Source organism: Gracilinanus agilis, chromosome 3 (genome assembly GCF_016433145.1).
Source record: "Gracilinanus agilis isolate LMUSP501 chromosome 3, AgileGrace, whole genome shotgun sequence".
NCBI lineage: Eukaryota > Metazoa > Chordata > Mammalia > Didelphimorphia > Didelphidae > Gracilinanus > Gracilinanus agilis.
The window spans coordinates 240,323,680-240,458,464 of NC_058132.1; the positions used below are offsets into that span (position 1 = coordinate 240,323,680).

General features: G+C 34.5%; 1 protein-coding gene across 1 annotated transcript; it reads left to right on the forward strand.

Moving 5' to 3' along the window:
* Positions 1 to 30,048: 30,048 nt before the first annotated feature.
* On the forward strand, positions 30,049 to 113,445 carry CWC22 (CWC22 spliceosome associated protein homolog). Its single transcript, XM_044669739.1, has 20 exons — positions 30,049 to 30,086; positions 46,084 to 46,229; positions 49,414 to 49,472; positions 51,155 to 51,256; positions 55,798 to 56,055; positions 59,540 to 59,668; positions 60,987 to 61,155; positions 61,523 to 61,576; positions 64,315 to 64,450; positions 64,538 to 64,744; positions 64,853 to 64,915; positions 70,226 to 70,327; positions 71,073 to 71,154; positions 75,040 to 75,100; positions 102,648 to 102,725; positions 103,480 to 103,632; positions 106,390 to 106,517; positions 108,768 to 108,869; positions 108,988 to 109,211; positions 112,013 to 113,445. Exons 2-20 carry the CDS (start codon positions 46,203 to 46,205, stop codon positions 112,594 to 112,596), a joined length of 2,718 nt encoding a protein of 905 aa, XP_044525674.1. The 5' UTR covers positions 30,049 to 30,086; positions 46,084 to 46,202; the 3' UTR covers positions 112,597 to 113,445.
* Positions 113,446 to 134,785: the final 21,340 nt, after the last annotated feature.

Genomic DNA, 134,785 nt, shown 5'->3' on the forward strand with positions numbered 1-134,785 from the left:
CGCTGAGATGCTTATAGTTCCAAGCATCTGCTCCCTTCTCTTCCTTTTTCTCTCTAACATACACAATGAAAACCAGGTGCATTTTTTTTTGCAGAATTTGATAATAAAGGAAAAGAGTATGTTTTATAATATAAAAAAGTTTATGTAATCAGAAGCATATACAAAAGTAATCTATTCAGAGTAATCTTGTTCATTCCTAAGGTTATTGATAACATCTAATTAATTTCCTCCTGATTCTCAAATAGGAGATTCCTTATATGAGACCACAAGGTCAAACGAGATCACTAACTTTCCTTCCTTTCAATCCCACGTAAGAATAATGTCTTCATTATAGAAATTACTTTGCCCAAGCTTAGCTCCACCCAACTTTTAATTTCCTGAATTTAACCAATAATAATGTGAAAAAAATCTGGATCAGATCCTCAGTCAATCAAGACTTGAAAAGCAAGATTTCTGGAAAGAGTTTTCACATTAAGATTCTTCCATGCTGCTAATATAATTCAACAAATCTCAACAACAACAAAAACTCAAAAAACCTTAATGGGGAATATTTTGGGAGGCATATATAATAGACAATGGAATATAAACAAGGTTTCCCATTACGTAAAATGGTATAATTACTCCACCACATTCCTCAATTTACTAGCAACCACAATTCTTGAAGTGCCTTCACTTTATATTGAATATTTATTTTTCTAGTAAGAATGGTGGTTGCTTATGCCCAAATCCTGGGGGTAGACCCTATTTGAGACTTGCAGCCCTACATCTACTGATTAACACTAAGTTCCACTAAGGTTCTTCTTAGAATTTTAAGTTTTAAATTTAACTTTTTAGCTTCTATTAAGTTTTGTTAAGCTAACAGCTGGGCCTTGATTATATTTCTTATAATGGTTTTGTGTTATTCCGGATGTTTGCATCTATTAGATAAGGGGAAAGGCTTTCAGATCCTCATTCTTGATCCTTATATGGAATTTTCAGAAAATATTTATGCATCCATGTATATCCATGTAGTAGGTACTTCCAAACTTTAAAAGCCAGTAAATCTTCCCTTTTTGCTTTTCCTTATATATAACACTCCATCTCTTATCTCTGTCCCTTCACACTGGTTCCACATGTCTAGAATGCTCTCCTTCCTCATCTCTGCCTCCTAAAATCCCATACTTTAAGAGTTAACTGAACTTCCACTTTTTTCATGAAGCCATTTCTAATTCTCCAAACTGCTAGTGCCTGCTCTCTCCTTGTATACATTATGCATTTATTCTATACATTCTTAAATATGTTCATTTTTTCTTCCTCAATAGAACTGAAACTCTTTGAAGTCAAGAACTTTTTCATTTTGTGTCTTTGTATCCTTAGCACAAAGCATAATACCTGACACCTATTATAAACTTAATACATGTTCGTTGGGATATACACACACATACACATAAATACCAATAAACATTTACACATGTACACACATACATATAGATATAATTGTGTATGTAGGGATTGCTCAAGATATCCTTAAATTATCCATTTGAAGAAATAACAAACCTACAATTTTCATTTATTTTCCAAAATAGAATGAACTACTATGAATGACATGACTGGATAATCTTGGTGTTAATAAACAGCTCTGCCAACCAACTTAAGATGATTGAGGAAGTCTGCCAGACAGAACTATAAATTTGAACTGTGACTCTTACACTTATACTGGAAAGGAAGCAGAGCTGTGCAGAACTACAAAATGCCCTCCAGCCAAGTCTACAGAAATGAGTAATCAAACCAAAGGAAGAAAGACAGACAGACAGAAAGATTTTGTCTGATGAATTAAAACATTCATTAATTCACTTATTCCTTGATTAACTCGAGGGGAGAAATGAATTTTAACCTGACTATATTATTGAATTGCCTTAGTACTCTTACTTGGTTTACAATACAGCTATAGCCTCTGTTTAATTACAACAGGATGATGAAGACCAAGAACACAGAATACTTTAATGTTTTTTTCCAGGCTAGCTCATCTAGGAAAAAATTTTTTAAATTAAAGAAAAATACTGCCTTGTGTAAACATGCCAAGTGAATTTCTAAAAGTCTTCCTTGGTTGTTAAAGTCTTTAATCACATGGCATCAGAAACTGTCATTGCGAGGAGAACTAATGAAGCAGCTAACTGGGCATTTGTATTCTAGGAAAAAGTTGTTCATTTCCTTGTGGAACACTTACAGGCATCCTTCAAATCTAATATGGGTTCACCAAGACTAATCAGTCCATGTTAAAGGTATTCCATGTTTCTACATCTACTAAAAAACTATGGCTCACAATTCTGCGTTGATGTGTTTGGTTTTATTAGTTGGCCAGAGCATAGAATTAGTTCAAAGCAAAGCATTTGATGAAATAGCCTACTCCATATGTGTCCTATAAATCTGAGATACATCGTATACACAGACCAGCGGTGGAATAGAAAAGTAGAGATATCTAGGGAACACTTAAGGAAAAGAATACATGTAGGGAGTAGTTAGGGCAAGGGAATATGTACAATTGGGTAACTCTCTGATGATGTTTTTATGGTGCCCCCTACTGGGTCTATTCTCTATTGGTCTCATATGGCATGCATTCTGTGTAAGATTTATAGCCTCTGCTGGGAATTAGGAAAGGGTTATAGGCTCTACTATACCGTAGACTCAATCAGTCATTATATATCTGTTAAGAACAAAACTCCATCTTCCAACTCCAGGCATTTTCACTGACTATTCCTCATGTTAGGAATGTTCTCCCTTTTCATCTCTTCCTCCTAGCTTTCTTTAAACCCCAGCTAAAATCCCACATTCTACAGGCAGCCTTTCCCAACCTCCCTTAATGGCAGAGCCTTTCCTTTGTTAACTACTTCCAGTTTATCTTCTGTATATTTATTTGTATGCAATTATTGTTTGCATATTATCTCACCTCTCTGGATGGTGACCTATTCTAGTGCTATTCATTGTCAGGTGGTTCTACAGGTTCAAAGATGGCGGAATTTTTCTCTGCTTTTAGTTTCCTGTTTCAGATGAAGTCTTCAGTTAAGGAGCTATGCCTTCCCCTTAAAATGAAGAATGGGCTCTGCCATCTCTTTAGCTGAAAACCTAGAAGTCTAAGCTCTAACTCTTTCAAAAAGGCAATATCCACGCACTTGTAGTCATTGGATTATGAAAAAAAAAATACTTGTACCATTTTTCCCCTTTACTTGGAAAATCTATCAGTCTCTAGAATCCACTTCTAGTGATCATGCCTCCAAATATTCTTTTTCTAAAAATTTTATTCATTATTACACAAATAGGAGCAGTGGCAAGTTATTCTAGGCTTTGGGCCATGCCCTATGGTTTTTCCTTTTTTATATTTTTATATTTTCTCTTTTTCCCATTTACACATCATAAAGTTTTTAACATACATTTTCCAAAATTTTAAGATCCAAATTCTCTCCCTTTCTCATTTTCCTCCTCCCTCCCTGAAATGGCAAGAAATTTGATCTAGATTATACATATATATGCAAAACATATTTCCATTTTGATCTATTCTATGTTTTGAAGTCCTTTACTAATTAAGGATCAACTATGTATACCATGTACCTTTTATAAAAGGTTAAATGTAAAAAAAAAAAAAGGTAATTGGGGAAATCTTATAGTAGTAAAAAACACTGGGAATGGAGTCAGAGGGCCTGAGTTCTGATCCTACTTCTGTTACTTAGCTATGGTATGACCTCAGAAGCCACGAGTTCCTCATTTTTGAAGACATATATACTAAGGGATTCTATTCAACAAACATTCCTTAGGCATGGATTGCATGCAAAGTCCTAAGCAAAGCTATGGAAATGCAAAAACAAAGAGGACATTGTCCTTCCTCTCAAAAACCTTACAAGCTATGCATAAGTCAACAATGAAACTTGAAAGAGGGCACAACACTCACAACTAAGAGAATCACTGAAGGCTTTATAAAGCTGAGCTTTGAAAGAACATAAGGCTTCTGGGAGATAGAGATGAGGAAAGACTCCAGTCTTGAGGGAAAACCCATATAAAGTCAAAAGAAGGAGGCTGATTTTTCTGTTTCAGGAAACATTTTTTTTTCTTAGTCCAGTGACTAAGAGAGTGTGACTATTGCCTTTTTGAAGACTTAGAATTTGAACCTCTGTGCTTTCAGCTAAAACTAGATGGCAGAGTCCCTTCTTCATCTTAATGGGAAGACATTGCTCCTTAAAAGCAGTCCTATTTAGCTATAACATAAAGTGTATGGAAGAGAATAATATAAAATAAGGTTGAAAAGTACATTTGGGCCAAGTTATGGAGGGCCTGCTATTGTAGGTTGAAATGAGATTCCTGGAATTTTTCAATGCCCTCCAATTCTTCAATTTTGCCCTCATTAAATTTTAGTAGCCCCTAAATATCAGCTCTTAATCTAATCTGGGTATAGTCAGTGGATATTTTTCATAATAGAATGAAAGAAGGGGGAGGGGAGCAATTATTAAGCACTTATTATGTATCAACACTTATGAACATGAAATCCAATAGACCTGAAAGATGAGAGAACTCAGCAAGTATCACATCCAAATAGCAACATTGAGTGAAACAAGACTAGCAAAGGAACACCAGTTTACTGAAGTTGAAGCTGGATTGTCATGAAAATGGCATACACTTTATAATCAGATCTAATCTGGTCAACAAGCTTATATATGTCTCTTCAAAGGAGTGAATGTATAGACCAGTGGTTCCCAAACTTTTTTGGCCTATCACCCCCTTTCCAGAAAAAATATTACTTAGTGCCCCCTGGAAATTATTTTTTTTTAATTTTAATAGCACTTAATAGGAAAGATATATGTATTAATATTTCTACCCTTTTCATAAAATATAGTAAAGAAATCATCTTAATGAGAAGGATGACCCTGGTGTGCTGCTACCAATTTAGTAATCCTCAGCTCTATTTTCCTCAGCAGTAATCTTAAATCACCATGATTGACTATTTGCAATTGGTTTCTTTTTTTTTTTTGTTAATAAATTGGTTACTGCACTGAATCCACGTTCCACTAAATATGATGAAGGAAATGCAATTAAGAACTTTTGAATTACAGCCCATATTTCAGGATAAGCTGTAGGGACCTCCTTTTGCAGCCAGAATTGTTGATATACACCAAATGCACCTGTGGCCATCACTGCCCCCCTGGATTGCTGCAGCACCCACCAGGGGGCAGTGGCTCCCACTTTGGGAATCACTGGTATTGACTCATGACCATATGATTTCCATTTGCTGGGAAGTGCCATACTACTATTATTAGTATATATGCTCCCACCATGAGTAACCCTGATGAAGTCAAAGAAAAATTTTATGAAAACCTGGAGACCCTCATCAATGGTGTGTTGAAGGAGGGAAAGCTTATAATTCTAGGTGACTTTAATGTCAGAGTAGGTACAGACTATCAGACAAGGCAAAGAGTCCTTCTGAAGATATATATCTCATCATTTTCTCATCACCAATATTGTTTTCTATTTACCTAAAAACAATTTAAGCTTATGAATGAATCCTCATAGCAAATATTGGCATTTAATAGTTTATGTCATTATAGGAAAAAGAGATAGATAGGATGAATATGAGAGTGACAATGGTGATGTGTGGCAGAGAGTGCTTGACTGATTATAGACATCATCTCCAAGCAAAACATTCACATTCAACAAAAGATCCCCAAGTCCAGATGACTATTAGAAGATCTAATATCAACAGATTAGAGCACTTCTTGGTGTGTGCACAATTTGCTGTTAACATGAGGAGGAAAAGCTGAGCTAATACATGGTTGGCAACAGTGGCCAAGAAAAAAGAGTAGACAGCCTTTAGAGATTTGGTGTACTCTTCTGAGCCAAAATACTGGCAAACATCATGATGGTTCTGATGAAAATGATGGTGAAATTCAGAATCTACTAAATGAAAAACAAGAACTCCACAGGGTTTATCAGCAAGATAGTTCATTTGTCCAAGATAGTATTTAATTTCATCACAAATAAAGTGCAAATAAAACTTAGACAGAGGCAAGATTCTTAGTTCAATATGAAGACAGATCAAATTCAGTTTTAAGCTGATTAACAAACCAAAGTGCATTTATGATCCCTTGGATCATAACCCATGAAGCAAACACCTATGGTGCATCTAAACTATTCAGTGCTAATGGAGCCATGCTGATCAGAGATAAAGATATGATCCTGGAGAGATTGGTTGAATACATAATGTTCTCAACAGACCCTCATCAATCAATTCTTTTTAAGTATTTTTCCATGGTTACATGATTCATGTTCTCTCTCTGGCCTTTTCCCTGCCCTCTCCCACAGCTGACAAGCAATTCCACTGGGTTATACATATATTATCACTCACCTGATTCTTTTTGAGACTCAACCAGCTAGTCTTTGTTATTTTTATAATTTAGAGGTGAAGTTAAGAATTATAAGGATAATTAGTGTTAATTTATTTAGAATAGTAAAAATTTGGGTTAGTCAGATCAGGAAGGATCAGTGTAGCCTGTGGACACAGGAGAAGTGGTTCCTTGTGGAACCAGGTAGTTTTATTTGGGTGGTGTTAGAATCATTTAGAGTTAGAAATCCTTTTTATCCTTATATATTTCAATAAATATTTCATTTTTTATAACAAGAGTCTCTTTAGCATCCTTGTGCCTGAGGAGAAATTCATTTATGAGCTTCATTTCACTTTATCACTGAAGATACTTTTGATTACATCTATCAGTTTTGAACCTTTATTTGCATAGTTTTCCCCTTTCATTTTTTTATTTTTTTTAACATTTTTAAACCCTTAACTTCTGTGTATTGGCTCCTAGGTAGAAGAGTGGTAAGGGTGGGCAATGAGGGTCAAGTGACTTGCCCAGGGTCACACAGCTGGGAAGTGTCTGAGGCCAGATTTGAACCTAGGACCTTCCGTCTCTAGGCCTGACTCTCAATCCACTGAGCTAACCAGCTGCCCCCATTCCCCATTTATTTTTATAGTCCCTTTTTATTTTTACAGTTTGGTGAGTTACATAGGACAAAGAACCAGACAATCTGATTTTAAAGGGTCAACTGTAATAAGATTTACAGGTGCTGTGGTAGTAAGTGAATTTGAGACCCTATGGTTTGCTTCACTAACTAGGAATCTAAGTGCTCAGCGAGTAGAATTAATCACTTTAAAATACACATGTGAGCTTGCAAAAGAAAAATGATAAAATTTTTTCCCTGATTCCAAATATGCATTTGGATTTTGCCATGCCATTGGTTATCTCTGGCTTCAGAGAGGATTTTTAGCATCTAGTGGGAAAAGAATCGCTCATGCAGAAATAATTAAAGAATTACTGTCATCTCTCCAACTACCAAAGGAGTTGGCAGTGATTCACTGCAAAGGACATGCTTTAGAACAAGATTTAATTGCCAGAGGAAATTGTAGGGCAGATATGGTTGCACAATATGCTTCACAAAATGCTCCAGCTTGCATCATGAATCTCTCTATTATAAATACCACAGATTTAGAAAAGACATACAATGGCAAAGAGGTTCAGAAGTGGATGCAAAATTTTTGAGCTAGAAAAAAAAATGGGTTTTGGATAGCATCAGTGGGAAAAACCTATTCTTTCAAAAGCATTCTACTCTTACATCTGCCAAGCAATACACAAAAAAGGGTCATTTTGAGAAACAAGCATTAATTGATACTGTCAAAAGAACTTGGATAGCTCTAGGAATTAGCACTGTGGCAAATAAAATCTGCTCAGCTTGCTCTCTGTGTACACAATTCAATCAAAACATATTTAGGCAAAAAGTTTTTGGTAGTCGTCCACTAGCTCACACACCATTTGAACATTTGCAAATAGATTATATAAACAGACCCAAATCAGGACAATTTAAATTTTGTCTTGTGATAGTGGACCAAGTAACTAGATGGCCAGAAGCTTTTCCATCTAGCAAAAGCACATCAAGCTTTGTAACCAAAATCTTGTTGAAAGAGATCATTTCAAGATATGGTATACCACTGAGAGTAGATTCAGACAAAGGGAGCCATTTTACAGATTCAATTCTAAAACAAGTTTTGAGAATCCGGGTATCATGTCAAAATTTCATAGCCCATATCACCCACAAAGTTCTGGTCAGGTGGAGAGACTTAACAGAAATATCAAAATTATGGTTGGGAAATTATGCATGGAAATTCATTTGAAGTGGCCAAATATTTTGCTGTTAGCGCTATTGTATCTGCGCACTAAACCAAGAAGAGATGTGCATATTTCACCATATGAAATGTTATTTGACCATTCACCATTGAGGCAAAAAGTTTTAAGACAGTTTATGTATCTATGCTTGGAGGAGCTCTTGCATTTGCTGAATACATCACAGAGTTAAAAAACAGTATTAAAGAATTACAGGAAAAGGGAATTTTAACTCAAGGGAACAATTAAATTATGTACTCCATATGATAAAACCTAGAGATTCAATTTACATGAAAAACATTAATAGAGATTCTGGGAAGATGGCGGCTTAGACAAAGCATATCTTAAAACCTCCTCACCCTTCCACACCAACATAGAAAACAATGCTTTTCGAGAAGAAAAAGGATCAAATCTAACAATGGGATAGACCAGGGGGACCCTACTGCTGGACAGCTAAAGAGGTGCACCAAGAAAAAGGCTTGAATTCTTGAACTGTTGGGTCTGAGGGTATAGAAGGGGAATCACAGGACTCCCTCCACCACGAACTGTGGGAAGTCTCCAGCTTCCCCTGAAATCTTCAGGCAGTCAGGCAAACCACCCGGGAGAGAGGACCTGCTGGTGCTGGTCTCGGGGAGTTGAACACAGGCACTAGGGAGGTGGCTAGAGAAGAAAGCCAGAGAAACACAGCAAAAATGCTCAGAAGATGGCAGCTTAGATGGAGCCAAACCTCAGACCACCTGGCTTTATCAAACCGAGATAGAGAACAAAGGGCTTCAAGAGGAAAGAAAACCAGATCAAAGAGCAGGACAGAGCAGGGGGACCCTATTGTTGGACAACTCAGCAAAAACTCTCCACCTTGTCCCCCCATTTCTTTTTCCCGCACTCTGAGGTTTTAGCTTCAGAGAACATTAAGCAATACAGACTAATCCAATCAATACAAGCTTAATCCTATCAATTGGACAGACAAGAAGTCTTCAGAGGGCAGGGAAACTCCAACACCCCTCCCCCATAAATTGCAGAGAAAGTAACTACAAACCTTCATTGCCAGCTGGGAGAAGATCTTTCATCAAAGCTCATTAAATCCATCTGCTTAAACTAGCAGAACAGAAAAGGGAAAAAATATGAGTAAACAATAGAAAAAGAGAAAAGAAATGACAATTGACAGCTTCTTTTAAGGAAGTGAAAAGAGAGTAAATGAAATAGAAGAGGAAGAAGTTCCAGTGAATTGGGCACAGGCTTTGGAAGATCTCAAAATCCAATTAACTCAAGAACTTCAGGAACTCAAAAAGCAAGCAAGAGAAGCTGGAGACAATTTTAAAAAGGAAATACGTGAACTAAAACAAGAAAATAAAGTCTTAAGAGCCAGAATTGGCCAGCTTGAAAATGAAGTAAAGAAGGCAAAAGATGATCAACAAAGAAAATCAGACCAGAAGGAGAAGGATGACCAAAAAGCCAGGGATGAAATTCAGTCTTTAAAAAATAGAACTCAGCAAATAGAAGCAAATGACTTCACAAGGTAGCAAGAATATATAACAAAATTTAAAAAATGAAAAATTTGAGGAGAATATGAAACACCTCATTGATTCAACCAAAGATCTGGAGAACAGAGCTATAAGAGACAATTTAAGAATTATTGGTCTACTGGAACATCATGACAAAAGAAAAAGTTTAGACATCATCCTACAGGAAATAATCATAGAAAATTGCCCAAACATTCTCAAACAAGAGGGAAAAGTAAAAATTAAAAGAATCTACAGATCACCTCCTACATTTAATCCACAACTGATAACTTCCAGGAATATTATAGCCAAATTCAAAAACTAACAGACCAAGAAAAAAATATTACAAGTTGCTAAAAAGAAGTCATTCAGATACCAGGGAACCACAGTTAGGATAACACAGGATCTGACTGCATCTACACTGAAGGACCAGAAGGCATGGAACATAATATTCCAGAAAGCAAGAGAACTGGGTCGGCAACCAAGAATCAACTATCCAGCAAAACTGACTGTATTTTTGCAGGGGAAAGTATGATCATTCAATAAAATTAAGGACTTCCAAGCATTAATAAAGAAAAAAAAACTACACTTATTCAGAGAGTTTGCTGCCCAAATACAGAACTCAAGAGAACCACCATAAGGTAATTAAGAGAGCAGGGGGTAGGAGTGGAGGGATAAAAAAAAATCTTTTCCTTAAGGGACCCAATAAGTTCAATCAATTTCTATCCCTAGAAGAAAAGAAGATATTAGCAAATATGAAAAGAAGATATTAGCAAATATTAAAAATAGTTATTATCAACAGGATAACTAGAAGAAGTTTACATAGAGAGAACAGTGACAAACTGTATAGGATGAAATGTCAAGATATATATATATATATATATACAAAACTAGAGGGGAAAAAAGAAANAAGATATTAGCAAATATTAAAAATAGTTATTATCAACAGGATAACTAGAAGAAGTTTACATAGAGAGAACAGTGACAAACTGTATAGGATGAAATGTCAAGATATATATATATATATATATACAAAACTAGAGGGGGGAAAAAAGAAGGTAAAATTAATAAAATTGGGAAAACAAACAAAATGGAGTAAATTTATATTCCATAAAGAAGTGTGTGGGGCAAACAGGGAAGAATAACAATACACTGGAAGGGTAAAGAGGTTGGAGAGAAGAAATATTTAATACTTTGGTGCATTGAAATCAACTTAAAGAGGGAAGAAAAATCAGATCCATTAGGGCAAAGAATTGACTTGAGCCCTATAGAGAAATAGATGGGCAACAAAAGGACTGGTGGGGAAGGAAGCAACACTAAGAAGGACAGAGTGGGGGGGATAGCTTAAAAATATCCTAAAGAAGAATAAGAGGGGAGTAAGAAGGGAGAGGGGAGAAAGGGACAAACAATAAAGGAGGGGATTAGGGGAACTGATTAAAAACAAAACACTAGTATAGAAGGAAATGGTGAAAGAAGAAAGAACAAGGAGAGAGAATCAAAATGTCTGGGAATACACAGTTGATAATTATAACTCTGAATGTGAATGGGATGAAATTGCCCATAAAATGGAAGCAAATAGCAGAGTGATTAGAAACCAAAATCCTACCATATGTTGTCTACAAGAAACACACATGAGGGCAGCTGGGTAGCTCAGTGGAGTGAGAGTCAGGCCTAGAGACAGGAGGTCCTAGGTTCAAACCCGGCCTCAGCCACTTCCCAGCTGTGTGACCCTGGGCAAGTCACTTGACCCCCATTGCCCACCCTTACCAATCTTCCACCTATGAGACAATACACTGAAGTACAAGGGTTAAAAAAAAAAAAAAGAAACACACATGAGACAGGCAGACATACATAAAATAAAAATGAAAGGGTGGATCAAAATCTATTGGGCTTCAACTGAAAAAAAGAAGGCAGGAGTTGCAATCATGATTTCTGACAGAGCCAAAGTAAAAATAGATCTAGTTAAAAGAGATAGGGAAGGGGGCAGCTGGGTAGCTCAGTGGATTGAGAGCCAGGCCTAGAGACAGGAGGTCCTAGGTTCAAATCCAGCCTCAGACACTTCCCAGCTGTGCGACCCTGGGCAAGTCACTTGACCCCCATTGCCTACCCTTACCAATCTTCCACCTATAAGTCAATACACAGAAATTAAGGGTTTAAAATTAAAAAAAGAGAGAGAGATAGGGAAGGTAATTACTTCCTAATAAAAGGCAGTATAAACAATGAAAAAATATCAGCATTCACCATGTATGCACCAAACAGTATAGCGTCCATATTTCTAAAGGAGAAGCTAGTTGAGCTCAAGGACGAAATAGATAGCAAAATATAGTACTGGGAGACCTCAACCTTCCCCTATCAGATCTAGATAAATCAAACCAAAAAATAAATAATAAAGAGACAAGAGAGTTGAATGAAATCCTAGAAAATTTAGGGTTAATACGTATATAGAGAAAAATAAATAGGGACAAAAAGGAATATGCCTTCTTTTCAGCAGCACATGGAACATTCACACAGATAGACTTTGTACTAGACAAAGATAGACACATGTACTAGGGCACAGAAACATGGCAAACAAATACAAAAAAAGCAGAAATAATAAATGCAACCTTATCAGATTATAATACAATAAAAATAGTTATTAGTAAGAATACATGGAGAGGCAAACCAAAAACTAATTGGACATTAAATAATATGATTCTCCAAAATAAGTTAGTGAAAGAATAAATCATAGAAACAATTAATAATTTCATTGAAGACAATGACAATGATGAGACTTCTTACTAAAACCTATGGGATGCAACCAAAGCAGTTCTGAGGGTAAAATTTATATCACTGAGTGCAAATATATATAAATTAGGGAGGGCAGAGATTAATGAATTTGGCATGCAACTTAAAAAACTAGAAAATGAACAAATTAAAAATCCCCAGATGTGATGGAATACTATTGCGCTCAAAGGAATAATAAATTGGAGGAATTCCATGTGAAATAGAAAGACCTCCAGGATTTGATGTAGAGTGAAAGATAGTCTGAAGAGAGTCTTCTGGAGATAATCTTCTGACTGGGGAGAGACTTCAAGGGAGCTTTACTGGAGATTGAGACTTGGATTGTGGTCTTGAAGCTTGGCTTCAACTTGGATTCTGACTCCTGGAATACTTCATTGGGAAAGTGAGAGGCTGACTCTTTCCTAGTCTCCAAAGAGACTAGCTTCCATCTTGGAGGAGGCAGCATGGTTACTCACTACCAGCCTTCCTGGTTGAGAGCTAATTAACCACTGCCTGGATTAAGCAGAGGTGGAGTAAACATTTAGGTTGATAGGATAGATAACCTTTCTAACCTCTCCACATTTCTCTACTTTATTGTTTCATCTCCATTTTAAAAATAAATCTCTGACTCAAATTATAATAAATATTGGCAACCATATAATTTCATAAAATTACGTCCAACCATTAAATTTAACCCTTACATATCCAACTGAAGAAGAGGTTTTTAATATCATTAGGCTCCTTTCATGTGGAGCTGATTCGATTCTAATAAAGACTTAGAAGGAAGGAAGTCCACTGCTCACATAAAAGCAGGTTGAATTCTAGGTCATATGGCAAGAGGAGGCTATTCTCCAAGAGATCAAGATGCCTCAATTGTCCATTCTATTTCCATAAAGAAAAAGAAACTAGCTTGTCTTGTGACAATTACAACAGGGTCTCTCTCTTAGTTGGTGGTAGCAAGCAGTCAAACTCTACTGTAGAAAGCAAACTGGTCTGATATATATACATTGCCCCCAACATAGTGATGTCATTTTGGTCCTCTTTAAGTATAAAGAACAAAAACTATCATGTACCAAACATTGAAAAGACAGTCTCTGCCTGCAAAGAGCTTACATTCTATTAAGGGGAAACAAATGCATAAAGGAGAATGGGTTAAAAGAGAGATATAGTTCAATTTGAAAAGTTATCAGGATTGCATATTGAACCATAGAGAAGATTAGCAAACCACAACCAAGAATTTATTTGATCACAGTTTCTAGTTCATAGTTCCAGAACTGGAACATTTGAGGAATTGGTGGCCAAGGGTTTACAAAGGTGCCTTGAGAAGGAAAAAAGTGAAGAATAGGTGTAGTTTCCCCATACTTCATCTCAGAGAAGAGCCTTTAAGGCTATGTTTTGCTGCCTAAGTTAAATGTTTCCTTCATTATTAACAAACATGAATAACAAGATCTTGAATTCCTTATGTGTTTTAGTCAGTTGTGATTGGAAGATATGGCCTACTATAGGAAATCATCTACAAAAGCCTGCTAGTTCTGTTCTAATTTTTTTCTATGAAGAATATTATTCATATGAAGCCCATTTTCAAAAACACTATGAGATCAAAAAGTAGGCATATGCATTAACTGTTCCTGTTGCTCTTTTGATTGTCTTTTTAAGCAATGCTATTTAAGATTTTTTTTCTCCTTCTGTTGATATCTTCATTGTGTAGGGACTGTATAAAACAACTTCTCAATGCTTTTAAGAGTTGTTTTCAGCATGGATCTCTTTTGTGTGTACTAGGTATGATCTGGTCATTCTTTCAAACTTAATTTCCTAAGTGCTATTTCCTCTTCTTCATTTAGCACATTGGGTATTGTGATAATGAGATTAAATCTGCCGTGCCCATTTTTATATTTAATTACCAGAAGTGTAAACACCACCACTTAATTCTCAAGTGGGGAGGTCTGTAACCCACATGTGTGAAAGTGAGTGATGAATCAGAATTGACTGACTGCCCCCTGGGCAATCCTAAGCAAAGTGTCTGTTGTGAATGGACACGTAAACTAAGAGGAAGGCACAGGAAGTGACAAAAAGAAGCACCTTTAAAAGGGAGTGACAACTTCCTGTGAGGCTCTTCTTGTTTGTTTCTGGACCTGGAGGAGCTCTGGCTGGGACCTTGAACTTAGTGACACTGTTCTTAAATTTCTCCTTAGAACTACACATGGATGAGTGAAGGCTGACTCCATTAACCTCTCTGGAGGTACTAGCCTCCAGGGGGGATCTTGATTAGGAGGTGCCCTCATGGCTAAAACCCTTGTTAATTGACTTTTAGACTGGGCCTCTGGAGTCCTGCAGGAGTAAAGCCAAGATTTGAATATATAATCTAGTTCATTAAGCTAGATCTCTTACTATCCCTCTTCTCATCTCTCTACTTTCACTCTCTTTTATATTTTATAAATAAATTACTAAAATCATTTTAGGAATTGATAATTATTCAATTCCTTGATGACCACTCATTTAAATATTAATATCCAACCAAAACCCCCTTTTTCCTTTTTACATTATTGAGTTGATAAAAAGACAAAATAGCAACCTTTGGAAAGTCTCTTAAATGTTCTTGATTCTTATAGCCAAATTAAAGGATTCATTCTCAAAATATCTTTCCAGCTGAAAAACCTGTGACTGTCTCAAGACTTGCCTCAACTGTCTCCAACCACATATACGGGGAGTTATAAAAATAAACAAAAAATGAATTCTGAATACTGCTCTAAACCACCTCTCTTAAAAACAAACAAAAAAATATTAGCAACAGTAACAAAACCTAACTACAAATTCTAATTTTCAAGTGGGCCATCCTGGCACAAAAGCATTCTTCGAGTAGACACGCAATAGTAGAACCTTTAAAAGCATCTCACATGCTTGTTTATTTCACTCATTCTGTGTACCCAATATATCTACAAAATTAAGGGTGCAAAAATTCTTTTTTGACTACCACAATTATTGAGATAGAGTTCCTTGGTGTTGTCTACACATTAGTAAAACTCAGATATAGCATCATGGTTTCTAGTAGCTAAAAAAAATTGTGTGACTAAGAAGGAAAAGATGTTATGTATGAATGCCAAGGGCTCTGTGGGAGTATTATTAGTGTTTTTATTTTTTGTGAATTCTTGTTATTATTTTCCTTCTTCTGAGTTTTTATAGATGCATGCCACAGAGTTTTTCCTAGGTTAGGGTTTTGCTCAGGATAGTTTTGCAGTAATAAAGTTTTGTCAGGGGAAGACTTGTACATTTATTTCTTGCCTTTACTGGTACTAACACAATGGAAACACATTTTATTCTGAAAAATGAGTCATTCAGGTACCATATGTCTAATTAGTCTCAGTTAAGATACATTCAATTAGATTGTAACCTTCTATAAATTGTAAACCATAGTTTATTCATCTTTGCATCTTTAACAATCCCTGACAGTATCTTTTATCTAGCAGATGCTCAATAAATATTTGTTGATTGATTTTAAATTCAAACAATTAATCCTGTTTGTTACTTTTCCCCCCATTTTCAAGAAGTTCTAACTCCTGAATATCCTATTACAGATCATGTGAATCATCAGCATTTTTTCTAGGGCAGCTTTGATTTCCAGAAGAGTCTTTATAGTATTTCCAACATAACTAATTCACTGACTACAAATACATGGCTTGAGCAATCATCACGCTGTATTAAATTTTCACTCTAACCCTACAATCCTAGCAAGAGAAATCCCCATTATTGCTTTTTCACCAAGGCTTTCAATTCAGACTTAATCTAAGGATTATAGAACAAATGCTTGAGTATTGCAAAGGATTTTTAGAACTTTCCCTCTTCATGACATATTCTAATCATTACTTTCATGGAAGTGGTTGTTCACATAATTGAAAAACAAGTCCCTAAGATGCTGATTTTTGGGGCAAAGCCAAAGAAACAATATCTGTGTTACTTCTTATCTTAAAATAAAATTGAAAATCTGACCCTAAATATTATCTTGACATAACACTGAAAATTCTGCCCTAGTCAAGTCAGACAACAGATAGAACTTTGTCCTATTTCTCTTCATGTTTTTCAGGCTGACTTACATAATAATCTAAGATTGAGATAGGCTGGGAAAAAGAAAAGAATTAAATATTTTTCTGTTGCTTTCAAGAATTCTCTGTTTCAAAAAAAATAATTCTGTTTCCTACCTTTTTTTTTAAACAAGTTTCTTAAGGACAGGGGGCGAGCTGATTTTATCTTATTGTGTTAACTTATATATGATAAATGCTTAGTAAATGTTTATTGAAAATTCTGTTGAATTTTTTTTGCTACTTTTGCATTACACTGACCTTCTTACTGTTCCTGACACTAGACTCCAAACTTTACCACTCCATGGTTTTTTATTACCCATTACCCATGCTCTCTCTTCTTATTTTTACCTCTTTAATTCTCAGTTTTACATCAAGAGAACTCAAATCATAGGTTCCAGTTTGATATGTAAACACAAGGTATATATGTCTAGATATATTTATGTATATGCATATACATAGTATTTATAAAGACACATATGTACATTCAAAGTACACACACACACACACACACACACACACACACACACACACACACAAACACCCCAAAACAAACCAAAACCTAACAACAACAAAAACTCTAGGAAAACGAGAACAGTTATGAATGGATATGGTAAGAGGCCTCATGTGGTTCTCCTTCTTCATCCTATCAATGTCTTTCCTCAAAGGTTATCTCCCATTTACTCTATATATTTTGTATGCTTTTGAGCATAAAGTGAATATTTAATATGTGTTTATTGATTGAGTTTTTTCTTTTTTTATTTAAATTTTTATTTTCAATAACAAATTTCCACATGAGTTTTCCAAAGTCATGATCCATATTGTCTCCCTCCATTCTTTCCTCCCCTTCCCAGAGTTGGCAAGCAATTCAATCTGGGCCATATGTATATTATCATGTAAAATGTGTTTCCACATTATTCATTTTTGTAAGTGAATAATCTTATAAAACCAAAGCCCTAAAACATATACACAAGTAAAGAAGTGATAAAACATATACTTTCACCTGCATTCTTACTCCAACAGTTCTTTTTCTGCAGATGGATAGCATTCTTTCTCATGAGTCTCTCAGAATTGTTCTGGATCATTGTATTGCTGTGTGTTAGTGAAAATCACCTGGGGTTCTATTTGGAAGGATTGAACCTCAATATAATGTTTGACAAACTTCTGTGGACCTGTGGGGGTCCTGAAAACTACATTTCCCGTGGTCCAATAGGTTTCATGGGTTTCCTGTTTTGGATGACGTATTCAAGGTGAGGGACTGTTTGAAATTAGGGGGAAGTGACTTGGAACTTCCTCTTGAGTTACCTGAGCTCAAGGAGAGAGGAAGGTAAATGGCTGAGGTGAGGTTGGAATAGGTTTTTCTTACAGGCACGTGGTCAGTTTATCTCTATCAGCATGGCTTTTATTAAAATACTATTCTCCCTTTTGATCTCGGTCCTCATCATTTTTTTTTATAAACCCTTAATTTCGGTGTATTGTCTCATAGGTGGAAGAGTGGTAAGGGTGGGCAATGGGGGTCAAGTGACTTGCCCAGGGTCACACAGCTGGGAAGTGGCTGAGGCCGGGTTTGAACCTAGGACCTCCTGTCTCTAGGCCTGATTCTCACTCCACTGAGCTACCCAGCTGCCCCCCTCATCATTTTTAATAATAACAGTTGTTAGTAGAAAAGTCTATCATATTGGATCATTCCACTATATTGCTATTACTATGTATAATTTTTTCCTGGTTCTGCTCATTTCACTCTGCATCAGTTCATATAGGCTTTCCAGCTCTTTCTGAAATCATCCTGTTCATCATTCTTTATAGCACAATAGTATTCCATTACCATCATATGCCACACTTGGTTCAGCCATTCTCCAACTGAGGGATATCCCTTTACTTTCCAATTCTTCACTACCACAAAGAGAACAGCTATAATTTTTTTTTGTACAAATAGGTCCTTTCTCATTTTTTTTATCCCTTTGGAATATGGACATAGTGGTTGTATTACTGGATCAAAGGGTGTGCATTCTTTTATCGCCCTTTGGGCATAATTCTGTAAGGGTTAAATTGTGGTTTTGACTAAAAAAGAGAGTTATAAATTCAATGTTGTGGTCATTGAATTCAAAATATTATCCCTAAACCAGAAAAAGACTGTTAGCAGCTTTTATTTATAATGAGGAAAAGAGTTGAAGTATGAAATGTAGGAGGGAAAGAGGTAAGGAGTTGCCTAGCCTAATCTAAGTGCTGATCCTATGAAATTCAGTTCACTCCCCAACAAAGTTCCAGTCTTCAGGTGGAAGTCCAAGTCACTCACCAGCAAGCTGATGCAGGATCCAAGGAAAAGAGTCTCTCCACAGAACTCACATTGAAGGGAGTGTCCCACAAAAGCACCAATGAACAAGGAGGGGCACCACACCAGAGCCACCAAGGAAGGAATCTCTCCAAGCCAGAAGTCCTGAGGAGAAGGCAAAGGAGAAGTGCTAAGGAGCAGTCCTCCAAAGAAGAAGTCCAAAGGAAAAGTCTGAAGGAGCAGTCCTCCAAAGAAGAAGTCCAAATGAGAAGACCCAAGGAGTAGTCCTCCAAAGAAGTCCAAAGGACAAGTCCTGAGGACAGGAAGTTCCGGACTTTTTATAGACCTTTTTTTCATGTCACTTCCTGTCCCTTCCTCTCTTCACAGGGGCCAATCACAGCTTCCAAATTGCCCAGCACTGCCCAGGGGGGCAGAATCTATGGGATCTACCTCTAGTCAAAGGATTCATAAGTTTCTGACTGATCAAGTTAAAAGGGTGGAGCTCTCTAAGTGACTTGTGAATTTTCTTACTTGATGGCTAACAAAGTATAGGGGCTTCTTGATTGATTAACTCAAAATAGACAAACAGAATAAAGAATTCCCTTTCACAATTCCAAATTGCCCTCCAGAATGGCTCAATCAGTTCACAACTCCACCAACAATGCATTAGTGTCCCAATTTTGCCACATCCTCTGTATCATTTATCATTTTCCTTTACTGTCATACTGGCCAATCTGATAGGTGGGAGGTGGTACCTCAGAGTTGTTTTAATTTTCATTTCTTTATTCAAGAGTGATTTAGAACATTCTTTCATATTATTATTGATAGCTTTGATTTTTTTCATCTGAAAACTGCCTATTCATGACCTTTGACCATTTGTCAGTTGGGGAATGAATTGGATTCTTATAAATTGGACTTAGTTCTTTATATATTTGAGAAATGAGACATTTATCAGAGAAATTTGTTATAAAAATTCCCTCAATTTGTTGTTTCCCACCTAATCTCCATTGCATTGGTTTTAATTTATAATCAAAATTATTCATTTTACATCCTGTAATGTTCTCTATTTCTTGTTTTGTCATAAATTCTTCCCTTCTCCATAGCTCTGACAGGTAAGCTATTCTATGTTCCCCTAATTTATTTATAATATCACTCTTTATGTTTAAATCATATGCCCATTTTGACCTTACCTTGGCATAAAATATAGGGTGTGAGATATTGATCTAAACCTAATTTTTGCCAGACTGCTTTCCAATATTCCTAGCAGTTTTTGTAAAATAGTGAGTTCTAATTCCCAAAGCTGGGATCTTCAGGTTTATCAAACATTAGATTGCTGAGATCATTTACTCCTATTCTATTTCATTGATCCACCCTTCTTTTTCTTAGCCAGTACCAGATTATTTTGATGATTACTGCTTTATAGTACAGTTTAAGATCTGGTACTGTTAGGCCACCATCCTTCACATTTTTATTAGATCACTTGATATTATTGACCTTTTGTTCTTCCAGATGAATTCTATTATTTTTGCTATTTCTGTAAAATAGTTTTTTAGTAGTTTGACAGCTATGGTGCTGAATAAGTAATTAATTTAGGTAGGATTATCATTTTTATTATATAACTCAGCCTATCCATGAGCAATTAATGTTTTTCCAATTGTTTAGATCTACTTTTATTTGTGTGAAAAGTGTTTTGTTATTGTGTTCATATATTCTAGCATTTGTCTTGATGATATATGTAATTACCTTCCTTTCTCTTTTAATCAGATCTATTTTTGCTTTAGCTTTGTCTGAGATCATGATTGCTACTCCTGCTTTAGTTTTGTCTCAAATTCTGCTCTCAAAAGTCTCAATAAATTCTGCTCCAACCTTTTACCTTTATTCCATGTGTGTTTACCTTCCTCAAATGTGTTTCTTGTAAACAACATATGGTAGGATTCTGTTTTTTAATCCACTCTGCTATCTGCTTACTTTTTATGGATTAGTTTTTCTCATTTACATTCACAATTATGATGACCATTTGTGTATTCCTTTCCATTTTTATTTCTTCTTTTAATCCTACCCTTTCTCCTTTTACTCTTTTCTTCCACTCCAGTGTTTTGCTTTTAATCACTCCCCTTATTCTCCCTCCTTTATATTACTCTCCTTCCCACCAATATCCTTCTTATCCACTCCTATCTCTCTATAGGATCTTTAATCATCCATCCCTTAACTTCTCTCACTTATATCACTCCCCTCCTCATCACCTTTTCTTATTCTCCTTCTATTTCTCTATAGGATAAGATAGGACTCTATAATCCAATGAATCTCGATATTGTTCCCTCTCTGAGCCAATTCCAATGAAAGTAAGGTTTAAGTATTTCCTGTCACCAACCTCACCCTCTCCTCAACGGTAATAGTTTCCCCTCCATGTGTCTATGTGATATAATTTATCCCATTTTACTTCTCTTTCCAATTCTCTTAGTGCAATCCTCTTTTTTCACCTCTAGATTTTTTTGTATATCATCCTAAACAGCTTACTATCATACCCTCTGCCTATATATACTTCTTCTAATTACTATGATAATAATAAAAAAAACTTAATAGCTACAAATATCATCTTTCCATATAAGAATACAAAAAAATTCAAACTTATTGGACCCTTAAATTTTTTCTCTTTGTTACTTACCTTTATATGCTTGTCTTGAATTTTGCATTTGGACATCAAATTTTCTGTTTAAGTATGGACTTTTCTTCAGGAATGCTTGGAAATGATTCTATTTTATTAAAAAAAAAACATTCTTTCCTCTGAAAGAATATTGTCAGTTTTGATGGGTGGGTAGGTGTTTCTTGGTTGTAAACTTGCTTCCCTTGCCTTCTGGAATATCATATTACTAGCCTTCCTGTCCTTCAATGTGTAAGTTGCTAGATCCAGTGTAATCCTTACTGGGGCACCATCATATATGAATCATTTTTTTCTAGCTACTTGCAATATTTTCTACTGGGTTTAGGAGCTCTTGAACTTGTCTATAACATTCCTGGGAGTTGTCATTTGGGGATTTGCTGCAGGAGATGATCTGTAGGTTCTTTCAATTTCTATTTTGCCCTCTTGTTCAAGGATATCAGGACAGTTTTATTCAATAATTTCTTATAATATGATGTCTAGCCTTTTTTTTTTAAATCATGACTCAGGTAATCCAACAATATTTAAATTCCCTCTCCTCAATCTATTTTCCAGGTCATTTGTTTTTTTTTCAGTAAAATAATTCATATTTTCTTCTACTTTTTCATTCTTTTGATTTTGGTTCATTATTTCTTGATGTCTCATGAAGTCAATAGCTTTTATTTCTAATTTTTAAAGAATTCATTTCTTGCATGACCTTTTAATTCTCCTTTTCCATTTGGTCCATTCTACTTTTCATGGAACTTTTTTCTTCATTGAATTTTTTGCCTCTTCTTCCAGTAGTTCAATTCTGTTTTTTTAAAAAAACTCTTTTCTTAATTGAATTTTTGTGCCTCTTTTTCAAGTTGACCAATTTTTTCTTTTAAGCTATTATTTTTTTTTGCAATTCTTTCATTTCTTTTTTCCCATTTTTCTTCTGCCTGTCTTATTTGATTTTTGAATTCCTTTTTGAGGTCCTTCTTCTACTTCAAGTTTCTTCTAGAATGTGAAACCAATTCCCATTTTTCTTTGAAGTTTTACATGTGAATGCTTGCATCATGCCATCCCCTCTTGACTCTGTACTTTGCTTTTTCTCTCCATAGATATTTTATATGGTTAGGTGCTTCTTTTGCTGTTTACTCATTTTCCTAGCCTTTTTTTTTTTGTCTGTGGACTAGGAATTCTGAAAGCTGCTGATTCTGTCTTCTCTGCTGATGACTTGCAGAACTCAGCACTTGGAACTATTTTTCCCTGGGGCAAAGGATTCCTTTACCACAGCACAATCTTGAAAGGGCCCAGTGCTATGGATTTCTGGGCCTCACTGCAGGCTGGTGCACTTCAAGGGGTGGGTCTAGGGCACTGATGGGCAAACTATGGCCCAGGGGCCAGATGTGGCCCCCTGAAATGTTCTATCTGGCTGATAGACATTATTCCTAATCTGATGAATACAATGAGTAGAATACAATACAATAAAACTTTGAAAGAGTTGCCTTAGAAACAGACTGACAGATGAGCATTTCCTTTCCTTTGGCCTCCTCTTTAAAAAGTTTGCCCATCACTGGTCTAAGGTATGGGGTGCTCTGTTGTTGGTGTAGGCAGGATCCTGGGATCCTGAAGTTGGCCTATGCCTAAGCTTGTAACCTGGTGCAATGGGGTGGGAGGGTGGCCAACATTCTGCTGTGTGCAGGTTTGCTTCTGGTTCCTGCTTATCCCATGAAAATTCTGTGAAAATTGACTCTGCTTACCTTTCAAGTTGTATTCAACATGAGAGCTCCCTCACTCCATCTTGCTGTTGGTTTTTGACTCTTGTTATGTTGAGGCACTTTTTAAAGATTGGTTTGGAAAGATTGTCAAAGCAGTTTCAGCTTTCACTGCTAGCAACCCACCATCTTGGCTCCATTCCTCATCAATTGGATTGATGTATTTCAAAACCTGTGGAAAAAAAAGGTAAAAATGATAGTGTTTGAGTCTTTTTCTAACTTTACATGATTCCTAACTTTGTCCAATAACTCCTTACATTTACATATACTTTGATTTTTAGTTATTTGCAGTTCATTTGGCATTATCTCATCTTTAAGACATAGAGATTTTTTATTATTATAACAGAGACATAAAGAAAGATTAATCTCTGATGTATAAATATCCCCAGGTATAAGGAACAGTTGGCACAGAGAAAGTTTGGAATATTGGAAAGCAACCTTGAGAGACAGGAGAGGCAGTTGGAAGGAGAAGCAGAGGCTTGTGGGAAGAAAGAACTTTAGGAAGGGTCTTTGTCTCTGGACTCAGAGAGAGATGGAAGACTTTTACCCAACCTCTAGATTCAACTGAAACTACCTGAGAGTTTCCCAGTAAATCTCTTTCCCTAAAGACCTGATAGGTTTCCTGCTTCTTACCTATATCATCAAAGAAGAGTTTAGACATCTGCCAGAGGCTGTGGATGATAAGCTTGCTGGGCCAAACTAGAAGATTCACTGTCCTGTCCTGTGCGAATTAAGAGAGACCTTCATAATCCTATTCTATCTGTAGTTTAGTTTAGATACCAGATAGGGGAGAGGGAATAAAAGCTCCTGGCCAAGACCTATAGCCTTAGCCAGGCACCAAGGATCTCATTTGGTTATTGTGACAGTGCAGGGTTTCCTTATCCCACTCACCTCATCCTTCCTTGTTACTTCAATATAATAAATTATCTTATTATCGAATAGCAGTCAGATAAAGCTTCCTTAGGAGATATAGTGTAAATAGAGGGAAGAGAAAAGAATTGGGGGGGGAGACTGTCTATGAAGCTTTGTTTTCGCAAAACCCAAGGCTGCCAGTCCTTTAGTCTTTCCCCAGTAGGGCTGGGTTCAGTGAGGGTTTCTTGGAATCCAGGCAATTAAGTTAAGTCCTGGAAAACAGTTTATACCCTAACCAAAAGAAACCCCTTAATTGGACATTGGCTCCTACCCATCTCTGTCCACTACACCATTCACAGAGATACCCTCTTGATACCCTCAAAGTAAAGGTGAAGAATTCCCCAGTTGGGCTCCACACACACGCCTATCTAATCAAGTAACATCTTTGGGACTCCCCAAATCATCTTTACACAGGACATGAATAGGCAATTCTCAAAAGAAGAAAAGAATGCTGTCAATTTCCATATGAAAAGATGCTACAAATAACTAATAATAAGAAAAATAGAAATTAAAACCACTCTGAAGTTCCACCTTGAACATACTAGATTGGCAAGGATGCTAGAAAATGAAAAGGAAAAGGAAAAAGAAAATTGTTAGAGGAGCTATGAGAGGGAATACACAGGAATGAACTGATGGTAGAATAGTGAAGTGGTACAGCCATTTGAAAAGCAATTTGTAACCTCACACCTAGCAGATTGGACAATATGACAATAAAGGAAAATAATAAATGTTGGAGGTGTTGTGGCAAAATCAGGACACTAATGCATTGCTGGTAGAGTTGTGAATTAATCCAGCCATTCTGGAAGACAATATGGAATTATGCACAAAGGGCTTTAAAAGAATGCCTACCCTTTGATCCAGCAATAACACTACTAGATTTGTACTCCAAAGAAGGAAAGAGACTTGTTCAAAAATATTCATAGCTGCACTCTTTGTGGTGGCAAAAAAATGGAAAATGAAAGGTTGTCCTCTGACTGGGGAATGACTGAACAAATTGTGATATGTGATGGTGATGGGATACTATTGTGCTATAAGAATGGTGATGGGATACTATTGTGCTATAAGGATGGTGATGGGATACTATTGTGCTATAAGGATTGATGATCTGGAGGATTTCTATATGAACTGAGAGTGAAATAAGCAGAACCAGGAGAACTTTGTTCACAGAAAGTAAAACATTGTGGAACAATCCAATGTAATGGACTTTGCTACTAGTAGCAATGCAATAAGCTAGGATACTCCTGAAGGACTTATGGGAAAGAATGCTACCCACATTGAGAGAAAGAACTATGGGAGTAGAAATGCAAAAGCAAAACATATGACATGATTTATCACATGTATATATGGGTATGCAATTTGAGGTTTAGGCTTTTAAAAAATCACTCTATAGCAAAAATGAATAATATGGAAATAGGTATCAAGTGATAACATTTGTACAACCCAGTGGAATTGCTTGTCAGCTCTGGGAGGTGGGAGGAAAGAGGGAGGGAAAGAAAATGAATCATGTAAACATGGGGAAAAAAATGCAATTTGTACCTGTATTTAAAAATTCACTAGGGGGCAGCTAGGTGACTCAATCAATTAAGAGTTAGGCCTACAGACTGGATATTCTGGCATCAGACACTTCCTTCCTATGTGACCCTAGAAAAGTCACTTAACCACAATTACCTAACCCTTACTACTCTTCTGCCTTGGAACCAATGCACCATATTGATTTTAAGACAGGAGGTAAAGAGGTTTTTTAAAAAGTCACTAAACTGTGCACACTTTGTCCCAAAGGTACTATAAGGATAAAAAATAATTATGACTTAGATAAATATAAAAATTAGTATTTTAATTAAAGCCATGCTGATAGTCATTAGACCATGCGCTTGTAAGAATTCAAAACTGCCGCCTCCATTTTGTTACCTCTCATCCCTCCCCGAGCCTGCTAACCAAGAGCCCACTCCCCCCTAACCCAGGAGATTTAAACTGTTCAGTGTGGAGACGTAGGCATTCCCATGCCCAAAGAACCAGAAACGGAAGCCCGTTGGACCACGGGAAATGTAGTTTGATAATTTCCACGTGTCCATAGAAAATACATATACTTTTAGATGGTATCTCCCAAATTTCACTTTTACAGTACTGATATTAAGCTTATTCCTTAAAGAAATCAAAGGAAGAAGGAAATAAATAAAAGCACACATATGTGTAGTAGCAAATTTTCTTGTAGCAAAGAACTGGAATCAAAGTAGGTATTGTAAAAGGGAATTCTTGGTTCTCTTTGAGTTCACACTTGTGAAAGGGAATCCTTTATTCTCTTTAGGTGGAGGAACTAGCAAACCACTTAATGAATTCACACCCTACTTAGTTCTAGGTGAGAAACCAGCAAGATATTTGGAGAGCTCTACCTTTTTTTCTAGCTCAGTCAGAAGAGTTCACACCCTCAGAAACTGTGAACCCTTTATATGAGTATTCACCCCTCCAGAAGGTACAAACTGGTTCCCACAAACACTGTCCCCTCAGCAGTGCTAGACTATTTGGAAGCTGTGATTGTGGCCTCTGTGAAGAGGGGAGATGAGAAACCCCTATAAAAGGCCCTGAATTTCTGAGGCTAGGGTGTGGACTCCAAGAAGAGAGTCAACTCAAGTAAGGAAGTTAGCCTCAAGAAGAAGCTAGGTGAGAAGCCAGTAAGATATTTGGAGAGCTCCACCCTTTTTCCCCAACTCAAACAGCCAGAAACTTTTGAATTCTTTTAAGAATTCACACACTCAGAAAGGTGTGAATCCAAAGGTGACAACTCAGACAATTGGGAAACTGTGATTGGCCCCCTTAAAAAGGGGCAGGGACAGGAAATCACCATAAAAGTCATGAAAATCGCTGAGGATGCAGTCTGGTGAAGTTGACTTTAGTGGAGACTGTCTCCTGGAGATAGTCTTTGAGGGAACTTCCCTGGAGGCTGTGGCTTGGATCGTGGCACCAACCTGGACTACTTCATTGGGTGAGTCAAAAGGGCTGACTACTTTCCTAGCTTCCTAAAAGACTAACTTCCATCTTGGAGGAGGCCTCATAGTTACTCACTTACAGGCCCTCTTGGCTGAGGACTACTATAACTATTTTCTCTAACCTCTTTCACATTTCTCTACTTTATTATTTCCACTCTATTTTGTAAACCAAACCCTTAATTTAATTCCTTACATGACAGATTAAAGATAGATCTAGACCATGTATAGACATATTTTATTTGACCATACTTACTTCTCATAAGGGAAGACTATTATATTTGATTGGAGAAATACAGGTGAAGAGTAGTAGAGGGTAATGATAATGATACTAAAGGAAATAAAGAAAAAAAAGCATCATTTAAATGTTCTATCTGGCTGCTAGACATTATTCCTAATCTGACAAATACAACGGGTAGGATACAATACAATGAAACTTTGAAAGAGTTGCCTTGGAAACAGACTGACAGATGAGCATTTCCTTTCCTTTGGCCCCTTTCTTTAAAAAGTTTGCCCATCACTGTCCTAGAGCAGTGACCGCAAACCTTTTAGACAGAATGCTAGGCCTTGCCCTCACCCCACCCCACCTCCCAGGCTGAGTAAGGGCCCACACTCCTCCTTGCCTCTATGCCCTGCCCTTACCCCAGACAGAGGAGGGAGGAAGCACTTCTATTTGACTGATTTGTGGCTTTGCTCCTCATTTTACCTCTACTGAATCTAACAAAGTCTATCATTGAATATGAAGAAGGGAAATTCAAGTGTGATTTTTTTTTCTATTTATTGATAATAAGTATTGGAGGCAGTACAGGGAAAGAATGTATCTACAAGCCTTTTTCAGGATTGACTAAGATGAGAATTAAAATAGGATCAACAAACTGAAAAAAGTTTAAGAAGAACAACGCCTAAATCAATTCACATTTTCACAAAGTACCAGTGCTAGCTACTCCTGTTAAAGTTAGAGAGCCAACTTTTTTGTTTGTTTTAAAACTCCTGTAAGGAAAATGTTTATTTCAAGAATAGGAGGAAAAGGGAGAAGCTGGAAATCTGCATTCCCTTCCTCAGTAGATCTGGTTGAAAAGAGGCCAACACAAAAATAGTAACAGTAATTGCCATGGAAGAGAAGAGAGACAGAGGCAAAAACATTTGGGGAGCCAAGCTATTGCCAAAAAGATTTAATAACCAGAAGCAGGGTCTTAGGCCATCACCACATACTTAAATATGTTTGGAAAAAGTAATAGCAGATGGAGTCTATAAATGTATTATTAATTTAATAGGAATAATAATAGTAGCTACCTTCCAGGGTTGTTGTGAAAATCAAATGAGATATTTATAAAGTATTATATTAGTACTATCTATTTTATTATCACCTTTTTTTTTTGAGTATATCCTTTGATTGCCTTCATCCTCACCAAATGATCCAACTCCCATAACAGAAATTTTTGAAAGAGAAACAGCAGTTCAGCAAAACCAATCAATGTATTGACCCAGTCTGAGAGAATATACAATATTCTATATCCATTGATCTCAACCTCAGTAATGAAGCAAAGGAGGTACATTTTTAAAACTCTTTTCTAGGGCCAAGGTTGGCCATTATAGTGTTTTTGTTTTTTTTTTTTGTTTTTTGTTTTTTGCTTTTTTCATCTATATTGCTGTAGTTGTACACATTGTTTTCCTTACTTCCCTTCTGTTCTGCTTATTTTACTCTGAATCTGTCAATGTCTCCCCATGTTTCTCTAAATTTTTTAGAGTCAGTATTTCTCATGCACAGTGATATTCCATTTCATGTAGCCATTCACTAATTGATGGAAAGCTACTTTGTTTCCAGTTCTCTGCTACCAACAAACTACGTTCACAGGAATATTTTGATATATGTGGTAAATTTCTTTCATTCCTTTATTTTCTCATGGATATGTCTAGCAGCAATGTATCCTTGTTAAACATTTTAGTCACTTTTTAAACATACTACCACATTGCTTTCCCAAATAGTGGGACGAATGTATAGTTCCAACAATAGTATATCAGTATACTATCTTCCCATGGCCTCTTCAATATTATATATGCTTATCTTTTGCCATCTTTGCCAATTTGCTGGGGATGAGGTTGTTTGGATTTGAATTTATTATTAATTATTTGAAGCATTTCATATGTTTAATAATTTACAATTCTTCTGAAACTATTCTAATCTATTGACCCTTTATTGCAAAATAGTTCTGTCTTAAATATTTATTTGCTTCCTATATATCTTGAATATTGCATCTTAGATCACAATTATTGAGGCAAAGATTTTTACTCAAATAAAAGCTTCTTTGCCAACCTAATTGCACTAATTTGTCAGTGCAAAAGTATTTCAATATCAGAGAATCAAAATTCTTTCATCTTTTAAGATAATTTCTATCCCTTGGTTCAGAATTCTTCTCCTAGCCATTGCTGTTCTGCTTTTTTCTATGGTTATTTTGTAGCTAGTAGTCAGAGGTAAGATTTGAAATTTTCGTAAACCCAACCTAGAGACAACCCTCTAGTCAGCAGGTAAGATTTGAAGTAATCAGAGGTAAGATTTGAAATTTTCGTAAACCCAAACTAGAGACAACCCTCTAGTCAGCATGGCAAAAGGGAACAAGAGAAACTCTAGTTCCTAGCAAGCATTGCGGCCAAGCAGGACTACAATATCCACTATGCATTGCGCGGAATCTCCCCTTTACATTGGTGTACGCTGGCCTTTGTAGTTTTCTTGAGCACTTTCCCTCGCCCCCCATTTTGGTGTTTCTAAGTTTGGTGGTTTGGGAAGTTCCTGTTTCTCGAGATTTGGTGTGAAGATATTGGAGTATTTTAAAACAGGAAAAAATTAAAAGTCCAATTTTGAAAATACCGACTGCTGCTCAATATTTAGGTTTTGAAATTAACTACTACTCACTTCCTCTTTACAAACCTACCCAGCCTTACCCTCGAGGTAGAGCAGGAGGGCCAGGGGAAGCGGAAGTTGCGTACTCGAGTATTATGGCGGCGCAGTGGAGCTCCAGGTATTTACTGAACGCGTTAGCGAGGGATGGAGGAGCAGAATGGGCGTGAAGTTGGTGGGTCGTAGGGACTTGGGAAGAAGGGAGAGCGAGTTCCGACCGTGCCTGCTTGGTGGTTCAGCGGCGGTCACGGCAGAGTCTCGGCTCCTTGACGTGTGGGGCGGGTATCTGCCTCCGCCGCTTGCCTGGGACGCTCCCACACTTATTCGGGCCGCCCGAGGTCCAGACTGAACCTCTCCGTACCGTGGGCTCCAGCTGGCGTTGACCTGCCCCTACGAGGAGGGGGTATCATGGGGCTCAGGGAGTTAGAAGTGCGCCTCGACCCCTCTTCAGCGTTCACCAACATTTCTTACTGCCTACTCAGTGCACAGCTCAGTTCCTGGCATATAGGAAATAATTAGGTTTCTCCTAGTCTATTCTCTTTTCACCTTTGCCCTGTACTCCCACTCCTCATTTCCCCCTCTCCTCTCCTCCCTGTGTATTTCCACTTTTCTCTCGTCTTGCCGCAGTCCCACCCCGCCTCCTCCGCTTTCCCCCTTCACCGCTCTTTCTTCTCTCGTTTTACCCTGGCCATCTCCTCCTCTCCCTTTCTGCCCTCATCACTTTTCCTTTTTCGCTCTCCTCTTCCTCCTCTCCCTTACCTTTCCCCCTCTCCTCTTCCTTCTTCCTCAATACTTACCTTCTGTCTTTCCTCATTTCCCTCTTTCCTCTCACTCCCATCTCCCTCTCTTCTTTCCACCTTCTTTCCCTCTCTTGTCTTTACTCTTTTCCTCTCTCCTTTACCTTCCTCTCCGGACCCCCTTCTCCCCCTTTTCCTCGTCTTTCCTCCTGTTTTTCTCTTCACTCTTCCCTTTCTCCTCAACCCCTCGCATCCTCTATTCTCTCCCCGTCCCCACTCTTTTTCTTCTCTCTCCTCTCCCCCACTCTGCTGCCCTTCCCCTCATCTACTCCCCTCTCCTCTCCCCTTTCACCGAATTTTCCTCTCTTTACTAAGAAGGACTGAATACAGGGTTCTAGGAACAGGGCCCCTGCCCTCATGGAAGTTGTCTTGTAATTGGGGGCTCGGACAAACACTTTTTATTCATTATTTAAGGAAGGAGGAACAAGACAAAGAGTTGATGAGAGTTTCATCTAGGATGTTTGACCTCGTGAGTATTAAGAAGGACAAATTCAAGAGATGCAACTACTTATGTACCTGAGGGAGAAAGAATACCAGGAATGACTGAGGTTGTGAACTTGGATGTTTGGAAGGATAGCTATTTGTGGCCTCAAAAAAACCCCAAAGGAATTAGGTAGAGGTTTTGTGGGTAAAGATAGTGAGTTCTATTTTAGATACTTTGGGTTTTAAATGCTTCCAGGTGGGAATACATCCAGGTGAGGATGTCTAATTAGCAGTTGGTGAAAGGAAATTGATACTCAGAAGAGAGGTTAGACCTGGACATATACATGCTTCTCTGGGAGTCATCTGCAGAAAAGTCATCAAGTGAGTTAATGTGGTCATGAAAAAGAGAAGGGCTCAGGACAGAACCTTGGAGTTACATTCATACTGGGTTAGAATGTGTGAGTGATGATCAAGTAAAGGAGACTGAGCTTATTCAGGAAGAGGGCAAGTTATTGGTGTACAGTGTTAACAGAGATAAGTGAGAAAAAGTCATCAGGCTTGGTAATTGGAGAAAACAATTAGTCCCAGTCAAGTGATGAGTTTGGAAGCCAGACTGGAAGAGTTAGGTGAATGATGAAAGAGTGGAAGTGATGAACTCATAGAAAGCCTTTTTATAGCTCATAAAAGTGAAAAGCAAGAGGATAGTAGTTTGAGTGCATGAAAGAGTCAAATGAAGGTTTTTGAAGGGTAAGAGATAATTTAGTGTGTTTGATGGTAGCAAAGTATAAGCCATTATAGTAGGAAACATTGCATGATTGCAATGAGCATGATTGCATTAGCAAAGTTCTAGGGAAAACTGGAAGTTATATGGCCTAAGATACAGTAGAGGGGATGGCTTTGGTAAAAGGACCACTTTAAAAAACCCTGGCAAAGGAAGAACAAATGAGGGAGGATTTCAAGGAGGATTGAGCTCTACAAGAGGGAGTTTGTGGTGAATAGGCTTCATAACATAAGAAAGCAGCCTTTTGCCTCTCAAGATAAAAGAGGAAATATAAGAGATAAAATATTTGTAAGAGCAATTCTGAGATAATCTATTAGAGAAGGGCATAAGGATTACCTTGCTGGATTAAGGCCCAGTTCAGATGAGGTTTCAATTTGGTCATGTGACTTCTCCAGCATAATTAATAGCACATGAATAATAATAGAGAAAATAGATGCTAAGGGTAACCCAGAGTTGGAGTTTGGGGAAGGGATATTGAGAGAAAATGGGGTAAGGGGACAGATTCAAAGGTAGAGAATAGTTTAAATATAAGGTCAGAATTGGAACTGGAATCAAAATGTATATTAAACAGTTACTGTGTGCTAGTATGTAAATGGAATTAGCTCGAGCCCATTAATAGTCAAAAATCTACCCATCCTAGGCATAGAAATGATGTAATCCTAACCTCCCTTAGTGGGGTGGGGAGACGAGTTACCCACATGTGACAATAAATAACAAATCAAAAATAAGGGACTGCCCTTTGGGCAGTCCAAATCAATGTAGAAACTGCCATTTGTCCATTTGAATTAGAGGTGGACCACAGGAAGTGATGAAAGACACTATCTCTTTAAGTAAGTTAGTGAACTTCCTGTGGGAGGGGGTTGCCCTCTCAAACTGGGAGCAGAAGCATCTCCTGAGACCACAGAAGGCTTACACTCTGTATTGTCACGTGGGTAAGTTAGGCTGACTTCCTTGGCCTAGCTGGGCCATTTCTAAACTCTGCCTATCTGGCTGTTGGGCCTTGTGGCTTACAGCTTCATTTATTAAGCTTTGACCTTATTCAAAGCTTTGCTTAAGAAAAATGCCTTTGGCAAATAAGTGTAGACCAAAATTAGGAAAGACTTAAAACAGGAAGGCTAAAAGTGATTGCAGTAGCCCAGGCATGAGTTGATGAGACCTTAAATCAGAGTATTAGCTGTGTGAGTGAATAGAAGGGATCATATCTGAGAGACGTGAAAGTAGAAATAAGAATTAACAATAGATTGGTTAGGGGTAGTGAGTATACATAAAGAGTTGAGGCTAAAATTGAGTGATGTCTCTTGAGCACAAGTGACTGAGAGGATGGATGGAAGATGGGAACCTTCATGGGGAAGTTCAAAAGAGAAGGTTTAGGGGGAAAGATTGAGTTTGAGATCCCTATAGGACATCCAGTTTTAGATATCTAAGAGATTTGGGCTAAATAAAATGAGGTAGGAATTATATGCATATATAATTGTTAATTGAATCTATGGAAGTTGATAAGGTCTCTAAGAAAATTTCTATGGAGAAGATGGCCCACCATAGACCTTTAGGGAATACCTACATTTACTGGGCCTCATTTGGAAGAAAATCCAGCAGTGGAACCCTAAGAGTTGGTCATATAAGTAAAAAGCTTTCTACTGGATTTTAGCCATATAAGGGAACAAAGAATAGATGGATGAAGTGAAGGGTTTTGTTTTTTGTTTTTTGTTTTTTTAAGGATAAAGGGGACATGAGCTTGCAGAACAAGAATAAAGGATGAGAGGGAGCTTTGGTGAATGGCCTCAGTTTTTCCAGTGTATAAGAGGTTTTTTGTTTTTAATCTTTCCATTTCTTTTCCATCTTTCATCTCTTTGTTTTCCTCTATTTAGCTTCTTAAATGTCCTAGATACTATTTTGGTTAGGTAAATTTCTTACCAAGTTTTCTTTAAGTTGGGTTTACTCCCATTTCTCTTTGCTTCTTTCCCTTATATCTAACAAATAAATATTCTAGACTATTTTTGCTATTGGGGCCATAACTCTACTTGGCAAGGAATTCACATATTATCTGAATAAAGTGCTTTTAAAGGATTTTTTTTGGTATTGTGGGACCTTGTTTTTTCATTCAATCATACAAGCATTTATTAAGCACCTACTATATGCCAGGTACTGTGATAAGTGCAAGGGATATGAGGAAAGGTTAAGAAAAAAATAGTCCTACCCTCAGAGACTATGCATTCTAAATGTACACATGTAAATAAGTTAAGTATATGAAAGATATGCACAGGCATTAGCTGCTGGGAAAACCATAAAAAGTGGCCTGCAAAAATTTAATAAATAATTAGTACGTGGTCAACATTTATTATGTGCCTGATATGTCCCAGGCACTATACTAAGCACTGGAGATACAAAGAAAGGCAAAACCAGTTTCTGCCCTCAAGAGATTCAGTCTATGTACAGAATAAATTGGAAATAATCAACAGAGGGAAGGCACGCAAGTGAAAAGGGACTGGAAAAAACTTTCTAGAAGGTAGGACTTTATCTGGGACTTCAGGGAAACCCGAGAGGCAGAGATGAAGAGGGAAAGCATTCCAGGCAAGGGGAGTAGCCAATGAAAGACCTACAATCATTTAGGAGATAGAGTGTCTTGTTGAAGAATGGCAAGGAGATCAAGAAGAATGGCAAGGGTCATTGCATCTCTGCATGAGATGGACAGGGAAAGTGGAAGGTATAAAAGATCCAAAAGATGGAAGAGGGAGGACGCGTTATGATGAGCTATAAACATCAGAGAGGATTTCATATTTGACCCTGAAGGTGATAAGAAGCCATTGGAGTTAATAGTGGGAATAGAGAGAATGAAGGGCATGCAACAGGGTCAGACATGTTGTTTGGTTTTTTTTTTAGGAAGATAATTTTGTGGAGGATAAACTGAACAGAGACTTGAGGCAGACAGACCAGCCAGAAGGTCCCTGCAATAATCCAGGTGTGAGGTGATGAGGGCCTGCCCTGGTTTGTGTCAGAGGAGAGAAAAGGGCACACAGGAAAAATGTTATGAAGATAAAAACTATAGGCTTTAGCAATAGACAGGATACATGAGATGAAATAATGAAGAGTTGAAGATGACATTTGGGTTGGGAGCCTGGGAATATGGTAACCTTGGAAAGAGGAAAGGTTTTGAGGAAAAGATAATTCAGTTGAACTGAGTCTTGAAGGAATCCTGGGAAACTAAAAAGTTGAAGGAAGGGGAACAGAGCATGCAACTTATGGGAGACAGCCAGGTCAAAGGCATAGAAATAGGTGAAATGTCATCTTCTGTGAAATGGAAGTCAGTACAGCTATCATCATAGAGTCCTTGGCAAGAACCAAGGTAAAAGACTTAGACAGGTAATAAGAGGCCAGCCAGATTACAAAGAGCTTTAAATGCCAGAGGACTTTAGATTTGATCCTGGAGATCATAGGGAGCCACTGGAGCTCACTGAGTAGGAGAGACCTATGATTTAGAAAAATCACTGAGACAGATGAGTGAAAGACTTTAGGGAGGGAAACCCCGCGAAAAGCCTGTTGGGAGTAGTCAGGGAGGAAAGTGAAGGGGGCCTAAACTAGGACTGTGGCTCTGAGCAGACAGAAGGATTTGTGGAGTGTCCTTTAATCTGCCCATATCACCTTTTTTCAGTACTAGAAACCTTTTAAATAGTTCAGGTTGCTTATTGCATTTGATACTGTTTTCTCCTTTTTTATTTTTCTAGCTCCATCATAATTTTTATCTTAATTCTATTTTATCTTTAATTCTATTATAGTCTGATTGTACACAGAATGCTGATTCAGGAATGACTTCCATGTTGGAATTAATTTCAGTTTATAATAAGAGGATCATAATTCTGGAAATAGGACAAACTTCCCTAGCCATATAGTCTAACTCCTTTATTTTGTTAGATGAGTAAGGTGAGGCCCATGGAGGTTCAGAGATTGGCTTCAGGTTAAATCCAGAGTAATCTCTAGAGATGCTATTTGAACCTATGTCCCAAAGTTCAACAAGTTTCCAGAGTCTATGTGCAGTTTTAAACTATCAAAGCTTAAAACTGTGCTCAGATTTTTGGGCACTCCATATATAACTGCTCTCATTTTTTACTCTTATTGTTTATTCTCCAATATATTTTTCACCATCATTTTATATTCCTGCCTCTTCTTCAAAGTCATATAATTGTCAAAATATATGTTAATTTGATTAGAAGGGCTTATCTGTTCTTGATGACATTACCTCTTCATCCTTGACAACAAATGTTGCTACATAAGCTTCAATTATGTTGATCTGTTTTAAAAATTAATTTTGAAAAAATAATGTTTTATTGATGCCTTTTATATTTTATCATTGCCATTTTTAAGGGAAGAAATTCACCCACTTTATATCGTTTTCCATTTTAAAAGAGAAAACCAACTAATATGGTGACCATATCTGACATTTTCATTATCTATCTTCCAAAACCAGCATTGGATTTTGTGTTACTTATACTTTAGTTTCCTTCTAGTGATGTTTAAATTTATGTCATTGAAGTCATTGGATATTCTTTTGGTTCTCCTTATTTCACTCTGAATTTCTCATTTTTGTTAATTTCTGGAAATGACACAGAACTGAGTACCTTTTTATATTTTTCATGGTTAGTGACTGTGTTCAAAAAGTCATCATCAAATGGTTAGCCAACTGGTGTTGAGCTTCACTTTAGTTGATCTTTAAAAAGTAAACAGGGTGTGTTGCTGGTATCATATTTAAATCCTCATACTAAGGTTAGAAAATTCCTTCTCAACCCCAATCTTGAACTGGTCCTTCTGTGGTTACTTTAAAATATTGTTGGAAAGTGCAGGCATAGTTTTGCTGAGTTGATTATTTGTGATAAGTCATACTATTTATGTATTATCATAAAACCTACATAGTAATTCTAAGAAGAGCAGAGAGAGCTATAAATTTTATATAAATTACTCTTATCTCAGGAATTTCCAGTTATTCCAAGTACCAGACAACACATATTGAACTATCGGAATTTCCCCAGAGACCTGCATAATTTTGTATAATACTACTGCTATATTCATTGTTTTAGTGGAACTCCTAGAACAATATTTTGACAGTCTTGTCACTTTGACACTTAAATTTGGAGACATAAGTATGTATTCAGATTGTTTACTGATAGCCCAACAAATAACTTAGTGGAGAGATAAAAAGGTAAGAAATGACACAGATGAGGAGGGGGAAAATATCATATATAACATGATTTGATATAAATGAAAAGGAAAAAATATTTCAAAGCTTCATTTGGGAAAATAGTCAAGACTGAAGATAAATAACAAAAGAAAATATAACACTTTAGAGTATTAATAGATTTTATATTGTCTCCTTTGATCCTACAGCATTGAATTACACTTTTAAAGCTAGTTTTCTTTATTAATTGTTTATATTGTATTAAAGTCTCTTCCTACATGCTGTTGTATTGACCCTTGTGTGTACTTTAACTTCAAATTTTAGAAACTATAGTGCTTTATTATTTGGATCAGAATAATATTTTTATTAAACAGATGGATTTTTGTTCTAGGGAGTTTGGGGTAAAAAAAAATAATTTCATAATTTCTTAATGGAATTTTTTTTCTGTTTAAATTCTTGGTCTGACTCATTGTTCATTTTCAGTGTCAGTCTAAGATACATACATACAACATGCTCTGGGACTAAGTTGTGGATTCCACAGTCTGGATGATAGGCATTCTTCATCTGTTTTGTTTTTCCTATGTAGACAGTTAATACTGAGATCGTTAGAATAATTATAAATTTTACTTAGGACATTCCAAAGTTTTGGGGAGTTTATGTAATTAGCACATAACCATGCATAAATAGAGACATCTGGAGAAGTTTTACTATCCATAGATCATTGCCTTCAATTTGGTTTCACTATTGGATCTCCTGATCAGTGGCAGTACTTTTGTTTGGTATACTTTAATATCTCCTTTGATAAGTAATGAGAAATTCACCAACATTTTATGTACTATCCTAGACCACATTTTATGTACTGTCATAAAATTTAGCAAAAGATGTAGAGAATACACAATCTTAATCTACTTACTGTCTATAAAAGGCATTTGATTTGCTAAAGCAAAATACCATATTAAAGGTTCTCCTCCAATAAGGTATCTCATACATATGTTGAAATTATACAGGAGTCTCTGAAAGACAGAATAACAAGTTTGGTGTAGTGACCCCTTTGTCATTTAACAGGGCATTTTGAAAGTGATTTAACCTTTGTAGACGATGTGGGCAATAAGACAAAATTACTTATCATCATACTGTTGTATATGATGAATGGGTTTTTTTTCCCCTCCAACTATAAACCTGAAATTTTGCATACTGGTGATCATTAGATGAAAGACTATTTCTTCTTCACTCACTCACTTAAATTGGAGATTACCTTTGCCTTTAAGGCAGCATTGTCAAATATTTTCTAGTTCCTGTGCCCGAACTGCAACTTCAAGCTGCCTGTGAGCCCCCTATGTTACCATATATAGTGTAGGGAGGCAGTGTTTGCTTTGGGCAGTGGGACAGAGGGGAGGGGCACAAAAAATGTCCTCCTGAGCTGGGAAGAGGGGGAATGGAGCAGCTCACCCCATCCCAGCTCCACACACCTGCCAATACTTAGCCAGTGCTGCTTTAAGGGCTACTTTATTGGATTGTAAATGGCTGCTGGAATTCCCTAAGCCTGCAGACTCTATTTTCAATTTGTACCTCATTTAATCTCTGTTTCATTCGATACTTCTCTTGTCCATTATGCTATTCTCCCCCCCCCCTTTTTTTTTATGTCATCTATCATTTCATTCATATGGGTTGAACTTTTGCTAGATAACTATCAATCGGTTTTATAATAGATAGCATTTATCTAGAAATGTGTGATTGAATGTAATGTACTTAGACTATTCTACTCAAAGGATCTTTGCAACCTGAAATGTTTTCTCTTGTCCCTACATGCATGGAATTATTCTGGACTTCAAAGGGAGCTGGAAAAAATGGTCTCTTGATATACTATAATAATTTTGTAAATTCCTCAAAGACAGGATCTGAGTCTTACATGTTTTTTAGTTTTGTCTTTTGTTACTTAAATGTGATAGACACAAAGGCACCAAATAAATGCTTTTAACAATAAGTAATGAATTGACAAGCACAGATCTGATCATATCAAACACTAAAATTGGCCATGTTCCCAAATCTGGAAATTCTATTCATATTCCACATCCTTTTATCTACCCATGTTTCCTCATTCTGCAAAAAGATACCTATTTTCTTTCCAGTTTTCCCCCCAGCCTAGGATAAAAGTTTCTACCAGGAATAGTGATGCTATAAATATTTTGGTATCTAGACTTTCTTTTTGGTCAGTTATCTTCCCTGTTTATTTCTGGAAGGATCTTTCACAGTCGATCATAGTTACAATATTGCTATTATTGTATACAGTGTTTTCCTGGTTCTGCTCTCTTCACTTTGCATGAGTTCATCAGTCTCCTCAGGTTTTTCTGAAACTGTATTGCTCATCATTTCTTATAGCACAACAGTATTCTATCACAGTCATATACCACAACTTGTTTGGCCATTCCCAATTAATGGACATCCCTTATTCTTGGCCACCACAAAATTTGCTGCTATAGTTTTGTACAAGAAGGTCCTTTCCCCTTTTTTATGATCTCTTTGGGATACAGACCCAGTAGTGGCATTATAGGATCAGAAGATATTACAAATAGGTATTACAGTTTTATAGCCCTTTGGGCATAGTTCCAAATTGTTCTCCAGAATGGTTGGAATAGTTCACAACTCCAATAGCAGTACATTAGTAACTATTTTTACACATCTTCTCTAGCATTTGTCATTTTCCTTTTATGTCATGTAATCTAGGATTTCATTATTTATTTATTTTTTTAAGCCCTTACCTTCCGTCTTGGAGTCAATACTGTGCATTGGCTCCAAGGCAGAAGAGTGGTAAGGGTAGGCAATGGGGGTCAAGTGACTTGCCCAGGGTCACACAACTGGGAAGTGTCTGAGGCCAGATTTGAACCTAGAACCTTCCGTCTCTAGGCCTGTCTCTCAATCCACTGAGCTACCCAGCTGCCCCCTAGGATTTCATTATTGATCCTGACTTTCTCTTTGAGATTCAGTAGGGCCCAGATGAGATTGTTATATCTATAGTAGGTTTAAATTTCAAAAGCCTTTAGAACATGGGCTCAAAACTTTTTTTGGCAGGATAGTGAAGCCTGTGTTCCTCTTCACACAATGTTTTTAAATGCATAAAATAAAATGAAATAAAGAGAAAATGGGATAGAAACAAAACTATTTAATTTGAAATTAATTTTTTTAATAGATTTACAGATTCCAGGTAAAGGATTTTTGATCCAGATGTAACTCCCCAAGCCTTTGTACTACATATATAGGAAAATGTTTCAAGGCTCACTTGAAACTTAGTTTCGTATAACAGGACATCTGTAGCGGTAGCATCTAGACAAGTCTTGATGTTAGTAGTTAAGATTGAAAACCTCTTTTTAAATAAAGGCAACTGATCAAAGAACCAATTCTCACATGAGCCTTTTATCAAAAGTTCTATATGCTGGCTACTTTTAACTATAGCAGTATGAGAATAATAATTGCTCTCAGTGTTGGCTTCATGGTATTATAAAGGACAGAAATATAATTCCATTACTGTAAGTCAAGGGAGTTGCATCTAATTAATAATCACTGGGACTTAACTTTGGCATCTACATCTATGATCATTTGATTCTGATATGTAAAAGGAATCTTAAAAAAATCTTTAAATCCTCTCATTTCTCTTAATATCAGGCTAACAATTAAGACAAAAATAATAATAGTATTTAACAAAACCTTCATTTTATATCTCTTCTAAATTAGACTCACTCGCCACAAATGAAAGATAAGGAAGATGCTAGATTATTTTATTTACTTCCTTTGGAAGCAAACACCTCTAAATATTACATAAATGGTTATATGGAAACCTAAATTTATGAGTGTAACTTATATGATTTTAATTAACTATTTTATGAGTATACCTTAGGGCATATTTCTCTAGCTATTAAGCTAGAAATATTAAAAAAAATTGTAAACTTCACTTTAATGGATAGATTTTGATATATTTTATGACTTCAAAAGCATCTTGATAACTAAGTTCAAAGAATCTAAACTTAATATTCTACTATGTATTTATTCTAAGTTATGTGCTATTGAAAAATAGGAGGTTAGGGTAATAATCATAATGATAGCTAACACATAGAACTTTAAGGTTTACATAGCTCTTTTTACATATATATTCTTTACATGTTGATAGTTTTTTAATACAATTTTTAATAGTCATTTTCTGACATTTTATAGTCCATCTTCTCCCATATGCCCAAGATGGCAGATAATATCATATAATTTGTACATGTGTTATCATCCAATATATTTTGATCTTTACATATAATTTTTCATTTGATACTCACAAAACTTGTGATAAGTGCTATCACTATTTCCACTTTATTTTTTTTGATTTAGCATTTATTTTGTATACATTTGATATGTAACAATATAAATTTGTCATAAATATGTAATAGGTTATAATAAATATGCTTATTGAAGAAGAACAAATTCTCACATTAGTTATGTCCAAAAATCTGTCTTATTTTTTTCCTTGTGTTCCTCTACCCCTCTTCAAGAAGGTAGGTAGTATGATATAGTTGTACATATATTATATGCATATTTCCATGTTCATCATGTTGTAAAACAAGACATATATTGCTTACACTAGAGAAAAATTCGTAAAGGAAATAAAGTGAAGGATGTTATGTTTCAAGATGCATTCTGTTAAAATGGTTGATGGAGAGAACCCCAAAGATGTGTTTGTTTGATAAACTTGTGTGTGTTTTAAACCTATCTTATCTGGGTTACTCTCCACCTTAACCCTGAGGGCTTCAAAGGGATTATCCCTGTGATGATATTGATACAGGGATGGATTAGAACCCATGTACAGATGAAAGACTTCTATGGGGTTTGTTGTTGACGTTTTGTCAGGGCTTGGCGAAATGCTCCCCCGTCCCCCAGAAAATCCTTTCTGTATATAGTCCCTGTAGAGGGGAGCAACAATGGCAGATAGCTTCAGGGTTTGGCTTAACTGAAGCTTAATAGAGTTATTTCCCCCAAATTTTCCCTCACACCCTTAACACTAATCAGGTATTCTCAAAGAAACCTATCTGGATATCTTAACAGGGTGCTTTATTATAACACAGGCTCAAGGATGGGTGTAGAGAGTCGGGTAGGAAACCCTATTCAGATACTATAAGGTGCAGGGTCCTTTTTGCTTAGGCCAAGCCAAAGGCTTTGGCCAAAAAAATGCTCTTTCCTCCTTCCTCTGTCATCTTATCTAATCTACAGAGTAGGTAGCAAAGGTCTTTCTCAGTTCTCACAGAGATGGATAGAATATCTTCAGGCTGGTTCAGCAAGCCTTCGGGGGTCAAAGACCCCTCTAGCTGATGTAGATGTCTAATTAGCCTCTGGTGTTATTCAGGAAAAACTGGAACACTTTCTGGTCTTCTAGGCACCAAGGGAAAGATAGGGAAAACCCCAGGTATCCAGATGTTGAATCCTGATGTCAGGAAGGTCCTCCGTCCAGCACTGAGTTCCAAGATGAAGTTCCTCCTCCCAGTTCTATTTCCCAGAAGCTTCTCTTGCTCCTTCCAATTGTCACTTCTCCTCTTCAAGCTTTTTTGCAACATTCCAAAAATCTCCTTTCTGTGCCAAACTTTCCCCACAATTCTGACTGTTCCTGTGGTGATGGATGCCCTTTTTTGTCATGAGTCTCTTGGAGTTTTCATGTATCCTTGCCTTATTGAAAATAAAGTCATTCACAGTGGATCATCCTACATTATTGTTGTTACTATATACAACTTTCTCCTGGTTCTGTTCACTTTACTTTGTATCACTTCATATAAGTCTTTCCAGGTTTTTGTTGGTTTTTTTTTTTTGTGATGATTATCATGCTTATCATTTCATTTGGTACAATAGTATTCTCTTACAATCATATATCATAACTTGTCCAGCCATTCCCCAGTTGATGGACATCCTTTCAGTTTCCAGTTCTTTACACCACAAAAAGAGCTACTATAAATAATTTAGAACATATAGTTTCTTTTCCTTTTTCCTTGGATATCTTAGGAAATAAACCCAATAATGGTATTATTGGGTCAAAAGGCAAATTCTGTTTTATAATTCTTTTGAGTATAATTCCAGATTGCTCTCTAAAATGTTTGGGTCAGTTCACGGATCCACCAACAGTGTATTATTGTCTATTTTTCCACATTCCCTCCAACATTTGTCAATTTACCCTTTTATCATTGTAGCCAATCCTATAGGTGTGAGATATCTCAGAGTTGTTTTGATTTGCATTTCTCTAATCATTTATTGATTTAGAGCCATTTTTCATATTATATACAGCTTTTGATTTCATCATCCAAAAACTTAACTGTTCATATCTTTCAACCATTTATTAATTGGAGAACTGCTCATATTCTTACATATTTGACTAAGTTCCCAATATATTTTAGATATGAGACCTGTACCTGAAAAACTTGTCTCAAAAAAATTTCCCCCACTTATTGCTTTCCTTCTAATCTTGTCTACATTAGTTTTAGTTGTACAAAAATTTCACTTTAATGTATTAAAATTATACATTTTATATTTCACAATGCTTTTTATCCCCTTTTTATTAATAAATTTTCCTTTCCTATTACAGTTTATCAGAAATGACACCATTAGTTTCTTTTTCTTCTCTTATTGCTATTGCTGGCCTTTCTAGTACTATATTAAATAATATTGGTGATAATGGGCATCCTTATTTTACTCCTGCTCTTATAGGAAAGGTCTCTGACTTATACTCACTACATACAATTTTTGCTCATGGTTTTAAAATATATACTTATTAATTTAAGGAAAAATCCATTTATGCCTATTTCAAGTGTTTTTGATATGAGTATTGTATTTTGTCAAAAACATTTTCTGCATCTATTGAGATATAATCATATGATTTTTGGTTTTTTGTATTTTGTTGATATAATCAATTAGGTTGATAGCATTTCTTATATTAAACCAGTAGTTCCCAACCGTTTTTGGCCTATTGCCCCCTTTCGAGAAAAAATATTACTTAGCCCCCTGGAAATTAATTTTTTAAAAAAATTTAATAGCCTTTAATAGGAAAGATAAATGCACCTGTAGCCATCACCACCTCCCTGGATCACTGCAGCACCCACCAGGGGGCAGTAGCGCCCACTTTGGGAATCACTGTATTAAACCATCCCTGCATCCCTGGTATAAATACTGTTTGGTCCTAATGTATAATCTTTGTGATAATTGTTGTAATCTCCTGGTTAATATTTTATTTAGAATTTTAACATCTATATTCATTAGTGAGATTGGCCTATAATTTTATTCTTTCTAGTTTAGGTATCAGCAATATATTGTTTCATAATAGGAGTCTGGCAGGACTCTTTCTTTACCAATTATTCTAAATAACTTATTTAATATTGGAATTAGATCTTTCAGTATTTGGTCAGATTCACTGGTAAATCCATATAGTTCTTGCTTTTTTTCTTAGGCAGTTCTTCTATAGCCTGTTCAATTTCTTTTTCTTAAATAGGTTTATTTAAATATTCTATTTCCTCCTCTGTTAGTCTAGGCAATTTATAATTTTAAGTATTCATACATTTTATTCAATCAGTAAACATTTAAGTGCCAACTATATACCAGGCACTATGCTAATAAGTACTAACATTATAAAGAAAGGTAAGAGACCATCTCTGCTCTCAAGGAATTCATCATCTAACAGGGAGATAACATGCAAACAACTATATGTAAGTTATATTCAGGAAAAATTGGAAATAATCTACAGTAAAACCACTAGAATGAAGAGGAATAAGGGGAGCTTCTTGTAGTAGGTAGAATTTTAGTGAGAAGGAAACCAGAAAGCCAGGGGATAGAAATGAGGAGAGAAAGCATTTCAGAAGCAGGAGGCAGTCAGCAAAAATGCCTTGAATTGGAAGATGGAGAGTCGTGTTTGAGGAACAGCCAATAAGCAAATATCACTGCATTACATAGTGCCCAGAAGCTGGAGAGGGAGCATGCTAAAAACTAAACAAAGGATTTTGTATTTTATGCTTGAGGGGAAACTGAGGGAGATTAAATGACATAGTAATTATTAGGCAGGATTTGAAGGTCCTGCACATCAACCTTTTCATTTTCAGATGAAGAAATAGAATCTCTTTAAATTAAATAAATGCCTGCCCAGGTCAGGGAGGAGGGAGTATGAGACCCAGTCATGGCTAACCTGTGCCTCTGATTGAAGTCCTATATTACTTCCACTGCTAGCATTTGTTTTTATATTTCTATACAGTTAAATGGGATCCACTTATTTTTTCAAGCCATCACTATTCTGCTTGAGAGTAGAAAGGTTTGGGTATTTGTCTTTATATTTTTATGGAATCCTTATCAAACAGTTGAATCCTTAATTCACTTTCACTTGATCAGGTTTGTAATGATATTATAATTCGTATGTTAATGTCATACTTTAAATAAGAAATTTAAAGTAGTAAAGCTAACAGGAAGATTTTTTCCCCAAGATTATCAGATAAAGAAATTTTAGTGTTAAAGTCCTTCTTGTTCAACTTCTTTAGATTTTGATGAGGAATTGCCACTAGACTTAAAATCTTCCTAGAATTCGTTCTGCCCAGGGCTGCCCAACTTTCTTGATCATTCTTGCAGTCACTTCTGTGCCTGTAGTTTCTGCCTTGTTTCCCGCTGTTTCTTTGTTTCTCATGTTCTTCTAGAAGGAACAAAAAAGGAGAATCATCTTTTCAATTATTTTTATCTTTGTCAGTTAACATTTATTATGCAGTGCATATGAAACTGCATGTAGATTTTCATTTTCATTTTATTGTTGCATAAATTGAACTTTCTAGGTTATCGTTTGTATTATCTTGTAACAAAGTATCAGGTCTCTCCTGTGTTGAAAAAAGACAGTTTGTGCTATTTAAAACACATTTTTCACTAGTGTTACTAAAAATGGGCTTTTGATTTGTGTGTGTTATAGATGAAATTTCTCCAATCAAGAGGGAAAAACTGACTAACGAGGAAATCATTGGATTCTTTATGCCAATTTGGAGCAGTTAGTGTACTGAGACTGCCAGAAACAGAAGTCAAGAATAGAAAATGAAAAGTAGTGTGGCTCACATCAAAGTAAGTATTTTTAAGTTTCCATTAGGCAGATTAAAGAGATAAGCACCATTTAAACATAGGATTGAATGAAGTAAATATTTTTTAGTATCATAGTTGTTCATCAAGAATTAGGGAAAGGGAAGGAGACTTTTGGAATATTTATAATTGTAAAATATTAAAACAATCTTTTAATTTTATGAAAACTCTTAACAGCATTTAAAAGCTTAATGAAAGTGCACCCCTCTCTTGAAACATTTTCTTACTGTGTATTCTTGGAAAGAGGCAGCTGACTGGGGTACAAGATGCATCTGGCTCCCCCGCAGTCCAGGTTTGATCCCTTTTGTTGTTGCTGCTATTACATTGGCAGGTCACCTGGTCTTCCTAGGCTTTAGTTTCTTCAGAGATAAAATGAGGAAGTTGGACTAGATTAAGCCTCTGAGGTCTCCTGAATCTGCATCAAATGATATGATCATTGAGAAGGTCTCCCAGTTCATGGTTTCATAAGTCTTAGCTTCTGCCTGCTGTTGCAAGGAAGTTAAGGGGCAATGAAAGACATTAAGTACCTCATTTGAAAGAAATAAAAAACTGGGCAAAATATTGTCTGAGCAAAGTCTGATTTTGGTGGGCAAAGCAAACAAGCCAGAGTTCTGCAGATTTCCCTGTTAAATCTGAGACTGATTCTTGAAATTGACAGGTTTTTAAAGGCAAAAAGAGGAACTTGCAGGGGTCTTTCTTGACATAAGTTATAGGAAATCCCTGAATCCTCAACCTCCAGAACTCTTGCCTTTTGAGGTCTCTGGCCTTCAGGTCTCCTGGCCTCTAGGGCTCCCCTCTTCCGTGACCTTTGGATGACCTTCTGGTCCCTATAGTCTCTTACATGAAATAAGTTTGACATAAAGTACATTATAAAATGGATTCACACACCTAGGATTAACATAGTAACTCATGATTAATATAATAACATACACTTAAGATTATAACTCAGGTAATTCTGGGACTACATTCTTAATCTGATTACTTACACATATTTTTGTCTGAGACTATATTAAGAAAAATCACATAATTATAAGGTATCAAACCAAAGGAATTCTTAAGCTAATACAAATAAGAGGCTGCTTAACTAAATTTCTTTCTTACATACTGAAACTTTCTATCAAATGGAATTAGAATTGAACTTGAAAATGAGATCTTGAGAAGAAAAGCAGATAGTTCTCTGAAGCAAATATTCATTTGTTCATTGTCAAGTATCTATAGAGGCTGTGTTCATATCATGTCTCCTTAGCAAGTTTGGGAGGTAGTTAAAACTTATTCATGTTTAGTTAGCTTTATTGCCCTTACTAATTCCCTTGACTAAAAGTAATTGCTCTTTCCTTAAGTCTTTCTAGAATACTGTGATTAAATCTCTTATTTGTCTCATTGTGTCCTACATTCTTACCCTTTTCTAGACAGAATATCCCCAAATTAAACTGTAAGCTCTTGACAGATGATCATTATTTTCATTTTTGTATCTCAGAACTTCACATAGGGCTTGGAACATAGTAGACTCTTAATAAATGTTTGTTTGATCAAGGATAGGCTCTCCATATTATTTTTCTTTGTGTGTCCACTTGTAGTATCCACTAAGTTCCTTAGGGGAAAGGACAGCTTTAGTTTTGTCTTTGTTTTCCCATTGCCTGTTACATATTAGGTACCCAATAAATATTTGTCAAACTGAATTAGTAACCAAGCTACTAGAGGCATGAAGCATTCTTTTGTACCCCATATCTTGGTCATTAGTGTGATTTACCAGTCTTAATAGAGCCTTATTAGATCTTATTAGATTTTTAAAAAAATATTTCATCTACAGTGTTCAGATGTATGATCATGCTTTGCTTTATAGACATATATGTCTAAAATGTTAGGCTGATAATTTGATTTTTTTTATATATGTTAACTTTGGCTTTTAAACCATGCATAAAATTTAAAGTGTATATCATTCAGAATACATAATTATGTATCTTAGATTGTGAAATTTATCCATACAAATATGTACAGTGATCTCTACATATGTGTGTGTATGTGTATATAAATGTTTACTATGCAAAGATAAGATTATTATTATTATTTTAATTATTACGTTCTTTAATGCTGTGTCTAAGACCATATCAGCAAATCTATTGATTTGTTCCTGCTATTTGCCAGAAAATATAAAATTAGAAAAGGAGCTATCACTAATCAATAAAATATTTTTAATGCATTTATATACCATAAAATAAGTCATACATGTGGATAAGTACATAAGCCAGTTGTGTAATAAACATCTTTTCCTCCAAGAACCTGATAGAGTGAATTTGACGAAAGACTGTATGGCACTTGAACATTTAGTTGACACAGGGTTTTTAAAATTTCCTTTTAACTCTTTTACATAAAATAGATTTCCTGCGTCTATCAATTTTTATCCTGATTTTAAGAGCTAAAATATCTGCATGAAAGTTGTAGGTTTAATAAACCAAAAAAGATAGTTTTATGTAGTTTGATGTTTGTAAATGTTCTTAGAATAATTTCTTATTGGGAAGTTGTTAAGAGACTCAACTATGTCTCAATTTTTTCTTTCAGGAAAATTGCAAAAGTGATAATATCTTTGTAGGCTACATTCTAAAGCTATGCATGTGTTTGATATGTTATATAATTGTGATATAGAATCCTTTTGCCAGCAACATCATTTGAATATTACTGATTCTGTTTATCCATGTTCACATGTCTCTATATGTAGTTTCTGTTTTCTGATTAAAAAAAAACTGTCCCACATTTGTTCTGGCTCATAAATTTTCTAGTCTTTTACAGTTAACTTTGTGTTTTAGTGAGTAGGAATTTCTTTTCAATGAAAGAACAGAGATGTAATGAATGAATGGCAGACTTCAACAAAATTGACTTTTGAGCCCAGCGGAGTTTAGTTTTCAATGTCTTCATTTAGGTGCAAACTTTGGGCACAGAAGCCTCATGTTGTAAGTAACATGAGAAAATACATTTATTTACAAAGTGTTTCTAAAGTATTCCCTTTTTACCTGAACATAATTCATTGCCTAGGATTTAGTTTAATAATAAACATGCTCCTAGTTAAATAATAGTCATTTTTAGGTAACATTTATTCAGTACTATTGACTATAAATGTTTGTTCAAACAATCCTTATATGATTTGCTTTTTTCCCCCATTTTATTTAAAAAGCATAATTCTGGTCAAGAAAGAAGAGGACTTTCCCAGAGAAGTAATTCTTCAGAAGATAGGTATAAATTTTATGTTTCAAATGTAGTAAAAACTCTGATTGGTGCATGTAATTGATAAAATTAATGAATTTTGGGGTTGGAGGGGACAGCTAGAAAGATTAGAAATGACTGCAAATTTCACAGTATACTGGCTACAGTTCTCATGCTCTCGGACCAACTGAGATATGAAGCTATCTTCCAATCAAGCCCACAGGTATTCTATAACTAAATTCCTGTAAAGGAGCTAAATTGACTTAATACTCATACCTAGAACCTCTTCCTCCTCTGCTTCAACTACTGACCTTGCTGGCTTTCTTTTAAGTTCCAATTAAAATCCTCCTTTCTACATGAAACCTTCTCCATTATCTTAATTCTAGTGTTTTCCCTATGTTAATTATTTTCTGTTTTTCTGATATATAGCTTGCTTTGTTTAAATTTGTTTGCATGTTGTCTCCCCATTAGAGTTGTTACCATATACTGTTTATTATGTTGTATAAGATCAAAGCTGACAGGAGTGCCTAAATAACCTTTTTTTCCCCCAAGAACTATATTACAGTTTCATAATACAATATTTAAATTAAAGCTAATAAGTTGGATAACCACACTAAAATTAGGTCATGATTTTGTTTATGTTGAGTTGGATTTGGACAAAGAAAATTAGAGAAGGAACCACTACAGCAACTTGTTCCTTTTTCCTTTTTTTTATTTTGAAAGTTGAAAAATTCACCTGGCATTGAAACTTTTGTGCTGGCAACTAGTTACAAATAAATAATCAAATATTGGTAGCATGCCTTCCTAGGTATAAAACTTGAGCTCTGCATTTTCAACCAGGGCCTAAAACTTGATCATTGTAATTCACTAAGACTTATGAATACTTTATGTGACTTTGGACAAGTGATTTAACCTTCTTGGACCTCATTTGTCTCATCTGTAAAATAAGAGAGTTGAGCTAGGTGGCTCTTCAGATTCCTTCCAACTCTTCATTTTTTGAGTCAAAAACTATACCCAGGCTTGATGGGTGAGCCTAAGCAGAGTTAGCTGCCAACATTTTTTAATAACAGTTCATCGATAAGTGAGCATTTATTAAGTACCTACTATGTATCGGGCACTGTGCTGAAGTGCTAGGGAAACAAAATGAGACCAAATCTAGCTCTTGGGGAGAACAGCAAACAGGTATGTACACATAAGTCAAATGTGGGAGAAATCAGAGAGAATTAAAAGAGGAAAAGCATTAGAATTAAGAAGGGTTGAGAAAGCTTGTTGGTGCATATAGGATTTTATTGGAATCTAAAGGAAGCCAGAAGGCAAAGATGAAGGAAATTATTCCACCTATGGGGAACAACTAGAAAAAAAATGCTTGAAACCAAGAGTTGGAGTGCCTTGTTCATAAAACAAGCAAGAGGCCATTATGTGCCCGGAAGGCAGGTATAAGAAGATTGAAAAGGTAGGAGATGGGGCTAGGTTACAAAGGCTTAAAGTGTCAAAAAGATGATTTTGTATTTGATCCTGGAGATGAAAGGGAGCCACTGTAGTTTATTGAATAGGGAGAGTGATATGGTTGGACCCGTTCCACAGTGGTCTTCTAGATGTTATCAAAAGTGATTTGATTATATAATATTAACTAGTAGGATTCTCAGAAATTAATATGTAATACCTCATTACTTTCCATCTTGTAATTCTTGCTTTTTTATTGAATTTCTTAGGTATGAAGAACAGGAGCGATCCCCCCGAGACAGAGATTACAGCAAGTCAGATCAAGAATATTCAGGACGGGGGCATTCTAATGATAGTACCATGGAATCACGGTTTGTATTATAAAGTTGAAATTGCCATTTGCTTTTTCTTATGAGAAATAGAAAATTAGCTACCTTATGGTCAGAAACTATGACGGAAATGGACTTTACACATACAATGTAACATGAAATAGACTTTTAGTAAGTCACCTTCTTCAGCCTGGGAAAATTGGAACAAAAGTTGTTAACAGGGAACTGAATCCCAGCATAAGCCCTTAATAAGTTAAAGTCACTATACCCTGATCAGTTAGTTGCATTCTAGAATACTGAAAGAATTTGAGGAAGTGATGACAAAGTGATCTTTGCAAAATTAAAAGGTAATGAGAGAGGTTCATAGAATTGAGGAGAGACAAATATGCTCCCACTTTCCAAAAATAAACCTTGAAACACCTAGGCTAGTGAGCTCAATTTGAATTCCTAATAAAATTGTAGTAAGTTATTATAGGAATACTTTATAAACACATGGGAAAAGAAGCAATAATCTCTTCAAACTGAAATAGATTCATTTAAAGGACAAGTCATATCAGACCATCTTCATTTCCCTTTTAAACAGCATTACTAGGGGAATATCATAATGTATATCTCAATTTCAGAAAAATATTTGACAAAGTATTTCATGATATTCCTATGAAAAAATTAGAAAGGTAAGTTAAATGACTTTTCCAGATCACACAACTAGGTATTGAACCTATATATTTGTATTCTTAAGTCTAGCTTTTTAAATATTATGCCAAACTTCCTCTCAGATGACTCCCACACTTGAATATCTAGCCTTAACTGGCTCCTTGGCTTCAGTTCTCCATTTTTAAGAGCTTGTTAGATATTTCCAATAAAATATCCTGTTAGCAGCTCTTCTTTTTTTTTTTTTTTAACCCTTACCTTCCATCTTGGAGTCAATTCTGGCTCCAAGGCAGAAGAGTGGTAAGTGAAAAAGTGGGAAGTGTCTGAGGCCAGATTTGAACCTAAGACTTCTCGTCTCTAGTCCTGACTCTCAATCCACTGAGCTACCCAGCTGCCCTCTTAGCAGCTTTTCTAAACCATGGGTTCCAACTGGGATCAGGAAAAAAAATTATATCGATTTCAGACCTTTGACTTCCATGGCAATCCTAAGTATTTTATGCATTTAAAAATTATTCTGAACCAGGAGAACATTGTATATAGTTAACAGCAATTATTTTACAATGATCAACTATGAATGCTTAACTATTTCCAGCAATACAGTGATCCAAGACAAAAAAGAACTCATGTCAAAAAATGCTATCCACCTCCGGAGAAAGAACTGATGGGAAGTCTGAATGCAGATTATACTGTTTTTCACTTCATTTTCTTCACCGTGTTTTTTGTTTATTTTTTGCTTTTGCTTTGTCTTATATGAATCATCTTCCACAGCATGAACAATGTGGAAATATGTTTTTTATGCTCACACATGAATAACCTAGATCAAATTGCTTCCCAGCTGAGGGTTAGGGGAGGGAAGAGGAAGGAGGAAAGAATTTGGAACTCAAAGTTTTGGAAAACTAAATGTTTAAAATTATACTACATAATTGGCAAAAGTTATATTATTCTGAAAAGGGATTTATTGATCACATAGACTAAGATTTCCATGGCACAAAAATAGTTAAGAACTGTAGCTCTAAACTTTTCCAAATTTTCCTGATTTTGTAAAGGTTATCACCAACCTCTTGTCACTCATGGTTAAAACTTTGGAATCATCCTTGATTCTTTTCTCTATTCCACCTTGGTCTAAATATTTGTCAAGTTCTGTTGCTTCTACCTCTATAAATAACATTTCTTTTCTCTGCTGTCTTCTTTCCATTCACATTTCTGTCACCCTGTTTTAGCCTCTTTTTACCTCTTAGGTGGAATATTTTAATAGCCTCCCAATCAGTCCTTTCTTCTGTCTCTACTCTCTACATTCCACCTTTCACTCAGCTTCCAAAAGAACTTTCTGAAGCCATAGGTCAAAACATGTCACTTTCATGTTTAACATTCTTCTGTGACTCCCTTTTGTCCTTAGGATATACTATAAATTCTATAGTTGGCCTTTAAGGTTGTCAGCATTCTGGTCCAGTATTTCATATATTGCTCTCCTTCACATACTCCTAGATCAAAACAAATTGTTCCATTGGGTGTTTATTATTCTTAGGAGTCCATATTTGTTTCTTTCATAAGCCACTTCCTCACTTCTCCCCTGCAAAGCCCTGAAATTCACTCTTCCTTTCTCTCTGCCATTTGTAAGGATGTACTGGAAAGAGCTCAGACCAATAATTGATTGTTAAATCTTTAATTCAAGGATTTACACATCTGTAAACATTATAAATCAGGCTTGGTTTTTTGCTTTGTTAATTATCTAGACCAGTGATGGACAAACTTTTTTAAAGAGGAGGCCAAAGGAAAGGAAATGCTTATCTGTCAGTCTGTTTCTAAGGCAACTCTTTCAAAGTTTCACTGTATTTTTCAGATTAGGAATAATGTGCTGCTGGATAGAACATTTCAGGGGGCCTCATCTGGCCTCCGGGCTGTAGTTTGCCCATCACTGGGGACTTAAGGAAGTGACAGAGGAGATGTTAATGATACACTTTAAACCTAAAAGTGTGCTCCATGTGCATTTTTTTCTTGTAGATCCAGCTGTTTAAATATTTGTCAGCACTTCCTTGATTTTAAGATTTTTTTTTTTTCTTGAGAAGTAAAGGGTTTGATTTCATTGGTTTAGGTCAGTGATGGGCAAACTATTCCCCAAGGGCCAGATCCAGGTTGTAGTTTGCCCATCACTGCCTTAAGCAGTTCCCTAATCACTATGCCCCCACATCCAGATGTAGTGATTAGAGAATTGCTTAAGGCAGTAATGGGCAAACTACAACCTGGATCTGGCCCTTGGGGAATAGTTTGCCCATCACTGGTTTAGATTATTCCTAGTAAGGAACTATCTCTACCAATGCAAATCAGTAATTACTTTGCAATTTATAATCTTAGAGAGTTGTTTGAATCTCTCAGGTGTTAACTGATTTGCCTATTTGTGTCAAGCATTAGGAAATGAGGGAGTCTTGAATCCTAGTATTCCTGGCTCCAAAAAACAACACTTTCTACTGTTCTACAATGCCTCCACAATCCTAACTTCCTTTAAAGCTTTGTTTATAACCTTTTCAGTAAAATCTTCCATTACGTCCCAAGTTATTTATACTTTATTGTTTTAAAATTGTTTTTTATTGACTTATTTGCATATCATAGAAACTCTACGAAGATAGGGTTGTTTTGCTTTTGCCTTTTGTACACCTCAAACCTAACAGAATTCATTACTAAAAGTAAATGTTTAATAAGCGTTTGTATGTAAATTAAATTATAACTTAAAATGACAACCTTATACTTTAGATTGCTCCTTTAAGTATTTTACCGACTTTTTTTTAGTACTTGGTCATAACTAAACTGTATCCATTTTTTAAAAATATTTGTTACATCACATCATTGTCCTGCTAAAAATACTTGAGATTCACCTCATAACCTGCAGTATAAAATCATTCATTAGCTTACTATATGCTAACACTGACCTATGTTCTGGACTTTGAAAGACAAAAAACACAACAATTCCTATCTTCCAAAAGCGTACATTGTATCTAGGTTAGGGGAGTATGGAATCATATTTTGAGAACAGTAGTATAGTAGGAGAGGAATTGGGATTAACCTTTTTTAGGAAGTAGCGTATGAGTGGAACCCCTGAGGAAACTAGGGATTATTAAACATGGAAGTGAGAAGAGAGTACATTCTAGATATACAAGGTGGTCTGAGCACATGCACAACCATGAGAGGTGAAAGTCATTTACAAAGGATAGCAAATAGGCTAGACTGGATGAGAGAAGAGTGATATGTAGTGAGCATGGAAAGACAAATTGTAACTAGATTATGAAGGGCTTTAAATATTACATAAAGAAATAAGTAGAATTCCATGGAGCTACTTGGGCAGAGGCATTCCAGCTCAGCCTTTGCTTTAGGAATATGAATTTGGCAACTGAGGAGTTTGGATTAGAGCCAGGAAAGGGAGACCTTAGGCAGGAAAATCAACTAGAAGGTTTTGTCAGTAATCTAGGCAAAAGGCCCACACTCCATAGACTAGTTTTGAAGAGCCCATAATCTAGTTCCAACCTATCTTTACAAAGTTTTCTGCTATATTAATATTCTACACAAATCTTACTCCACACGTGCTAATCTCACTCTCTCAAGAATACACGATGCTCTTTTTCCTTTTTTGTTAATGCTGTCCTTCTCTGATTCCTGCCCAGGAATTCTTTATCCTCTTCAAACTGTCATAGCCACCAATACCTATAATACTTGCTTGGTATCTAATCACATTATTACATCTCTTGTGTTTTTCTGTAACATTTTGTTTTTTGTATGCTTGTATCAGCTAATTCTGTGTTCCCAAAGAATAGGGGCTATTATATTATTTCTTCTGTCTTGCCCTTTCTAGCAATTTGCATGGTGTTCTGTGAAATGGAATTACTGAATGAATTTAATTTAATTTTAAAAAAACTTTTTTCTCTTTTTTTTCTTCATAACAGAGGGAGGGATAGAGAAAAACGCCGAGAGAGAGAGAGAGAAAGAAAAAGAGATTCTGATCGCAGAAGGTACAGAAAATCTCCTTCACCAGGCAGAAGGAGTGCAGAAAGAGGAGCATCTCAAAGCTTATCTGCCCAAGATGAGCCACCAACAAAGAAGAAGAAAGATGATGTGGACCCACTCCTCACTCGCACAGGTGGTGCTTATATTCCTCCAGCAAAGCTCAGGATGATGCAAGAACAGATTACAGATAAAAACAGGTACTTTAACATTACTAGATATTCAACAATATTCTTACTGAGAAAGATAAAGAATCTAATACTTAATACATGAGACTTTACGTAATTTGTAGAATTCCAATAGGTACAAAAGGATTTTTGGAAAGAAATGGTAATGGCGTTTAGAACCTTTCTTTTTCAATTGCTGACATTGAAACAGGCAGTTTGAAACTCTTATACTTTTTCTAATTATATTCTTTGGTATATATTTACTTGCTATACCCATACTTACTACACATAGTCATGAGCTTTTGGGGAAAAAAATCTGAATGTTGTAGGAAACTTGTGTCCTTTGTCCTTTGTATTAGAATTACAGATTGTTTTTCGATTGGATGGGAAAATATTCCAGCCTAACAGCAATATGATTTCAGTGTAAAACATTACATTATAGGTCTTGTCCTATCACATCTCCCTAGAAATGGAAGAGAAGAGAGGGAACAAGTTAGTTCATAGGAAGAGAGCCTTCCCATAGGTTATACACAGATCCAGATAATTAGATGGACCAAAAGGAGAGTTAGAAGAGACCTCAGAGGTTGTCCAGTCCAGGCTTCTACTTAGCACAGGAGAATTCTTTTTTACTGCTGTATGATCTACTATTGGACAGCTTTGACTTCTAGAAAGTTGTTGGGTTTTTTCTCCAAGCTGACTCAACAGCAAAAGTAAGCAGTAAAATATATATACAAAAGAAATGTGAAGCTCTTGAGTTGTTTTTGTTTATTTTCATGGAGACTTGTCAAAAAGTCTACCTTCTGGGATCCAGTTTTCCTTCCATCTTTTTTTTTTCTTCTATATAGTTTCAGTTAGTGTGTTTATAATTCAAATTCTATTGGTTTCACCTTATATTCCTTTTGTTTCCTATTTGTAATTTTGATGGCAAAATAATATTCCATTATAGTTTTATTCAACCATTCCACAATTGTTTAGAATATAAGGTTTTTATACACATCTGTGGTTTCTCTATTTTTAAAGTCATTGATAGAAATGTTGACTCAGAAGAAGTTTTGGTTTTTCTTGCTTCCATAGCCATTAGGTTTTATTGATTATTCAACATTCATTTAAACATTTATTAAGAGCCTATAGTGTGTGCAAAACATTGCATTCATTTGAAATGTATCCAATTCATCCTTATCTCTTTGTCCTGTCACCAATTTAGTGTAGATCTTTATCACCTCAGGACTAGATTACCGTCTTCCTGGTTCTAATCGCTACTCTGTTCTCCTAGTCTATCTACCCTCTATTAGAGGTGGCAAAATAATGCTCCTGAAATATACTGCTTTCATTAAGTGTTTCCCCTAAAACATGAGTTTTCTCATGTCACTCCATTGTGAGATTCTTTACACAAGCTTGTAGAGGAACAGGAAATTAGCTACTCTATCAGTGTTAGTTCATTGATTGATTCTAGGTGTCAGTCACAATTTAAAAGGAACACTTAACAGAGCTGGAGTGTTCTTTAAGAGAATTGCTGGAATAGTCAGAGACTTGGAAACTGTTAATGTGAACAGAAGTTGAAGAAATTAGGAATGTTTAGCCTTGAAAAGATAAGATTAGAGGGAGATAGGGAACTTTGAACACTTGAAAAGATGCTGAGTGGACTTAGGAAGAGCCTGCTCTATTTCAAGTGGCCTGAAGTAGCACAAATGGATGGAGGATATAGGAATGTGGATTTGAGCTCAATGTAAGAAAAACTTTTTGACAGGGTATAAGATAGCAGGATAGGCATACTGATAAAGTAATGAGTTCTCTATCCTTAGGAGTAATCAAAGTGAGCCTGGATAACCAAAGATCATCAGAACCAAAAGGGACCTTAGAAGCCATCTAGTCCAGAGATTATATTTATAAATAAGGAAATGGGCTCAGAGAAATGAAATCACTTGTTCGAATGGGTCAAACAATAGCAACAATTATATTTGTTTCCTATATACATATAAAGGAAAAACTATTGCTTTGAATCATCTGGACAGGTGACCTTGGTAGTGTTACAATGCAGTATCTAAAGCTTACCAAAGTAGTACTCATTTCTTACTCATCATCATCATCTCCCTATTTCTCCATCCTTTCACTGAATCATAAAATCAGAGCATTATGAATTAGAACATTATTGAGGTCATACACTTCAAATGGCATTCCCTAGAAGATATGATTTGTCTTACCTTGCTTTCATTTTGCTTATTTCCAGGAGCTCTCAGTCTCCTTATAATTTTAATTAGGACTTCCAGATATTCTAGCAATAATTTTCAGCTACCAAAACCTCTATTTCAACAGAATAGAAGCAATTAGGTGACACATCGGATAGATTTCTGCACTCAGAGTTAGGAAGACCTAAGTTCAAATCCTGCTTCAGACACTTATTTAGTTGCATGACCTTCAGCAAGTCACTTTACTTTCAGCCTCAGTTTCCTCTTCTATAAAATGAGGATAAATAAATGAGCTCTAACCTTATACAACTGTTGTGAGGATCAAGTTAGATTTCATACACTTCAAAGTACTTTGTAAATTCCAGTTAGTTATTAATTACCGTTATTTAAAAATCAAACAGATGAAATTTGACTCCTTATATTTGATATTTCATTTCATTCAAGTGATTCAGGGAAGAGATTCATATTGTGCATAGAAAAGATCTTATTTGATAGATTTGTTCAACCAGAGCACACATGGAAGGATATGAAATCAGTTTTTGTATGTAGTACTAGATTATTAGAACCCAACCCTCTCATTTTTACAGAGGACATTGAAGACTAAAAACTTGTTACTTGCTTAAAGTCAAGTAGCAATTAACTTTTTTTTTTAATATGAAAGATATTCATTTTTCTGGTCTAATTAGCAAGATTCCTTCTAAAGGCAAGCGATTAAGGAATAGCTACACTTTTAAACATGAATTTATACAAATATCACAGAATCACAGATTGTCCATTTTATAAGGGACTGCATCTGGTACAAGCCATACATGCACAAAATTGCTATAATATACCTAACACAAGTGGTCATCTAGCATTTGTTAGAAGAGCTCTAATAAGGGAGAACATATATATGCTCCTACTGTCCTAATTTTATTTGTGGCTTCTTTGTATGATTCATTTTTCTTCATCCGGTGCAATGATATCTAAGAAGAGATTACAACCCTTCCTTATCATTTTACCATACTATGAAAAGATCTGCCTTCCTTTTTATAGTATTGTAACAGTTTTGTCATGATAAGGCAGGTTTAATTATCAGTTTTGCCTTTGAGAATATGTAAAGATAGATTTTTCATTTATTTTTTATTTTTAATTTAGGAAGTTTTAGGCATTTATTTCTGTGGTCATAGTATGTTGAACTATGTATTTTTTGTATATTTGTGGTAAAAATGAAAAAAAAATTAAACTTTATTGTTGGATTAACTTTTACATCTCTACTTGTTATTATCTCTGAGTATATTTAAAAGGTAACTTAATATCCTTGGATTTACCTATTTTAAAATTTCTTATAGCTTAGCATACCAAAGGATGAGCTGGGAGGCATTAAAGAAGTCAATCAATGGTCTTATCAATAAGGTGAACATTTCTAACATTGGGATTATCATTCAAGAACTCCTTCAAGAAAATATAGTTAGAGGAAGGTAAGTATCAAGTACTTCATTCACAATATTGAAAAAAAAAACCATAGTAACAATGGCAAAACAAACATTACTATTTTAAAATATGGATGTTACTCTATAATTTCATGTCATTTTCTTTCAGTGATATGCATATGTATTTTTTTATGTGAATTTATGATTAAACTTACAAAATGTCCAACTTAGATTTTAATAGATCACCACAAAACATGAGTACACACACACTTTGGTGTTCTCTTTAGAACTGGTTATTCAATTGTTATTGCTTATACCAAATTTCTTAAATTACTCCAACTTTTAACAATCTTATTTCAATAGTCTTTTTAAAATAAATAAGAGAATTGGCTGAGAATTAGGAAAGTGATAAATAGATTTTTAAAAGAGGGACATGATGTTCTCCTAAACTATGGATTGATAAGTTCATAGAAGTAAGAGAACAACCTTATATTTATTTGATGCATTATAGTTTTAAAATTACTTACATGTATCCAATTCATTTATTCATTCACCAAACATTTATTACATATCTACTATATGTTATTAGGTACTGGCGATTTAAAGAAAGAAAGAAATAAAAGAAAGACCGTATCATTTACTTGGGTAAGGGAGGGATAGTTATTCACAAATACCTTGCTGGAAGGTTTAATCTTGTTGGGCATTCATGCTACAGCATAAAGTTAGATATGATTGAGGAGTTTTGACTGAGGGGTAGGGAGGTGGGGAGTGGAGAGTAGATATAAATTAGAGGGTTGGGCACACCTCTTTATAGTGCTGAAATAGGAGGTTCTGACAACTAGAGGAAAGCATTAGGGTATTGATTTGGGGGAGGATTGGCAAATAAAAATAAGACCTGCCATGATGTGAGAGAGGAATTTTTAAAAAGTAGTGAAAGGTCTTTCCAAACAAACTTTGACTAAGTGTGATTTATCTCTAGGTACTTCCCTTATGGGTGCCAGCAGGCTGTGTGTCAAAGAAAATCTTTTTCTTAGTCTGCCTTTAGTGTTCATACCATAGATTTAGAAGAAATAGAACCTGAAAGGTGCAAATTCTGTTAATCTACTTCCAGGGTTGGAGGGGTAAATTAGGACCACTTAAGACATTTATAAAATTTTTGGAAATTTTGGTTTCTATTATTTTTTTAAATTTAATTTAGTTTGTTTTTATTTTATTAGTTTATTTTTACTTAGTTCTTATACTTTTTGAAGAAAATGTTATTATTGTATTAAAATTGCTGATAAAGGTATTTTTTTCTTTGGAAAGATTGGGTGTTAATATATTTTTAAATTTTCATGGTATATTTTTCTTTTTAAAAAAATCACAGGGGGTTGCTGTCTCGATCTGTTTTGCAAGCACAAAGTGCATCGCCAATCTTTACCCATGTTTATGCCGCTCTTGTGGCAATTATCAACTCAAAGTTCCCAAACATTGGAGAACTTATCCTCAAAAGGTTGATTCTAAACTTTCGAAAAGGATATCGAAGAAATGATAAGGTATGTATTAGATTTTGTGTTTTGATAGCTATGACGGTATACTTCTGTATGGACTAGATCTGATACTGTACATAGTACAAAAAAGATTAAAAAAAACCTAAAATCAGATACTTATAATTCTGTAGAATTTTTCCAGTGATAAATCACAATGAATTAATACATCTGATACTTCCAACTTATTCAGTATATGCAAATGTTATTCATGCTATGATAGTTTAAATTTTTTTGTGTTTATTACCCTACTTTTAAAAATTAGTTTTCATTACTAATTACATTTTAGATCAATTATTAAAATGCTATATATTTTGTAAATTGATTTGAGAAGTTGAATTTCCAATATAATTCTTTCCATTGTTTCATTTCACAGCAACTTTGTCTAACCGCTTCAAAATTTGTTGCACACCTTATTAACCAGAATGTGGTAAGTACTTGTCCTGAAATTTTGACCTTTTCTGTGAAATAAAAACCTATAATATAGCATTTTTTGTTGCTCTTTTTCTTGTAATGCACAACACTTGAATTAATTTATTATTCAATATTTTAGTTCATATATTTTATTATTTTAGTTAATGACTATGGTGAGCACTTCTAATACTTTTTTAATTAAAAGATAGAAAATATTTAAGGTTTTTTGCTTTATTTTTACATTTACATTTTATATTACTACCAAACTACACATGGATACTTTATAAATCACTACACTTCAAATAATGTAATTTCATTTTTTTTAATCTTGAGATTAAAATTGGAAGCTATTCTCCTCACTCGTTTGTTCACAATAGCTTAATTATGGAAATATGGTAAGAAATGACATTTTCTGTATCTATATCTATGCTTTTAGGTTTTTTTAAGATTCAGTTTAACAAACAGAAGAAATAGTTATCATCTGTATTGTTGATAAATATATTTTTCATTTCATTGTGCTATTTTTTAATTCATTTGCCTTAGTTAAATACATTTCCTTACTTGATAGTTTACATCGAGTATAAATACTGAGTTTATAGTCTTGGCAAGTAGTAAAATTGATACTGGCTTTACTTGAAAGCTCATTTTTCATATCTCTTGTACAGTTCATGGGTTCAGAGAAATAATAACATAAAAATGAACATTGTTTAGAGTTAATTAGTGGCAGAATTTCAGTGTCACTTTTTGTAATTTCTTTTAACTTTAGGGATTCACTCTTACTCATAAAATAATAATTGAAGTCTACTTCCCTAGCTACCTTGAGAATACAAATAAATCTATTTCTGAGACTGTAGACAATTGATTTCACATACAGTGAAGCACTGTAAAATTGCACAAGATTTTCTAAATACTGTAGCAAATATGAAGCTAATTGAAAATGTTTTTAAGGTTTCTGCCAAGTTAAATATGTCTTTTCTGTCTTTATGGAGTGGAAGTATTATTTTTCTGTCATAGACATGAGATTATTATTTGATTTTATATTCATTTCATTTTTGATGCAATTAATTTTGAAATTTAAACACTTTTTCCTTGTAATAGATAAGCAAATTTTTAGAAAGGATTGTCTATACTTCTTTGGATGCATTATAAGAAATATTAATCTAATCTTACATTTTACTAATAAAATTCTATTTTTTATATTCTATTCTATTCTAATTTGCTAATAATTATGGTATTACTTATAAAAATGAACTTCAAGCATGGCTCCTAATTTTTTTGCATTGATAGTTTGATTCTTTTCAGAAGTTTATGGATTTTCTTTTGTCTTTTCTATGAACTTAAGGGTTTTTGAAACATTACAATTCTTATAATTTTGTTGTGTGTTGGTGTTTTTAGTCATTCAGTCATATCCAACTCCTCATGATCTCATGGAACTATAGCTATCCATAGGATTTTCTTGGCAATAATTCTAAAGTGGTTTGCCATTTCCTTCTCCATAATGAAAATTATTAAAAGGTTAAATATCGAAATACATATGTAAAACTTTAATTTTAGAGAAAATTATACAAAACAAGTTCCTAATCCAGAATTACAAAACGTACACTCAAGTTTGAGTATTGAATTTTATATCATAGATTAAAGATGGTAAAATGTGGCATTTATTGAAATATGAAGAGAATATTCCTAAGATGATTCCCTTAGTCACTCATTCAAACATTTTTTTAAGCACTTACTATGTCTGAGGCAATAGAGCACTCAGCCTGGAATCTGGAACATCTGAGTTCAAAACATGCCTCAGACATTAATTAGCTGTGTGACTCTGGGCAAGTCACTTAAACTCTGTTTTTCTTATTCCATCCAATGTAGAAGGAAATAGCACAAAATTCCATTTATCTTTGCCAAGAAAACCTCATAGACAGTATTGATTTGCTGTGGTTGGCAAGAGTTACATAGGACTGAATAATTGAATATCAACAATACCACCACATGCCAAGTATTGCAAAATTAAATACAAATTGAGAAAAAAACAGCCCTTGCCCTCAAAGAACTTACATTCTAATGTGAATGACAACACATAAAAGGAAATTGAAAAGAGGAGGAAGGAAGACAGAATTTCTCTCCCTCCTGTCTTTTATTGGAGGTCCTGATTGGAGCTGTCCACTGAGGAGAGGTCATAGGAACTGGGGCTACACTCTGGTGGAAAATAACTGAGGCTGGAATTATTCTTCATAATGAAGGGCTGTGGCCTGGTGTGCAGCAAGAGTGGAGAGAAACAAGTCACAGTCAACCAGTCCCTTTATTTATCCTGAATTAACATTTTTTAACATTCCTTATCAGGAATCTTAAATGTATGGAAGTAGAAAAAATAAATATACTATCTAATTGAGATATTGTTGCCAACTAATCTGTAACAAGTGGTAAAGTTTATTTCCATCACAAGAAGTTTTCATTGCCATTAAATGTTATTTTGTGATATTTTATTAATGATTATCCAAAACCATGTTTTGTTTTGTTTTTTAACCTTTACTTTCCATCTTGGAATCTATTCCGTGTATTGATTCTAAGGCAGAAGAGCAGTAAAGATTAGGCATTGAGGGCTAAGTGACTTGCCCAGGGTCACACAGCTAGGATATGTCTGAGGCCAAATTTAAAACCAGAACCTCCTGCCTCCAGGTGTGACTTTCAGTCCGCTGAGCCACCTAGCTATCCCCTAAAAACATGTTCTTTTAATCAAATTAAATTGCATTCTTATAGGCACATGAAGTTTTATGTTTAGAGATGCTCACCTTACTTCTTGAAAGACCAACAGATGATAGTGTCGAAGTAGCAATTGGATTTCTTAAAGAATGTGGCCTAAAATTAACAGAAGTATCACCTAGAGGAATTAATGGTAAGAATATCTTTTATTACAGAGTTGAGATTTTGGTTAAATATTATTATTCTTTTATTCAAAGTAGTTTTTTCTTTTGAATTATAGCTATATTTGAACGCCTTCGCAACATTCTCCATGAATCTGAAATTGACAAACGCGTTCAGTATATGATTGAAGTGATGTTTGCAGTACGTAAGGATGGATTCAAGGATCATCCTGTTATTCTGGAAGGACTTGATCTAGTAGAAGAAGAAGATCAGTTCACTCATATGCTTCCATTGGAAGATGATTATAATCCAGAGGATGTTCTTAGTAAGTCAAACACAAGAAGAAAACCATGCCAAACTGTTTGGGGTTAACTATAAATACCATGAGTGTTTTCATGATTTTAAAATATACTGTTGTTGGCTTTTTTTTAAGATGTTTTCAAGCTGGATCCTAATTTCATGGAAAATGAAGAGAAATACAAAACTATTAAGAAAGGTAAGTAGGATTTTATTTAAATTTATTTTGAGAGGTTAAGAAAACAACCAAGACAATTGTAATTTTATATTTTTTATGAAAGTTGTGACTCTTAAAATGTTTAATTTGAAAGAATTATGCTGTTTGTTTATAACTCAAGATTTTTAAGAAACAGAATAACTATTTAGGAACCAGAACATGTTAATCCCTAATTGAATTGAGCATAACTATCCTATATTTAATCAACCCATGATCAGTATGCATTTATTAAGTAGCTAATATGTAAGAAGTATCACATTAGACACTGGAAATATGACAACAAAATTGACCGAATGCTTAAGGAGTTTACATTGTATTAGGGAAAAAAAACACGTCTACAAATAAGCAAATGGAGAATATGTACAGAAGAAATACAAAGTAGTAATTTGGGAAGAGAGGGCACTAAGATTTGGGGGTTTGGGGAAGAGGCCTCAGAAAAAGCATTATGCAGAAGGTGGTACTTCACCAAGTAAACAAGGGAGTCTGAGTCTTTGGTTAGGAGGAAGTATCTTTCAGACATAGAGATGCTAATGTAAAGGCACCAAGTTAAATTTGACATGTCATATGTTAAGAATAACTAGAAGGCCAGAAGTTTGGTAAGACTATAAAGCTTAGGAAAGGGAATAATGTAAAGTAGAATTGTTACCAGGCTATAAATGCCAAATAGAGAATTTTATATATTATACTAGAAAGCTGCCAGAGTTTATAAGACCTATGCTTTAGGAAAATTGCTTAGGCAGCTCGATGAAGGATTGATAAAGGTTGTTTTAGTGGTCCATTTAAGAAGTGATACAAACCTCAACTGAGGATTCCCATGAATAGGCAGAATTGACCAGCTACAAGAGTTATAGAGGAAGAAATGGCAACTGATTTCATTTATAATTTGATAGGAATGAGGAAAGCATAACATTGAAGTTATGAACCTAGGTGATTAGAAGGATACTGGTGTTCTTAACAAGGAAAAAAAAAGATATTCAGATGAGAAGCTTTTGGGGAATGTAATAGGCTTCATAAAGTCATTGAGTTTGCAATGTCTATGAAACATCAACTTTGAAATGTCCCATAAGCAGTTGTTGATTCAGGGCTATAGTTACACCTGTGGGAACTGAAGAGGTTGCTTAGTAAGAAAATTTAGAGAGGAAAGAGAAGATGACTCAAGAAAGCCCTAAGGGTACCCACATTTAGAGGCATGATATGAATGACAAACCAGCAAGAAGACTGAGAATTTTCATGACAATCATCTTCTGAACCAGCCTTATAGGAGGCAATATGCAGGGTTTTTGAGTCAGAGGACCTAAATTCAAATTGCAGTTCTGGCATTTACAAAATTTCTTTTATAACCACAGGTAAAATTTTCCTCTTTGGGCTCAGGTTTCTTCATCTGACAATTGAGGAGCTTGGATCTCTGAGGTCTCTTCCAGCTTCAAATATATGATTCTCTGATCTATAATATCATCTGATTTTTTTTTAAATAGTGAGTTTTACCCCTTTTTAAAAAATCAGCCATATAGCCAAATCCAAATGCTAATGACATCTGTGTCTTCTTTCCTGGCCTTGACCTTTACTTTTGTGTTATTGCTGCATTTCCATTTCTCTACTGAGCATTTCTTCTCGCATGTACTATAACTATATTAAATTAAACATGTCTTAAATTGAACTTGTTAACTTTGACCTCAAATCAGCTTCCCTCTCCGTTTCCCATTCTTGTAATATAGAAGTTAGAGTGATAAAGGACCTAAGGTTAGAAATTGTCTAGTTCACTCCTCCCCCACTCCCTTCACTTCTTTTGGGGCCAAAAGAAGTTAAGTGATATTAATCCAAGGTGGCTTAAATGTCTAGCACCAAAAAAATCTTAAGAATTACCTTTTGACTATTTCCTCTCCTTAATCGTCCAAATCCAGTCTGTTCTCCCAGTACTGTCAACCATTCCCTCAAAATGTCTTTAGAAATCATTCTTATCATTTCATGTCATGATTACTCAACAGTTACCTGACAGATTTCACTAACTTTAGCCATCTTGAAGTCAGTTGACAGACTAATTTTCCTAAAATAACATTTTGATGTCATTCCTCCTACTGTCTAAGTTTTTAGAGAACCTTCCATAGTTTGATTCTCTTTTGATATCTCTTTCTTTCTCTTCCCTCACCTTTCTGATCTAGCATGTCTTAACCTTCTGGCCATTTATTTCATTTGTCTGTCTCCAAATATTAATATCATATTATCTTCCCCATACCCACCCTCTAAAGTGTCCTTCCTATCACTAAAAGTTTATATTACACAAGCCAATCATTATATATTATCTTGAATTGTTCCTGATTGCCTTATTTTTCTTGGTATTATCTCCCTATATAATCTACTTGAAGTATCTTTTTATCTTTTAACTTTTATATTTATTAAGTATAATGTGTTGTAGATATATAATATTTACTGATTAATTGAAAACCCCAAATTTTGGTTTCTTTTATACTACTTGGTTATATTCATTTGGGAAATCAAAGTTAAAGAACATTTTAATCATTATTCATTACCGTAGAGTTATTAACATTGGTAGAAATTTTAGCTTAATTTAACTTTTTCCTTTTGTAAAGTTAGTATTTGTCCCTGGAGATTTTATAAATGTCATCTTTGTTCCTTTCCCCTCCCCCCCACCATTCTCCCTTCCTAGTTCTCCCTTAAAAAATGCACATCAAATCCTTTTTGCCCCATGTTATAATATTTTTATGTAAACTTAAGCTTTCCCCTGTCTATACTCAATGGTCCTGGCAATATACCAATAGCTGAAAATGTCTCCTTTTAAAAAATGTTCTAGTTATTACAATTGAAATCTAATCAACTTTCTCAATTAAGCAAAATATATTGTAAAGTAGAGACAAGAGAAAGTGATAGAAGCACTCAGTGGAGTTTCTTTGACTTTCATTCTTTCTAAAATATTTTACTTTGCTAGGGGTACCAGAAAAGGCAGTGTTAAATGATAAGCACAGGGTAGGTAACACAGGGCTACCAAATGACCCATATTTTCTTTCTATCCAGCAGCATTTGGGATATATGGTGTTCTTTCTACTTTCTTAACTCTATAGACTGGCTTCTGAACTCATTCTCTACAAAGTTACTGGTCGTCTTTTAATGGTCAAATCTAATGGCCTTTCTTTGATCCTTATCCTTTCTTGATCTCTCTGCAGCCTTTGACATTGTTGATCACTTTTTTCTCCTGAATACTTAGTTCTCTCCAGGTTTTTGTGACATTCTCTTCTTTCTTGTCTTATTCCTTTTCAGTCTCCTGTACTCTAAATCTCCTCATCCAAGTCATTCCTGCTAGCCATGTGTGACCCACAGGGCTCTCTCCTGGACCTTGTTCTCTTCTTCCCCCAATATTTCATTTGTTGATCTCTTCAGCTCCCATGGATTCAGTTTATCGTATCTATGCTAGTGATTCTCAAATCTGCTTAACCAGCCGTAACCTCTTTGCTGACCTCTAGTTTTACATCTTCAGCTACCTTTTGGACATCTTAAACTTGGTATCCCATAATTAATCTTAAACTCATCATGACCATAACAAGCTTTATCTTTCCCTGGTATCATTGAAAGTATCAGCATTCATTCATTTTGTTCCTGGAACAAGATACCAAGACTCCTGATTCTGGTCTTTTCCACCCACTATTTTCCATTCCTGGAATGTTCATCCTCTTCATCTCTACTTTGTAGCTTCCTTGCCTTTCTTCAAGTCATAGCTAAAATCTCACATTTTACCTGAAGCCATTCCTAATCCCCCTTCTTTTTGTGCCTTCTCTCTATTTTTGTTTACCATCTGTATTGCTTGTTTGCACAGTTCTTTTGATATTGTCTCCTTGTTAGACCATGAACGCCTTGAAAATCAGGACTTTCTTTTATCTTTCCTCGTATACCCACTGTTTAGTACAATGCCTGGCATATAGTACACACTCATTTATTATTTATTCACTGATGACTTTCTTGGGCTTTTATTATTTTACTCATAAAAAAGTATACCCAAGATATGATATGATTTTTTTTATTGTAATTTTTATGCCTCCTTAAGAGAACTGGCAAGTTTTGTTGCTATTACACTATTGAAATAGTATCATTCTGTTCTGCCAAGGAGATTTATTTGGAAGCTTCCAGATATACATTTGGATTTGTGCTATTATAAAAGAATTTAGAATCCATATAAAAATAGTAATTATTTTAATATGATCCTGTGACTTTGTTTGAATTTTTTTTTAACTTGATAATGAATTCCACTGGCATGAAGTTGACTCTAAGTTCCTGAAGACTTTGCCGACTAAATCTAAGAAGATGTAAGTCCTACCAAACTAGAAAGAATTTAAGTAGAGGTTCAGCAACAGACTATATGCCTTTTGTCCAAATTCTAATCTCAATAAATTCTAAGACCCTCATCATTTAGAAGGTTACTATCTTAGAAGAAGCCTAGGTAAACTTGCTTGCCACGTGATTTGGGGGCACAGTAACTGATAAATCATATTGACTTAAGATTTGCAAGAGTTTTACCCATGCTATGAAATCAAAAATCAAAAGATTTTAGAAGACAGGCAAAACTCACTGGCTATAGGGAAAATATTTCCAAACAAATGACTTTAGAAGCCTAGAAGTACCCTAAGTTTCAATCTAGCACAAATTCCACTGTAAAACAGTCAGTACTTTTTCAAAATAAAATTGCTACAACTTGATTTTATATATGACCACTCTAAGGATGGACTACATTATCAGTTTTGATGTTCACCATTTAACAAATGTCTGTGTAAAGAATGAAATGAATAATAAAAGAATCATGAGACTTTTTTGCCCATTTTCTATTCAGTAAAATGCTTATGAGAACCCTGGAATTCTTTGCACCCTTCTTCATCCTCTTCTCCACCTCTGCCATTTTATAGTTGACGATTCTTTCTGTGATGAAATAAGTATGACTTTGCCTCTCAGATACACCAGTTTTCCAGTGTAAAATGTTTCTTATTGTCTTTTGGATAGCTACCAGCTATTTCTCTCTTCATTCTGCTTGTCCGATCTTTGTGTCATGACCACCTAGTTTTTTGGCAGAAGGATAATGCATATGGTTTTTTCTAGGAAAGTTAGTATAATGCTTTCTAGTTAATAAGGAGCACTCCAATTTGGCTCAGATGTTCTTAAGGGGTTGATATACTCCTACTGCCCTGAAACACACAGTGAATCACATGTACTCTTTTCAAAATATGATGCAAGTGGCATGAGATCTTTAATTTTTGCTTTGTTTTTATTACCTGCTTGTTTTTTTTTTTCTAGAAATTCTTGATGAGGGTGACAGTGACTCAAATACAGACCAAGATGCCAGAAGTAGTGAAGAAGATGAAGAGGAGGAAGAAGAAGGGGATGAAGATGAAGAAGGTAAACATTTTTTTTTTCCAAATTATTTCAGTAGTATTTAAGAAAAATACAATGGTACTTATGTAATTAGCTCTATTAATTTTTTTAAAGCAGCTTGATATTTATGCTTGATATTTATTTTAGAACTTAAAAACAAATAGGAGCATAGTTTTAATGAATTAAAGTGACTGCAAATATAGCTATCATTCACGTTTACATTGTACTTAAGATTTCTTGTTGATCTGTTGTGAATCATTTATTCTTAGAAAGTTAATAGTTCACATAGAAATGAATGAATTCTTCTAAAGCCCATAGATCCCCTTTACTATCTTTGAATTGTTATTTTATCAGACAGCAGCATGGTGGTACTCCTTTCTATAAATGGACAGTTTATATTGAAGTTAGGGATTTTCTTAGTTTGATTCAGAAACTTTTTGTAGTACTACTGCCTGCTAAAAGACAATTCGCATCATTTTTTTTTCCTTTTAAGGAATCAAGTTTAGATTCATACTATGGCCTTACTTTTAAAAGATTTTGTAGACTTAATTGAGTCTTTTTCTAGGGCCTGTAACAGAACATGCTAAATTGTACCTTAATGTCTCAGTGAGATTACTTCAGATTTTAGAACTGCCCACCTTTTGTACAGCTGAGAAAATGCCTTGTAAGAATCTATCCAATTTGATGTTATGAAAGTGTAAGGTTTATTTGCAGTTGTTTCACACTTATTTTCATAATGTTTTCTAAAAATTTTGCTGTCTTCTTCTAGGACAAAAAGTGACTATACATGACAAAACAGAAATCAATCTGGTATCATTTCGGCGTACAATCTATCTTGCTATTCAGTCAAGGTAAGCTCATATTCGTTTATACTGGAAGAGCCCACGTATGCTTGGTTTTGGTTTTTGTCAATGGTCTTTGTTTTATAATAAAAATTATATTAACCATTTTATTCTCTTGCAGCTAAGTATAATCATGAACAAAATTTTAAGAACTGCTATTCACTTCACCTACAATCTGGTGATGTAGTAGAAATTTAATGATTTATTTTTACTTGTTTGGATTCCAAGTTCTGGTTCTAAGTAAAAGAGTTGTTCTCTGCTAACTTTTTCATACTCTATGTTGTAGTGCAGATGGGAAGAGATCTGTCTACATGGAAATAGAAAGAAGTCCTCTGACACATTTTAAAGATCCTCCAAAGTGAGGTTAAGAAAAGGCAAATACTACATATTGAAAACAAGTGATTCCTTTTAAACTAGAAGTCATTGAGTTTAATTATGAAGAAAAATGCATGAAAATGTTAAATAATTAATACATCTGTTGTTTTGAATGTGAGGAAATCTATTGAGATGGTAGATAAAGTGTTTACATTTTATATTGGAGGCAGAATGTTTTCACAGATTTGTTTTGTTACTAGGCTTTGTATATTTCCATTTGGTATGATGTAATAGTTATGATTCATAAGTGGAGTCATCTTGTTTTCAGTCTGTCTGAAAATTTTCTTGGCTTTAGATTCATTTTCAAATGCAAGAATGTTAAAACACCAAAACATTGGTTGGGATTTTTTTGGTTTGTGCTTGACTATTTCTTCATCTATTTTAAGAGAAAAATACCAATTTAATAATTTTTTCAAACTAAATTATCATAAAAAGTGAGACTTCTTTAATGAATACCTGACATTCTAAGATAAATTGACATTCCATTTTGGCCTTTTCTGTTAAACAACTACTAATTTCTACTAACTTTTTATAAATTAGTCCTTGTTTCTACTATGCCTTCCTTTCTTTATTTTTTGTTGAGGAAGTCCATATTTTCTTAATAACCTGAAGAAAATAAATTACTCCTTCAGTTCTTCAAAAGATCCAAAATTCAATTTGTTTCTGCCACTGTTGCAGATTATAATTACTCAGACTTTAATAGATAATCTTCATGACTTGCTATGCAACCTTGCCAAAATAAAGCAAATAAAAAGTTTACTACTAGCTTTATCAGCCTTCTAGTGAAAAGCCTTCCAAAAATTGCTGAATCAGTCCTGGAATAGCAAACATGGTATTGGGTTCGATATTTGTTGTTATAACTTTCTTTAGGAACTTGGAAGACCTCTTTTTATGACACAGAATTAGAGTGTTTTGGTAAAAACAAAAGATAATAAATAAATATTAGACCTAATATAATTTTACATAATAGCTAACATTATAGATATGATCTTTCCCCATTTCCTCCTTTCCTAATATCTAGTCATCAGATTGCAAAAAAAACTTCACCCGTGAGGGCCACTGTTGTGTAGATCTCTGTTCTAGAGCAAAGTCCTCTTGATATGAGCCAACTGGGGCCCAAGCCACCCTGCTACCTTATACTTGTGCTGTTCCCACCTTTTAATGGTTATTGTTACTCTTTAACTGCCTGACACTATTCTTGTAATTTAATAAGACAATCCAAGTTATTTGAATAGGGCAAGTGTAAAAGAGACCTGTGATGCTACTTTGGGAGTAACAATAGATAAAGATTGTGTTTTTATTCTATCAAACTAAAGGTTGCCTATGAGGCATTACATTTTTAAAAATTCAATTAATTTTTTAAAAAAAATTAACAAAAATTTATTTTCTTCCTCTCCCCACCCTTAACAACAAAAGGGAAAAACAAAAACCATAGTAATCAAAATGTCAGACCAAGAAAATTCTCTTATTGATCATATCTTTAATATATGTCTCATTCTGCTTTTTGAGTCCATCACTTTTCTGTAAGGAGGTGGGTAGCCTATGGCTTATTTTAAACTAAACAAACCCAATTTTGTTTATCTGAGTTTAATAACATTTCTCATTCCTTGTCTTTCATATTGGCCTATTCCGACTAATCTCACCATTACCTTACCTACCCGAAAAAGTTTGGCTGACAAACATTTTTCCTCCCTCAAGAATTGGCTTGTCCTTTTAAAGTGACCTAAGTTTCTTTGACTTTTTGTTTTAGTTCAGCTTGGTTTGGCCTTCTTTGAAATCGTAAAGGACTTTGTATGATTTAGATCCTTCCTTTTAGTTTCAGATTCATTAATAAGTAGGACTGCCATGTCTCTCCTGATTTTGCTTTTTTTGAGTTTGTGTATGGAGCCAAACCAGTTTTGGCCAATACTTGTTGTAGTAGATGTAATGCCCTTTCTTTATTCATTTCTCTACCACTAATAATTTATTCTAAGATCGAGTGCATCCACTTCATTCCAAAACAAAGCCTGAATATTAAGATTTAAAAATAAAATGTGTTCTTATTTATGTGTAAATTTTCAGTGTTCAAAATGATAAATTTTCAAAATTTTGAACCAATAATAAAATTTATTTTATAGGAGGTATAAAAAATTAAAGGTTTAAGCCTAGGAAATCTATTGAGTTTTTATTTTACTTTCATTTAAAAATATGAATAGAACAATGACTATAACTTCAAAATGGCCACTTATAAGTTTGAAAATGACCAAGGACTTTATAAATAAAATTGTGAAGAAAAATAAGCATCTCATGCAGCTGGCTTTCTCAATGATGTTTCATTCACTAGGCATGAAGGAAAATAATAAAATTTAACAGGGAAAACAGGATGGTCATTTCTTTCCCCATCAACCACTTGACTTGTTTTTCAGAATTTAGATTTCCCCTATAAACTGAAACTTGTCTTTTAAGAAAATTAAAGGTAAAAATCCTCAAACCATCAGTTTCCTTATATTTCTGGATTTTGTGGGTATGTGAAAATGATCTTTTCAAAATTGACTTTACCATTGCAAACTTTTTATGTAACATAATTCTAGAGTTTATTTGGGTAGATAGTTGTACCTAGTTTGATCCATTGTCTTATAAAATTCAACCCTAATGTTATGTTGCCTTGTGTTCATAAGTAATAATAGTTCTTCTTAGTTGGGTAGATCAACTTGTGAAAACATAGGTGAGTCTCACAATAAGATATGCAGCTAATAAATATCTGTTGAGTTATTTTATATTCTCAATTTTAAATTTAAGCAGAATAACAACCAATGTAGAAAAATACCTCTTCTAATAGCCCATCAAAATCTTAACTTTATTTTTTAATCAAGTTCACATTGTCTAGTATTAATTAGGTATAAAGGAAAGAGCACTGAACCTGGAGCCGTAGGAACTGGGTTCAACTTTTGACTTTGCTACTTAGTATATGTATGACTCTAGAGTAAGTTACTTGACCTCTCTGGACCTCACTTTCTTTATCTATAAAATGAGAAGTTGAACCAAGTAACTTGGGAGCTGCTTGAGAGCAAGGACTGGTTTTGCTCTTTTTTGGTTTTCCTAATGCTTAACACAGAGCCTGAGACTTAGTAGGTGCTTAATAAATGCTTGTTGACTTCTCTTGAATATCTCATTGAATTATATATTTTTAAATTAAATATTTATGTATTATATGATTAAAATATTTTCCTCAAATATTAATATGAGCTTTTTTTTCTTTCTGTTTTTACCATATGGTCCTCACTATTTCATTTTTTTCAATTTTAAGGTTACAATTAAAATAGAAAGACTTTACATTGAAGTTTATGTGGGATAATGTTAACTATATGACCATGATAGTTATGTGTGAATTAAATAAATTTCTTTTCCTTCAAATATGAAATTGCATAAAAATATAATTAAGCAAGATATCAATGAAAAAAACCACTATGCCTTCAAGTGTGTTGTTTACATGAATTCTATACATTCCAAATCTAAAATGTGCTCATTTTTTGTCTGCAGTTTAGATTTTGAAGAATGTGCCCACAAATTGCTAAAAATGGAGTTCCCTGACAGCCAGACGGTAAGATAATCTGTCATCTTTCTTAAGGAAAAGTATAATTTAATGTTTAGGAAAGTTAGATTTTGTGAATTTAAAGTAACATGTAGTAAGGACTAAAATAGTTCCATCATAAACCTTTTTCAGGTATTGTTTTTCTTTGGATTAATGACTTAAATCACAGATCATGCATTGCATTTGATGTTAATTCTATCCATCTTACATATTAACTTGTTCATGCATAAGGGGGAAAATGCATCAAATTTGGACTTTCATACATAAATGCTTTTAAAAGATTGGATGTAAGTTGATGAACTTGATTTCTGTGTTGAATTTATCACACAGTGAAAAATCCCTTTGTAATGCAAATGGAAAAGATCACAAGTTCTTGCTATTATATTGCATTGTGATTTTGGAAAGAACAAATCCCTACTGCTTTGCCTCTACTTCCTGGTGCTTGTGCCAAAATTTTTCTAATATCAAATAGTTCCCTGTCTGGCAAACTGAGTAGGAAATTAACTAATTTGCATACCATATTTAATATTTATTTTTTAATCTCCCCAACTCAATTATAAGTGTTTGAAGAGTAATGAACACATTTTCTACTTTTTAAAAAATATATTTTTGCAGCTAGAATAGTTCTTTGACTAAAAAAGTTCAATAAATTTTGATTAGATTAATAATATGTCAATGAGCCAGATTAGACCTTTTGCAATATTTTTATCACAATTTGGACATCTAGTTCTTTTGAAAATAGTAGTCTTAGCAAATGAACAACCAAAGTTTTGTTCTTATGCCCTATTGTGATGGTGATTCCAAGTTTCTCAAAGGCCATAGTCAAAGTAGTCATATGTTCTGACTGAAGCCTCCATAACTTGGAGTTTGAATCTAATAACAGACTTATCTAAGTACCAACCTAACTATTTTTTTTAAAGTCTAATCATCCAAATTTTAGCCACCCACTAGATGATAAATATTGAGGGTTGTACCCATTTATAAAAACCATATCCTAAGGCATGGAAAAAATTGTACTTTACATGAATAAAAGATATACTCCTATTGATGAAATCAGAGATTTTTTGAAAGAAAAGTTACAGATTTTTAGTGATGATATGAGAAAAGTCATATATATCTACAACTCATTTCCCCTGGCTCTTTGTTCTTTGGACTCAAACTATTAGAGAAAAAAAGGAAATTATTTGATTTCTACTCTATTATCTTTTTAGATTATAAGCACTGAGTGTCAAACATTTATTGAAAATAATTCTATATGAAACATATTCAAACCCTCAGAGCTTATGATTTGAAGAGAATTTGTTGTTGACTCCCTTTCCATACCTTAGGAGGTGATGTTTTATCTATATTTTTTTCATTTGAGCCTCATAGCGCTTAAACTTCTCTTGTGAAGTGGATATTATCAGTACTGTGTCCATTTAAAGACGAGGAAACAGCTCCATAGAGATCACATGACCTACCTGGGTTTGCACAACTTTGTGTCACAGTAGAATCTGAGCTCAGGCCTTACTTATAAAATGACTGGAACTCTTTTTCAACATTATAAAGACCATGCTTTCAAAGAAGGAAGAAATCATTGACTTCAGTGTTCCCATGAAGGCTTATTTTGAGTTCTCACTTGTGCTGAATTTAAAGGGTGGATTAGACTATAACAATTTAGATGCTGGAGTCATGATTTGAGCAAAAGCACAAACTCCTTGCTATTGAAAGGTTTTTAAAATACAAATTCATCAGCATGTTATTTCACTTTTCCATCTTTGTGTCACCCACAAATTCAAAGCACGTTGCTTTCATCTTCACAAAATGATACAGAAGTATTAAATATAATGAAAACAAGGGTAGTTCCATGATGTATTTCAGAAGATCTTTGGTTGATGTTAATTCATTAGTCAGTGTTCTTTTGATTAGGTCTGTTTAACCAGTCCCAAATCTATCTAACTTTGGTATGCCATTCGATATCTCTCTGAAATACAAAATTTTATCAAATGCTCTTCTGAAATCTATATATTCTAACATTTGCCTAATCTAACAGCCTAGTAACCTTAGCTTAAAGAAGATGAGATGAGATTTGTTATTAAATTGAAGGGACAGTGGAGAAAACTATTCCAGATAAAATGGCAAAACTAGATTATGTGGAAGACAATTTGTCACATAGAAAGAAATGAAGATGATATCTACTAATTCTCAATTGAAAATTGAAATTAACAAGGAGATAGGGATGGCATGGTATAGGAGTCTCCAGTGCTCTTCACTATAAGCCCTGAGGGTTTGGATGTATTTCATAAAGTCAATAAATATATTCAACCCCCAGAACTTCTATATAGATTCATATATCTATGTCTATATACACATTTACTCATATATATGGATGTATATCCATATATAAAAATACATTTATATACTACCCATAAGAGTTAACTATATTTCAGCAATTTAAATAAAGTAAACTATATTTTAACAGAAAAAGTAAATATACTCTTATGAATATTGTTAAAATTTAGTGGTAACTGGCTATGTGTAATATAGCAATGAAAGTATATGCCTCATACAAATTGGGGAGGAATAGCAGTAGAACTATACATGAAGAAGGTATATTAAAACCTTAACTTAGGAGAGGATGGAGAAAGAGCATCCCAGTTAAGATAAAAAGAGAAAACATTATAGAAATGTATTAAATATTTCCAAGCTTAATGAAGGGTATTAATGATGGTCTCCTAATACGATGTTGATTACAAACTTGCACAGATGCCAATTTCATTGGTAATGGGGGATGTCAGTGAACCTGAAAACTATTTGAAGTCTGTTCTGCTTAAAGTATCTAATGTATTCTTGACTTGCTTTGCTGTTAAATTCATCTTTCAGAATGTTTAAATGAAACAGCAGAATGAATTGTCATTTTGGACTTAATTCTAAGTAATAAAAAATAGGTTTTTGATGTAGAAAGCACAGAAACCTTTGAAGAAAATGACCATCATTCCGAAATTTAATAACATAAAGATGCATCATTGGCAATACCCTTCATTTTATTTTTTAAAAAAACAAATTTCAAAAAATACTGAGTATGTTTTTATGGCTAGAGATTAGTAGGAATTAAAGAATGGGAAATTCAAAAAATGTTATATGTTCACAAATGATTCTAGTACAAATGGAAAGTCAGGGATATATACATATAAAGAAACTACTCTAAATTCAAAGTTGGAGTGCTATGAAAAATGGAGTTCTCTTAGAAGAGAGGATCAGTTTGCCATATCAGTTCAGGAAGGCCAAGTTTTCACAACTGATGCATAGTCTTTTAAGCAGCCCAAAAAGAAGAATAATACTTAAAATATTTTCTCTAAAGAGCTTGGTGCTTGGAATAGATATCATCTCTGCCCCCTATATGATGGATGTGTGTATGTTTGTGTGTACATACCAATGTTTGTAGTGAATTAAAATTTCTTTTGAAAATTCTTTTTTTTTTTTTAATCAAGAAAATTTTTGCATGGTTAATTCATGTTCTTTCCCACCCCACTCTCATAGCCAACATGCATTTCCACTGGGTTTTACATGTGCCATTGATCAAGACCCATTTCCATATTATTGATATTTGCACTAGGGTTATTGTTTAGAGTCTACATCCCCAATCATAGCCTCATCGACCCATGTGATCAAGCAGTTGTTTTTCTTTTGTGTTTCTGCTCCCACAGTTCTTTCTTTGGATGTGGATAGCATTCTTTCTCATAGGTCCCTTAGAAATGTCTTGGATCATCACATTGCTGCTAGTAGAGAAATCCATTACATTCAATTGTGCCACAGTGTATCTGTCTCTTGTGTATATAGTTCTCCTGGTTCTGCTCCTTTCACTCTGCATCAATTCCTGGAGGTCTTTCCAGTTCACATGCAATTCCTCTAGTTCATTATTCCTTTGAGCACAATAGTATTCCATCACCAGCAGATACCACAATTTGTTGAGCAATTCTCCAATCGAAGGACATCCCCTCATTTTCCAATTTTTGCCACCACAAAGAGCACAGCTATAAATATTTTTGTGCAAGTCTTTTTCCTTATGATCTCTTTGGGGTACAAACCCAGAAGTGGTATGACTGGATCAAAGGGCAGGCAGTCTTTTAAAGCCCTTTGGGCATAGTTCCAAATTGCCATCCAGAATGGTTGGTTCAATTCACAGCTCCACCAGCAATGCATTAGTGTTCCAATTTTGCCCCATCGCCTCCACCATTTATTACTTTCCTTTGCTGTTATATAAGCCAACCTGCTTGGTGTGAGGTTATACCTCAGAGTTGTTTCAATTTGCATTTCTCTAATTACAACAGATTTAGAAAACTTTTTCATATGCTTATTGATAGTTTTAATTTCTTTATCTGAAAATTGCCTATTCATGTCCCTTGCCCATTTATCAATTGGGTAATGACTTGATTTTTTGTACAATTGATTTAGCTCCTTATGAATTTGAGTAATTAGACCTTTGTCAGAGGTTTTTGTTATAAAGATTTTTTTCCCAATTTGTTGCTCCCCAACTAATTTTGGTTGCATTGGATTTGTTTGTACAAAACCTTTTTAATTTAATGTAATCAAAATTATTTATTTTTATATTTTGTAATTTTTTTCTGACTCTTGCTTGGTCTTGAAATCTTTCCTTTCTCACAGATCTGACAGGTATACTATTCTGTGTTCACTTAACTTATTTATAGTTTCTCTCTTTATATTCAAGTCATTCACCCATTCTGAGTTTATCTTGGTATAGGGTGTGAGATGTTTATCTAAACCTAATCTCTCCCATACTGTTTTCCAATTTTTCCAGCAGTTTTTGTCAAATAGTGGATTTTTGTCCCCAAAGCTGGGATCTTTGGGTTTATCATAAACTGTCTTGCTGAGGTCATTTACCCAAAGTCTATTCCACTCATCCTCCCTTCTGTCTCTTCCCCAGTACCATATTGATGACTACTGCTTTATAGTACAGTTTAAGATCTGGTACTGCTAAACTCCCCCGCCCCCTTCACATTTTTTTTTTTTTATTATTTACCTTGATAGTCTTGATTTTTTTTTCTTCCAAATGAACTTTGTTATAATTTTTTTCCAATTCAATAAAAAAGTTTCTTGGTAGTTTGATAGGTATGGCACTGAATAAGTAAATTAATTTGAGTAGGATTGTCGTTTTTATAATGTTAGCTTGTCCTACCCATGAGCAATTAATGTTTTTCAAATTGTTCAGATTTAGTTTTAGTTGTGTGGAAAGTGTTTTGTAGTTGTGTTCATATAATTCCTGTGTTTGTCTTGGCAAATAGATTCCTAAGTATTTTATATTGTCTAGGGTGGTTTTAAATGAAATTTCTCTTTTTATTTTTTTTTATTTTAAACCCTTAACTTCTGTGTATTGACTTATAGGTGGAAGAGTGGTAAGGGTAGGCAATAGGGGTCAAGTGACTTGCCCAGGGTCACACAGCTGGGAAGTGTCTGAGGCTGGATTTGAACCTAGGACCTCCTGTCTCTAGGCCTGGCTCTCAATCCACTGAGCTACCCAGCTGCCCCCAAAATTTCTCTTTTTAACTCTTGTTACTTGGATTTGTTGGAGATATATAGAAATGCTGATGATTTATGTGAATTTATTTTGTATCCTGAAACTTTGCTAAAGTTGTTGATTATTTCTACTAGTTTCTTAGTTGATTCTCTAGGATTCTTTAAGTAGACCATCATATCATCTGCAAAGAGTGATAGCTTAGTCTCCTCATTGCCTATTTTGATACCTTCAATTTCTTTTTCTTCTCTAATTGCTACTGCTAGTGTTTTCTAGTACCATGTTAAATAATAGAGGTGATAATAGGCATCCTTATTTCACTCCTGATCTTATTGGGAAGGTTTCTAATTTATCCTCATTGCAGATGATACTAATGTTTTTAGATATATACCATTTATTATTTTTAAGAAAGGTCGTTCTATTCAATGTTATATTTTGTCAAAGTCTTTTTCTGCATCTATTGAGATAATCATGTGATTTTCTTGGTTTGCTTCTTAATATGGTCAGTTATATGGATGGTTTTCCCAGTATTGAACTCTCCTTGCATTCCTGGTATAAATCCCACTTGATCATATTGTGAATAACCCTCGTGATCACTTGCTGGAGTCTTTTTGCTAGTATTCTGTTTTAAGATTTTTGCATCTATGTTCATTAAGGAGATTGATCTATGGTTTTCTTCCTCTGCTTTTTAATCTGCCTGGCTTTGGAATCAGTACTATATTTGTGTCATAAAAGGAATTTGGTAGAACTCCTTTACTTATTTTGTCAAGTAGTTTGTGTAGTACTGTGATTAGTTCTTTAAATGTTTGATAGAATTCACTTGGGAATCCATCTGGCCCTTGGGGATTTTTTCTTAGGGAGTTCTTTGATGGCTTGTTCAATTTCTATTTCTGATATGGGATTATTTAGGTATTCTATTTCTTCTGCTGTTAATCTAGGCTATTTATATTTTTGTAAATATTCATCCATATAATCTAGATTGCTATATTTATTGCCATATAATTGGGCAAAATAGTTTTTAATGATTGCCTTAATTTCCCCTTCATTAGAGGTGAGGTCTCCCTTTTCATCTTTATTGCTGTTAATTTGGCTTTCTTCTTCCCTTTTTTTTATTAGATTGACCAATACTTTGTCTATTTTGTTTGTTTTTTCAAAGTACCAGCTTCTAGTCTTATTCATTAAATCAATAGTTCTTTTACTTTCGATTTTATTAATTTTTCCTTTAATTTTTAGGATTTCTAATTTAGTTTTTATTTGGGGATTTTTAATTTGTTCGCTTTCTAGTTTTTTTAATTTGCACGGCCAATTCATTGTCCTCTGCCCTCCCTAATTTGTTAATATATGCACTCAAGGATATAAATTTCCCTGTGAGTACTGCTTTGGCTGCATCCCATAGATTTTGGTAAGAAGTCCTATCATTGTCATTCTCTTCAATGAAATTATTACTTGTTTCTATGATTTGTTCTTTCACTGATTTTGGAGAATCATATTCTTTAATTTTCAAGTAATTTTTTATTTACCTGTCCATATACCCTTACTAATTGTTATTTTTATTGCATTATGATCTGAAAAGGTTGCATTTATTATTTCTGCTCTTGTGCACTTGTTTGCTGTTTTAAAGTCCTAGTACATGGTCAATCTTTGTGAATGTACCATGTGCTACTGAAAAGAAGGTGTATTCCTTTTTGTCCCTATTTATTTTTCTCCACATATCTATTAACTAATTTTTCTAAGATTTCATTCACATCTCTTGCCTCTTATTTATTTTTTGATTTTATTTATTTAGATCTAATAAAGCAAGGTTCAGGTTTCCCACTAGTATAGTTTTACTATATATTTCCTCATTAAGCTCCACTAATTTCTCCTTTAGAAATTTGGATCCTATACCATTTGGTGCATACATGTCAAGTACTGATATTTCCTCATTGTCTATGCTGCATTTTATCAGGATGAAATTAACCTTCCCAATCTTTTTAAATCAGATCTATTTTAACATTGACTTTGTAAGATATCATGATTGTGACTCCTGCCTTCTTTTTCTCAATTGATGCCCAATAGATTTTGCTCTAGCCTTTTACCTTTACCCTATGTGTGTCTACCTGTCCCATGTGTGTTTCTTATAGACAACATATTTTTGGTTTCTAATCCACTCTGCTCTTCCCTTCCGTTTTATGGGTGAGCTCATCCCATTCACATTCAGAGTTATGATTACCACTTGTGTATTCCTCAACGTTTTGATTTCTTCTCCTAGTCTGCCCTTTATTCTTTCACTATTTCGTTTTACACCAGTGGTTTTCTTTTAATCAGTCCTCCTACTCCTCACCCTTATTTTACTTCTCTTTCTGCCTTCCTTCCTTTTTATTCTTCTCTATTTTTTTTTTTAGGATTTATCAAATTACCTAGCCCCTCTCTTTCCATTCCTTTTTTTACACCCTGCCCCACCCCATCCCTTAGTTTTCCCCTCCCAACTTCTATATAGGGTAAGATAGATTTCGATACCCAATGGATCTAGATGCTCTTCCCTCTCAGAATTGATTCCACTGAGAGTAAAGTTTGAGTATTACCCATTAGCACTCTCTTCCTCTCTGTATAATAGTATTCTTCCCCTCCCCCTCCCACGTGCCTCATTGTGTGGTATAGATTATCCTAATTTTCTTATTCCTTTAACTTTCTCTTGGTTCCATCTTCTATTTCCCCACTCCTCCCCCTTTTCTTTTTTTGCATATCATCTTAAACCACTTAGTACCGTGATCTCTACCTATGCATAATTCTTCTAACTACTATAATAGTAAATACAATTTTGAAAGGTACAAATAACATTTTTCCATATAGGAATATATATAATTTGACCTTATTGAAGCCCTTAAAGGGGAAAAAGAAAAGAAAAAAATTTCCCCACTTTCTTATTTACCTTTTCATGTTTCTCATGGTTTTTGTATTTGGATATCAAATTTTCCATTTATTTCTGTTCTTTTCTTTACAAGTATTTGGAAACCTTCTATTGTGTTGAATGCCCATACTTTCCCTTGAAAGGATATAGTCAGTTTTGATGAGTAGGTAATCCTTGGTTGTGGACCCAATTTTCTTGCCTTTCTGAATATCATATTCCAAACATTGTGGTCCTTTAGTGTAGATGCTGCCAGATCCTGTGTAATCCTGATTGCTGCTCCTTGATATCTGAATTGTCTCTTTCTGGCTTCTTTTGATGTTTTCTCCTTAGCTTGGAAGCTCTTGAATTTGACAATTACATTCTTGGAGGGGGGGAGTTGTCTTTTGAGGATTTAATGTAGAAGGTGATCTAAGGACTTTTTCAATGTCTATTTTGCCCTCTTATTGAAGAATATCAGTTTTCTTGGATAATTTCTTGTAGTATCATGTGAAGGTTTCTGTTTATTTCCAGGTTTTCACGTCTCTCCTAGACCTGTTTTCTAAATCAAACATCCTCTTGATGAGATATTTCATGTTTCCTTCCAATCTGTCATTCTTTTGACTTTGCTTTATTAATTCTTGCTGTCTTGTGAGCTCATTGCCTTCTTGCCCAATTCTAGTTTTTAATGACTGGTTTAAAGCTAAGATCCTTTGATTTTCTTTTTCATTTTGATCTATCTTGCTTTTCATGGCTTCTAGCAGGCCATTTCTGGTCTTCAATTTGCTTATCATTTTGTTTAATTTCTGGGCTTCTTTTTCCAAGTGGATATAACTATTATTTTCTTTTTGAACTATTTCCCAATTTTCTTGCCAAGTCTCTTCTGTTTTTCTCATAATCTCAGATTTGAACTCCTCAAGAGCTTGTGATCAATTTCCTTTTTTTTTCCTTGGAGGTTTGGGTGTGTTTGCTTGTTCGTTGTCTTCTGCTGTCTCCTCTTTAGTCTGGAGTTTTTCTGCATGAAAATTATTGAGGGTTAAGATTTTCTTGGGTTTTTTGATGGTGGTGGCTTGTAGTTCTTTGGAGTTCGTGGCCATTGCTTTGTTCCTTCCGGGTCAGAAATCTGAGTCATGGAGATGGGGGCATCTTTGTATTGAACTCCAGAGGTTTTTGCCTTGAAGCTATTTTTCGAATCTCTGCAGCAGTATCTGCTGTGAGCCACCCCTTTGCTCAATCTCCGTGCCCTATCTCAGCCTCCTTGGGACCCAAGTCTCACTGCTCTTAGAATTACCTCAGGCAGCCTCCCCTTCCTCCCTACCCTGAACCTAGAGGTTTCCCCGCACTCTCTTTGACTCTGGCACCGTAGGTGGAATGGGGAAGGGGTGGGGTGATGAGCTCACCCCTTGGTGAGAGTAATTTCGCCCCCATTTACCGTGGAAATGCCCAAACTTTGCCTACCTTCCGTGCTATGCCCTACAGTGGAGCTCCTTCACTCATCTGACTGGCTTTGTCCTTTTGAGGAATTCTATCTTGGTCGGTAGAGAGGAGAGGAAAAGCCCTGCCTTTACTCTGAGACCATCTTAACTCAGAAATCCTAAAAATTCTTTCTAAATTTGTCATAACCTTTGAACTATTTGGAGATACTTCAAGGTATCCTGAAGCTGCAGTTCAACTCCCAGGGGGTTTCCTTATATATTAGTAGTCTCAGAGATTTGTGTAAAAGAGGAAAGTGCACCCTAATAATGATAAATACTCATTATTTGAAATGTCTTCATGCCTGTGTAAATTCTCAGAGCACTCTCCTATTAGGAATGCTCTCTCCTGAGTGACAGCCAGGCATACCGGCTCATCTACTCTAAAGTGTAAAACATTTTGGTTTATTTGGAATCTTTCACTGACTTCAGCACTCTGATTTTGTTGGCTTGGCTTTACTATTCATCTGTTGCAAATCTCAACCTTTTAATGATATAATCAGTGATTTTACTTCAACCAAAAATCTTAATATTATGTGGCCGACTTTTTAGTGAGCCTCTTTTAAGCTAGAATGAGATATAAATTCTCTCACCGGAACCCTACAAGAAGCCTTTTGAATTTGACATCATTATCCAAAGCTTACACTCTCATATACCCATCCTATAAACTTAGAGAACCCCAAGACATTACCATGCCTCAGAATTAGGAGGTCATAGAGCTGTAGTATTTCAAAAGCTAATTGTCATTGCATGATGTAGAATGTAAATGTGATGCAATACAAGTGATCAATAAGATTTGTCTATTGATTTCATTGTCTTTGGTAAATGTGTTTAAAAGTTGTGTGTGTGTGTGTGTGTTTTGTTGTTGTTGTATTGGCTTTTGCTAAGACTTTTTAAATTATAAGCTACTGTACTTTAATTGATTATTTTGGTTTTCTCAGTTTCATATTGAGTATCAGAATGCATTTGAACCCTATTACATTGTACTTTTATGAAGTGTAAGTGTATGTTCTTTCCCCCTGAGTTTATAAATATACCATGCATTTTTTGGTTTTCATAGTAGGTAATATAATTTTGACAGTGCATTATTTTCATTTGTGCTTTGAGACTACCATGAATGTATATTCTTTCAGTATTCTCTCAAGTAGATGCATAACTTATTCTATTGTTTTATACCTATCTCATTTCTTTGAATTTGGATCAGAGAGCTCTCCAGGTACCACTTTTTATTTAGGCAGGTTTTTTTTCCACAGTATTTTAAGGAAAGCATGAATTAAGAAACTTTTGTTTTATTTTCCAGAGAGACTTTTTAAGCTTTTCATCCCTTCTGCAGTTTTTATTATAGAATTACATACATTAGAACTAATGGTACCTCAGAATATTATTTAAGAGGAATGATATGTACATCATTAATTCATTTAAAAAGTATTTATTGTATCAGGCACTGTGTACCAGGCACTGGTAATCAGATAAAAGCATTCTGGACCAGCAACTTAGAGCAAATGTAACACTGGTTTTAGAAACAGGTCTGTGTTAAAATTTTGCCTCTGATACCACATATGTGGTTGCAAACAAGTCACTTCACTTCTATAAGTCTCAGTTTTCATCATTTGTAAAATGATGGGATTGTGCTAGATTATCTCTGGGGGCCTTTCCAGCTCTTAATCCCATGATTATAGATCATAATCCCAAATTATCCAATAGGGGAGTTATATTGAAAGTAGCATATGAAAATGCCCTGAAACAAGTACAAAGTAATAGGTGAAATTTCTAGATGGGAGAGATTACAAAGTTATTGATTAGTGGTTCTCAGAAGCCATTAAGGACAGAGCTGGGGCAGAGAAACACTAGATAACTGTGGATGGCTGATAAAAGTTTTAAATTAAGACAGAAAGATGAATCGATAAATATTACCAAACTGATAACCTAGTTTTTAAGTGTGTTGGTTTCTAATTTACTCATAAGATATTTTTTTTTTTAATTTGGACTAATTCATTGTAACTTAAGAAATTGTTGTGAAATGACAAATCAGTCATGGAAAAGAGTAAATTAAATTCATGACCCCAAATTTTGTTTTACTTAGTTTTTTGTTTAAAACTACTTTTATTGTGGTTAATCAAAAGAGAAAGTGAAATCTTTTTTAAACTGTTAATTGAATTATTGGTTTGGGAGGGGAAAAAAGTATATACTCTATAGAAACATTATGTCTATATATCATGAATATTTTCTTCCAAAAGAGTTAAGACTACCTTATCTTTGGTAGCCTAGCTACTAAAGTCAGGAATTAACAAGCATGTATTAAGTGCCTACTATGTGCCAATCACTGTGCTGGTGTTAGGGGTGAAAGGACCAATAAAGGGAAGATTTATTTTCCCAGAATAATTAATAAAAAGAAGAAAACTACAGCCTTGTGCAAACACCTTCTTCTGCAATGCTGTAACAGCTATAGGATAGAGGGCAAAGAATGCTAAGAACTCTACAGACTTTAAACCTTTTATTAATATTATAAGTTTTAGTAATAAGATCCTTATCCAGAGATTAATAAGCAGACACACAACCACAGGCTCTAAATTATATTATATATTTACATTCTTACTATAAATGACAAAAATAAGTTACAGTTCTATGAACTCTAACAGTTTATGGGTTCTCCTCTGAGAGACAAATAAAACCATTGGGAGTTGGTTTTATATAAAAACAAAGACATCAAAAAACATGATTTCATGGTTGACTCTTGATCATGTAATAGTGCTATGTATGGTATTTTGCAAAAGACCACAACAGAAATAATTATAGGGTTTTTTGTTGTTACACACTTGTGGCAGGTGAGTAGAATGTAGTGATATCTACAATGAACCTGCTAAAAACTTACAGACTAAATCAACATATTTTAAAACATAATGACTTTACTAGAAAGGCATTGGAGAGGGTAGCAAAAAATATTTTGTAAAATGTTTCAGGCGCAAGAATAAGAGAAACCAAAGGCTTATAAACTGTAAGGGAACCTCATGCTAGCATATCATGAATACTTTATTCAACAAGAAAACTGGGAGTCACTAGACAGGGTAAGCACCAAATAATTTTTTAAAATGGAACTGATGACATGCCAACAATCAGGGAAAAAGCAGTAATCAATGTAGGACTCATTTCTAAATCAGGTCTCTGAGTAGTCAGAATATCAGCTTAATATATTAGAGATCAAAATAAGTATTAGATTGGGAAAAGGAATTAAAATGAGAAATGATTGTATATAATTGAGAGAGCTTTTTTTAAAAAACCTATTTAAATCAGGGGTTGATGTTTAAAAGAAATGAAATAAAGTTCAACTCTCAAGTCTTAATGTAATTTAGTGTATTTAAATCACCTATTATAATGAGAAAACAAACAAACAATCTTAGAAATCTCCTGAGCCACAAATCAACCCATTACTTAACAGAAAGAGGTGACAGGCAAAGATAGCTCAGGTTTGTCAAAGATTATGAGCAGTAATAAGCAGTAGAAAGTGTGGAGGAAATATGTTTATTGACAGTTTGGCCAAAGCCTCAAATAAGTGCAGTCATTCTAAGGATCATTAAGAATGAACCTGGAGAGAGATCAACAAGCAGATGAAAAATGGGAAAAGATCTGTCAACATTTTTACAAATAGCAGTTACACTGAAGCCACAATAACACAATTTTCAATATGCTACATACATGAAGGAAAAATTACTCTAAAGAAAACAAAGACGGAGAAAAAAATACTTGAACTCTACAGTTTTGTTGAAATTGAAGTATATAGACTCTTAAGCTTTCTAGAAGTCAGGAGAATACCAAATTCTTAGAAAGAATCCAGGACTTGATTACAGCCAAAAAAGATAGCCATGAAAATATCAATAACTATTGACCTACAAGCCTTCCACATCTATAAAATCTTTATGAGAATAATTTGTTTGTATTGAAAGGCATCATCAGTGAATGTATGAAAAGAGCATAAAGACTTTCACAAACATTATTTTGTAGCAGATTACCTCTTTTTAATTACACAGCTGACTGGTATAGAAAATACAAGATTCTTAGTGTAGATATTGTTTGTTGACTATAAAAAATGCATTTGATTTAGTAGAGCAAAATGTCACCCTAAATGTTCCTCTTAGACAAGAATATCTCCATGAATATGGCATAATTACATCAAATTCCTTGAAAAATGAAACTGATAATTTTGTTTCATGATCCTCTTTATCACTAACACCAAGAAAGGCTTATAACAGTGAGAGGTATATTCCCTGAAGGTGTTTGTTTTTGTCTTGATGGATGTTCAGGGAAGAATCCAAATTGAAGAGAGAATCCTTGTAGATAGTGAGCCCCTCCAAATGTTCCTAGATGAATATCATTTTATAGTGAGTGCATCAGGCCTTGTAGTGTTTCAAAGCATTCTAAATTAGATTCAAATTAGGCTCCTCAAAAGAGTTTGGCCTAATTATCCAAACAGGGAAAACAGTGAATAAAGAATGCCTAGTGCTCAGCTTACATACGTATTAAACAGACATTGCAGATAGAAAACAAAATGAGCCCAGAACTGAATAGGAAGAGTATAGGAGAGTGCAGCGGGTTTGAAAGATTTTATAATTTTTTTTAATGATTCCATCCCACACTGCACCTAAAACTCAGGCCTTTTTTAAGAAACATTTTTCTCATGCCATTTATCTTGTGCTTCATGAATTAACTGCTCCAAAATATTAAAATTGCAGGCCACTTAAAAACAGTGAAGAGGTTTGAGTAGGTTGCACCATATGGCCAATCATAAAGTATACTATCAGAAAGATGTATGATCAGAGAAGGTGGTGGGCTACTTGTAACAGAACAAAGGATAAACTGACAGACAGGATGGATACTTCAGTAGGATCTGTGGTTTCAAGAGATTGAAATTCTATAAAAAGGTCCCCAGTACATTAGGTGGGTTCTTGGTCAAGCAAATAAGCTTCCTAAAAATTATTATTATTAAATAAGCTTTTTATTAACTAGCTACAATGCATCAGACACTGTTAGACCCTAGAGATTGAAAGACAGAAATGAAATACTTAAGACCCTCCAGTAGCATATAATAGAGCTGAGAGATCCAGCATGCTCATATAAAATACATGCAAGGTAATTTGGGGCCTGGGAGTACACCAACTGCAATGGGGATCAGAGAAAACTAGCACTTGAATAAGAAGGTAGCATTTCAAACAAACCTTTTTTTTTTTTTTTTTAACTTCTGTTGCAGAAGAGTAGTAAGGGCTAGACAATTAGAGTTAAGTGACTTGCCCAGGATCACACAGCTAGGAAGTATCTATGCACATTTGAACCCAGGATTTTCTATCCCCTTGCTGTTCTTAAAGGAAAGTCTTGAAGGAAACTAGGAATTCTAAAAAGCAGAGATTGTTGAGAAGAGGTGAGGTTACTGGAGGGTATGTTGTTAAAGGCTTAAAATGAGAAATAAAGCCAGAACCACTGGAATTTACTGAGTAGGAGAATGAGGCCCTGTTCTTTAAGAAAGTGGCTTTCTTAAAATCTCTTGTTGAAGATTTATAGGAGGACATGGATAACAAGTCATACAGGATCAGTTGTTAAGGACATAGAAATACTACTTATTGATTAGCTTGGTTAATTGGTGACAAGGTGATAATGTTTACCATTATGTTAGCTAGGCACAGTAGCGCGTGATATTTTTTCAAGATTTGGCAAGTAAGGCATTGATTACTTTCAGATAGAGCGTTTTTAATTGGGTGAAGTTAAAAACAGGTTAGCAATGGATGTGAAAAATATGGACATACATAAGCTGAATTTTACATAGTTTTAGCCTTTAAGCCGAGTTCTTGGTATGACTTAGCAAACTGGAAAGATGTTTGTTGTTTTCCTTTTTAAAATATTTTTGATATCCAAAACTGTATTATCTTTGGTTTAAGATGATTTGTGAAAGAAAGTATATAATACCTGTTTATGAAGATACTAAATCTGTTGTTAGCTACTGAGAACATAAATATCACTATTGCTTTTTAATGGCCTGAGTTGGAAAGTGAATATCGAGGTTTTACTTTTTCTACAGGATATATTTCAATGAAGTAAGCCAATGCATGTAGCATATATTTACATCTCATTTCGAGTAATTCAAAATGAAAATAGGATTTGATAGAAATACCGACTACTTTTTTTTTTTTTTTTTAAATTTTAAACCCTTAACTTCTGTGTATTGACTTATAGGTGGAAGAGTGGTAAGGGTAGGCGATGGAGGTCAAGTGACTTGCCCAGGGTCACACAACTGGGAAGTGTCTGAGGCCGGATTTGAACCTAGGACCTCCTGTCTCTAGGCCCAGGCTCTCAATCCACTGAGCTACCCAGCTGCCCCCTAATACCGACTACTTTTATTGGATTTCTCTTCTAAAATAATTCATAACAATTGACATTTTCTCATGATTTAAAATAGTGAGGAAATTTTACAAAGATAGAAATTTAGGACTGCATCAAGGAAAAACTTTGTAAAAAGAACTTTCAAAACTAATGATCTACTTTAGGAGGCAACAGGCTTCCTTTCACTGGACATGTTTAAGCAAAAACTAGATGGTCACAGTAAGTTGAGGTGGGGGCGTGGTAAAAGACATTCTTGTTTTGCTACAAGTAGACTTATGGCCTTTGACATCCCTTCTTAATAATAATTTTTCATAATATTTTCTGTCAGTGATATAGATGAAATAACATTATTATTTAATACATATATCTATGATGAGTCATTGAACAGATGAAAATAAAACCCAGCACTTTCTTCTTCTGAAGTTTATTGTACTACTCTACCACCTTCTTATTTTTCTTTTCACTCTTATGATATATTAACATTTTTTGAAATGTAATTATTTATAGGAAAAACTAAAGAACAAAGAAAACCACAATGTGCCTTCCCACATGTAATACTCAAATGGATGTGATCTTAGTTTGGAAATTACCACCAATAATATAGATAGAATCTGTTCACACCAGTCCTTCTGATTTGTATCATGCTCATTACTCCCATGAATTTGCCATAGGGGGCTTCACCCAACACTCTAAGGTCCCTATTTGATTCCTCTTGGCATAGAAGTGTTGACAGTGGAACACTGGCCCACCTTACCCTTCATTCTTGCCATGTGACCAGCCTGTCTTCCTATCATAGAATTCCTTGATGATATCTTTTACTCCTATTTTTTATTGGAGTTCCTTGTTGCATATGTTAATGCCTACTTTAACTCTCCATGTACCATTCTCTTGTCTTTTCTATGATACTTTTAATTCTTTCAAGGCAGTTGTATTCCTCCTCTTACTGGCATTTAGAAATGAATGGTATTCAGAGACATGCTGTTGATTTCATAATAAGTTTGGGAGCTCTCAAGGAGCTTTGCAGTTTCCCAACAGCAAGCCAACCTATCTTTCTTCTGTTTAACTCAGGGCCCAACTCACTGTCCATCTGTTCTATCTATCCTTGATATAAATGCTGAGGAGTATTTCAGTGATGGGCAAACTACTGCTAGGGCCAGATGTGGCCCCCTGAAATGTTCTATCTCTGAGCAGGACATTATTCCTAATCTGACGAATACAATGAGTAGGATACAATACAATGAAACTTCGAAAGAAGTTTGCTTTAGAAACAGACTGACAGATGAGCATTTCCTTTCCTTTGGCCCCTTCTTTAAAAAGTTTGCCCCATCACTGCTCTAGATGGATTGAAATCTGACAATACCACTCTTCATCCCCTTGATCTTTTCTGTGTAGATGAACAGGTGAAGTTCCCTTGAATGGTTATAGACCTTTTCCAGGTTCTTCATTATTCTGGGACTTAGTGTAGTCAGCACTGTCAAATTTGAGCACCTATCTAACCATGGGAAAATACCCAAAATAAAAAAAAAATAAATAAATTTATTGAAAATTAATAAAAACATAAATATGAGCACCCAGAGGATCTCTCTATACATAGGAATCTCTCTGTTTGGAATTTAATCTATTTGAGTATTGAGTGTCATAAGTGAACATACATCTCCTTGTTTTAAGCCTTTGTAGCCTACTTATGACATACATGCAACCAATAGTGATTTTTGAAATGTTAATCCTTAATCTTCATGCTTTTTTAAGACTATTCTTGACTTTAAAATATTTCAACTATGTAACTAGCTCTTAAGTGATTTACATAAGTTAACAACTCAGGATTTGATTCTAGTTTATTTCACTCTAAATTCAGTACTCTTTGTGCCATATAAATTTGTACCATTCAAAACCATATAAAGCAAGGCTATATCTTTTGTTAGTGTATAGCATCATTTATTATGAAAGGAAACTATTTGAAAAGCAGGAGAATTTATTCATCTCTAGAACAGTGCTCTGAACAAGTTCTATGTTTGCAATTGACATTGCCAAGAAATGATATCTATAGCTATATATTTAACTGATGTTTACAGGAACATTTATATATTGCTTACTTGGCTACCCTGAGAAAACAAAGCAAATTAAAACATTTAAAAGAAAGTTCAGTTATTTGAGGGGGCGAGGGAGTTCCTACTATGTGTAAGGGACTGTTGTCATAAGAAAACTTAATCAAGCATTTCAGAAAATTGCTACGAGATTTATTGCCTTCACTAGAAAGATGTCTTTATTTTCTGTGCTTTTTAATTGCTTTTTATTTTCTGCTGAGCAATTTCAGCTGCTATTACTGAGTTTAATAAAGGAAGACTTGGAGAGAATTCTGACAGATGTAGAGAGATGAAACCTATAATACTTTAGCCAGCATACTCATTTATTTCAAAGAAAAAAATATGTGTATTGAGTAAAAATTTTCAGATGCTATTAGGTCAAGAATAATAGTCAAACTCCAATTTAAAATTATTCAAACAGACCAAAAAAATCATACAGAGCAACTCATACTAACCATCACCATTCCCAAAGCTATACCACCCTTTTGTGTCTGGCCTCTTTTCTATTCTTACTTCCATCTTTAAATTGTGTTTGTGAATTTTTACAGAATGAGAACCAGTGGATTCTTAATAGGTTTTTAAAGTTTTGTTGATGTTTTTTGATTTACATCACTATCATTTCTGGAGCTCTTTTCCCAGCTCCCTTCCAAAGAATCTTCTCTTGTAACAAATATAAATAATTAAGGCAAAAATAATTGATAGGGCTTGCTTCCACATGTGATAGTGGAGGCAATATTCTTTATCCATAGTTTTCTACCTCTCCAAAGTTACATTTCCTTTTCTTTTCTCCAGGTTCATTGATCATTATGTTTATAAAGAATTCAGGTACATATTAATGTACTTTTACATTATTATGGCCAGTCTATATATTGTTTTTCAGATATTGCATATATTATTTCTCATTAATTCATAAAGGTTTTCATGTTTCTCTTGATTCCAAAAATTGATTATTCTTTAAAGTACAATAATGCTCAGTTGCCTTCATATTCAACAATATCTTTATCCATTGAATAGGTGCCCACTTTGTTGTGGTTTTTACTACTACAAAAATACAGGTCTGACTATTTTAGTATACCTGGGCCTTTTTTTCTTGCCTTTCCACTTTTGGGGCTCTGTATTTAGCAGTGAAATTTCTGGGTCCAAACCACAGTAAAGCTAGTTTAATGACTTTTTCTTGAATAGTTCTAAACAGAATAGTTGTACCACTTCCCAGCTCCACAAAAGTGGGCTAGCATCCCTCTTTTCTGACAGCCCTTCCAGGATTAGCTATTTCTGCTTCTTGTCTTTTCTTTGCTAATTTGTTGGGTATAGGATGAAACCCCAGTTTACTTTCCTCTTATTAATATTAAGAGCAATCTTTCAAATCACTATTGATAATTTTTGGAAACTATCTTTTGACCACTTATTGTGAAATGGTAAATACATCCTTTTAAAAACCAGAACTTATAAGAAGAAACCTCCCCATCCAGCCACATTAGTCTATTCGTTCCCCATCTCATTACATAAATCATTTATGTTTTCATATTCATTATGGTTATAGCTACATAGGTTCATAGAATTTAGAACCAAAAAACCTTAAAAGTTGTCTAATCCATTCTTCTTGTTTTACAAATAAGGAAACAAATTCAGAAACGTTAACAGACTTAGTAAAATGCCCCAGTGTCACATAAGCCCACTCTAAGGCACTTTTAATATCTCTGGAGTCTTTCTCTTATTTATTATATTGACCCAACAACTTCTTTCCTGTTGGGGACAGTCAGTTTCAGAATGGCAGTTTCTCTTATTTCCTCTACCTTTTCAGAAATGAAACTATTGTAAAGATGTCATCAATTTATCAATACTTCCTAACAAGGAGTAGGAAAGTTCAGCATCTATCAGATGGCATACAAGGCAGAGAACTGCTTCTTGGTAGATAAAAATGTAATGAAAACACTATGTAGTTCTAGTGAACTTAAGGATGCTTGAGTCCCACTTTTGAGAAGTAGCGCAGCCTGCACTGACCTTTATGTTACTCAAGAGAAAAGGAATACGACCACAAATGGAGCATCTCTCTGGTTCATGCTTGGTTCAGACTTTTGTGTCTTTGTTTTACTTTGGTCAAAGGACTTTGTCAAGGTCATAAAATGATGCTCTTAGGGCCCCAGAAGATTTGTTAGGGCAGTGTGCTCCTTCATGAAATGCTCCTAGAATGTCTTTTTTTAATTTTTATTTTATTTTTTAAAAAACCCTTACCTTCTGTCTTGAAATCGATACTCTGTATTGGTTCCAAGGCAGAAGAGTGGTAAGGGCTAGGCAGTGGAGGTTAAGGGATTTGCCCAAGGTCACACAGTTAGGAAGTGTCCGAGGTCAGATTTGAACCCAGGATCTCCCTTCTGTCGACCTGACTCTCAATCCACTGAGCCACCCAGCTGTCCCCTAATATCTTCTTTTTTAGAGTTATATTGTTTCCTCCCTAGATGTCAGCTATAAACCACCATTTCTTATACTTGTTATTAGCAGTCCTTACCATCATTTCTTCCAGGTTATTACTTTTTTATATGTCATGAGCTGAGAAACTAGATGATCATACACATTAGAATAATGTATAGAACAACACGTTTGCTTCCTCTTGTTCTTGGATGGTTAAAATAATTAAATAAGCAAAAAAACTATATCCCATAGTTCTGAGAAAAGAATATTGCTTCAGAAAATTAAAAGATATTCAAGTAAACAAAATATTTTTCCTTCTTGAAACTAATAGCAATGAAATGGAATTTAAAGATCCATATTTGTCCCTTGATTTTTGCTAGAGGTATTGTCACTGGAAGCAAACATATTACTGAATTAACCTTTAAAATTATAATTGAAGACAGAATTACATTGTGAACGTGTCACATCACTTTAAAAATATAATTAAAGCATTGACAACTTTAATTTTAATCCAGAAGATACTTATTTTAGAACTCACCTCAATCTTTTTTTGATAACATTTGCAAGGATGTCTTTCTGAGCAAATCTTTTTTCATCCATATGGTTATTTGAAATACTCTCTTAAAATCATTGTAATATTTAATTAAAATGTTAAAATATTTAATTATTGTAAACCACAGGGGATAACCATGCTGTAATTGCATTTAGGCCAGGGTAGGGGGTGGGGGCTGGGGAAACAGTAATTTGTTTTGCAAGTACTGCTGAATTTTGTTAGCAATGGTATCAGCATTTTAACCAATTTCATTGTATAAAACCTAATTGACTACAGTATTACTCTTTTTAAAAGAGACATTAAAAGTTAGTATGGGTTTTAATATATCAGCCTAATATAATATGACATTGCCCTGAAAAACTGTTACTTTAGGTTTTGATACTTTTCTGATTTAACATTAGATTGAAATATTTTAGTATATTTTTGCATACATTTACAAATTTAAGTTTAATATACTATGTGATCAGAATCTTTCTGCTGTTTAGAAATTTGCTTTAACAAAATGCTAACATGTTAAACCCATTTTTAACCAAAACATGTACTTTTTTGTAAGGCAAGTCTTTCAAGTACTTTCTGTAAAGTTGGTCCCTTGATTGACTACTAGGCTGTGAATATATGCACGTTAGGGGCTATCTATTAAGCTCATTTGAATTCTCCCTCACCCACCTGCCCTTCTCCCCTCCCCTACCGAATAAATATGTGTGTGTGTGTATGTGTATATATGTAGTATTATGTGGCTATGTGGAGGTAGAAACAGCAGTGGAAGAGAGATGGAGTTGATGTAGAAAGCCCCTCCTCACTCACTGTTGAAACTACCAATACTATGAGACTAAATGGGGTTCCCCTTGGGGAGAAAGTATTTAATGAAATAATCAAGGTAATGGATGAGAGTGAAGGAATAGGTGGTGGTCAGTGGGTGCAGGTTGCCCTAAAGCTTAACCCCTTCAGGTCCATCACCAAGTCTGTCTCAACCCAAAGCTTCTCCTACCCTTCCCACTAAATCTATGCCTAATAACTCTGTTCAGTCTGATTATAATTGATTAGGGTCTCTGTTAGCCAAGGTTCAAGGTAAGTTGGGACGTCAGGGATCTGCTCCCAGATGGAGTCCAGAAATCATATCATCAAATCAGGAAGCTCTCAAGGATTGCCTTCAGGTTGCTCAGAGTTCATTTCTCTTTCCTCCCTCACCGAGCTCCTACCTCCGAAGACCCCATTCTTAGGAAATCCATCCCAGAAGTCCCTCTACTCTTTCAATTGCCATTTGGTCTCCTGTTCCTCTTCCAGTGTTCCATCTCCTCTCCAAGAATCTTCCCTTTGCCTACACACACACACACACACACACACACACACACACACACACACACATATTTATTTTTTTCTCTTAGGCACTTTAGGAGTCTTTCCTAGGTATTAAGGGTAAATATTGTGTATCTGGTACTTTGGTAGATCCACACTTTCATTAGTATGGGTACTCCCATCCCCATTGTGGATTACAATCCCTTAGTGCCTCCTCATTTTATGCAGTCATTAAACCATCCTTTTCCGTAAATTCTTCAGAGAAGATCCATCTAGTTTACTGAAATCTTTCATTTCATTCTAATATATCATCCTTTTAATAATCTATAGGGTATCAGTATATCATTCATTGAGACTTTTTTATATCTTTTATCAAATGAGAGACAATTTATTATGAAGCACAAAATTATTCCGTGTGTCTGTGTGAATTGCTTTTGGAAAAAGGGGACTGGAATATGGATGATGATCTGGCCAAGTACAGTGAGAAGGAATCATCAGACACTGGCCAGTGAAGAGATGGCCATGAGAATGAGGACTAAGGAAAGGTCACTGGATTTAATGAATCCATTTTCAACTGTTTATTGTGGGACTATTTTCAAACTTTTCATGCATTCAAAGTTGCATTTTCTTGTTAATTAAAATTAAAGAAGTGGTGAATCTGTACACATACCCTATTACTTGCAGTAAATATGTCCCTTAAAGTAACAAAATAAATGTAATTGTAATTTTCATCATTTGAATTGTTTTATACATTTAAAGGAACCCTTGACTCATAGTATTGAAAAAAATTGTGGCCATATGTCCCAAGTTTTGACTTTGTCACTACTTCTTTCCTCACTTTTGTTCTTTACTCTGTTCTAGAGGAAAAGATGGCCTTTCTTTTTGCAAACTCCAATTGTTGTTTGTGTGCCCTTTCTTCATGTTCTTGTCTCTTCATTTAACCCCTCCCTCTTCCTAATATCCAATTGTATGTCAACTATCTCCTCTCCTACCACTTTCAGATATGCCTAGATCCATCCCATCCCACCTCTGATCCTGTTCCATTTGTTAGCCAGCACCAGAACAGGTATTCTTAACTGTATGTGTAACATGGACATCTTGCATTCTGGTAAAACCTAATGACCCTTTCTCAAAATCATATATTTAAATTCATAAAATGAAATATATATCGTTATTAAGAAAAACATCAAAATGCAATTACCAAAAAAGAAAAAAAAAACACCAAACTTCTAAGTTTATAAGGTTCCTAGGTTAATAACATCTTCAGCCTACAAGAAGCTATTTACATGTCTTGCTTACATCTTCTCATCTTCCACTTCTCCATTCCTTGTAATCTGGCTTCTGATCTCATCTCTAAACTAAAACTTCCTTCTCCAAGATTATCAATAACTTCTCAATTATCAAACCAGGCTTTTTCTCATTGTTCTCCCGTTGACCACTCTCCTTCTAGGCATTCTTCCTGGATTTTTGCTAACAATGCTATCTCCTGTCTGTTCCCCTCTATTTACTTCCTGGCTCCTCAGTGTCCTTTGCTGAATATCTTCCATGCTCCACCTTTTCTACATGGTGTGCCCCAGAAGCTCCTCCTGTGCCTTTTCTTTTCACCCTCTGCCTTGGTGCTTTCATTAGCTCTTGTGGGTTTAAACATCATCATTTCCAACTCCTGGCAATACATATCAAGCCCCAGTTTTCTCAGACTCCACTCCTATATCATTAACTGCTTATTGGACATGTCAAACTCAAAATGTATAGGAAAGGATTCATTTTCTGTCACATCAAATGCTTCATAATCTGGCTTCATGGTGCTTCTTTCAGACTTATTGCTTATTATCCTTCTTCATATGCTTTACATTCCAGCCAAATTGACCTTTTTGCTGTTTTCTAAATTTTCTATTTCCCCTAGACACCCCTGCCTCACTCCCACCCCAGCTCCCCAGTACTTGGAATGCACATTTCCCTTAACCATGGAATTCAGGGCTTTCTAGGGATCAGTTTAATATGTCATTTCATATTGAAGGAAATTCATTCTTTTCCCCTCCCCACTGTGTCCTAATATCATCCTCCTAAAAATTACTTTGTATATGTTTTATTTTGTTGGTTTTTTTTTTTACCAATTAAATGTAATAAAAAATTTCCACACAAGTTTTCCTTACTTATATGATCAAACACATCTCTCTGGCTCTTCTCTTCCTCTCCTGATGCTGGCAGGTGATTCAGTGTGGGTTATACCTGTATTATCATGCAAAACATTTCCACATTGTTCATTTTCATAAGCAAGTAGTCATACAAAATCAAAACCCCCCAACATAAACCCAAATAAACAATTGAAAAATTGTATGCTTTCATCATCATTCTGACTCCAACAGTTCTTTCTCTGGAGGTAGAGAGCATTCTTTGTCCTAAATCCCTCAGAATTGTCCTGGATCCTTGTATTGCAGCTAATAGCTAAGTCTATCACAGTTGATCAGTCCATAAATGTTTTTCCAGTTCTTTCTGGAATCATCCTATTCATCATTCCTTATATAGCACAATAGTATTCTATCACTATTATTACTACTGTTCCTTCAGCCATTCACCAATTGAGGGACATCCCTTTAATTTCTAATTCTTTGCCACCACATAAGGAAGAGCTATAAATATTTTTGTACAAGTGGGTCCGTTTCCTTTTTTTTTTTTTTTTTTTTTTAATCTTTCCAAGATACAGACCTACTAGTGGTATTACAGGATCAAAGGAGTGCATTATTTTATAGCTCTATGGACATAATTTGGATCAGTTCACATCTCCACCAGAAAGGCATTAATATCCTGATTTTGCTACATCCCCTCCAAATTTTATCATTTCCCTTTACCATTATATTGGCCAATATGATAGATGTGAGCTGGCACCTCAGTGTTTTACTTTGCATTTGTCTAATCAAGATAGATTTAGAACATTTTTTCACATGATTGTTGATAGCTTTTGGTTTGTTTTTTTTTTAATCTGAAAACTGCTTATTTATATCCTTTGACCATTTGTCAATTGGGGAATGATTTGTATTCTTATAGATTTGACTTAGTTCTTTATATATTTGGGAAATGAGACCTTTGTCAGAAATTTCTTATAAAATTTCCCCAGTTTATTTCCTTTCTAATCATGGTTGCATTGATTTTGTTTGTACAAACCCTTTTTAATTTAATATAATCAAAACTATTCATTTTATATCTTGTAATGTTTTCTGTTTCTTGTCTGGTCATGAATTCTTCCCTTCTCTATAGGTCTGACAGGGTTTTTTTTTTTTAATGTTCCTCTGATTTATTCATATCACCCTTTATGTCAAAATCATATACTCATTTTAAGTTTATCTTGGTAATATAAGATATTATCTATACCTAATTTTTGCCATACTGTTTTCCACTTTTCCTAGCAGTTTTTGTCAGTTAGTGAGTTCTTATTCCAAAGCTGTGATCTTTGAGTTTATCAAACACTAGATTGCTAAGGTCTTTTACCCGTATTCAGTTCCGCTGATCCATTCTTCTATTTCCTAGCTAGTACCAGGTTGTTTTGATGATTATTGTATTATAGTGCAGTTTAAGATCTGATACCCTTAGACCACCATCCTTCTCTTTATTTTTCATTCGTTCTCTTAATATTCTTGACCTTTTGTTCTTCCAGATGTCTTTTGTTGTTATTTTTTGTAGTTCTTGAAAATAGTTTTTTGGTGGTTTGATTGGTATGACACTGAACATCTAAATTAAGTAGGATTGTCATTTTTATTATATTAGGTCAGCCTACCAATAAGAAATTAATGTTTTTCCAATTCTTTAGATCTTTATTTGTGTGAAAAGTGTTTTGTAATTGTGTTCATATAATTTTTGTGTTTGTATTAGCAAATAGATTTCCAAGTATTTTATATTGTCTAGAGTGATTTCTCTTTCTAATTCTTACTCCTGGAATTTGTTAGAAATATATAGAAATACTGATGATTTATGTGGGGGTTTTTTGGGTTTTTTGCATCCTGCAACTTTGCTAAAGTTTTTAATTATTTCAACTAGTTTTTAAGTTGATTTTCCCAGATTCTCTAAGTATAATATCATATCATCTGCAAAGTGATAGTTTAGTTTCTTCTTTGCCTACTTTAACTCCTTCGTATATGTCCTGTATTTAATTTTCTTTATGCATGTTGTTTGCCCAAACCCATCTTCTTCCCCTCTCCTGGCCCCTTAAATTCCAGTAGAATGTCAGCTTGAGGCAAAGGATTTTTGTCATTTGTCTTTGTATTCCCAGGGTCTACCCCAATAACTAATATATGTTTGTTAAATGAAGTTTGACACCCCCCCCAAATCTTTGATGTTAAAAATCCATTCTGTAATTTGTTTTATAATTTAGATTTTTATATGACAGATTGTCCTTAAGTGGGACAAAATTATTTGCATTTAAGTAGTTATAATCAATCTAATTGAGAAAGGAGATTGCAGGATGGATTCTGGGCTGACCTTGGAAAAAACCTGGTTTTAAGTTCTACCTTGGATACATATATGCATACTTACTTAGTACCCCAGGCAACTTTTTTTTTTAGATTTTTTTTAAACCCTTAACTTCGTTGTATTGGCTCCTTGGTGGAAGAGTGGTAAGGGTGGGCAATGGGGGTCAAGTGACTTGCCCAGGGTCACACAGTCCAGGCAACTTTTTAAGAAAACTAAGTTGTAACATTTCTATAGATCAGTTTTGGTAGGAATTTACTCACATAACATCTCAGGTCTAGTCCTCCCTAACCCCTAAAGTCATTTTATTACTATGATTGACAGTCTGAGAAATAAAAACCAGACAAATGATTTTTTTTTAACTATGGATTTATTATGGTTTGCTTGAAATTTTCAATTTGCCTCATGGCTTTTGAAAGTTAAATCCACTGTTGAAAGTTAAATCAGAGTCAGATATTTGGATAGGTTCATTTACTATGCAGATGAAGCTTTCCCTGAGATTAATAATTGCATTAATTTTCCTCTCTCTCCAAATAGAAAGAACTTTGCAACATGATACTTGATTGCTGTGCCCAACAGAGGACATATGAGAAGTTTTTTGGCTTATTGGCAGGGGTGAGTTTCACATTTCAGACTTTGAGACATAATATATAATGCTACTAGTTTTTGTTTTTGTTTTTTTTATCATTAGTAGACCATAATCATTATTATGTAATTCTTATTATGTAATTAACATAGACTAACCTTCTGTACTTTGTTTTAACTGAAAAACAATTTTAACAGCTACTATACATTTTCTTATTCCCAGCCCAGCTCCTAACTGCACAGTTTCCTGTGTATCACTCTTTTTACTTAAAATACCTTGATACTATGACACAGTGGTCAGTCCTTTCAAAGCATCTGGAAATTTCTGTTTCTTTCCGGCAGTTTTCCTATCCTAATGTAATGATTTGTTTTGGTTGGGTTTTTTCAAACCCTCTCTGTTCTTCATACAAGGCAGCATAGTCAAGGGTCCAAGAAATATTAATATTAAAAAACTGTACCCATACATCTTCTGGGTTCAACACCTGCTGCAGTATTACCTCTTTATACAAACTCCTGTATCTATAGCCTTTTGTAAATATAACTTTATTTTAGCATATTCTATAAGTCCTGAGTTATTAGAGGCCATAAGTTTCTAACTTCCTTTGTAAAAAAACTTACTACAATACAAGGGGAGTTCATTATTATTTATCTAAATCTATCAAATACATACCAACATCTCTTTCTACTGTATACACGTAGGTGCATGGATCATTTGATGTAGAAAATATTTCTCTATATTAGGTTGAGGGATGTGCTTAAAATTAATCTACTTGTTTTTCTTCAGCGTTTCTGCATGCTAAAAAAGGAATACATGGAATCCTTTGAGGGCATTTTCAAGGAACAGTATGATACCATACATCGCTTAGAAACAAACAAATTACGAAATGTTGCCAAGATGTTTGCTCATCTCTTATATACTGATTCACTTCCATGGAGTGTAAGTAGTAAGATCTACAGTTTCAAATTTCTTCCTAATTCATTATTATTCTTAAATACCTTCTCTTAATATTATTTTATCTTAAATAAATATTTTATCTTAACCTCTTAAATATTAAATTTTAAAAATGTTTAAATCTAGCCATAATATTATTTTTGAAGAAATATACTTTTAAATGAATTGTGTGCTTTAATGCTTTTGCAACATCTACCCATACGCATGTTTCTCACAAGACAAGTTCCCCCAAACCTGAGGGATTAACATGAGACATACCATCCAGGATCATCCTAGGGCTCTTTCTCTGACAGTGGTACTAAGGATATTTGTAGGAAACTATCTCCTCTCCATTACACTGATCAAAGAAGTGTAAAAATGTTCAACAAAAATCTCTAAGTAAGATGTCACCAAATTGTATTCCATAAATTTATAAAAACTTCTTGAAGCATCTTAATATTTTTTATACTTTGCAACCTTTGGGCCTATTTTATATAAGATATTTATTGTTTGCCATGTAAATTGGCAATCCTTGACATTTTTAATTCCTGCCTCCATCAGAGCAGTAACAGCCCTTTATTTCTCAATGCAGATTGCATAAGAAGCAATTCTTCTTTTAGGATAATGGAAAGAATTGAATGAATTACTTGGACCCTCAATTTTTTCTCCTATTGCCATTACCAGGATCATATGAAGAAGGAAGAGATTAGCTTTCTCTCCTGAGTTGGAACTATTTTCCGATATTTAATAGTTAAAAATTTGGTTTGACAAAAATAATGTTTAAAAAAAAATAATTGTGGTTGCTGTATATGAAATGAACTTCTTAAGTCAAAATGCTGTTTAATAGCTTTATTTATATAGCAAGGTAGAGATATTAAAGTGGGAAATATAGGAAGGAGGTAGAAAATATCGCCTATCTAAAAATACCCTTAAGTCCTAATCCTGGTGCAGTGATGGGCAACCTTTTGAGCTTGTTGTGTCAAAATTCACCAAAAACCAAGCATAACTCAGGTGGTGTGTCACTTTGAGAAAAAAAAACATAATTTTGTGATATTTGTAGTTTAAATAACAAAAATGTATAATTGTAATATATAACTATTTAATAAACCAATATAGGTAAATTAATATAGGTAGAATTGTCATCTATAGTGCACAGTGTCTACACTACACTACAGCAAATGTTTCATCCTCGACATGAGGCCCCATACTTCTCTGTATGTAGCCATGTGTCATCAAAAATGGCTACGTATGTCAGTGCTGACACACGTGTCATAGGTTTGCCATCACCATCCTTATGCCTCCAGACAACAAATGCAAATCTGAATCTCACCAGCCCATGAAAGTGTCTCCAGTCAGGCGTTCCAACAACCAAAAAGAGGCTGAACCACAAAGGGCAGTCTCTCATGCCAAAAAGGCAAGAGTCTCACCTGAGTAAGTGCCCCTCTTCAGCCTGAGTCTCCAATGTAGGAAGCTGAATCTTCACCAAAATCCAAGTTCCAGATAAGGAAGCCGAACTCCAAAGAGCCAAAAGACACTGAAAACCCCCACAAACCTTCAGCACACACGAGGCTAAGAGCTGCCAAGAATGAAGAGAATCTCTCTCAGGCTCCCATTTATAAGCAGTTTTTTCTACCCATCAGCTCTCCTCCTCATATCTCGGGAATCAATCACAGCCTTTCAGTTTGCCTAGGACTGCCCAGGCAGGGCAGTGCTTGTGGCCTTTTAGGGCATGAACTTTTTTTTTTTTTTTACTAAGTGTTAAGTAGGGATATTTTAAGTTCTTGATTGATTAACTTAAAATAGAAAAGGGGGATAAAAATTCCCTTTCACATGTAGAAACAATGTTATGAATAGTAGATATTCTAAAACAGAGTTACTAGACTTGTGAGTTGAGCTTCTGTTTATAGCACCCATTTATGACATTTTCTACAGGATAACACCTCAGAATAATTTTTGAAGCACAGGATACTCATTGGAAACTTTCTTTTAATTTCTTGTAAAACTTTGTCTTTTTGGAGCAAGAGATTGTTCTTAGTACTTGAATTCTGAGTAGTTTCTTGTTCACCTTATCCTCACTTTTAATAATTCTATAGTCTTAACTACTTGAATATTTGTCATATATTGCTCAGGAGTGCTGATTAGTCCTATAGGGAGGTACTTCCTATACTAGACACATGCACATATTATTTTTTAAATAAAATTCCAAAATTTTAGGAACTAATAATCCTTGCTTCATCATTATATAATGAAGACAAACAAACAAACAAACAAAAATAGAAGTCCTGTTATAAAATCTGAGGCTATTATCCTGACACCTTCATTTAACAGGTAAGAAAACAGGCCTGAGGATATGAAGCCACTTGCTTTTGGCCACACATCATTTGAGTATCATAGTTAGGTCTAAATCTCCTTATTCCTCTTCCATGGTTCCTAATTCCATTTGTCTCCTTGAAGGGAAAAAATGAACCTCACGTAGTGTCTCCTTAGTGTTTTAAAAACAAATACAGAAAATATTCTTTTAAACTTAGAAGTTGTCATGTATGTTGAAATCAAGGGGTTCAAGTTAAAGATTTTCTGATATAAGATAAATATTTGCTATGTTTTAGGGGATTTTTTTTATGACTAGTTTTTAATGTTACTTGTAAGTATAGATCATAGTATCTCAGAAATAAAAGTAATCTGAGTCAAACCTGAATCTAAAGTTTCCTTTGTTTCCATCTTTTGAAAAATTAAGTAAATTTTTTGCTTTTCCCCCATTTCTAGGTCCTTGAATGTATAACATTGAGTGAAGAAACTACTACGTCTTCAAGTAGAATTTTTGTCAAAATCTTTTTTCAAGAACTTTGTGAATACATGGGGCTTCCTAAACTTAATGCAAGACTGAAGGATGAGTAAGCTGATAATTTTATTATTCATTCTTTATCTTTATCACTATTAGGATCCTACCTCTTATCTACCTGCTTCTTTTTGCCTACTATCTTCCAAAGACAACAAAGGCCAGTTGTAAAAGCATGGATATTAATTTCATTTAGATAACTAACTCTTCACAGTCTTAAAGGCTATGGCTTAGAATATATGGTTTTGTCAGTGATTTGAATAAAAACACAAGTTGTAAGAAAGAACTCTGAATTAATATTGCCTTTTAAATGTTCACTATTTCTTTAGGCTTAACTTTTTACATTTTATTTATGTACATTTTAGCCTTGGCTTTTCTTTGCTTTTATTTCTCTTAATATGTTTGCTTTCTATGTACACATGAAATTTAACACTCCCATCACAGTCAATTTCAAGAAATTTGCCATATTATTTTATTATACTGGAATTTTATTGTGTTAAATATGTTTTATATTTATTTTTATATACTATATATACTATATTTTAAATAGTGTATATTTAAATGATTTACTTCCTGCACCTTTGAAATATATGTAAAACTTTAATTGTGACAGGTTTTGACCTATACCTTTTTTGTAAAATATTATTGATTAAGATAATTTCAATTGGTCACTTTGTCATTTCTCTGTTCTCTTTTTTCACATTGGTAGGTATATGACTTTCACCTGAAATTAAAATACTAAGTCTTTCCTTGTAAGAATTTGATGAAAAATAATGAACTAAATGATACATTGGCAGATAAAGCACTTTATTTCCAAACCCCACAATAGTACTTTTGCTTATGAACTTCATTAAATATTAAGACAGTTATTTGATAGTATAAGCCCATACATATAAGCATTTATTTATGAGCTACTTTTAAGTTATATTTATGTTGTACAAATATGATACTTCTCTAAGATTTTTCTGTTAACTAACAGTTAAGAATTTGTTTTGTAATTTACTCCTTAGTTCTCTGGGGTTGTTTATAATTGTTTATTTTAAGTCATTTACTAGTAGGAAGATTTCAAACCTTTGCATGTAGCATGCTCTCACTTTTACAGACATATTCTAGACTTTCAATTTATCCAGGATGGCCCAAAAGTCTTAATGCATTTTTTTTTTTAAATTTTAAACCCTTAACTTCTGTGTATTGACTTATAGGTGGAAGATTGGTAAGGGTAGGCAATGGGGGTCAAATGACCTGCCCAGAGTCACACAACTGGGAAGTGTCTGAGGCCGGATTTGAACCTAGGACCTCCCGTCTCTAGGCCTGGCTCTCAATCCACTGAGCTACCCAGTTGCCCCCTCTTAATGCATTTTTAAGTTTCAATAACTTTGAAGTATAACTGCTACAAACTTTAAAGATGTTTTAAAGTTTAAATATTTAGATTTCCTTTAAACTTATTTAGCTTAAATTTTTTTAATTATAAATATTTAATTTTAACAAGCAGACAACCTGACCTTATGTTTTGATTGCACAACAGCTTTTACATGATTCTTTTTTAGACTAGTAGATAAGTAAAAGATGATCACCTGATCTATTTCCATTAGACTTGTTCTAGTGGAGTTAACACTAACACTATTAATGTGTGTATCAAAATCAAATTCTTAAGTTTCTTAAGTCTAGGGTTACAAATGGAAGTCTTTCAGTCCCTGAACAGCAACTGGTAAACATTTCTACAAATTTTGAAAATTAAGCAATCATAGCATAAGACCATGGTTGGACTTGGTTTGAATGAGAAATACATTAATATTTTAAAATTTGGAAGTAATTCCTTTTTCATATGTTTTGTAATTTTTTAATATTTATGCTTCTGAAACAAAGTTTAAAACTGCATTGATAATCTGTATACCATTTTGTTACAAAACACCTTCACATCTGTCATTTGTCCCTCATAGCAACCCTCTGATGTAGGTAGTATTGAGTACTTACTCCATTTTACAGATGAAGAAACTAAGGTTCCTGGAGCTTTACGTGATTTGTTTAAGATTAAATGATTTACTTGAAATTACCTTGTAACTCCACAAAAGAAAATTGAATTCTCTTTTCACTGTACCACACTCTCATAATCAGGTGTAATATCTGATGAGTTGCTTTCATTGATTTCATGCAAACCTAGTCTAATATGTCATTGAGGAAATTACCCTTTTGATTTTTAAAATTTCTATACATTTTCAGATGATTTTGATAAGAAATCATTTTCACTTCAATATTCAAGTTATTTGCTACATTCATTTTCTATTCTGATTTTTATTTTTCTTAGAACACTGCAGCCATTCTTTGAAGGATTACTACCCCGAGATAATCCAAGAAATACTCGGTTTGCCATCAACTTCTTTACTTCCATAGGTCTTGGAGGTTTAACGTAAGATGCTTCTTTCTTTCTGGAATTCTATTACATTTTAATTGTATATTCTTAAAAGTTAAATTAACCAATACTTTTATTTAAAGACAAACTTAAATGAAATTTTCTTGTTCACTAGGGACGAATTACGAGAACATCTAAAAAATGCACCAAAGATCATCATTGCCAAAAAACAAGATGTTGAGTCATCAGATTCCTCTTCTTCCTCCTCTTCCTCTTCTGAATCTGATTCCTCAGACTCTGACTCTGACAGTAGCAATAGCAGCTCAGACTCATCCAGTGACAGCGGCAGTGACAGTTCATCCACAAGTGGTCTTAGCTCTGGCAATAGCTCAGACTCAGGTATTAAAACAAATCTAACAAGTGGGGTTTTTTTGTTTTGTTTTGTTTTGTTTTATTTTCCTCTTCATGTGAGCTAAGTGAAGTTGGGTTATTTCAGAGATCAATATTTTTAGTTCATTTTTGTTTTCCTATATATTTTTTGTAATGCTACAATTTACTTATTTTAGTCTTTTTTAAGAGAATAAATTCTTTAACTAGCATTGATTAAGCACATATTTGGTTCTAGGCCACAGCTGAAGATACAAAAATGGAACTGTCAGCCCTCAAAGAGCTTAAATTCTCTTGAGGGGACATAACAAGAAGATGAATAAATTAAATACAAAATAATTTCTGAGGGAGAGAATACAATTAATACAGGAAACTGGCTAGTCGGTGATTGTATTTTATTGAAAAAAGTTTTCCTTGATATTCTGAAATGCTATTATGATATTTATGATCCAGGAGGCTTCTTGTTGCATATATATTAACAGATTTCATAATTTTCTCTTTTGGTCTAGTAAAATTGTTACCAGATTCTTATGTTTGCACTATATATTTCATTCTAGCTATAATTCTTCCAGAAGCCCTTTGTTGTTTTCTCATGTCAATTCTGTTTTCTTTCTTAATAACTTCTTAGGTTACAATACCCATGGATTGCATTCTGGTCTTGTAGCTCAGTGGCCTGGGAGGCAGTGCGGTATTTTGCCACAGAATATCAAGTCAGATAGATGGTCTTGCTTTGTGTTCTGTAGCCCCTGAAAAGTTTCTGGAGATGTAGTACTCTTTTTCAGATGTGAACAAATAATATGACAATCAGGTGAACAGGGGCTAGAATGTTTTTCAGTTAAGGTGTTCTATTTTCTGATGAAAAGCCTGTTTTTGATATGACATATGATAAATACTGGTCATTTAATGTTCACCTAGTCTGACTCTAAAAAAAAAACTTGTTCTTTTATTGAATCTGTTTTGAGACCAAATGATAACACAGCATGAACTTCTGTAGCAAGGAAGCTTGCTGATTCAAAATTAATTTGATTTATTATATGACTTCAACAGTGAATTTCTGTTAGACAGTGAACATCATAGAGGCAGGATGTGTTATACTAATGGCATAGCATCATCATGGTGAAATTGTCACAGCCTTATACCTGAAGTGATTGTTTATATTGGTAAAGTTAGAGGGTTAATGATAGTAAAGCACAAGGTGAAGGCATGGTGTATCAGGGTCAGAGAGACGTTGGTTCAGCAAAGAGCCAGATGGTTTGTGCATGGACAGCTGCAGCACAGTTGAGCTGCTTGATATGAACCAGAGAGATAAGGCCCTTGTGACAAACTGACTGCTTTTGCAGTGTGCTAGGGTAAGCATAGGGAGAGAAGTGATGGAGGTTGGTATTATGGCATGGCAGTATTTTTCTATCATATTTTTCTTTTGCTGTGCATGAGCCAATAGCATAAAGAAAATAATTTTATTTCAGTAGTTTACTTTGCTTCATGTACCCCAACTAGAGAATTATAGGAAAAAATAATCAAATACAAGGTTATGGCTAAAACTTGAGAAATAATCATATTTATTTTTATGACGGACTATTTTTAAGTAATTTTGAGAAATTTCCTCATAAAACAAATGCTTGCTAATACTTTTGGTTTCATAGGGCTTAGAGTTCTATATAATCATTATAGTTAATGCTGCTCTGATAGCACATGAAAACAAAACTTGCTGCCATATTAAGGATATTAATTCAAAGAAAAAAATTGGCGTGTGGAATACTCTGCTGATACTCTAGTCCACTTAACAGAAACATATCAAGGTCCCAAATAGCTCTCGGAGGTGTTCCTGTTATTGTTCTGTTTGTCAGTCTGTGAGAAGCACATGTCAAAATGTTAACTAATTAGCAGTTCCCAAACCATCCTGTAATACTATCACGTGGCCTTTTAAAAAATTATTTGTGGCTGGTAGTGATGGAAATATGACTGTAATCTCACAACTAGGGAATCTGAAGCAGGTGGATCACATGAGTCCTGGGGTCCTGAACTAAAGGAGAACTAAAGCCAATCACACATCTACACCAACATGGACATAAAAGAGCAGCCCAGAGCTCCAGTGCACAACAGCAACAGGAGTAGTCCCAAGAATGGCCACAGCACTTCCTATTTGGTCAGTTTAAGGGGAGACAGTGTCAGAGATAGAACAAATATTCTAAAGCTAAAATTAATATAATCTTTCATAGAATACAAGCTCTTTGAGGACCAGAACATGTTTTTCATTTTTGTCTGTACACTTGCTAGTGCAGTCCTTGACATGTAATAAGTATTTAATGATTACTTATTTAGAGAAATATATGATGTTCCATATGTCACACCATCTCCTGTATCTTCCATAAATATTGTTGTCTTGGCCTTTGCTTTGATTCTCAGCAGATCTGATATAGTATAAATCCTTCGTCACTGTGGTGTGAATTCTTTTCATTTCCAAGCACACCATTTTAGAGAAATAGTTATAAAGACTGCATACAAGGTTCATCGCTGGAATGAAATTTGTCATCCTTCCCTTTAGCTTATCTACAAGAAACAAAACGAAGAGCGTTAGTATGTAATTCCTTAATTATTTTTGAGCCTAAGGATCAGTCATGTTTCTTTTAAAATAGCTATAATTCAGAGTTTTTCTTCAGTTAAACTTGGCTTTTCTCCCAGTTCACCTGAGGTTAATGAAATTTTACTCTATTGGCAATCTATGAATGATTTTTTTTTAGTATTATAATGAATCAAGAAATTAGATTAAATTAAATGTTAATTACATGCACTCTTTACGTTTATACTTTTAGGTAAAGACAAAAGGAAAAAAGTGCAAAGGAAAAAGAAAAATAAAGAAACAGATAAAACAGTTAAGAAAAAGAAAACAAGTGAAAAGAAACACATGGAAAATAAAATGGAAAAAAGACAGCAAGAGACAAGAACTGAAGGACAGAGAAGATCAGAAAAAAACACAGACCGAAATTTAAGAGATCCAGATTGGAGAGAGAACTCATCAAAATATGCCCCTGACAGAGACTCTACTACAGAACGAAATAATTACAGGGCTTTAAAGGACAGAGATCATGATAAATACATAGATCCAGAAAATAAATCTGATGATACAAAGAAGCGGAGAGGAGAAAGAAGAAATTCTTTTTCTGAAAATGAAAGAGAAAAACACCGAAATAAAGACAGTGAGAATCATAGGAGGAAAGAGAGATCAAAGTCTAGAGAAAGGAATAGAAACAATCCAAACTCCAGAGATGAACAAGATAGACGTTGGAATGGTGCAGAAAAGGAATCTGAGAAGCACAGCAGAAGATCTGAACAACCCCGAGAATCAAGAAGGAATCATGACCGAAGACGGGAAAACTCTCCAGCAAGGCGAAAATAATACTGAAATACCTTACTTCAGTTTAAACTGAATTTTTTTACATTTATTGGAGAACTTTATTTCAAGAAGAGTCTTTGTATAAAGTACTGGTTTGTATTATACATTTTTAATAGGTTTTCAGTGGAAGGTATTTTATAATCAGTTTCACCCTATCAGAAAAAACAAACCCTCCCCCATTCAGTTAAACATATTTGAAGAAAACATTTTCACATAAGAGGAGACCTTAATGCTTGCTTATATTTTGTGAATAAAATTGTCAAATTCTCATTGAATCAGTGTATTTATCAGTAACAGAATATTTTTCTGTAAATATTTTCTGGTGATCTGAGGACATACTAATATAAATTTATTCATTATTTTTTGTTGTTGTTTTTAAAAGTTGGAGACTTAATTATAACTACGTTGCATATATCTCATACAAATACAGGCAAGCACAGTTTTTTTCCCCCTTCCAGAAATATTTTATTCCTTAGGTGAACTTTATTTTAAAGTTAATCTCATGTTACATTATATATCAGTTATGATCTCATTTAGTTTACCAATAACACATCTTTTAACTGAATTCCCTAATAAAGCTAGATTTAAGGTTTCTACATCATTCTTTTAGCCTTAAAAAAATTTATTACTGCAAGGTAATATATTTATTTTTAATGGGGAACAATATATCAGTGTGAAAGAACATGTAACTGTGATAAATATGAATGCCATAACTGTGAGATTATTCAAATTGTTTTGTGTGGATAAGTTTAAAGGTTTTCATCATTGTAATTCCCACCACTTGAAACACATCAGTTTATTTTTTTATTTTTTTTAAATAAAATATTTCCTCTGAGAAACCAGATTTCCTAACATACATTTTCCCTTATTTTTTTAAATGAACTTGTTCTTAGTTATCTCAAAAGAATGAACAGATTTTAACCAATGGATTTGGCTTTCAAAATCTCTTAATAATATTTTTCCTTTAGCAAGCAGTGATTCAGATTTTTTACTTTTGTTTTAAAACCCGTGCACAAAAAAAGTTACTGAAAGTAGACTAGTAATGTCAAAATAATCTTTTCACCAGTGTTTCTTTAGTCTTCTAAATATTCAAAATATTGGTGTGAGGACTATTAAGTCTGGATGGGACTTAAATTGGTTTGGCCTATCCCCCTAAAGAGATGGTACCATACCCCAACAAACTTAAGAGGATTCAAATATAGTCTTTTTTAAAATATTAAGTACAATCAAGATTTCAAGGTAATGAGATACTAACATGGTAAAGCAGAAACCCAAACTTCCAAAGTCTTCAAGTTCATCATGTTAAAAAATTAGCCATGCTATCATATATCTGCAGATACTTCCTTAATCCAAAAAAATGCAAATGATGGTAATGAATTTATAGGAAGAGGAAGAGTCTGAATGCTATGATATAATAGTAATATTTTAAAGAAAATATATCAGAAGGGTAGCTAGATAGCACAGTGGATAGAGCAGCAGGCCTGGAATTGGGAGAACCAGAAACTTCTTATCCATGTGACCCTGGGCAAGTCATTTAGCCTAAATTGCCTATCTTTTGCCACTTTTCTGTCTTGGAATTGATACTGATAGAAAGTAAGGTTTTTAAAAGAAAAATATATCACAAGCTATCACCTTTTATATTCATACTAACACAAATTAACTTTCAACATGTATTAGAAGGCCCAGCAATAATACATACACACATATAAAATGGGGGAAAACATGAATCTAAGAAGGTAAGTCATGTAATTTTCTGAACTTCAACTTAATTTTAGATTAAATCTCCAAGAGTCCTCCTAAAGCTTGGAATACACAGACACATTTCTATAGAAAGAAAACACACACAAAAACACACAAACCTTGAATAGTAAATAAAATTGGAATCCTTCAATACAATTCTTACATTCCACAAATAATTTCCTTCCTACTTAAATGAGATGCCTATACTTGGAGAGCATTCTGTGAGATACACACAAAGGTTTATACACAGATTTTGTACATATCTCAATAAGAATTTATTTCCTTCCATAAACTATTAATCACCGATGCTAGTTCCTGAGAGATTTTTGAGAGAGGCAATGATTCAAAATATCCTGATTTGGAAATGATAGTGATTTAAAATTTATTGATATTTATTTTTGTTGTTTAAATCCCTGTCAGTTCTCAATCTAGCAGGAATGATCAGACATATATACAAATAAATAACTGAAGCTGAAAAATAAGCTTGTTAAGCTTTTTCTCATATGTCAGTGGTTAAAATGATGTTACCATCATTTTTAAAAGGACCCACAATGTGTAGTATAGGATTAAGTCAGTGAAGAATTTTAATAACTAGCATTTGATGGTTATAATGTTATTTTCATAAGAGGAAACAATTTAATTTGATTATTATTCATTGTATTTAAACCAGCATAATTCGAATCAAGATTTCAGGGCACCATGGACTAGAAGTTATAGCCAATCTCCTTCACCCAGTTACTTCAAAATTTTAGACAAGATGTCTCTAAAGGTTAAAAATGTATCTATGTTTGTTGTGAATATTCAAAATACAGTGTCTTCAATGGAAGCATCTGTCAAAGCAATATTAGCCAATCATTTATTATCTTGGGTGAATTATCCAGATAGTTTGCTAAAGGTTAGCTTTGCTATTAAGTTCCAGTTTTAATTGAATCCTTTATTTACATTCTCTGTTCTATTCACTCTTGGCCTGAGCACAGCTTGCAGTCTAACAAAACATTTGAATACTCAGCTAGAAAGGTATGAATTTCAGTATATGAGAGATTATATGGAACAGCGATATCAAACTCAAACAAATGGGACAACCCATCCATATAAAAGGATCTCTGTAAGCCACACATTGACTTAATTTTAAAATAATATTACTTATATAGTATTACCTTTTCATCTGACTACTCCAGTGTTGTGGGCACATTTGTTCTAGTGGAGTAAAGAGTTTAACAGATGATTAGATGAGGACAACAAACAGTTTCAGTCTCAGTGTAGTTTCATCATGTAATTTCAAATGTTTTGTATTCTAAAAACATGAGACATTGACACACTTAAATGGAATGTATTACATGAACAACTTCTATTTTAAGTAAGATTTGAGGTTATATTGATCCCTAAAGCCCCTCACATTCATTTCCTTCATACTATCAACCTCCCTGCCACTAATTCAGTAAGGAAAAAGGTAGCCCCAAATTTGCTGATGCCAAATTTCTTTGTACAATTTGTTCACCTTCCCCCTCTCAAAGGTAAGGTATCCGTGAGACCCAGCAACCATTTTAAAAGATTTACAATTCTGGGAGCCACCTATTTATAGGGATAGTCATGAGATTGATCAAATTAATTCAGAGGGAAATTATTCTGCAAGACAGGATTACATTCTTTTGCAGAATTTCTTTTTTGCATTGTGAAGTTTGTATGCTTAGTTAATGGATCACTTATAATAATATTTTTAAATGTGTAAGATATATAGGATTACAAAACAAATATTGTATTCATTTCACATACTCTGGCTAAGAATACCTGAAGTGCAGTGGGAAGATTCAAATCCTTTGGCCATGCAATGCCATAATGACTTGTTTACTCATTTTTTCATTTCCAGATGTGGTAACTTCCATAGCACCATCAAATGAGTGATTCTGCCCTAGATTTTAGTCCCGATAATTTCAAGTTTAATATGTCTGTGGTTCTCTAGCATTATAGCAATCATAAGGCAATTCAACACATCTTTAGTGTTTACTGCTCTATACACTGATGGAGATATAAAAAAAAATTATACAATTCAGGTCCTGTTTTCATAGAGTTCACAGTCTTGTAGAGGATTGCTATAACTGCATAAATAATTATATGCATTTATGTAAATATAAGTTGTTATAAGTATCAGAGAAGAGCAAAGAAAGGTATGAGATCTGAGGGAGAAAAATAGCATGGTGAATCAGGGAAATTTCAAAGAAAATGTTGCATTTGAACTGATGAATTTAAATGGACTAGTCAGAATTTGATGGGAAGAAGAGTGTAATGGATATTTTTAGCATGAAAGACAACTAGAGCAAAGGCAAAAGTCCTGAGCAGGGTTGTTCAGTTCTGCTGGAGCATAACCTATTGCAATTAGAGGGTAAAAGTGCAGAAAAATAGGTAATTCTGGAATGGCAGAGTGAAGCCAGATTACAGAAGGCCTTGAATGGCAGACTAGAGAATTTGAATTTGGTAGGCAGGAGATTTTCTAAATTTTTTTAAAAGGGGGAAGAGGAGTGAGATGATCAGATCTATGAATATTCAAGTGGGTCTGTGATCTCATTTATTCAGGAGTTCTCTCCAACAATACTTATCCTATGTAACTTTTCTATATCCCCCCAAAATTCATCAAAGTTTGAAAGCCTTCATAGATTTCCCTAACACCTGCTGAGGTTACCAGTGGAACATTCAGGAAGTTTGACATTCCTTTTGTCATGTGACCGGCCCATCTTTCTGTCAAACAGTTCTTCAATACTCTTAATATTTCAAGTTCCTCGATTGTATATTACATCCTGCTCTCACCTATTATTTATCTGTGAATAAAATATATTCAGCTGGCAGCATTATGAAGAAAGGATTGAAGAAGATAAGAAAATGTGATTTTATTCATATCTGATTCTCAATTCTATTCTGGAGTTTAATTGAGAGTTTTATGATTTTTCTAGGATTTTAATTGAATTCACAACCCATTTATCTGTTCTTTCCCTTTTACGTTAATATAAACGTTGAGATTATACATTTTTCCATAAGGACTGCTTTGCCTATCCCCCCCCAATTTTTTTATTCCTTCCCTTCTGTCATAATCAATATTGTATATTGGCTCTCAATCCACTGAACTACCTTGCTGCCCCCACCAAGTTTTTATATATTGTCTCATTGTCATATTTAATATCATTTCCATGATTTGATCTTTGGTCCATTATAGAGGGCCAGCCTCTATACGGTAAGGGTTCTGAGTGGCGTTTTACAGCGTCAGATTGTTAAGACAGGAAAAAGAAAATGAGAACAACCAGACTAGTGGTTAGCCCATGCTGCCCTGAATTCTATGAGCTTTGGAGTTTATTATATGCTGATTTCAAACAAAGAACACAAAAAAAGAGCCACAGTTGTGAAGGGGTAACAAATTATACATAACCCATTGAAGTCTAAAGAGTAAAGGTACAAAGACAATGGCCAAATTCCAACCATCAATTTAGTAGGGGATAATTCTGGGAGCGGAAATATTTTATGGAGATGCTCACTAATTGAGTCCTGGATTAAGGTCTGCACCTGGTCAAATAAAGTCCAGACTAAAGACTCCAGTTTTTTATCTAAGTATGCAGTCTTATCTAAGTAATGTTTGTTAGGGTTCAGGCTTCTTAATTATCAAGGAAAGGAATCATTAACTCAGTAGATGTTGGTCTGCTAAAGACTCAAAGCTTTCCAATAAGAATATTAAGAAAGGTGGGGATCTAAAATTGAGTCAAAAGAGGAGCCTCAGATTTTTACCTTAGATAGCCCATTCTGTCTGCTACCTGACATGCAGTGCAGAAAAAATCATACACACAGTTTTACTTGTTGATGATTTTGTAATGGGATCCAGATAAAATATCTATTATAGACTCTGTTTCTCTAAATGACTCCTAATAGCCTCTTGGAGGAATCAAGTTGTTTTTGGATTAACCTACCTGCTGGTACCAGAGCTTTTCAGGGCTCAGGTGACCAGAACCAAACACAAAGACTGACTCAGCCTGGATTGGTCACGTAGGGAATCCAGATAACAGGCCCTAAATTTGATCCTATTTCTCCAATGGCTTTCTACATACAACGGCTCTCAACAGTCCATAAGCTCCTTCTGACTAAATTATAAGGCCACCAATTGATTTTTTAATGCTTTTTCAAAGTAGTTCTTTAATATAATTTTATTGCATTGTGGTCAGAAAAAGATTTTTATAATATTTCTACTTTTTAAAATTTTTCTGTTTTATGTCCTAATACATGATTTACTTGTGTAAGGATGCTGAGAATATATATTCTCCTTTCTGTTTCCATTCAATAGTCACCAGGAGTTGATCATATCTTATTTGTAAAATTTTAATCAGCTTCTTAATTTTTTTTTTTTTTTGGTTAGCCTTATCCAGGACTGTTGGAAATAAATTGAGGTCTCCATTATTATCCCTATTTCTCTATGTAATTCACTTAACTTTTCCTTAAAGTACTTAGAAGATATTCCATTAAGTACTTATGTTACAATTTGAAGTCATTTCATTGGTAGCTTAACTCTCAGCAAAATATAGTTTCCTTTTTAAAAATTTTAAGATTACTGTAGCGATTGCCATACCTAAAATATTTCTGCCCCTTGATTTTCTGTGTTCAACTGAGGCATAATAAATTTTGTTTCAACTCTTCATTTCTCTGTAACTGCTCTATCTATACTCTCACTTGGTGACTTCATCAGGTTTCAATTTCCTTATTTATAAAATAAAAAAGATTGGATTACTAATACCCTCTCTAGTTCTAGGTCCTATACTCATTCCACCTCTGCCACACCTCTCTTAGGATAGATTTAAAGTTATAAGGGTCATTAAAGACCCATTGCAACCACTCTTCATTTTACAAATAAAGAAACCCAAGTGCAAAAAAGAAACAAGTAGAGTGATAGAATTTGAATGTAGGTCCTGTGTTTCTAAAACTAGAATTCTTTCTGCTGCATTTTTTCATATGAATTTAATGTTGTTTGCAATACGGGTTTAATATTTACAATATGGATTTAATGCTGTTTACAACAAGAAGCATGCGAATCATAAATCAATAAATAATAAGCCAATAAACAAATATTTATTAAATATGTACTATTTGTCAGGTAGTGTGCTAGTCACAGCAATGAAAGGTGAAAGGCAGTCCTTGCTTTCCAGAAGTTCAATAGGGGGAGACAACATGCAAGCAAAATATTTACAGGATAAGTAGGTAATAAATTGACAGAGGGAAGGTATTTGAATTAAAAGAATTTGGGAAAGGCTTCTTGTAGAAGGTGAGATTTTAGCTAGAGTCTGAAGGAAGCTAGGGAAGTTAGGAGATGGAGATGAGGAAGAAAATTTCAGACATGGAGAAGAGCCAAACAAAATGCCTACAGTGAGGAGATGGAGTGTCCTGTGTGAGGAAAAGCATGGAGGCCAGTGTCATTGGATCAAAGAATATGAAAGTATAAGGTAAAAAGACTGGGAAGGTGGGAGAGGGAGGTTGTATTTGATTCTAAAGGGGAGAGGAAGCCACTAGAGTGCACTGATACCTGAGTGGAGAATGGACTGGAGTGAGGAGACACTTTTGGTAGGCAGATCAACTAGCAGACTATTACAACAGTCCAGCTGTGAGGTGAGGGAGACCTGCACTAGGGTGATAGGATGACAGTGGTATTGGAAGACAGAAGAGTATAGGTGGGAGATGCCCTAGGTCATGCAGAGAGTAAACAGATCTGGGGTTTGAACCCCTGGTCCTTAGACTACAAAATCCAGTATAATTTCTATTAAACTACCCTTGATAAATTATTAGATATGAACTGGGAGGGAGAGGAAAGAACCAAAGATGGATGAACTAGACCTGAAAGAATGGAAGAGAAAATTATGAAAAGGATCTGAGTGTATTTTGTCTCTGTCATTCTTCTGTTTTTGCCATTACAGTAGGACCTCATTTTATGTGAACTCAATACATACAAATTCAGGTATACATGATTAGCAATTTTTTAAAAAGGCAGAAAAATTTGTAAAATAAAAAAATATTAATCATGGGCTAAATCTGAGCTGTTTTCCCAAGGGACATAACGTCTCACAGTGATTCACCCAATCATGTTCATTCCTCAATCTGAGAAATGTTAGTGTGAGTCATTATGTAATTTTGCCCCAAACATTAGCTCCCAAATCAGTCTGTCGAGAGTTTTCACTTTGATGCTATTTCATTATTAATAATAGTTCCAAAGTACAAGAGTAGTGATGCTAGCAGCTCTGAAAATCCTAAGAAAAGTTATAAGATGCATAGGTATGTTTGTATAAGAAATAATGATTAAATGATGGGGTTTGCAATTATGCATGATTTTCAAATTACACCAAGGAACATATTGGTCCCATAAAATAAGAATATCCCCAATCTTTTGGACCTTCTTCATTTCCCTGTTGATTTCTTACTCTTCCATTTTCATATATCAGGGTGATTTGGAATTCTGGTGCTTTGTCTTAAAATTAAATATTTAATGTCTGTCTTTAAATTAAAATTTTATTTTCTTCCATGAACAAAGATCTATTTCTCTGCTTCCCACCTCCCTTTCCCTTCAACATCCCCAAACCCTTGAGGGAAAAAAATTAAATCTTTGTTATAAGTATTCATATAATTCCTGTGTTTGTCTTAGCAAGTAGATTTCCAAATATTTTATAATTTCTCTAGTTATTTTAAAATGCAATCTCTGTTTCTTCCTGCTGAATTTTATTGGTAATATACAGAAATTCTGATGATTTATGTGGCCTTATTTTAAATCTACAATTTTCCTGAAGTTGTTAACTGTTTCAATTATTTTTAGTTGACTCTCTAGGGTCCTGCAAGAAAACTATTCTATTGCTGTAAAAAATGATGCTTTTCTCTTTGCATATTTTCCTATTCTTATCACTATAGCTAGCATTTCTAGCACTATTTTGAATAGTAATGGTGATAATATACATTCTTGCTTTACCCCAATCTTATTAGAAAAGTTGATAGAGAAAATTCTGCCTGTTGGTTATAGATAGATATTACTTTATATTGATGAAAATTCTGTTCATTCCTATCCTTTCTAGAATTTTTTAAACAAGAATTGATATTTTAACTTCCCAAAAGCTTTTTATTTATTGAAAAAATCATGATTTAAAAAATGTATGTGGTCAATTATGTTTATAGTTTTCCTAATATCAAACCATCCCATAATTACTTATATGAAACTAAGCTGGTCATAATTTTTGCATTGATATTCATTAGAAATATTTATACTTTTCTGTCTTTCTCTTCTTACTCTCCTTAGATTAGATATCAAGACTATATATTTATCATAGAAGAACTTCTTTAGGATTCTTTCTTTTCCTATTTTTCCCCCAAATAGGTTTTATAGTATTGAAATTATTTGTTCTTTGAGTGTTTCATTGAATATGCTCCTAAATCTGTCTGTTCCTGAGTTTTGCCTTTTTTCTCTTTGGGAGCTCATTTATGACATTTAGATTTTTTCTTAGTTTAGGTTAAGTCTTCTCAGCCACCAAGTTCCAGCACTAAATCTTAGAAGTTCCACCAAATTCAACATGCCCCAAAATAACTACAGTGGAAAGAACAGTGGCTCTAGGGTCAAGAGGACCTAGGTTTATAGATACTACCTGTGTGACCTTGACTAAGTAACTTGAATTCACGAGCCTCTGTTTTCCTCATCTATAAAATGAGGGTTTGAGATTTGATGACTTCTGAGGTCTTTTCCAATTCCTTACTAGATTGTAAATTCTATTAAGGACAAAAACTGTATCTCATCAATCTTGGTCTTTCACAGTTTCTAACACATAATAAGTTCTCAATAAACAAACAAATGTAAATGACTGAATCTAAATTGAACTATTTTGGTTCTATCTATAAGAATGAGATTATAAAAGATATAGTTTGATAAGATAAGCTTTATAGGTTTGAGGACTTGAAATGTGGTCTCCAGGAATGCAGAGACACATGCAGGGAATCTGTGAAAGGTTTAGAATGAAAGGAGAAGAGGGAGGTGTGAGAGTTGGAGCAGCTGCAGTTAATCCTTGACTGTTGTGGGGTTAGCCAGCCTTTTCCCTCTCTGAGACCCATAGCCTTGGTTTTGGGGAGAAACAAAGAGAAAACTTGAACTATCTTAATAGTTTTCCTTTTGTCCACTTTGGGAAACACCAGGAAGGAAACCAGTTTCTATCTGCTATTGTGATAACATTTTTTTTAAACCCTAATATTTTTTATATATAGCCTTCTATATTAATTTTATTTGTTACAGGGCTAGGCACTGGGGGTTAAAGTGACTTGTCCAGGGTCACACAGATAGGATAATATTTTGTTTTGAAGAAGAATCACAGAAGATCCTACTTGCTTGGACTCTGAGTCTCACTTCAGAGCTACATTCCAGCTCAGTGAACCTCTGCCATTTTGGCTCACTGTCTTTACTTACTTGGAGACAACTTCAATATAGAGATACTTAAACTTATATATAAGGATTTAGTCAGTTTAGTCAGATCGGGTTTTTTGGGGGGGACTTTAATTATTGATAAGGAGATTTATAGAGTAGCTTTGGTGAATTCTCAAGACCAGAAGAATTTTGTTTTGTGACGAAAGAGGAATGGATGGAAATCTAGTTCCCTTAGTTGTTAAGGCATCCTTATTTTATTAATCCATATATTTAACCTTTATAATACAAATGAACATTTTATATTTTTATTTTGTATATATTTTATATATTTACACACACACACACACACACACACACACACACACACACACACACATATATAGTACTTTCCAAGACAGTTTGTGTGCTGAGTCCAGTGAAGGAAGGTTCACTCTTAGATTTTCCTTCAAGGAGGAGAATTGGGATATTTTGTAGACACAAGGCAAAGTATCTAGTCAGTCTCCATTATAATACTATATTTTATAATCTTATTATTACACATCCCAGAAAAAGTGAACTCATTTTCACATAGTTGGGGGGCTATGTACATGTGAATTCTAAGGCTATATACTTTGAAATGTCAGCATAATTTAGCAAATAAAGGTACAGCTTTAAACCAGGAAGCTTTGAGTTTAAAACCCTCCTCTAATACACACTAATTCTATGACCATGGGGAATTCATTTAATCTTAGTGTCCCAGACAACACCTAAGACTATGAGTCTTAGATGAGTTGCCAATCTTCATTGGTTGAATGACTTTCTACACCAGGGGATTCAAACATGGAAAAACCAAAGGCCCAGATGAAGGGGGAAAAAAGTCAATAACTGTTAGCTGATAGCATAGTGCACAGAGTGATGGGTCTAGCATCAGGAAGAGCTGGACTGATATCCAGACTCAGATGCTTACTAGAGGAATGAAACTGGGCAAGTCATTTAACTGCTGTCTGCCTATTTCCTCAACTGTAAAATGGAAATGTTAATAGTATTTAACTAATAATAATATTAGTATAAATTATAAGTGATTCTATTATTATAATATTTATGGTTTAATAATAGTATGTAATTTAATAGTAACAGTATTAATAATAATATTAACAAGTAGAATTTGCTTTGAAGATCAATTGAGGTATTTGTAAAGTACTTAGCACAGTGCCTGGAACATGGTAGAAGCTTGTCTTCTAAATGCTTGTCTCTTTGTTCTTCTGGCCCTATATTCTGATGTGGAAATAAAAAGTATAGCTTTAGACACAAGATATTAACGTGAAATCAAACTGTGTATTACACATCATATAAGATATGGAAAGGAGACCTATTATGTTTATCTGCCCTTATGAGTGTATTTATGAACTGAAGCATAGTTAGTATTATTGTTCTCTTATTAACAAAAAACAAATATATTCACTGATGATCACTATAGTCCTCTTTATTCAGAATGTAGGTGTGTAATATATAATTACGTGCTTGATAAATGTTCTTTGATAAAGATCTATGATTGTTCTGACAGTCTTTTCTACAGTACAGTTGAAAACAAAAAAACAATTATTTTTGCAAGGATGCTTTAAAAACTCTTGCTATGAAAGCACATTATATACATATATATATAATATACATATATTCTTATTAATGAGATCAAACAAGGCATAAAACAGGGAGAGTTATACTCACCAGTGGAATTTGATAGTGTCGTAATAGATGTCCAAAGCTGAATCTAAATAAAATAGGGATTCTTTATAAGACCTTGAGGTCTTTCAGATGATCCAGTTTGCAAATGACATTTAACTCATGACAGCCAGCCCCAAAACACAACAGAGCCTCCTAAAGGAGATCTACCTAATTTGTCTCTCTATGTCTCTTCTAACACTGCCAGCGCTTCTCTCCTCATGCCTGTTTTATTCCAATGGCTCCCCACCACAAATCTTTCCTTACTGTATTCCATCATCTACTCAGCTGTTAAGGTGATTTTTTCCTAAAACACAGCTCTAACCATGCCAACCCTCCTACTCAGTAAACTCTAAAGGCTCTCTGTCACCTTTAGGATCAAATATAAAATTCTCTATTTGGCATTCAAAGCCTTTCATATCATGCCTCTACTGCTTTTCCAGTCTACTCATACCTCACTGTCTACCATCCCTCAAGTCCCTTTGATCCAGGGACCCTAACCTCTTTGCTGTTCCTCAAACAAGACATCCCATCCCTTAACTTTGGACATTTTCATTGGTTATTCCTCAGGCATGAATTGTTGTTCTCCTCTTTACTTCCTGGCTACCTTCAAGGCACAGCTAAAATCCCACCTCCAAGAAACCTGTCCCTAACTCTCTAAATTCTATTGTCTTCTTTCTGGTGATTATTTCCTCTCCTACATTTATTAGTAGTTATTTTCATGTTAACTCCTCCTTTAGACTGTGAATTCATTGAGAACAGGGAATATCTTTTGCCTTTCCTTGGTTCCTCACTGCTTAGCATAGTGCCTGATACATGGTAGACACTTAAATGTTTATTGACTATCTACACAGGAAATAAATTTGAAAAAAAATCGTAAGAATGCCAGTTGGCATTTGGGTACCATATGTATTTGGATGAACAGTCCTCAAAGCTCATCCATTAGTACATCTACTATGGTCAGACACAAATAGACTATGACCTAGGCAGTAGTAGAAGATTCTGCATTAATTTGGGGGAATTATACTGTGCTTTTAATGATCCTAAATTTCTTCCAGACATAAAGGCTCATCTTTCTAATATAAAAATTCTTTTGATAATATTTCATGGCTACAACTAAAGAAAACTACAGTCTATGAAGAATTGAAGCTAAAAACTCATCCAGAGAGCAATGAAGAGGTACATAGTGAGAGTGAACATATTGTAGTACATTATAAATGAAGAATTACCCAGGAAAATCTGTATAAAGTATGCTATCAGATATGACCAGAAAAAATGTTAAGCTGGTCAAAACAACTCAGTTTCCATCTCATACCCATTTAATTGAAAAAGTTGGCAAAAAATAATAAAATTACAAGTGTTATAGAGTTCATAGAAATTCTGGAAAGCAATTTGAAATTATATTCCCAAAGTAACTGAACTGTGTTTGACCTGGATATACGACTACTAGACTTATATGCCAATATAATCAAAGAAAGAGGAAAAAATCCATTGTGTACAAAGTTATTTATAGCAATTTTTTTTGTGTTTGTGTGTGTGAAGGGAAACAAGCTGGGACTAAAGGAATTCCTATATTTTGGGGAATGGCCAAATAGAATGTATTGGAACACTTGATAAGAATCAATAAAGAAGACTTTCACAGAAATATAGAAAGACTTACATGAACTAATGAAAAATTAAGTGAACAGAACAAGGAAACTGATTCAATAATGACTGTTGAAACATACAACTTTAAAACACTTATAAACACTGATCAATGCAGGGATCAATTATTATTCTAGAAACCATTGATGAATAATGCTACTCACTTCTTAACAGAGAGGTGATGGAATAAATATGTAGAAAGAGATATATATTTTTGATTAATATGGGATATTGTTTTTCTTAACTATGCAAATTTGTTATAAGAGTTATTGTTTTTTTTCCATTCTCATTCTCCCATCTTAGATAGAGTCGGGGAGAGGTAGCAGTCAACATTTAGGAAACACGAAAAATAGAGAGAAAACAAATGCCTTTTAATTTTAAAAATACTTATTTAAAAAAATAAAGAGCAAAGTATAATCAATGTATGGTCCAGAATCTCTATTGGTAGCCACATAATGTCCAGAGAGTATTGGGGAGGTTTGTTAGGCAGCTGAGTACAATTATCCCTTCCAATCAAGGGAATTTAGAGGTATGGTGCCCTCCCAATACAGAAAATTCACATAAAAATTTTTGATCCTCCTTTCATATCAGAAAAAGTTTGAATTTGTTTCTTTTCTTTTTTTCTTTTATGTGGTATTTGTAGTACCTTATTGTAAATTTGGGGTTAAATATGCATTTCTGAGTTTCTAAATCTTTTCTTTGTCAACTGCTGGCCTTTTCGTGTTGTCTGTGGCTTCAGCAAAACTCCCCCAAAATTCTCATTTAATTTCTTATGTCAGCCAACATTAAAGCAATGTTGTGGAAAGTTGTGACATGGAAGGAATAATTGCACTTTATCACTATAATATATTTGCATCCCTTTACATTAAAAGTTTCCAGGATTAAGAAGGCAATAGTCCCACTGTGTTCTATCCTGGTCAAACTATGTTTGAAGTATTGTCTTTAATTCTAAGCATCATTAGTTTTAAATTTTTTTAATTAATTTTGTTAGTTTCCAATTATAAGTAAAATACATTTTAACAAGCATTTATAAATTTTTGAATTCCAAATTCTCTCATTCCCCCTGCCTGCTCTGTCTTTGAAAAGGTAAGCAATTTTATATTGTGAAGTCATGCAAAATATTTCCACCCCAAGAAAACATAAGCCAAATAAAACACTAAAAAGAATTTTAAAAAAGTATGGAGTTCAACAGTCCTCTCTTTGGAAATGGATAACATTTTTCATTATGAGTAGCTAAGTCTTTCACAATTAAGTATATAGACATATTTTTTCTCTATTTGAACCAGTATAGATGTGAAATAGAAGTGTTACCTGCCCAGCTCCCCAACCATTTTCCCTACCACTGTAAAAACTTTCTTGCATGCGTCTTTTATGTGAGAACCTTTTCCCCACTCTTTCCTTCTTTTCCCCCTTCTCCTTTCTCACCTATCCATTTATTTTACATCATTCCACCATAATCAACTCACTCATGCACTTTCTTTCTATATAGAATCTTTCTAACTGCCCTAATAATGGTACATTTCTTAAAAGGTACATGTATTATCTTCTCATATAGAAAGACAGTTTAACCTTGAGTCTCTTATGATTTCTCCTTCGTAGCTTTTTTTTATGCTTCTCTTGAGTCTTGTATTTCAGTCAAATTTTCTATTCAGCTCTGATCTCTATGCTTTTAAGGTTCTCTATTTTGTTCATATCCATTTTTTCCCTTTAAGGGTTTTGCTTAACTTTGTTAACAGGTTATTCTTGGTTATAATCCAAGCTCTTTTGCCTTCCAGAATATAAAATTTTATCTCCTCTGTTCCCTTATTGTGGTAGTTGCTAAATATCTTTTCCATTGTCTACAGTTATTTTATTTTATTTATTTTTTCATTTTTATTGTCATGTAAAACACAATTCCATATTGGTCATTGGTTTAAGAGCAAACTCATACATAACCAAAACCCCCAAATAAAATCATAAATATACTGAAGCGAAAGATGACTCCAATGGTTCTTTCTCTGGAGGATTGTCCCAGATTATTGCATTGCTGAAAGTAGTCAAGTTTTCACAGATAATCATCTTCCACTATTGCTGTTACTGTGTACAATGTTCTCCCAATTCTGCTTATTTCACTCTGCATCAGTTCCCACAGATCTTTCCAGCTTTTTCTGAAATCATCTTGTTTATCATTTCTTATTCAATTACCAAGTATTCCATTACCAAGATGTACCATGGTTTGTTCAGCCATTCTCCAATTGATGGGCCTCTCCATAATTTCCAATTCTTTGCCACTACAAAAAGAGCAGATATCAATATTTTTGTACAAGTAGATCCTTTCTCCTTTTTTATTATTTCTTTGGCATATAGATCCAGTAGTGGTATAACCAGATCAAAGGGTACACATAGTTTTATAGCCTTTTGGATATAATTTCAAATTGCCCTCCAGAATGGTTGGATCAGTTCACGAATCCACTAACAATGCATTAATGTTCCAATGTTGCCACATCCCCTCCAACATTCTCCACTTTCCTTTACTGCCATATTGGCCAATCTGGTCAGAGTTGTTTTAATTTGCATTTCTCTAATCAAGAATGACTTAGAATATTTTTTCACATGATTATTGATGGCTTTGATTTCTTCATCAAAAAATTGCTTTTTCATAATCTTTGACCATTCATCAGTTGGAGAATGGCTCGTAGTTTTATAACTTTGACTTAGTTCTTTATAAGTTGGAGAAATTAGATCTTTATCAGAGATATTTGTTATAACATTTTTTCCCAGTTTGTTGTTTCTCTTCTAATCTTGGTTAGAATAGTTTTGTCTGTACAAAAGCTTTTTAATTTAATATAATCAAAATTATTCTTTGAGTTTTTTCCATACTGTTTTCCAATTTTCCCAGCAGTTTTTTGTTAAAGAGTGAGTTCTTATTCCAAAAGCTGAGATCTTTGGGTTTATCAAACACTAGGTTGCTAAGGTCATTTACCCCTGTATATTGTATATCTAATCTGATCCACTGATCAGTAGTTGCTAAAGCTAAAATACTGTGGCTCCACATTATTTGAATGGTTTCTTTCTTGTTTGAAATATTTTCTTTTTTTTTTATTAGGGAATTCTGGCATTTGACTATAATATTCCTATGAGTTTTCATTTGGGGATCTCTTTTAAGAGATCTGGAGAGCTAATGTACCTTTCCTCCCCATTTGTCCAGTTCTTCTTTTTAAGGAGTTATTTTCATACTCATTTTTTCCATTTAGCTAATTGTAGTTTTAAAGTTATTATTTTCTTCAGGATTGTTGTACCTCTTACTAAACTATTAATTAGATTTTATAGTTTTTTAATTGTATCTCATTATCTAATTTTTCTAATACTATTCTTATTTGATTTTGAAAATCATTTTTATCTCTTCCAGGAATTCTTGTTGTTTTTGTGTCTATTTCACATTATTTTTGAGTTTTTACTTATAGCCATTTTGACATAACAGTCTTCCTCTGAGTTTATGTCTTGATCTATCATCCCTGTTACCTTAATAGATTTTTAATGTCAGGTCCTTTTTTTATTGATTGCTCATTTCACCATTCTCTCTCTTTATCTAAAACCGTATGTTAATGTTTTGGCTCTGTTCTCAGCATGAGGGTTGGAGAGGGACATTTTCTCAGGTTTGGAGCATTTTTGTACCACTGTTTTCAGAATAAGTTCTGTGGGTTTAGAAATTTTTAGTGCTTCCAAGGTAGTGTGATCTGGGAAGAGGGGTGGTGACTGTTCTTTTGGGCTACACTCTTTTCCTTGTCCAGGAAGGGAACCTTATGCCTTGGGGTTTCAATAGATATTGCTACTTAGAGCTCCTCCTCCTTTGGGATCAGAGGCAATACGTTCTTCAGTGTCCCTGATCTTGGGACCATAAATTTTACTATCCCTCAGGGATTCCACTTCTTCTTGGCCAAAATTGCTGCTCTCCATCCTTGAGCTATGACTCCGAAGTGGCTATAAGCAATGGAGTTGCAAAACAACATTTAATCCTGCTTTAGCATAGTGGTCCCCTATAGTATCTTTCTGACCAGTTGCTATATCTCTTTGCCATCTCTGGTTTGAGAGCTTGTGAAGCTGCTGTTACTTCTGTTGCCACTACCTACTCCCACCATTGGTGTTTCACCCACATGGGCTCTAGGCCAGCTTCCTCCCTGATAACATAGATCTCTCTCTTTCCAACCTTTTGTATTGTCTCCCTCTGACCTTTTATTGACTCTGTCCCTCCAGAATTTGATTTGATGTATTATTTTAATGTTGTTTGGAGGTGAATATTGGGAGAGCTCAACTGAGTGCTTTCTCTACTCTGCCACCTTGGCTCTGATCCCAGAAGTTGGCACTATGTTTTTAGAGAACACTAATACGATGGAGTTCATCCAGAGAAGAGTGCCTGGGCAAGCTCTTACAGCTCTTGAATTTATGCCTTATGAAGATCAGTTGAAAGAACTGAGAAGTTAAGCCTGGAGAAGAGAAGACTTGAAAGGCTGATGTATGTTAAGAAAAATCAGATTTGCTCTGTTTGGCCCCAGAAGGCCAAATTCAGAGGGACAGGTAGAAGTTACAAAGGCAAATAAGGTTTAATACAAGGAAAAGCATTCCTATAATTACACCTTTCTCAATAAACTGAAACAGACTATCTTGAGAAATAGTAGATTTTCTCTTACTGTATTTCTTCCAATAAAGTCTGGATAAACACTTGGTAGGCTTGTATTGAGATTCATTTAAACATGAGTTAGGCCAGATGACTCCTGAAGTCTCTCCAACTCTAAAATTATTTTATTTTGTGAATAAATAAATGAAAAATATTGTGTTTATATGTGCAAAGCACTGAGCTAAAGGCTGGAGATAAAAATAATTTTAATTACATAAAATTGAAAAGGATTTACACAAGCAAAAATATTTAAATTTAAATCAGAGGGGAAACAGTTAACTAGAAAAATCTTGTGACATAAATAGCTGTGCTTTGTAAATATTATTTTCTGAATTCAATTTCATAAACAACAACAAAAAAGAGATTGCCATATACAAAGTAGAACAGAAAATTTTATTATACATAATTATATATAAACAGAGTATTATATGTGCAATCATGAATTTCCAATTCATATGGCTTGCTTTTAGAATAAAGTATATAATAAATTCAGCATTACTTTCATAGCTTTAATGTTTATCTGTGTTCCTTTCTACATTTTTTTTTGTTCTTTTATCTGAATTTTAAAAAAATGTTTCAGTGACCTCTTTTCTTTCTTTTTTTTTTTTTTTTTTGGCAATGCTATTACCAGCTTCCCTCTTTCCCACCCCAGTCAAAAGAAAGGGGGGAACCCCACAATACTTATAACCAAAAAATACAATCAAGGAAAAAAATTCCACACATATGTTATATTTGTCATAATAAAAAATATGTATCTCATTGTACACTTTGTGCCCATCACTATTCTGTTAGATGTGAGTAGCATGCTACATTATCAGACCTCTAGAGTCATAGTTGGCCTTTTCAGTGAACAGCTTATTTTATTTTTTTAAATTCAACTTTTTATATTTTTTCAATTGTTTTCCAACATATTATGCATCCGATTCTCTCTCTTCCAACATCATTTAGGTGCTAAGTAGTCTGATAGACGTTTTAACAGTGCTTATTGAACAGAATTGTTAAGTTTTTCTAACTTGTTCTTTACAATGTTGTTACTATATAGATTGTTCTCTTGGTTCTGTTCACTTCATTCAGCATCATCTGAGACAAGCTGCAGGTTTCTATGAAAGCGTGTCTTCATTTCCTCAGTGCCATAATATTGCATTATACTCTAATGAGCTAACTATAATTTGTTCAGTCATTCCCTAACTGATGTTGACTTTCTTAGCTTCTAAGTCTTTGCTTCCACAGAAAGGGCTGTTCTGCCTGTTTGCATACATATTGATATTTTCCCTCTCTCCTTAGTCTCTTTGAGGGATAGAGGACTTCGTGATATTGCTGGGTCAAAGGTTATATATGGTTTATTGACTTTGGGGGGCAGACTTCAAAATTGCTTTCTTATGGCTAGACCAATTCACAGCTCCTCCACTAGTGGAACAGCAAGCCTGTCTTCCTAGCTTTCTTCCAATGACTATCGTGAAGAATGGTGGTTATTCTGATATCTTTGAATCAATTCCTTATATCTTGAACCTTAGAACTTTATCAAAGAAGTTTTCTACGATAATTATTCCCAGGTAACTCTTTCCCTCTAACTTTAACAACATTGATTTTGTTTCTGCAAAAACTTGCCATCTAAATAGTCTGCGCAGCTTCCATATTGGAACACTGGCCAAGGATAGCCTAGCCAAAAGAGCATGTGCGGTATCCTGAGCCCGATACGATCTTCCGTGCAGATGCATCAGCTAGGATTATTTCCTGTTTCATTACTGTGTGGTAAAGAAAATGCTTCTTTGATTGGTTGCTTGGCTGGAACTAAACGTATAAGCAAAAGACTCCCACGAGGGGCGACTAGTTATCTCTCTTTTCTTGTGGTGAGTGAAGCAATTACTGCTCTGTGTCTCAATACTGCTCCTCTGTCCACCTGGAGATTCACGTTTGGCATGGATTCCACTGGCCACCCTCCTCTGGATCAGTTCCAGTTTGTCAATGTCATTCCTCTAAGCTAGTGCCCAGAAAGAAATTCACCTCCCCATAGGATGTCTGGCCAACCCAGAGCACAGTGGAACTGCCATTTCTTTAAAGTCATTACAACCTAAGATTGAGCAAGCTTTTTTGGCTTCCGTGTCCACTAAAGCCATTCTATTTTCTTCATGTTAACTATTATCTTTGTATTGGTGCTCTTGACATATTTAACCTATGTATAGTACTTCATACTTATTGCTGCTCTATTTCATTTTATTAGATTTGGCTCATTGTTTTAGCCTATCAAGATCTTTTTTGGATAATGACTGTCAACTTGTATATTAGTTACACCCTCCTCTAAGTTTTATGGCTTTAGCAAATTTGTTAAGTGTACTTTCTCTGTGTTCATATAAGAAACTGGAACTAGACCAAAGACAGAACCCTTAGACCTAACTAGAAACCTTCTGGTTTAATATTGATCCATCAGAGTCATAGATTAAGAGCCAAACAAAAGTGGAAGAGGGAAGGATAGCTATCTGCTAATACTTAAAGGACCAAATTTGGAGCCAAAAGGAAAAATTAGGCACTAGAAGTTTCAAAAAGTCAGATTTCAGGTTCATGCAAAGATAAACTCTCTAAAAATCAGAACTGTCTGATAAACAGATAGTTTTTAAGGACCCATTATACATTAGGTGCTGTTCTAGTTTGGGGGGATTTAAAGATAAAAATGAAATGGGCCATCCTCCCCCTCAAAGAAAAGACATAAATATACACAACAGAAGAAGCATGAGCATATACAAAATAAAAAAGAAATTTCAGTTAATTTTATAGGTGAAGGCAATGAGAACTAAAGGATCAATAAAGGCTTCTTAGGAAGGGGGTGCTTAAACTGACTTTGAAGAAAACTAGTAGAAGCAAAGGTGAGGCAGGAATGCCTCATCTCAGTAGAAATGTCATCTGTATAGTAGATTATCATCTGTAAACGTCTTTGACAAAACCCACTTCGAACTTTCAAATTCTTTGATACAAAGTCAAACCCTTATCTCTTTTCTAAACTCCACATCTGAGTTTCCAATTCCATGATATTTATTTATCTTCATTTGAAATTTTCTCTCAACACCTCAGTGTTTACATGTTCAAAACTGAACATGACATCTTTTCCCCAAATTTTCTCCTCTTAACTTCCTATCTGTTAATAGTAACACTATCTTCACTGCCATCCCACCTTAAGATATTAGTCATCTATGATACTCCCATAACCACCAAGAAAGTCTGTAATTACTTCTTCTAGGACTATTGCAATAGCCTCTTTTTTGGATTCCTAAACACTACTCACCACTGTTAAATTAATTTTCTTATTGCAGTTTGATGATGTCACTTCCCAGCTCAAAAAACTTTCTATGGCTCTCCATTATTTACTAAATATTTTAAATTTCTTTGCTTGACATTAAAGGCCCTCTATAATTCAGTTTCAACTAAACTTTGCCCCTTAGTCTCACATGATTCCTTCCCCTTCTCATTTTCAAGTCTAGTCAAATCAGACTCCTTACTCTTCTGTAGACATCCTTCACACGTTCCACCTCAGCCTTTGCTCACATCATTCACTATTTTCAGAATGTTGTACTTCATGTTTACTTGTTGAAACACTACCCATACACGCAGTGAAGAGAATAAAAGGAATGCCAGAAAGAGCTTTGACAAACATGAAAACTTTGAAGGCTACAGGTTGAATTTATTATATACTTAGAAGAAGCAAGTGTACACACTAGAGACTCACAACTTCATGTAAAATCCTCTTTTTCTGTTATACTACCTATATAGAAATGACTATTTTATTTTGTGTTTGTTAAGTTGAAAATAAAAATATTATTTAAAAAAATAAAATCTGCCAGGACAGTTCACCAATTCTTTTTTCATAGTTCTTTAGTTAGTCTTGCTAATCTGTTTTTCTACATGTATTTTGTAATAACTTTTACCTAATAGATTCTTAGTTTTGTTTTAAGCATAGAAAGGAAGGAAGGAAGGAAAGAAGGAAGGAAGGAAGGAAGGAAGGAAGGAAGGAAGGAAGGAAGGAAGGAAGAAAGGAAGGAAGGAAGGAAGGAAGG

Bases quoted from the DNA above. Each gene is read 5' to 3' on its own strand.
- CWC22 (XM_044669739.1), top strand. From the start codon at position 46,203: ATGAAAAGTAGTGTGGCTCACATCAAA. The intron at 102,726-103,479 runs GTGAGTTTCACA...GTTTTTCTTCAG, and splicing joins TTTTTGGCTTATTGGCAGGG to CGTTTCTGCATGCTAAAAAA. The intron at 109,212-112,012 runs GTATTAAAACAA...TTATACTTTTAG, and splicing joins TGGCAATAGCTCAGACTCAG to GTAAAGACAAAAGGAAAAAA.